The 144,179-nt window shown below is 35.5% G+C and overlaps 1 pseudogene across 1 annotated transcript; it reads left to right on the forward strand.

Annotated features, from left to right (window-relative positions):
- Positions 1 to 84,259: 84,259 nt before the first annotated feature.
- On the forward strand, positions 84,260 to 85,644 carry LOC309844397 (purine nucleoside phosphorylase pseudogene; annotated as a pseudogene). The gene has a single exon. The product of its transcript is annotated as a purine nucleoside phosphorylase pseudogene (transcript).
- The last annotated feature ends 58,535 nt before the right edge of the window (positions 85,645 to 144,179 follow it).

The raw sequence follows: 144,179 nt of genomic DNA on the forward strand, positions 1-144,179 counted from the left end.
AAAGAAAAATACGATTCTAATGAGTGAAGAGATTGAGAATTATAGAAGAGAAATAGAAACTATTTTTTTAAATGGGAATTGTGGAACTGGAAAGTGCAGTATATATAATGAAAAATTCACTGAGTGGTTTCAAGAGCAGTTTAGGAATGCAGAAGAGATTGTTGATAAGTGTGAAGATAAATCAATCAGAATTATTTAATCTGAAGGACAAGGAGAAGAAAGGATAAAAATAGAACAGATGCTCAATGACCTGTGGAGCAATATTAAGGGTCTAATTTTTTGTGTATTTGCTGTCTCAGATAAAGAGAAAAGAAATAATGGAGTATGCCAAGATTTGAAGATATCCTGGCCAACCAGTCTTAATTTTTTGTGGAAATAATTTCAGATTTAGAAGTTTAGGCAACCTAACTGGAAATATGAGATATAACACATATAGATGTATTATTGGCTAACTATTGAAAAATATGAAGGGAAAATACTGATAGTAGCTAGAGAAAAACGACATTTTAAAGATGGAAAATATGGCATAAACCATTGCCGACTTTTCATCTGAAAAAAAAAGAGGCAGCAGACAGTGGAACAGCATCTCTAAAGCACCGGAAGAAAATAAAAAGCATCAACCCCCAATTTTGTATCCAATGAAAAAATCCCTCAATTTGAAGAAGAAATAAAAATATTTTTACTCAAAAAAAAATTGAATGTATTTGTCAACAGCAGATCTGGATTACAAGAATATTAAAGGAAATTCTTCAGGTTCAAGAGAATAACAGATTGTAACTTTGATGTAACTTTGATGAAGAATAGCAGAAATGGTAACTATGTAAGTGAATATAAAAATATGTTTTTTCTTTTTTAACAGCCATATAAATCATAAGAGACCTTCTACAGGATTTGAGTTATTCAGGGTACCAAAAGGCATAAGTATAAGTTCTGTAAATAAAATTTCATCAAAACTAAAACTTCCGGTTATCCCAGGCCCATTTAAAAAGCAAATATGCAAGCCATAAACTGGGCAAAAATATTCACAAAATATATACTTGACAAAGGATTTGTTGCCCAACTGAGGAAAAAAAAAAGATAATTGAAAAATCAGCAAGAGATCTGAATGTAAACTTCACAAAGAAAATTATGCACATAGGCACATTTAAGTAAACAAAACCAATTATCAAGGAAATGAGAATTAATCACAACAATAAAAAGCATTTAAAACCAACAAAAAGAATTTTTAACAGCCTTCTAGATCCAGCATTACAAAACTGTGATTACTATAAAAAAGTATTATGGTGACTGGGTATATACATATGAATATTTTTTAGCTCAGCTTTGTATTAGTTGGTAGTCATACCTCAGCTCCTTAGATGGTTGCATGCATGATCTGTTCTTATTCAGACATAACATTTGCCTTGTGTGACAGAGAACCCATGTACCTTATTCAATTTTGTAATAATATGTCCATTGAAAGGAAAAGAAACCCTCTCTTTGCCCCTTAAAAATGGTTGTTTGACATTCCCAGGTATCTTAAAACTGGTTTGAAAACACATGCATACACACACATTATAAATTAGTTGTCTGCCCACTTGAAGCTGTGAGATATGTCAACTGTATGTGTCTCTCCTTAATAGGCAAATGGACTTGAGGACCGAGAGAACTGAGCCCTGAATGAGATGTCATTTGTAATTTTTGTTTGATTCCCACACGGAGTTTTCATAGTTTATAAGGAGCTAACCCGCATGGAAGTCAGTTTGCAAATTATGCTAATCCTATAAGAATGAGTCCATCTCCTTCAAAACCGGCTCCTGACTTAGTCAATTTTCAGTGTTAGTTTTAGACTAATTTGAGACCAGACCTATGCTTGAGAATTCTTTTTTTTAAATAAGATGACAATATGTTACTAACTAGAATTTAAATAAAACTTAGAAGAAAAAAATGACATTGGTTTTCATTTTCTTGTATTTATATATGCTATCCATTTGCTCTTAATCCAGGTTTTACAATTGCATTTATGAAATTTTTAACATTAAAATGTAAATTTTTAAACACCTTTTTTATTCTTTATATGGTGATAGTGCTGAATTCTAAATAATTTAGGTTAACTTTTTTTTGCCTTAGTGGTGATGCTCTTTTTTCTATTTTTTTTTTTTTTTTTTAAGTAGTTTCCACACCCAGTGTGGAGCCTGGACTCATGACCCTGAGATCAAGAATTTCGTGCTCTACCAACTGACCCAGCCAAGCACCCCCCTTTTTTCTATTTTTTAATTTGAATTTTCTATTTTTTTCTATTTATTTTATTTTTATTTATTTTTTTGCTTATATTAACATATAATGTATTATTTTCCCCAGGAGTACAGGTCTGTGAATCATCAGGCTTACACATTTCATAGCGCTTACCATAGCACATACCATCCCCGATGTCCATAACCCAGCCACCCTATCCCTACCCCCTCCACCCCCCAGTAACCTTCAGTTTGTTTCATGAGATTAAGAGTCTCTTATGGTTTGTCTCCTTCCCGATCCCATCTTGTTTCATTCTTTCCCTCCCTACCCCCCTTGACTCCCTGCCATGCCCCTCAAATTCCTCATATCAGAGATATCACATAAAAATTGTCTTTCTCTAGTTGACTTTTTTCACTTGGCATAATAACCTCTAGTTCTGTTCATGTCGTTGCAAATGGCAAGATTTCAACTTTTGATGACTACATACTATTCCATTGTATATATATATATATATACCACATCTTCTTTATCCATTTATCTGTTGATGGACATCTCGGTTCTTTCCATAGGTTGGCTATTGTGGCCATTGCTGCTATAGACATTCGGGAGCACGTGCCGTTTCGGATCACTACATTTGTATTTTTAGGGTAAATACCCAGTGGTATGACTTCTGGGTCAAGGTGTAGCTCTATTTTCACCTTTTTGAGGAATGTCCATACTGTTTTCCAGAGTAGTTGCGCTAGCTTGCATTCCCACCAACAGTGTAGGAGAGTTCCCCTTTCTCCATATCCTTGTTAACATCTATCATTTCCTGACTTGTTACTTTGAGCCATTCAGACTGGTGTGAGGTGGTATCTCACTGTGGTTTTGATTTGTATTTCCCTGATGGTGAGGGATGTAGGGATGTTAAGCACTTTTTCATGTGTCTGTTGGCCATTTGGATGTCGACTTTGCAGAAATGTCAGTTCATCTCTTCTGCCCATTTCTTAATTAGATTATATGTTCTATGGGTGTTAAGTTTGAGAAGTTCATTATAGATTTTGGATATTAGCCCTTTATCTAATATGTCATTTGTGAATATTTTCTCCCATTCTGTCAGTTGTCTTTTGGTTTTTTTTGACTGTTTCCTTTGCTGTGCAGAAGCTTTTGGTCTTGGAGAAATCCCAGAGGCAATTTTGCCCTTGCTTCCTTTGGCTTTTGGTGCTGTTTCCAGAAAGAAGTTGCTGCGACTGAGGTCAAAGAGGTTGCTGCCTTGTTCTCCTCAAGGATTTTGATGGATCCATGTCTCACATTGAGGTCTTTCATTCATTTTGAGTCTGTGTGTGGTGTAAGGAAATGATCCAGTTTCATTCTTCTGCATGTGGCTGTCCAATTTTCCCAACACCATTTGTTGAAGAGACTGTCTTTTTTCTTTCTTTCTTTTTTTTTTTTAAAGATTTTATTTATTTATTTGACAGAGATCACAAGCAGGCAGAGAGGCAGGCAGAGAGAGAGGAGGAAGCAGGCCCCCCGCTGAGCAGAGAGCCGGATGCGGGGCTCGATCCCAGGACCCTGAGATCATGACCTGAGCCGAAGGCAGTGGCTTAGCCCACTGAGCCACCCAGGCGCCCCGACTGTCTTTTTTCTATTGGACATTCTTTCCTGCTTTGTTGAAAGATTAGTTGACCATAGAGTTGAGGGTCCACTTCTGGGCTCTCTGTTCTGTTCTGGTGTCTATTTTTGTGCTAGTACCATACTGTCTTGATGATTACAGCTTTGTGAAGAGATTGAAGTTTGGAACTGTAATGCCACCAACTGGTTTTCTTTTTCAACATTCCTCTGGCTATTCAAGGTCTTTTCTGGTTCCATATAAATTTTAGGATTATTTGTTCCAGTTCATTGAAAAAATTGATGGTATTTTGATAGGGATTGCATTAAATGTGTAGATTGCTTTAGGTAGCATGGACATTTTCACAATATTTGTTCTTCCAGTCCAAGATCATGGAACATTTTTCCTTTTTTTTTTTTTTTTTTTTGTCTTCCTTAGTTTCTTTCATGTGTACTTTATAGCTTTCTGAGTACAGATTCTTCGCCTCTTTGGTTAGGTTTATTCCTAGATATCTTATGGTTTGGGGTGCAATTGTAAATGGGATTGGCTCCTTAATTTCTCCTTCTTCTGTTTATCTTTTGGTATATGGAAATGCAACAGATTCCTGTGCATGGATTTTATATCCTGATACTTTACTGAATTCCTATTTGAGTTCTAGCATTTTAGAATGGAATCTTTTGGGTTTTCCCATAAAGTATCGTATCATCTGCTTCTTTGCCTATTCAGATGCCTTTAATTTCTTTTCTAATAGCATGTTGAATACCAGTGGTGATAGTGGATATCCCTGCTGATTTCCTGATCTTAGGGGAAAAGATCTCAGTTTCTCCCTTTGAGAATGATACTCACTGTTGGCTTTTCATAGATGGCTTGGATGATATTGAGGTAAGTACCCTCTATCCCTACACTGTGAAGAGATTTGATCAAGAAAGGATGTTGTACTTTGTCCAATGCTTTTTCAGCATTTACTGAGAGTATCATATGGTTCTTGTTCTTTCTTTTATTAATGTAGTGTATCACATTGATTGATTTCAGCTATTGAACCAACCTTGCAGCTCAGGAATAAATTTTACTTGGTCGTGGTGAATATTCCTTTTAATGTACTGTTAGATCCTTTTGACTAGTATTTTGGTGAGAATTTGTATATCCGTGTTCATAAAGGATATTGGTCTGTAATTCTCCTTTTTGATGGGGTGTTTGTCTGGTTTTGGGATCAAGGTAATGCTGGCCTCATAAAATGACTTTGGAAGTTTTCCTTCTATTTCTACTTTTTGTAACAGCTTCAGGAGAATAGGTATTAATTCTTCTTTAAATGTTTGGTAGAATTCCCCTGGGAAGCTGTCTGGCCCTGGGCTCTCGTGTTTTGGGAGATTTTTGAGGACTGCTTCAGTGTCCTTACTGATTATGCCTCTGTTTCTATTTCTTCCTGGTTTAGTTTTGGTAGTTTATATTACTTTAGGGATGCATCCATTTCTTTCAGGTTGTCAAATTTTCTGGCATATAGTTGCTCATAATATGGTCTTATAATTGTTTGTATTTTGCTGCTTTCCAACGGTGCATGGGAGAAGAATGAGGCACAAACAAGTCAGCTTCAAGAGAACGGGAGCACAGGTTGGCAGTTGAGAAAACTGCCTCCCGGCACAACTCCTCAGTCCTGTATTTATTAGATACAAGGTAACAATCAACAAGGAATTAATGGAGATTATAGATAAGTAAAATAAGCCTGATCAAGCAGTATAGGATTTGTAAACACATTTTTTAAAACACATTTTGTAAACACATTTAAAGGAATTATCTAATTAACTACAGGTGATCTCTGGAAAAAGGGAGATAACAGAAAAAAGAAGCAGGGTTCGTTCCAGCCTGAGCAGGCTGGGTGTTCCCAGCTGCTCGGCTTCAAGGATGTATATCATCCTCTCCCCCAGAGGCCTGTTGCTGGTACATGTTCAAGCATGTTTGGTCAGTACATTGTTCTGAGAGACGGTTACAGTATTTCTTTGGTGTTGGTTGTGATCTCTCCTCTTTCATTCATGATTTTATTGATTTGGTCCTTTCTCTTTTCTTTTTGATAATCCTGGCCAGGGATTTATAAATCTTATTAATTCTTTCAAAGAACCAGGTCGTAATTTCATTGACTTGTTCTATTGCTTTTGTGGGTTTTTTTTTTTGTTGTTGTTTGTTTGTTTGTTTGTTTGTTTGTTTTTTGGTTTCTATTTCATTGATATCTGCTATGATCTTTATTATTTCTCTACTCCTTGTTATTTCTCTTCTCCTGCTGAGTTTAGGCTTTCTTTGCTGTTCTTTCTCCAGCTCCTTTAGGTGTGGCATTAGGTTGTGTCCTTGAGTCCTTTCTTGTTTCTTGAGAAAAGGTTATATTCCTATATACTTTCCTCTTGGGACCACTTTTGCTGCATCCCAAAGATATTGAACAGTTGTGTTTTCATTTTCATTGGTTTCTATGAATTTTTAAAAATTCTTCTTTAATTTCCTGGTTGATTTATTCATTCTTTAGTAGGATGCTCTCTAGCCTCCATGTATTTGAGTTCTTTCCAACTTTCCTCTTGTGATTGAGTTCTAGCTTCAGAGCATTGTGGTCTGAAAATATGCAGGGAATGATTCCAATCTTTTGGTACCAGTTGAGACCTGATTTGTGACTCATGTTGGGGGCATAGATATTTATAATTGTTAGATCTTCTTGTTGGACAGACCCTTTAAATATGATATAGTGTCCTTCCTCATCTCTTATTATGGCCTTTGGCTTAAAATCTAATTTTTCTGATATAAGGATTGCCACCCAGCCTTCTTTTGAGGTCTATTAGCATATAGTATTCTTGGCTGAATGTTTTTCTCATTTAGTGCTATGAGTATATTATGCTCATCCTTTCTGACATGCCAGGTGTCTGTGGATAGGTCTGCTGCTAATCTAATATATCTACCATTGTATGTTACCGACCTCTTGTCCCGAGTTGCTTTCAGGATTTTTTCTTTCACTGAGACTTGTAAGTTTTACTATTAGATGACGGAGTGTGGACCTATTTTTATTGATTTTGAGGGTTATTCTCTGTGTCTACTGGATTTTGATGCTTGTTCCCTTGCCAAATTAGGGAAATTCTCTACTATAATTTGCTCCAATATACCTTCTGCCCCCTCTCTCTTTCTTCTTCTGGGATCCCATTAATCAATTATTGTTTTGTTTTATGGTATCAGTTATTTCTTGGATTCTCCCCTCATGGTACAGTAGTTAGTTGTTTCTCTTTTGCTCAGCTTCTTTATTCTCCATCATTTGGTCTTCTATATCACTAATTCTATCTTCTGCCTCATTTATCCTAGGAGTAAGAGCCTCCATTTTTTATTGTACCTCATTAGTAGCTTTTTTGATTTCAACTTTGTTAGATGCTAGTTCTTTTATTTCTCCAGAAAGAGATTTTATTTCTCGAGGAAGGGATTCTCTAATCTTCTATGCTTTTTTTTTGAGCCCAGCTAGTACCTTAATAATCATCATTCTGAACTCCAGTTGTGACATACTGCTAATGTCATATTGATTAGGTTTCTAGCCATCGGTACTGCCTCTTGTGCTTTTTTTCTGTGGTGAGTTTTTCTGCCTTGTCATTTTATCCAGATAAGGATAGATAAATGAAAGATCAAAATACTAAATGGGTAGCAACTACTCCAGAAAAATATACACTAACCAAATCAGAGGAGACCTGAAAATGGGGGGAGAAGAATGAGGGGGGAGAAGAAAAAAATATGTATTAGGCTGGTGAAGAGAACATAGCCACACACTTGATTTTGGGTGTATTTTTGTCTGTTAGAAGAAGCTACCTCCCAAATTTTAAAGAAAGAAAAACATATATATATAAAAATAAGGGTGAGCACAATGAAGGGATGAATTATTACTGTAAAGATGAAAATTAAAAAGATTTTTAAAAAGGAATTGATAAGATAAGAAGTTGGTTGAAAAAAGAAAAGAAAAAAAAGAAGAGAAAAGAATGTGACCAGGCTGGAGAGTAGAAAAAAGCCATGCACCAGATTTAGGGTATATTTTTGTCTATTAGAAGACAGATCCCAAAACTTTAAAGGAAAAAAATCTATATGTCTACAAAAAATAAGGTTAAATACAATGAAGGGATAAAATATTACCGTAACAAGGGCACCTGGGTGGCTCAGTGGGTTAAGCCTCTGCCTTCAGCTTGGGTCATGATCCCAGGGTTCTGGGATCAAGCCCCGCATCGGGCTCTCTGCTTGGCAGGGAGCCTGCTTCCTCCCCTCTCTGCCTGCTTCTCTGCCTACTTGTGATCTCTGTCTGTCCAATGAATAAATAAAATATTTTTAAAAAATTACCATAACAATGAAAATTTAAAAAGATTTTTAAGGAAGTATTGATAAGATACAATAGTTTAAAAACATTACAATAGGAAATTGGAAAAAATTAAAAAATAAAATGAGAAAAAATTTAAAAAATTAATTTTGTAAGACTAAAGGATCATTGGAAAAAAGTCATGAATTCTATGTGTTGCTTTCCCCCAGCTCTAGAGTTCTGCAGTTCTCATTGATTGGTGAACTTGGTCTTGGCTAGATGTTCTTGCTCGTCTTCTAAGGAAGGGGCCTGTTGCAGTGAATCTCAAATGTCTTTGCCTGAGGGGGAATTGCGCCACCCTTGCCAGGGGCCAAGCTAAGTAATCGCTTGGTTTTCTTCTCAGGAGCTTTTGTTCTGTGCTTTACATACCACTCTGGAGTACTGGAATGAAAATGGTGGCCTCCCAATCTCTGGCTCATAGGTGTTGAGAGCTTGGAGCCCCACTCTTCAGTGTGCCTTCAGAGAAAAGCAGTCAATCACTCCCGTCTCACTGGTTTCTTGCTGTATTCCATGCTCACTCATCCTGTGACCAAGCTTTTCTATGTCTGGTGCCCAGCCTCATTTGGAATCTCCAAACCCAGCTGATTCCTGCAGCGCCCTCCCACACTATTCCTCCCGGAGGAGGAAGGTGGGTCTACCTGGATCTGCTGCTTGTTGGGTTCCTGTTTGAGGAGAAGTGGTCTGACAGTGATGCAGATCATAGTTTAAGGTAATCTGAACCCACTCGGCTCCGTCTCTGCAGGCAGCTTCCCTGCTCCAATACCTGGGAGCTCTGCCATACTCAGGCACCTGTGTGTTTTTTGTAACTCTGCAGGTCCTGAGACCACACTGTCCCTGTGAGGGCTCCACCCCCCGCTTAGCCTCTGGAGTGACATCCCTCAGTGGAGCAGACTTCTAAAAGTTCTGATTTTGTCCTCTGCTGCTTTCCCACTTGCTTGGAGCCAGCCATTCCCCCTGTGGTCTATTTCCCAAATGTTGCCTCAGATTTACTTTTCCACATGTCTACCTTTCAGAAAGTTGTCAATTTTCTGTTCCTAGAATTGCTGCTCTTCTTCTTTTCTCTATCCTGTTGTGGTTTAGCTGTTCAGAATGGTTTAACTATCCAGCTGAACTCCTGGGACCTGATGATATTTAGGTCTCCTACTCCTCTGTCATCTTGCTCCTCTCTACATTGCCTTTAGAAGATATTTCACCTTGGTGATTCTGAGACAGTTAACTAATATGTATTACCTCTTTAAGCAAATAAAATCTGAATAATCAAAAAGGTACATTTTAGACTTAAATCTGCTTTTTGCACAGATTATCTCTTTATTTTTACTGAAATAGCTATTTGGTTCTGAAATCAAGTGGATAAATCAGACTTAACTTTTACATCACTGGACTTCTAAGAATTTCTTTTTTTAAATCATTGATGGATCTTTAACTTTTTTTTCTGCAAAAAATGTGTAAGGATATAAATATAAGTAATTTTGCAGAAATGTCTAAGAGCAAAGGACCATTCAACTGAAAACATTTTATGGAGCTACTAAGTAGTCATGGTAACAAGAAGTTACACTCTTTTAAACATTTGTAAATTTTTTCATGTGGAAAGGCTTTTAGTTCTTAATAATTGCTATTTTCCTCTCAAAATTATGTCAAAAATATTTCCAAGATGAGAAACAAATGTATGGCTCATTTTAATGGTTTACATTAGGAAATTTATGTAATTGTTTAAAAGGCAGACATGGAAGAATATTTGATGTATAATAAACTGCACAGAAGGTATATAACTTGTGAAATTTTTACTTTATTTGTACACATGTGAAATCATCATTACAGTGAGGATAATGAATATGCCCTTAACTCCTTTTAATCCCTCTCTCTTACTACTCCCTGTCTCACCCTTTGTTCCCAGGTGACCAACCACTTAGCTGCTTGTGATACTATAATATTGGTATTCTTTCTGTATGTCTTCTTTTAACTCATACAATCATTTTGAGTTTCATCCTTGTTATAGTGTATTTTAATATTTCATTTCTTTTTTTTCTTGAATAGTGTTACATTGTTTGTAAATCCCAGAATTTTCTTACCCATTCACCTGTTGAAGGGTATTTGGGTTATTTTCAAATCTGGGGTATGAATTTTGAGTACCGGATTTTTGTATGGTAATACTCTCTCATTTCTCTTGGATAAATATTTACATGTGGAATGGTTGATTATATGATAGGTGTATTCTGACTTTTTAAGAAATTACCAATTCCTAGCAGCAACACATGAGAGTTCTATTTCTATTACCTCCATATCCTCACTTCAGTGTTTGTCTATTCTAATAGTGGCAGTGATGTCTTGTAGATTTAATTCACATTTTTTAATGGTAATATTGTTGAGCATCTTTTCATATGCTTAGTCACTGTTTTCTTTGGTGAAGTATGTAAATTTATCCACTTTAAAATTGTGTTTGTTTTCTAATTATTTACCATCGAGAAGTCTTATATTCTGGATACAAGTACTTTATCAGCTATATGCTTTACAAATATTTGATCCTGACTATGACTTATCTTTTTCATTCTCTTAATGGTGTTTTTCAAAGACCGCAGTTCTTTCATTTTGATGAGGTCCAGTTTATCAATTTGCTTTCCCCCAACATTGGATCATTCTTTTGAGGTCATATTTACAAAGTCTTACCTAACCCAAAATAACAATAGTTTTTCTTTTGTTTTTCTTTTAGTTTTTCTTTTGTTTTAAATTTAGAATACACTTTGAATTAGTTTTTGTATATGCTGCTATAGATAAAAATTCATTTTTTTGCATGTGGATATATATTTGGATATCTATGTGATAATTTCTACACTGAATTGCCTTTGCACATTCATCAAAAATAATTTGTCCATGTATTTGTGGATCAACATCTGCTTCTGTTTTATTCCACTTGTCTATTTTTCTTGGTGCAAGCCTTGATGCCAATACACAGAATATTGATTACTGTAACTTTGTAACAAGTCTTAAAATCATGGAATTCTCCATTTCTGTTCATTGCCAAAGTTCCTTTAGCTATTAAAGGAACTATACAATCAGTTTTTACAATCAGACCTTTATAATCATTTCTTGGGGGAATCATATCAAATACTTATCAATTTGAGGAAAACTGACATTTAACAATGTTGAATCTTTTAACCCATGAGCAAAGTAACTGCATTTATTTAGGTATTCTTTAGTTAATTTTTGTAGTGTTTTTTAGTGTTTGGGGTACTTGTATTTTGCATTGTTTTGTCAGATATATCCCTACGCATATGATATTTTTGATGCTGTTTTAAATGGTATTTTTAAATTTCAGTTTGACTGTTACTAGTATATATAAATCCATTTTTATATTAATCTTATATCCTGCATCCATATTAAAATACTCATTCTCATATTTACAGAAAAAACTTTTACATTTTTTAAAAGATTTTATTTATTTATTTGAGAGAGAGAGCATGAGAAGGGAGAGGTCAGAGAGAGAAGCAGACTGCCCATGGAGCTGGGAGCCCGATGCAGGAATTGATCCCAGGACTTCGGGATCATGACCTGAGCCGAAGACAGTCACTTAACCAACGTGCCACCCAGGCACCCAAACTTTTACTTTTTAGACTGGTTTTAGTTTCATAATAAAATTGAGTCTCATAAAATTATAAAAATTTTATAAATAATTTATAATAAAAAACAAAGTATTTTCAAAATAAAATTGTACAGAAAGTACAGAAAATTTCCTTCTATCCTCTGCCCACATACATGGACAGCTTCTCCCACTGTCAAAATTGTCATAGCTTTTTAAAAGTTTTCTCTTTTCTTCTCTTTTTCTTTTTTCCTCGTGCTTTTTGTTCTTGGGTTTCTTGAGCTTTTTAGATCTGTGGGCTTATATATTTCAATTAAAAAATGGAGAATGTTTGGCTGTTATTTCTTCAAAATTTTTTCTATATTTATCTCTGTTCTCCTTTAGAGAATTCAATTTCATGTGTATTAGGCTACTTGTAATTATCCCACTGGTTGTTGATACTCTATTCATTACTTTTAAAAAACCCATTTTCTCTTTATGTTTAATTTTGGAGTTTTACCATGATATGTCTTTGGCGTACTAATTTTTTTCTAGTGCAGTGTCTGATCTACCATCAGTTTTATCAGTTGTATTTTTTTAACCTCACATGTAGTTCTTATCTCTAGATGTTTGATTTAGGTTTTTTTGTGTATCTCCCATGTCTCTTTAACTTTTGAATGCATGCAGTACAGTTACAACACATGTTTTAGTGTAATAAAGCAGACTGAATTTAGAATCCAGTATGAGAGGTTGTCTTCTGTTAAGCTGGACATTAATGAAATTTGCAAAATTATAGAGCAGTTCCACTCATATTACTAAACATTTTCATAAAAAGAGACTGTATTAATATGTGATGGGTTCTTGGGGTGCCTGGATGGCTCAGTCAGTTAAGTGTCTGCCTTCAGCTCAGTTCATGATCTCAGGGTTCTGGGATCGAGCTCCATATTGGGCTCCCTGCTCAGTGGGGAGTCTGTTTCAACCTTTTTCTCTGCCTCTCCCCCTGCTCATGTTCTCCCTCTCTCTCTCTCTCTCAAATAAATCAATAAAATCTCTTAAAAATATATATGTAATGGGTTCTTACTGCTTTTTAAAATGAGCTAAAATATTTAAAAAATTTCTTAGCTTTAATTTCCAATGTAGTAAATATTAATAGATAGAACCCTCATAAATGAAGACTCTTTGGAATATTCAGTACTTTAAGGGCACAAAGTGGTATTGAAACTGGAAGTTTTGAGAAGTCCTGTATGGTTATCTATTTGCACATCCCTGTATGCTGATTAGTAACACTGAAATCATGTAGTTGCCATAAGATCTTATTCTTTCAGTAGCCCAAAAGCCTGTACTAAGATTTACAGATAAACTATACGCTATGGTCTGAATGTTTGTGTCCTGCCTGAAATTCATATTTTGAAATTTTAATGCCTAGTGTGGTGGTATGAGGTGATGGAGCCTTTGGGAGGCAATTAGGTCCTGAAGGTGGAACCCACATGAAGAAGATTAATGCCTTTAAAAAAGAAACCCCAGTGAGCTCCCTTGCCTCTACCACAAGTGAGGACACAGAAAGAAGTTTTCAGTCTGAATTCTGGAAGATGCTCTTCACCAGAACCTGATCATTCTGGTGTCTTGATTTCAAACTTCCCGGCTTCCAAAACCATGAGAAATAAATGTCTTTTCTTTAATCCATGTAGTCTATGTTATTTGTTTTAACAGCGTAGTAGAGTAAGACACTATAGGGAAGTATTTCTTCATAAACTTCAGAACTCTTAAATTCTAATGGATCACATTTGCTTAACCAACAATAGTACCATTCCGAAAGTGTCCAGGAATAACCTTAAAGAAGTGGGAAGTAAGCATGGAGTAGAAATACCATGAAATTTGAAGGCTAAAGCCTTAAATTCTAGCTCTCAAATTTATACATTGCCTCTTAATAATTCCATCCCTTGAAGCATTTATCAGTTTGTTTATTCACTTTCAAATGGGTCAAATTGACCAAGTACCTGAGGGGCCTTCTGAGGATTAAATGAGACAACGGAAGTTGTAGTGTTTAGAAAACTATTGTAGTATACTTATAAAAGTTAAAGATTATTCCTGGTTCTATCTCAACTTCTCACTTAAAATAGAAATATGAACTGAGATAATGTTTTACGTTATCTCTAGATGTGGGTTCTGGCTACCCTAGGGAAACTTTTAGGTTTTGTGTTTGTTCACATTTAAGTATGACCATTAAATCAAATCATTATCTTATGTGGTACATCAAATACTTTTTAAAAATTTTTTCTGGTGAAACCAAATGCTACAATTCACTGAGATTTTGACCCAGTTATGTGTAGTAATGTTTATTTTTTTCCATAGCTTTTTATGTTTTTCTTACAAGTTGAAAAAAATAGGTCATTTAGTATTAAGTCTTAGTATGGTAAGCAAATTAAAATATAATTTGCTTTTTTTCCCTAGTAATAAGATAATTCCATAACTGCAGAAGATACTGAGTTTTTTCTTAGTTTGCTTCTTCCGTATTTGTTCTTTCCTCCATGCAGCTTGTTTTAACTGTTTTTTGTTTTTTGTTTTTTTTTTTGTAAAATTTGTTCAAAGAACTTAAAAAGTATTATTGGATTTTATTTTATTAAAAATTTTTTTTATTATGTTATGTTAGTCACCAAACAGTACATCATTAGTTTTTTTAATAGTGTTCCATGATTCATTGTTTGCATATAATATGCAGTACTCCGTGCAATATGTGCCCTCCTTAATATGCGTCACTGGGCTAACCCCTCCTCCCATTCCCTCCCTCTAAAACCACCAGTTTGTTTCCCAGAGTCCATAGTCTCTCATGGTTCATCTCCCCCTCTGATTTCCCTCCTTTCATTTTTCCCTTCCTTCTCCCAATGTCTCCATGGTATTCCTTATGTTCCACAAATAATTGAAACCATACGATAATTCTCTTTGTCTGCTTGACTTATTTCACTTAGCATAATCTCCTCCAGTTCCACATTGATGCAAATGTTGGGTATTCATGCTTTCTGATGGCTGAGTAATATTCCATTGTATATATGAACCACATCTTCTTTATCCATTTGTCTATTGAAGAGCATCTTGGCTCCTTCCACTGTTTAGCTATTGTGGACATTTCTACTATGAACATTGCAGTGCATGTGGCCTTTCTTTCAGTACATCTGTATTTTCAGGGTAAATACCCAGTAGTGCAATTGTTGGGTCATAGAGTAGCTCTATTTCTAACTTTTTAAGGAACCACCACACTGTTTTCCAAAGTGGTTAAAAATGGTCAGAAGACATGCACAGACACTTCTGTGCATACAGATGGCTAACAGACACATGAAAAAATATTCAACATCATTAGCCATTAGGGAATCAAAACCACATTAAGATACCACCTTACAGCAGTTAGAATGGCAAAATTTGACAAGGCAAGAAACAACAAATATTTGAAAGTTTGAGGAGAAAGGGGAACCCTCTTACACTGTTGGTGAGAATGCAAGTTAGTATTACTGGATTTTAAAATATGATTGCAGATAGTATTTATATCTTTACTGTTTCTAGAAAATTGAATCATGTGTTTTGTTTTAATTTTTTTAAAATCATGTGTTTTAGAAGGAAAACAGTATTGCTTTCATCAGGAGTAGATATGTTTTGAAATAGCAGTACATTTTCTTTCAGGTAAGAAGATAAAGGACTTTTACAAGGCTCATAAGAATATTATTTAGTTGGAAATATTTTAATGAAAAATCCAGAATTAAAATCTTAAAATATGTATTGATCTTGATAGAACTCTTTAGCTAAAAGTATAATAGATAAGAACCACATATTAAAACGTACAACAAATTATAGTGTTTATTTTTATTTTTTTGTTTGTGTATTTGTTAACCATTTTCTATCTTACTTTAGAAATCTGAGGGAAAGAATATTCATAGTTGAAAGGGGATTTTGGAATAGTGGCAAGTATAATCACCATGTAGTAAATTGTTATCAGCTTCACCTCTACATTATACATCTTTTTATATCATTCCATAGAAGAAACTTGGGAATTAAGGAAGTAAATAATGGCATGCAGAATAATGTCAACAAAGATATGGAAGATAACAAAATGTAAATATTACAACCTCTTAGAAGTTGACATATCCAGAAAGGACTAAACTTTATGTTTGAAAATACTTTTAACAAAGTATTTGTATCAAAGTATTTGTATTTTTTTTTTTTTTTGGTGATAATTGTTAAAAGACTTTTTGTGAGAATTATGATAATTACAAATATGGGTCTTACAGCCTTGGGTATTTGATTAAGTATAGAAGAAAAAAAAGACTGTATTCCACAGTCTTTATCCTCTAGTGTTCAGTGTTGATGGGTGAAGGAGATAGATCAAATGCCATTTTAGCAGTGAGAGGGGTTATAAAAATATGCTAATACACTTTAGTGTCATATCTTAAGAGGCATGTCTGTTTCAGTTTAATTATAAAATAGGTATAATAAACAAATCATATTATTAAATTGGTGTGTACTTTGGATGAAAAAGATCATTTATCTATTTGAGATGTTGAAAATTTATGTATTATCTCCTATCAAGGATGCTAAGCAATTTCATTATTTTTTAAATATATTCTTTTTTAAATATTTTATTTATTTGTCAGAGAGATAAAGAGAGCACAAGCAGGCAGAGTGGCAGGCAGAAGCAGAGAGAGAGAGAAGCAGGCTCCTTGCTGAACAAGGAGACCGATGTGGGACTTGATCCCAGGACCCTGGGATCATGACCTGAGCTGAAGGCACTGGCTTAACCAACTGTGCCACCGAGGCATTCCCGCAATTTCATTATTTGTAACTCTACTAATTTGCTTTTATAAGAGTATAAGTGAAATTTATGAAAATGAAAAGTGAGTTTTTGAAAGGATGTAATTTTAATTCTTCACTTTTCTTGACTCAATTTTGGATTAGATTTCCAAAAGCCTTAGTAATTTTCTTAGCTTTCTTCAGCTTTAGAAGGAATGCAGACTCAACATGGAAGCTCAGGCTTTTAAAAATCATGTTTTTTTTTTTTTTTCTTTCTTTCTTCCCTCTCTTTGTTCTTTTTTTTTTTTTTTTTTTTTTTTTAAGATTTTATTTATTTGACAGATGGAAATCACAAGTAGGCAGAGAGGCAGGCAGAGAGAGAGGAAGGGAAGCAGGGTCCCTGCTGAGCAGAGGGCCTGATGCAGGGCTTGATCCCAGGACCCTGGGATCATGACCTGAGCAAGGCAGAGGCTTTAACCCACTGAGCCACCCAGGCACCCCCCCCCCTTGTTCTTATAGAGAGAGATTAAGAGAGAGAGAGAGATGGAAAAGGGAAAATGAAACAATTGTGGGTTCCTCTATCATGTGGACTCTGTATACATTAAGATACTAAAGGAGGAGTACTTTATAAACTAACAAAAAACAAGAAAGTTTTCTTTGTTAAGGATAAAAGGATTAGTCATCTTAGGAAAAAGCAGAATTTAGTTGGACTTTCATGATCAATTAGGTTTTTTTATTTTGAATTATGTATGGAGAAGACATCATACTCAGTTGATCACTCAGGTAGGAGAGGAGATACCAGCATTTTCCCCTGACTCTTGCCTTGCATATTTTAACTAAGAAAGACTCCACTCCCCTGCCCACTGGGGGAGGCAGAATGTTTCTGAATAGCGTTTTAGACCTTTTACACACTAGAGGACTATGGTCATAGCCAGGAGGTAAGAGGGAGGAATGCTTATGAAGTGTCTCTTTGTTCTCCATACTTCTCCAAGCATCTTGTGTGTCAGAAGTGAAGACTTTCCTTACTATTATGCATCATTTCTTTCTGAGCTTTCTCTTCTAATGACTGCTATGTGGTAGTTTTTCAAAACCAAACTAATACAGTAACCCCTACTTTATAACTTTTGCCCAATAGTTTATATCACTTACTGACTTGGAATCAAGGTCCATTCTACAGTATTATGGAGGTAAGGCATCAGAAGAGTAAAGAGATGTCACCTCGAAAACAAATAAATAACTAAAATAGTTCTCTGTGACTACAAAGAAACATTTATTAAGCATGTTGTTAACCACATTTATTATGTGTTAGGGACCATGAAAGGTTACATGATATATAAATGAGATAATCTACCACTGCTAAATGGATCTGTCTGTCCAATAATGTAGTTAACAATGATATCTGTCTCTCTTCTTGCCCAGACATACATATATATGAAGAGATTTGAATTGACTAATTTGTCTTCCCTCATTTTACCTCATTTATCATGCATTTAACATTTGCAAATATTAAAATTATCTTTTAAAATATTATGTATATTCACTGATACTATACCATAGATTATAATTATGGAAGAGTTTTCACCATCTTCTCTCTTGACTCTTTACATAAAATTGAGTTTGATTGTACTGAATTTGTAAGTGATCAGCTAACTAATGATTCTAACTTTCATATCCAGAGGGTTTAGTGATAAATTTTTTAAAGTCTGGAAGTAAAAATTCTTTTATTAATTTTTACATCTTCTTCTGTTTCTGTTACATTTACTTGACTTTTCACTCAGCCTTTAAAATTCAGAGAGAGTGATTTCTAGGCATCATTTCTTATGTGCAGTTTTTCATATCATCCACATCACAGTTGCCCACTAAATGAATTCGATTTTCCCTGGCTATGAGAAGAAACACAATGTTATTGAAACAACTTGTGTGTCAGAAGTCAAGACTGCTCACAAATGTGGCATTCTTCTAGGCAGAGACTTTATAGATATGAAATTAATAACTGTGCAGGTCTTGAAGAGGAGAGCACCTGCCCCAGTAAGATTTTGCTTGTGATCTGGCATGTCATTATGTTGGTGATGGAAAGTAGTGTCAATACTTGCTTTCGAAGACAATCCATGAAAGTAACTTTCTAGAACTCAAAATTTTATAACTTCTATCTTGGTGTGCTGAAGATGAGGTGCTGTGCAGTGCTAACTGTTAACCTTAAAAAAGAAGAAGAAGAAGAAGCCATCTCTTTTATCAGCAAAATGAGTTTATTTGGGAATAGTAGAAAACTGTAATTCAGGACAAGCAAACTGTGGTGAACCATAGGCAAGTCTGGAAAACAGAGGAGAAAGATTTGCTTTTATAAAGGAAAGGAGGGAAGGGCTGTTATAGCTTCTCATTGGCTGAGTGTGGTGGTTTCTCATTGGCTGGGCTGTTGCTGGGCAAGGAGAAATTATTCCTTCCTTCTGTGAGGGAATGAAAAGTAAGCTTCTTTCTTTTGGGGAGTACTTAGGTATGCTTCTTACAATGATTCACAGTGTGTGAGAGCTCCCATAGGCAGGGCTTCCTAACTGGATTTTTCATGAAATTTCCTTTGTTTACTTTCACGTTTCCCCTTTGATCAAGATCTTTCCTCAAAAGCATTACTGATGATGAATGGAGTGCCTGGGTGGCTTCATTAGTTAAGTGTCTGCCTTTGGCTCAGGTCATGTTGCTGGGGTCCTGGGATTGAGCCCTTGTCAGGCTCCCAGCTCATCAGAGAGTCTTCCTCTCCCTCTGCCCCTCCCCTGCTTGTGCTTACTCTCACTCTCTTTCTCTCTCACTTAAATAAATAAAATCTAAAAACAGAAAAAACAAAAAACAAAAATAAACATTGCCATTGAAGTATCAAGTTTTTTTTTTTTTTTTTTGTATTTAGTGGTTTCATCCCTTGGTGCCAGGAGGAACCTATTCTAGTTGTCGTAGCCCATGTGGGAGGGGAAGCACACAGGTTGGGAACCTCTGAAGCTACATTTGAGTAACAAAGAATAATAGGAGGAACTCTGTCATGTTTACCATCTGAGGTACATACCAAGCACTGGAGATCATCTTGAAGCACTGAGCTAACATCACCCCAGTGGGCACATTGTTTCTACAAATGTTTGACAGACAACAGGTACAGAGCTTAAAAAGGATTATGCAGAATAAGATGAGGAGCAGACATTCTGCAGGGAACCATCCCAGTCTAAAGGGATCTTTTGTAAAAGAAATGCAAAAAGGAGTTAGCCCATTTATAGTTACCCTGGATGCAAGGGAACAGATTGAAGATCTCCAGCAACTTGAATAGATCTGAGTTTCTGGTGACAAATCCAATGGTTGAAAGGTTTTTCCCTTTTGCAATAGATTGGGCCAAGGAAGAGAGGGAAGAAATAAGGTAAGAAGCCACAGTGAGAAAAATTATATTCAGGCCCAGTACAATCATCTTGGGAAAGCTATTTCCTTCAGCTGTTATCAGCTTCAATTCCTGGAAATCTTTATTTCCAGTCATCAGCTGGTCTAGTCAGAATTTGGTGCTTTCTTTAGGTGGGACACAGACCAAAGAATCTATTCCTTGGATTTTAGTGGCACAAGGGTTGGTTCCTTTACAATGGGGTTGAAGAGAGACTTTCTGGAGATATTCTTTCCAATAGATAAAATCTCCAAGGTGTATATCATGTTTAAAGTCTTTGTCTCCTAGAACTATGCTGCAGAAAGATTGTTCTACTAAAGCATGGCTATTCTTATCAGAAACAGTTAGGCCTTTACAATATTAAAGTATATCTCCCTTTACCAACTGTGGATTCAAAGAAGCAGGAATCAAGTGCATTGGATATTTTGTGATTTTCTCAAAGAGCGAGAGCTGATACATTCCAAAAGGATGGTGCTATATTCTAAAAGGCCAAAGTGCCTTTGGCCAGAGTAGTAGAGGGATTGCTACATAATTTGTCAGTTGGGTCTTAATAATGCTGTTAGTATGTTTGACTAACCGTGAAGATTGAGAGGGAAGTATAAAGCTGGCCAAACTTCATAGACTTATGGAAGCACTTGACCCATGAAGTGAGTTCACCAGTCACTCAAGTTTGAGGTGGTTCACCAGGTAGGAATATGATATTTTAAAAAATACAGATCATTACCAAGATATTCGTATCCATGAGACAGAGGAAGCTGTATAAAGTCCATTTGCCAAACCTCAGCTGGTCCATTGCACAATGTAAAGTGTCCAGGAGCCAGGGCATAGTTTTTCTTGAATTGTATTTCAATGCAGGTGAAGCCAACAAAGTAGGCACTCTTTGTGGCCTTGTTAATGCTTTCCCACCAGTATTGGCTCATTAAGGTTATCATTTTATAAGTAAACCAATGATTCAGTGCATCTGTAATAGTTAGTGATGGGAACCTGAGAGTCTGCAGGACAGGATTTTTATTTGGTCCAAGCCAGAATTTTCTTGTTCATTCAGGCAGCAATTATTAGATTTCCAATTTTTTTTCCCTTTTCTGGGGCCAACAGATGTTGGGCATCTCTCATCAGTTTTTCTAGAGTATTATTTGGGGGGGAATATCCCTCTGGACCATGGCAGATATTTGGTCTTTTGTTCCTTTTAGAGCAGTGTTCTTTGTAGAAAGATCAGTGAGATGGTTTACTTTCTCCTCCAGGGATTCAGGTTTGGAGTTTTAATTTTATCATGCTAAAAGTGAGGAGGCCACTCCGTTTCCACAGTATTCCAAAGTTATATTGGAAAGGCATAGCCACTGTCAGTATAGATATTTGCAGTTTTGTCCTTGGTTAAAATGCAGGCCTAAGCAAGAACGTAACAATTTAATGTGTTGGACTGATGTAGCTGAGGGCAAAGGTGTTGCCTTGATGACTTTGAAAGGCATTGCAATAGCATACCCAGCATAATATTTACCATTTTCGCCTTTTAATAAGAGCCATTGGTAAACCACAAAAACCAGCATAATCAGGAGGTGATCTGTTAGAGTCAAATAGTCATGAGAAATATACTACAAGAAAGAGTTAAGTGAGTAGATGACTGGTCAAAAGGTGTTGAGTGTGATAGAAGAACAGGATGGAAAGGCCAAGGGCAGGGGTGTTTATCAAGCTTTCCTTTAGGGCTTTAAAGGTTAAGCCATCCTGATCTTCCCCAACACAGGCATACCTCATTTCATTGTGCTTCACTTTGTTGCATTTTGTAGATAACTATGTTTTTTATAGAGTGAAGGTTTGTGGCAACCTTGTGTCAAACATGTGCAGTTGTGCCATTTTTCTGACAGCATTTGCTCACTTCCTGTAGAGATAAGAGTTAATTTTGGTAAATTTCATAGTATTTCAAACTTTTTAAATATGTTGATCTCTGATCAGTGAATTTCTCTCTCTCTCTTTTTTTTTTTTTTTTTTTTTTTTGAGAGAGGGAGAGAGAGAGAATATGGGGGCACAGAGGTAGGGGCAAAGGGAGAGAGAATCTTAAGCAGGACATGGGGCTTGATCTTACAACCCTGAGATCATGACCTGAACTGAAATCAAGTCAGATGCTTACCTGACTGAACCACTGATGTACCCTATGTGATCAGTGGTTTTTGATGTTGCTGTTGTAATTGTTTTGGGGTTCTATGAACCACACCCATATAAGAGAGCAAACTTAATCCATAAATGTGTGTTCTGACTCCAGCAACTGGCTGTTATCTCTTCCTCACCTCAGGCCTCCCTATTCTCTGAGACACAACAATATTAAAATTAGGTCTATTAATACTCCTACAGTAGCCTCTAAGTACTCAAGTGAAAGCAAGAATCATATGTCAGTCACTTTAAATCAAGAGCTAGAAATGATTAAGCTTAGTGAGAAATGCATTTTGAAAGCTAAGATATGCCAAAAGCTAGGCCTCTTGCACCAAACAGTTAGCTAAGTTGTAAATGCAAAGGGAAAGGTCTTGAGGGAAATTAAAAGTGCTATTCTGGGGAACACCAGAATGATAAGAGGAACAGCCTTATTGCTGATATGGAGAAAGTATGAAAGGTCTGGACAGAAGATCAAACCAAACAAACTGAGGGTTCCTGTAGGGAGGGGGTTGAGAGAGATGGGGTGACTGGGAAATGGACATTGGGGATTGTATGTGCTACAGTGAGATAAATAAATAAATAGAATAAAGTGATTGTTTTAAAAAATGAAAGAAAAAAAAAAAAGAAGAAGGAGGAGAAGGAGAAGAAGAAGGTCAAACCAGCCACAATATTCCCTTAAGCTAAAGCCTAATCCAAGGCAAGTCCCTAACTCTAACTTCAATTCTCTGAGGGTTGAGAGAGGTGAGGGTGCTACAGAATAAAAGTTTGAAGCTAGTAGATACTGGTTTATGAGGTTTAAGGAAATAAGGTGTCTCCATAACATAAAGTACAAGATAAGGGAGCAAGTGCTGATGTAGAAGCTACAAATTATCCAGAAGATCTAGCTAAGATAATTAATAAAGGTTTGCTGCACCTTATTTTCAATGTAGATCAAATAGCCCTATACTGGAAGAAGATGCCATCAAGGACTTTCATAGCTGGAGGGGAGAAGTCAACACCTGTCTTAAAAGCTTCAAAGGACAGGATGACTCTCTTGTTAGGGGCTAATGCAAAGGGCAAATTTTCCTTTCAAGCCAGTGTTCATTGACCATTCTGAAAATCCCAGGGCCCTTAAGAATTGTACTAAAACTATTGTGCCTGTGCTCTGTAAGTGGAACAACAAAGATTGGATGACAGCACATCTGTTTACAACATGATGTGCTGTTTTAAGCTCACTGTTGAGACCTACTGATTAAGGGGGAAAAATATTTCCTTCAAAAATATTACTGCTTTTGACAATGTACCTGGGTACTGAAGAGCTCTGATATACAATGAGGTGAATGTTATTTTCATGCCTGCTACATCCATTCTGCAGCCCATGGATCAAGGAGTCATTTTGACTTTCAAGTCTTATCATTTAAGCAATACATTTTCTAAGGCTATAGCTGCCATAGATAGTGATTCCTCTGATGGATCTCAGCAAAGTAAATGGAAAACCTACTGAAAATGACATCTTTCCATATACCATTAAGAATAGTTATGATTCATAAGAAGAGGTCAAAATATCAACATAAACAAGAGTTTGGAAGAAATTGATTCTAACCCTCCTGGATGAGTTTGAGTGGTTCAAGATTTCAGTGGAAGAAGTAACTACAGATGTGGTGGAAATAGCAGGAGAATTAAAATTGGAAGTGGAGCCTGAAGATGTGACTGAGTTGCTTTAATCTCGTGATAAAATCTTAATGAAGATTTGTTATATATGGATGAGCAAAGATCGAATGTACTCCTTGAGATTGAATGTACTCCTGGGGAAGATGCTATGAATTTGCAGAAATGACAATAAAGGATTTAGAATATTACATAAACATAGTTGATAAAGCAGTGACAGTGTTTGAGAGGATTGACCCCACAGTTTTGAAAGTTTTCCTATGGGTAAAATGCTATCAAACAGCATCACATGCTACAGAGAAAGCATTCATGAAAGGAAGCATCAAATAATGTGGCAAACAACACTGTTGTCTTATTTTAAGTAATTGCCACTCAGACTTTCAACAACCACCATCCTGATTAGTCAGTAGCCATCAACATCAAGATGTGACCCTCCACCAGCTGTGATTATGAATTGCTAAAAGCTCAGATGATGGTTAGCATTTTTTATCAATAAAATTATTTTTAATTTTTTAAAGATTTTATTTATTTATTTGAGAGAAAAAAAGAGAAATAGTGCACCTGAACTGGATGGAGGGGGAGAAAGAATCTGAAGGAGACTCTGTGTAGAGTGCAGAACCTGACACGAGGCTCAGTCCCAACACATTGAGATCATGATGTGGGCCAAAACCAAGGGTTGGCCACTTCACCGACTGAGTCACCCAGGTGCCCCAATTAAGTATTTTTAAATTAATGTATGCACAGTTTCCTAGATATAATGCTATTGCACACTTAATAGACCTCAAATGGTTTACATTTATATGCACTGGGAAACCAAAAAGTTCATTGACTAACTTTCTTGTGGTATTTACTCTATTGTGGTGGCCTGGAACCACACCTCCGATACCTCTGAAGTATGCCTTTATAAATAAGTATTAGAATATAATCTGCATAGAAAAAAATGTGAACTCATTGCTATGAAGAGATGAGAAAAGGAGGAATTTATAAATAATATGTGTATTAGTTTCCCAGGATTGGTGAAACAAAGTAACACAAACTGGGTGGTATAAACAACAGAAACTTATTCTATTATATTTCTGGAGGCTTGAGCTCTGAAATTAAGGGGAAACTCTGTTACAGGTCATTCTCTTGGCTTTTGGTGTTGCCTAAAATGCCTTTTTTGGCATTCTGTAGCTATGGTCATATCATTCCAGTTTCTGCCTCCATCATCCCATGGTGTCCTCCCTGTGTGTCTCTGTCTCTGTGTTCAACTTCTTCTCTTTAATATAGGGCATTAGATTTATTAGATTATCATCTACCCCTACTCTAGTATCACCTCATCTTAATTTGATTACAATGCAAAGACTATTTCCAGACAAGGTCTTATTCACAGGTTCTGAGTGAACATGAATTTGTGTGTGTGTGTAAGTGTGTGTGTGTAACCACTACAATGGGAAACCCAAAAGATGGCTAATAGCAGGTCCATGTCAAATTTTTCATGTGGGTGTCATCGTAACTGGAAATCATATTTGCTTGGGTGTTTGTGAATGCTTGGTTCTAACCAGATACAGTAAGTAGTACTCTCTGATCCATGGGGGATATGTTCCAAAACTTGTGGTGGGCATCTAGTCTCAAATAGTATCAAATCCTGTATATATACCCACATACATATACACATATACCTATGTATACTTTCATATGCATACATACCTATGATAAAATTTAATATTTGAATTAGGCACCACAAGAGAATAATAATAATAAAGAAATAGAACAATTATAACAATAGTGGATGTGGTCTCTCTCAGAATATCTTATTGTTACTCATCCTTCTTCTTGTAGTGATGTGGTATGATTAAATGTCTTTGTGATGAGATGAAGTCAGGTGAAAGACACACATATTGTGACATAGTGTTAGGATACTCTTGGCCTTCTGACAACATCAGAAGGAGAATCCTCTGTTTCTGGGCTGCATGTGACTATCCATAGGTCCCTGAAACTGTGGAAAGTTTCACATAGTTAAGGTGGGACTGCTTGAAGTGTTGAAGGTTGGCAGAGTGATGTGAATATCCTCAGAAGAGAGGAAAAATATCCTGTGTGTAAAATCAGATGCAACGGGGGTGCCTGGGTGGCTCAGTTGTTAGGTGTTTGCCTTTGGCTTAGGTCATGATCCCAGGGGCTCTGGGGATCAAGCCCCACATCATGCTCCTTGCTCAGTAGGAGGATCGCTTTTCCCTCTCCCACTCCCCCTGCTTGTATTTCCTCTCTAGCTTTCTCTTTCTCTCTCTGTCAATTAAATAAATAAAATCATTTTTAAAAGATTTCATTTATTTAATTGACAGAGAGAGAGAGAGAGATCACAAGTAGGCAGAGAGGCAGGCAGAGAGAGAGGGGGAAGCAGGCTCTCTGCTGAGTAGAGACCTGATGAGGGGCTTGATCCCAGGACCCTGAGATCATAACCTGAGCCAAAGGCAGAGGCTTAACCTACTGTGCCACCCAGGCATCCCAAAATAAATAAAATCTTAAAAGAAAAATCAGATGCAATAGTTAATATTCATCTGTCTATGGCATTCCATATCTTTAAATATTCTTAACACTTTAAAATATAACAAAAACCAAATAAACTATTTTAATATGTAGTAGTGACTTTTTCGGAATAATTACCTCATACACACATACACCTATATTACATTTTGCCTCACACTTAAATTTCTGTATTTTACTAACATTGTATGTTTTATTTCTACAAATTAAACTCTATTTTTGTTTTTTTTTAGGGATCAGCAAACCAGTATAATAAAATGCAAATGGCACAGAACAATATGTAAGAATATAACAAAAAATGAACAGTAATAGAGCCCAGTTAACTAGAATTTCTTCCATGAAGACGTGGGGAAATCCATAAGATGTAGATCTGCTGATATAAAATTATAGGTTCTCATCTGAGGGATTATCCAGCTGTTCTGTGGTTAATACAAATGAATGCAATATGAGTGTCCTTAACCAGAGTCAACCTGATTTCATTAGCCTGAGTCAATTTCAGTTTAAAAATTGTCAAAATTTTAATATAAAGATTGATCTTATTTTTAATATACCTCGTCTTTCTAAGGGTTATATTCATAATTTATATAATTTATCATGTGCATGCTTTATTATTAAGGTGCTCAACTACTCTTTACATAGTTTCTTTGTAACATTCATCACTTAGCAATGGTAAGCACTGTTTAAAAGTTGCTTTTTTACTAACCCCATCAGAAGCAGAGAGATTAGACTGAGTAGGGATTCTTTGCCTATTTATGCTTCAGGGTTTAAAAGGCCACCTGGTAGTTTAGAAACAAAGTGAAAAAGTAGAGGAGAGAAAAACAGTAGAAAAAGAAAAGCAAAAACATATGGTGAGGAAGTGTGATACCTGACACTACCTAATTTCCTTTAGTGAATATTTCCCAGATAAGGCTTTCATATGAATTTACCCAGCTAATCCAATTGATTAAAACGTAAAAACATCAGTCAGATTATTATTTCTCTCTCTAATGTGGTAATGGAATTAATCTCCTTGATTCCATAAACACATTTCATCATTTTATTAGTTTAGAAAATTAAAAACTTATGGCGTGAAAATCAAGCTCACAACTTTAATGAGTTTAACTTTTTTCTTTCAAAGTGTGAAAACTTTTGCTAACCTTTTTTCTTTTTTCTTTCTTTCTTTCTTTTTTTTTTTTTTTTTTGCTAACCTTTTTTCTTAATAGACAAGCACATCATTCACTTAGGGAAAGTTTTTTGTGTTGGCATCTCTGTTCTTTTGTTTTGATGAATTGCAGGTTTTTCAGACTATATACTCATCACATAATTTTCTGACCTCAACTGTATTTCTCAGAAAAGGACAAGTATCAAGTAATAGAACTGTTCATAGGGCTTTAAAAAGTTGCACTTAAAGGGGTGCCTAGGTGGCTCAGTTAGTTAAGCTTCTGACTTAGGTCATTATCATAGGATCCTAGGGTTGAGCTCTGCATCTATTCCTGCATCCAGACCCACGCCCCTTGTTCGTACACTGTGACTTAAAAAAAAAATAGTGAAAAAAATAGGGATGTAGTGATTTATTTCAAAAGTTTAATATTAAACCAAGGCATCTGAGTGACAGTCTGTTTAGCGTCTGACTCAGGTTATGATCTCAGCGTCATTAGATTGAGACCTGCATCAGGCTCCTCGCTCAGCACGCAATCTGCTTCAGAATCTCTCACTTTCTTCCTCTGCTCCTCCCACTTGTGCTCTCTCTGTCTCTCTCTCAAATGAATCAATCTTAAAAAATATCTAATAAACCTATCTAGATCCAATGAGTAATACAGATGAGAGGCAGTACTATATTATCATTAATAAAAGAGATACTGAACTGGAGACATTTCCAGCTCACTACATGTCCTGGGGCTAGAACAGTCAGGAGAATTAGGAAGGAAAGAGAGTGCACAGAAGATACAGTTGCCCATTGCACTAGAGCACATAGCAAATTATTTTCTTTGTATTAAGGCCTATTGAACTTTAAGAAAGCCAAAGTTATATTATAGTTTGTGTCATAGTTTTTATGCAGTATTACTTTTGTTGGTTAACTCTTCTTTCATCAGATAGTTTGATTTACTTATTTTTCCCAGTCTTCTTTTTGAAACAACCAAAAGTAAGGATGGGGTATGCTGAATACTTTCAGAGTTACATACTTGGGGACTGCTATTCCCTTCTCTTGGGTTGTGTGCCTATCAATTACTCATCTTATTGAAAACCAGCAGACCCTTGATAATTAAGAGAGCTTATTCTGAAGCCTTTGTATTCATTGGTTTTGATTTTTGTCCTCAAGCAATTATCTGAAATAATGGCAGACAGGTAAAGAAGAGAGCAAATGGATAAATATAGCAAAAAGAGAAAGTGTTAAATTGAGAGAACGGTGAAAGACAGAAGAGAGGGGAATGTAAATAAACATCAACAAGGGAAAAAGGAGTAAAACAAAAAAAAAGATGGTGAAGCTTGGTGAAAATGACAGAGCTGGTGTATTTAATCATGTTTCCTTGGATAAAGATTACCTTCCTGCTTTTTACTTTGGCGTTGTTAAAGTTCTAGTCAATGTGAATGACATTATCTGAAAGCTTCCTTTAATTCTAATCTCCAACCAAACATAAGCATCTGGGCATTTGAAATTATTGCTTTGTTTTCTATAATAATAATAGCTAACATTTGTGTAGGGCTAGCTGTATGCCAGCCATGATGCTTTGTGCATGGCACATACATTCATTTGATCTTCACAATCACCTACGAGTATGCTCTATTATTATCCCATTTTAGAATTGAGGAAACAAAGGCAGCCGGACAGTAGGGTATGTTTGTTGGAAACCCATATCCACATTACACCAAGCACAGGAACGTTAGGTGGTTTTGTAGGTTTCAAATTGCAGGCACGTTCTTTTCAATTTTGTCTTCTGAGGCAGTCACCTCATTTACACCTGAGAGAACTCAGTGTCAAAGAAGAAAAGGGATTTCTTCAGGGACTGCAGTAAGTAGACTTGCAGAAAGTGAGTCCTGGGACTTCACTTAGGTTTCCTGATCTGTAGTTCAGTTGTCCATCACTGAATTTTGGTGCAAATCAACAGAATCTTATTTTATTTTTTCTTTTCTCTTTTCCTTTTTCTTTTCTGTTCCAGCATTCATTGTTTAGGCACCACACCCAGTGCTCCATGCAATACGTGCCCTTCTTAATATCCACCACCAGACTCATCCAACCTCTCACCTCTCTCCCCTCCAAAACCCTCAGTTTGTTCTTCAGAGTCCATAGTCTCTCATGGTTCGTCCTCCCCTCTGATTTCCTTCAACTCACTTCTCTCCATCTCCCAATGTCCTCCATTTATTCCTTATGCTCCAAAAGTAAGTGAAGCCATTTGATAATTGACTCTCTGCTTGACTTATTTCACTCAACATAATCTCCTCCAGTCCTATGCATGTTGTTACAAAAGCTGGGTATTCATCCTTTCTGATGGAGACATAATATTCCATTTTACATATGGACTGCATTTTCTTTATCCATTCCATCTGTTGAAGGGCGTCTTGGCTCTTTCCACAGTTTGGCAACCGTGGCCATCGCTGTTATGAACATTGGGGTACAGATGGACCTTCTTTTCACTACATCTGTATCTTTGGGATAAATACCCAGTAATGCAATTGCAGGGTCACAGGGTAGCTCTATTTTTAATTTCTTAAGGAATCTGCACACTGTTTTCCAAAGTGGCTGCTCCAACTTGTATTCCCAATAGTGGTGGGAATAATCTCTTCAAGTTCCATCCATGTTGATACATTTTAACTTCACATTCATGTCACCATAATCATTGCACATTTTCAGCTTACAAATTTTCATATGAATTCTAGAAATAATCTGCCTGTTGGACCAAAGTGTGCCAAAATACCTGGAGGAAAATCAACATTTTGACACATGAGAAATTCACTCATCTTTTTTGGCCAGAATTTTTCCTATGTCTGAGAAAGCACAAATCTTTTTTTTATTAAGAATCACCTCCTCTTTCTAGGCAAAACCTGTATTTTAATCTATTTATATATGTAGGGCATAGTCAGTCTGTAATACTACCATCAAATTATATCTGCTTTTATAGCAGCAATGAAGAATGATCATCTATTAGAAGGAGTAAAACCATTCATCAACCTGTAGAAATATTGAACATTACAAGGATATCTAATATCTAAAGAGTTCATCCTGCCTGAGAAATATCAATTTAAAGCCAATAACTTTATGATGACTAAAAGGCCAAAACATTCGATTAACTTTAAGAAATAAAAGTGTAAACACAATTGTTGATAAATTCACAATTAGTTTTCCAGCATTTAGGGACAACAAACCATATTTCTTTTATTTTTAATTGGAGCAAAATAATATAGCTAATAAGATATCTACTCTATTTTGTATACAGGAATTTAACATAAATATAAAATGTTTTTCTCCCATTCTGTGGTCTGGCATTATAAAGGTTTTCCAACATTAAGCTTACTTTATTAATATTGAATCTCAGGCTAATGAAAATAGTTAATAAGGAGGAAATAACATGTTTAAAAGATGAATAGGTTTCAACTTCCTCTACAAAGATTTATTTCCAGAATTGTCTTTTTATACTGTACATGCTTTTCTTAAGGCATTTTGGCCTTGGCCTTGACAGTCATTAGATTTATTTGAAAGGTGGTAGATTTCATCTATTCCAATTTACTGATGAAAACATATATCTTGCAATGGTTAATTATAAATAGAGTAACCCCTTAATTAGTGCTACTGACCATATTATTATTCCCTGATATTAAAACAGTATGGTAGCTTTATCAAAATAGCAAGGGATTTTATTGTAGCTAAGACTTGCGGAATAATAAACACAGTCAGAAGTCAGCCTTCTGAATTGTATCTGATACGTACTTAGAGTACCATTGGCTAATTAGCTGTTCAAAGTGCATGTGTAACATTAACTAAGGCATTGCAAGCTTTTGGACACAGACGTTTTTCACTATTAGTGTTCTTATCACTGTTACTCTCTTATAATTTTTTGCTTCATGGGTTTAGGAGATGTTACAGGGGAATTTAAGAATACTTTCTCTCTCCAAAAGAACAACTTCCTGTTTTTGACTTAATTGCCTTTCATTTGTGTGCCACGTAGGTATGTTTTTGAAAAACATAAAAAAATAGCAAATTAGCTGTTAACTTAGGAGTCACATTTCACCGGAGGACCTGGTACCTAAGAAAGAAATATAAATTCCTCTTTCAGTTCACCGATTTTCCCTACATCTGAAATATATAAGGTACTTAAGCTTCGGCTGGTAGTTCATTTCAGTTCTATATGCATTTACTGACAAACTTTTATGAACCAGAATCTTTGTTAGGCTCTTCAATCAGAAAAATAAATAAGACATGAGAAGCATTCCGTTCATTGGGAGACGACAGATCAATAACCACATAACAATATGGTGTGGTGCTATGGTAGGAATATATATGTAAGCCTATACTCAGCCTACATAGGCCATGTGATCTTTTTGAAGCTTTGCTAACATTCCATAGATCAGGAGTTAGTAAATGTTTTCCATGGAGAGCCAGATGGTAAATATTCACAACCTTATTCGACATATGATCTCTATCACAACTATTCAACATTCCCATTCCCATTCAGCTCAAGTATGGACATCCACAATAGGAAGGAATTAGCCACCTCTAAACCACTAGCATGAGCAATCATGCTACCATAGTACCTGCTGCTAGATTACTACCCATTTACTCTTCACATCATGCACACTTTATTCTTTCTCTACTTCATTTCTTTTTCCTTCCCTATGCTTTGTTGAATCGATTATCATAATCAGACATGCTTATAACACTGAAAACATGGATATTTCAGTCCCTTATTTCATGATAAGACCTATTGATAATAGTAGCTAGCATTTAAAAACTTTTTTTAATTCAAACCATGCTCAATTACAAGTCATTTAGTCCTCAAAACTACCCTGTGAGGTAGATATCATTTTCATTTTACATGAAAGTAGGCCTTAGAGAGGAGAAGTGATTTGCTCAAGATTATGCAGCTGGCCAAAGACAGAAAACTATATGCTAATTGTACTGTACCATCCATGAACTTTAAAATACCATAGCATGCACAGAAAACTCGAGTTCCATCTACGGGATCAATAGCCAGGGTGGCCATTTAACATACTCCCTGGTTTGTCTGGTACTGAGAGATTTCTCCAGACAGGAGACGTTCAGTGCTAAAACCAGGGAGGTTCTGGGCCAATAGACTTGGCATCTTCATTGCAATGCTTCTTACACTTGAATGTGCATTAGAATTAATTGGAGATCTTGTTAACCAGCTTCTGATTTAGATTCTGTGAGTAGGTCTGGGGATGGCCTGAAGATCTGTTTTTCCAGCCAGCTCTCAGAAGATGTGGATACTGCTCATCTGTTTCTACTCTGAATAACAAGCATCCTTGTCCATTCTCAGGGCTCACCCAGTCCTCATCAGTCAGAATCTGAACATTAACAGATACCCCAAGTGGTTCACATACTCAAGTTTGAAGAGCTCTGTTCTAGTCCAATCTGATCATTGGGAGGTAATCTTTACCTCTGCATATTTTTCCTGCTTTCAGTGAACCTTTCTGAATACCAGCAAACCATGTGACACTTTCACCAGTCTGCCTCTTTCACCTTTCTGGAAGTTCAGACATCTCTTTCTTGCACATTTACCTATTGGCTCATTCCTTTTTCCCCCTAATACCCTGTAACTTTCTTGAACCCAATTATTTAAGCTCTGTGTTGGATGTTTGTTTCTGTTTCTATTATTCTATGAAAGAAAATTAGTCTACTTGAAGAAAACAGATGGTCAGCAATAAAGGGGGGCCTTAAAATCATTTACTTTCGACTGTAAACCTGTCCATCAGAATAAAGTTTATAACATCATGACAACAGTAAATTACTGTCTCAGAATTGTTCCCTTATGGCACCCTAAAAAAAAAATTTAAATGAAATGTATCTGTACTCAGTGCTCTCTCATGTCAAGACATTACTTTTATGTAATGAAAAGGTTATAGGATTGTATTTTTAGTTATTGTTTCTGTTTTTATATTGTAGGCATTTTTCTAAGTTACTTACCTTTGATCATTGAATATCCATAATGACTCTGTGAGGTAGATACTCTTATTATCCCCATTTATCAGGTGGAGCAACTGAGCAGAAAAGCACTAATAATTGTCCAAGATCAAAGAGTATTAAGTTGCCAAATCAGGATGACAGATCCAAGTAGTTTAGGTCAAGAGCAAATGTTCTTAACAACAATACTACATGTTGACTTTATTTTAGCCCAATGTTTATTTCCTTCATAGCATTGACCATAGTTAATATCTACTTTTATTTCACTTTTAATCTTCGTTCTCAAGAATTTAACTTCTTTTTGAAAAGGGATTATATTTTTCTGGTTCCCTACTATAAGTTCCTGGCACATACTAGTCTCTCAATAATCTATATTAAATGAGTGACTAAACAAGAAAATTTTGTTTGGTATGTGGTCTATATACATTCAGAGTATAATAGACCAGAGAAGGAGGAAGAATAAATCAGCCTGGGCAGTTGGATTATCCTAAAATACTCTTGCTTAATAAATGTTGGAACTTTGGATGCTGGGTTGATACCTTCATAGCATCTATGATTCAAACTTTTATCTGAAACTAATAAAAGTCTCCATTTTAATAGTTGGAAAGGGCTTTTCAAGAAGCCATATATATTTTTTAAATTGATACTTATTTGTACTTATATATAATTTAATGTGTATATTTTAGTTTAGCTTTAAGAATCAAAATAGTAATTATTAATTGGTTTTAAATAAGTATTTGGGCTTATTTGGAAATAATATTGTTGGCCATAAAGATCTTCAAAACATTTTTAAAAAATCATGCTTTCTAAGTTAATTTGTAAGATGTTATAACAGCATTTGACTCAAAGCAGTCAACTGACTTTGTGACACAGCTTGAAATACCTACTGTGGTTATGATGTGCAGGATAATAACCTTAAAAACTTCCACTGCTCTGAAACTAAATCCTGTGCTTCTAGCTTAGTGGGCTCTCTGCTCGTTATCACCTCTTTTCTTCGTTCATTATTGTTCCCACCTGGAATGCCTTTCCTTTAATTGGGCCTCGTTGAGACCTTGAAGCTTGTTAAGGCTTACCCAGAATCCCCCAGTGCTTACCCAGAATCCCGCAGTGCTATGGAGCTTTATCAAGAGGATGCCACACACACTGGTACTTGTTTTTTCTGAACTCTGGTGCTTTTACCTTTGCCACAACCCATGATGCCTCGGTTTGGTGGTATTTCCCTATTCATGTTCCCTTTTTATTTGTTTTGAGTAATTTAGTCTCCATAACTAGGTCATACTTTGTAGAATACAAGGATTGTGTCTTATACATCCCCGAGTTTTACTAAAACCAGAGCTGGACACACATCATCGGAGGTGCAGGAAATAGTCATTGAATTTTTCATTGGATTAGTATCTAAAGTCATATGTGTCTTTTTTGTTGGTGTTCTGTGGAATGTTGTTTATCTAAAGACTCATGCTTTCTAAATCTGTTTCTAAACCCTAATACAGGGGGTGGAAGTCCTTTTTTTATTTTATTTTTTTTCCTTCGAAGAACATAGTTCTTTGTGATTGGGAGTCTGAGGTAGAAGAAAAGCACAGAGAAAAACTATTTCATCTTTCTGCTAAGTGTACAAGGCCCTTGGAGCTTTTAACAGCCACCTCTAAATCAACTGAACAAATATTTTACTAAAAGATAGGATGTAGTTTCTGAAATACTCAAAAGTTCCTTGTTAAATTATTACTGTTTACATTTTACATTCAACAAAGCCCAAAACATATATGGAAATGTTTTTTTTTTTAATTTTTTATTTTTTATAAACATATTTTTATCCCCAGGGGTACAGGTCTGTGAATCACTTCTTTTGGATGCTCTGAGTACATGACTTAGACGTTCTTAAGTGTGCATAGCTTTGTAAGTATGACTATCCCCATTTCTTATAGGTATTTAAAAAAATTTTTGGCACAATTTCGTGTTTGTGAAACTTTTGTTTAACCACAGTTATTGGAAAGATGATTAACTTTATACTTAGCCCATTATCTCAAGTAGAAAATTAGATTCTAAAGTAGTAAGTAATCTGTGAATGCAAATGAAGCATTCTGGATGCCTGTTCACTTCCTCAACTCTCACACATGCCTAGTTAATGTCTTTTATAGGGTGAAAAATGTTCCTTTAGGGCCAGAGAGAGACAGTAATGTCTGTGTAACCTGTTGTACTGCTAGTAAATTTTGGATTAATTTACTAGTAAATAAGAAAAGCCTGAGAGTCTAGGATTAAGTAGGTTGTTTTATGTCAAAATACGTGAGAACAGTGAAGTTCCAAAAAAATATTTGCCCTCTAGGCTTCAAGAGAACATATGAGGCTAACCCAATAGTAGAAAAATCTTGGGAAGAAAAAAGAGGCACATAAACTGTCTTCAGGCAACTGAAAAGAGTTAAGGAGATGGTGAAAGAGGTATCAAGTGAATACCCTGGTCTATTTCTTGATGGGGCCAAGAAATAGTATCCAGCTGATGATCATGAAGTCTCGTTCTGGGATAGATTTAGGTCTGGGATGAGATTTGAGGAAAAAGCCCCAAAGAGATTCGGATCATCGGGTAAGCTTGAGAAGCACTGATTTTTCTCATACTTCACGAGGCCTGGCCCCAGGACAATTCTGGAACCAAGAATTCAGAAGTTTCTTAGACTGACTAAAGAAAATCAGGTAAGTTGGCAGTCTCCCAGTGACCCAGTCAAAACCAGACCCTGTGGTGGTGGTATCTTTGTGTTCCATTTTGAGGAGTTAGGGGTTTATGCTGTAGGGGAAAAAAAACTCTAATCTAGCTAGGCTGGAGTGTTCAGTTACCCAACCTGCTAGTATTCCATATAGTTCCATACCTGGTCAAGCCATCAATATTTAGTCATTAGAAAATTTTACTTTTTTATTGAATAAACTGAGTTGTCTCAGATCATTTAAAACTCATGTAAAGAAAAGGGTTTTTAGAAGGATAAATTGTGTATGTATATTTTATCCTTAAATATAAGTATTTTGTGAAAAAAGTTAAGCCCCAATTTAGCAAAACCCACAGTATCTCTGAGGCATTCCTGTAACAGGGTCAGTTGTTTTTATCTTCTTAATTTTGGGTTCTGGAAAGTTCAGGATGCCATGATCTAAATGTAGCTCGTTTCTGAGATTGTTTGTCAAATGCTGGACCCAAGTTTGAGCAAACTCTAGTTTTTCCTGGGACACTGTATCCCTTTTATGGTTAGAAGTTTTAACAGGTGGATATGATTTTCTTGCAGAGGGGCCTGAATTTAAATCAACTTTTTAAAATTTGTGAGAAATAGGACTTTGGCTTCCAAAATAAAGGCCAAGAGGCATTGGCTGGTAAAGAATGTGCTGCATACCTTAATTCAGTGAGAAATTGTTTTTAGTGGGACTAGTGCAGGGTATAATGAGGCCTTCAACCTGAAATCTTGTTTTACGCTTATGCCTTACTGCTGATCCAAGAGGGACAGACGGTTCATCTCTAGAATTGTCAGGTGGAGCAAGTGAAAGATGTTGGAGGCTCATTTGATTCACCTGGTTGGCTATTTGGGGAAAAATAAATTCTGGCATGATATTTCTCTAAGAACTCTCCACCCAGAGAGCAAGTAGGGGTAGAGGAACTAAGGAGAACTATAAACATACTCTGAGACAGGCTATTTATAACGGTGGGGTTGAACACCAGGAATGTAGCTCCTCAATAACATTTCTAATCTAAAGAGTTGTTGCTCCAAGCCAGTTAAGAGTAAAGACTGGGGGAAAAGTCCCTGTAGTTAAAGTCCAATAATTGAGAATTAGGAAGGAATTGGAAAGGCTGGTTAGAGGTCTAAATGCACAGGTGCCTTCAAGTTTGTAATAGCTTCTTCCAATGTCCTGGCGTTTTGTAGTAATGACAAAGAACAGGAGGAGTTCGGCTGAGGGGCTTCCATTTTTGGAGTTGCGTTTAAAAATTTTAGTTAAATTTTCTGGGCGAGGGTAAGTGGATCTGCTGAACTAAAGCTAAGGTAGACCTAGTTTCTGATTCCCTATAATAGCCACTGGAATTCAAAATTGGTTTTGGTTAAATTGGTCCAGTTAGTTAAAAATGTTCATTCACATTTGATTTTAAATAAAACTAGCTGGGATTTCAGAAGGGATGACCTGCATGAGTGAATTTAGCAGTTTGAGATCCCAATGTGGGAGAGCTCCCCTGTTCAGGGCTTCCTGACTGCATTTTTATGAGGTTTCCTTCATTTTCATATGCTAACTTCTTTCTTGCCTGGGCTAGTTTTGTTGCATATATTCCTGTGTGAAGGGCTCTTGCTACCCAAACATCCTAAAGGTATTATTTAGCCTCAGAAAATTAAACATCTCTTTCTCATATACCCCAAAACCCATTTTATAAAAATAAAGATATTTTTGTGACTTAAAGATAGTATTTAAGTTTCTAATTGTAGGGGTTTCCACTTGTTATAAATTTGAGGTTTACAGCTGAGCTGTATACATGCCAGTTGTAATAATTAGTTATTAATAACTGGTTGCAATTAGATGAATGTTTTGTATTACTGATGTTTTTATTTGCCATATTCTATACAAAGACAAATTTCTATATCTTGTTCTCAATGAGGATGAAGGGAAAATAGACCTTCATGGGGAAAAAAATAGATTACATCTGAAGAGCAAAAGGGAGAAGGAGGAAGGTTGTAGAAATCAGGACAAAGTAATGGGTTAAAAGGAACAAGTCCTACTTGGTTAAAATTAAGTAAAGCCTTGTTTGTGTTCTTCAACATCCTCTGTATTGAAGTGGAAGCAGTTTTAAGTGTATAATCCATTTGAGTTTGCAGTTTACTCTTATGCATTACAAATAAGTCCATATTTAAAATGTAAAAATGTTTCTATTGCATTCAACTTAATAATTAAGTACTTGTAGAAAGACAATGTACTGCAGTCAGTGTGAACAGGTGAAGTCCAAATAGTTATTTATTCAAATCTCATGGGCTCATAGGCTGTATCTTGATGAATAGACCATCCTTGTAGCTCTGGCCCATTGTCCTGTCAGTGTCCCAGTGTAAGTAATTAGATTCATGCTAATAACATGCCTTTTTTTTTTTAAGTATATGAAGCAATTTAATTTATTAATTAATATATTTGATGGGCTTTGCAATCCTTTTCTGGGAACCTTCTTTCTTGGTATTACTTTATCCAGAAAGTGTAAGAGTACTTAGAAGATTTTGGGGGAGGTAATGAGTTTGGGCAAAGGTATACAAGTTTTTCTTTGTTGTTGTTGTTGTTTGTTTTGTTTTGCTTTATTTTTTGGCTTGTTTTCTATTCTACTTTAAGAATAAAATATTTATATTGCTTAAAACTCAAATAATACAAAGTGGTATGGAATAAAATATCTGGTCATCACTCATCCATCCAGTCCTTCTAACACTGCCATGGTTACGTTTTTACTTGATTTACACCCCCCATTTCTTTATGCAAATGCATGCAAAAACAAATGTATATTCTTAATCCACCCTGTAATATATAAAAGGTAGGATAACTAGAGATTATTCTGGTTTATATTTAACAGTAAATTTTAATTTTTGTATTGCTAAAAACGAAGCATATTCTTTCCTATTTTTAAATTGAGGTGTAACTGACCTATAAGATGATATTAGCTTCAAGTGTACAAAATGGTAATTTGATATTTGTATATATTGTGAAATGATCCATACTATGTCTAGTTAGTAGCTGTCACCAGACATAGTTATATTTTTTTCTTGTGATAAGTACTTTTAAGATTTACTCTTAGATTTACTCTTAGCAATTACTCTTAACAATTTTTGAATATTCAGTAGAGTATTATAGCTGCCATATTATAAATTACATAACAATGACTTCTAACTGGAAGTTCATACTTTTGGACTCCCTTCACCCATTTCATCTACTTCGTACACTTTGCATTTGGCCACTACCAACTGTTTAGTATCTGTGCTTAAGATTGCACATATAAATCATAGGATACATGTCTCAGACTTATTTCATTTATGATAATACCCTCAGGGTCCATCCATGTTGTTGCAAATGGCACAATTTCATACTTTATGAATGAATAATATTCCATTATGTAATATACCACTTTTCTCCATTCATCCTTGAAGAGACACTTATATTGTTTTCATACCTTGGCTATTTTAAATAATGCTGTAGAAAACATGGGGATGAATGTATCTTTGAGTTAGTATTTTTATTTTATTTAGATAAATATCCAGAAGTGAGATTGATGAATCATATAGTAGTTATATTTTTAATTTTTTTGAGGAATCTCCATACTGTTTTCCGCAGTGGCTGCAACAGTTTACATTCCCACAGTGTTATAAGAGTTCCTTTTTCTCCACATCCTCACCAACACTTGTTATTTTTGATAATAGCCAGTCTTGACAGTTATGAAGTAATAGCTATTTGTGGTTTGATTTGTTTCCTTAATGATTAGTGACATTGAGCACCTTTTAATGTATCTGTTGGCCATCTGTGTTATTTTTGGAAAAATGTGTGTTCAGATCCTCTGCATGCTTTTAAAGTATAGTCCCCATGCTATACTTTTCATTTCTATGCCCATTTTTTAATTGGAAATATTTTTTTCCTGTTGAGTTGTATGGATTCTTTATATATTTTGGATGCTAACTCTTATCAGATATGACTAGCAAATTTTTTCTTCCATTCAGTAGGTTGCCTTTCATTTTGCTGGTGGCTTTTTCTTTTTCCTTCCCATTTGCCAAAGCTTTTTGGTTTGATGTAGTCCTTCTTGTATTTTGCTTTTGTTGCCTTGGCTTTTGGTGTCCAATTCTGCCCCTCCCCCCAAAAAAATCATTGCCAAGACCAATATCAAGGAGTGTACTATCTGTTTTCTTCTAGTTTTCTAGCTTCTCTTAATGGTTTTCTGTAACTATAAATTTTTAATTTTTGGTTAACTTTTATTTATGGTGTAAGACTGCAGTCCAGTTTCATTTTTTTGCAGGTGACTATGCAGTGTTCCCAGAACCATTTATTGAAGAGACTGTCCTCCCCCCCATTCTATGTTTTTAGCTCCCTTGTCATAAATTGACCATATATGCATAGGTTTATTTTGGGGATGTTTGTTCCATTGATCTGTGTCTGTTTTTTATGCCAGTAACATGCTATTTTGATTACTAATAGCTTTATAATGTAGCTTAAAATCAGGGAGAATGATGTCTCCAGCTATATTCTTTCTAAAGATTGCTTTGACTATTTTCAGTCTTTGTGGTTACATGCAAATTTTAGGATTTTCTGTGAACGCCATTGGAATTTTGACATGGATTACATTGAATCTATAAATTTCTTTGGGTAGGGTATATGGACATTTTAACAATATTATAATTTATGAGCATGTTATATATTTCCATTTATTTGTCCTCAATTTTATTAGTGTCTTACAACTTTCAGAGTCTTTCATATCTTAGGTTAAATTCATTCCTAGGTATTTGAGGCAATTATAAATGAGATTGTTTTCTTAACTATCAGAGAAATTGTTAATATATAAAAACACAACAGATTTCTGTATTTTTATAACCTGCAACTTCACAGAATTCAGTAATTGTAACACTTCTTGAGAATCTTTAGAGTTTTCTATATAAAATGTTCTATCTGCAAAGAGTGACAGTTTTATTACTTATGCATTTGGATGCTTTCTATTTCTTCTTCCTAATTGCTTGGCTAGGACTTCCGAAACTGCGTTTGATAAACGTGGCAAGAATGGGCATCCTTAGGGGAAAGGCAGAAATCTTATTTCAGAGCAGTATAACAGTGTAATATATGAATATCTATCTAGAATCTAGATCTAGAATCTAGAATCTAGATAGGTAGATATATCTAGAATATATATATACACACACACACACACACACACATATATAAATTTCATGCTGTTCTAACAGCATGCATTTAAGGCATATTACAGCCATATGGAAGTTTTTCCCACCCCCAACATAGTTAAGTCTGTGACTGAGGGGGATGGATAATAGAGATAGTAAGAAGGTAAAATCAACAGGATATTGTGACTGACTTAAATACTAAGTAAGAGAAAGAGAAATCCAGGCTTAAGCGATATAAAAAAGATTATCCATTGGATTTAGTTGTTAGGTTGTTGTTTGTGATCTTCCAGAGTTAATTTGGTAGGACGATGATGAAGAAAAGTATCTCCATGGACTGTAGAATAAATGGGATTTCAACTAGTGTTGAAATCAGTAGCATTAACTAGTAGACTAGCTGACTGAATATCCAAACCTTTTGCTTTATTTAAAAAAAATTTTTTTTTAAGGGTTTTATTTGAGAGAGTGAGCAAGAGAACATGAGCTGGCATAGGGAGAGGGAGAAACAGGCTCCCTACTGAGCAGGGAGTCCAAAGCAGAACTCTATCCCAGGACGTTGGGATCATGAACTGAGCCAAAGGCAGACCCAGCAACCCAGGCACCCCTAACATATTTGCTTTTATTTTAAGAATTCTACAAGCTATGTTACCAGAAAGTGAACTTAATGTAAAAACAACAAACAAACTGTGGGTACATTTGATAGTCAGAATATACAAAAAGCCTTGAGAAAGGAAAGTATCTCACTGGTAAATAGGGACTATACCCATTTCTGTTTTCCTTTACAAATTTTATCTTTATATGACACATGAAGAAATGTATCATTTCTAAGCCTTCAGTTCTTGTTTGATTGCTTTTCAAAATACTTAGTTTTCTAAATTTGATACTTAAGGAATGAAGCAGGCAACATCTATGTTCCATTTTTAGCTAACAATGCAAATGCAATAATTCAGATTTCAAGATGGACACATTGTCCATTGTAGTTTTGTAAAGGCAAGGTAAGCCATATTTACGTCTTTATGACTGTCACCTGTAAATGAAACATAAGGACTTCATATAAGGTTATTAAATAGCAAGCAGCTGCGCTAACATTAATGCAAAATGATGGCAAAGTCTGGCGTAAATCTACAACATAACTGCTGCCAATTATATCATTCTGAATTATATATAACTCTCAAACTGTACCTGTGTAGTTTTAAACATGCTGCTCCATGAATCATTTGTTCTATTAAGTTATTTTAATCTTGAATAATCAGCAAAGTACCATGCCATTCTCTTTTTTTACAGTGTCTATGGAGTCTTAAAGATTCTGGAAAGCAATTCACACTTACAAGGAAGAAGCAAGATATTTCAGATAACCAAAAAAGTAACATGGGATGGTTCAATGTGGCTTATGAAATATATAGTGACAGTTGTCAAAATAGCTATCGTGGAATTGTATTAATATAGACTCTGTTCAAGGGTAAGCATTTACAGTAAGTGTTTTATTACAGCAAACACTGCACTATACTCCTTAGGGTCAAATCTGCAGGCATTTAATTTCAGCAATTGCCATAATAGAGGCATTATGATAATGTCTCAGCCTCTTGAGTACACATCGAGGTTGGATTCTATTATATTTTTCTTTTGCTTTTAAAGCTTTTGTCTATAATCCGCACCTTACTTGTAAAAGCAAGGATTTATATCCTTTTATTTGAATATTTCAAACTTTGTTTCAAAGGTTGAAATGGACATAGTCTAAGAGAAAAATAATGGGCTATTACAGAAAGGGAAATCATTTTCCACAAGTTTTAGATCTTTGGGCACAAGGGACTCATCACAAGGACCACATGTATTTTTTTTTTTTTTTTCCTGAGTCCCACCTTCAAAATTAATGAACAGCAAAATGTTTTATATTTCCCCTGGGTGAGCTTAAACTCAGTTATTCTGTCACACTATTGTTCATTGATTTATCATTCTTTTAAAAAGATCTTAATAAGGAGATCATCTTTTATCAAGTTAATAGGCATAATTATTGTCAGCAGGATGCTTATAGTCTAAGGTAAAAAGTAAATTCTTAAGAATTTGGTATTGTAGTCTCATGTGTAGCTTTTTTTCTTTTATCGTTGTTGCCCTACTATCCTTTTCAGTTGTAGCTGATGCACAAATTACCATATGTAGGTGTTCTAAATCTTTTATTTTTTGAAGTTATAGCAAGAGAAATGCCAAACTCATAAATTTTACTTATTCAAAATAATATTTTGATTCTATTTATTGTGAATTTCTAGTATCAGGCTTAGTCAGTACATGCCTTATTGGCTTGACTTCTAGCTTGCATTTATTTAGTTCACATTTTAAGAGTAATTGGACTCATGCATAAAGCAGTTGACCTGTGTTCTTAAGTTACTTGTTTTTCACAGGCTAAAACTTTTTTTAAGATTTATTTATCTGTGGGGGGAGAGCATGAACTGCTTATATATAAACATATATATTTATGTTGGGATGAGAATCTTAAGCAGACTCAGTGCTGAGCATGGAACCAGACATGGGGCTGGATTTTACAGCCCTGAGATCATGACCTGATCCAAACCAAGAGCCGGACATCTGACTATGCCACCCAGGTGCCCCTAAAGGCTGGAACTTTCAAAGTTTAGAGATGTTTAAAAGGAATATTGCTTCTATTTTATCAGATCACTCTTTCAGGAAAACACCATCAGAGTGTTTAAATATTTTCCTTCAATTAAGTATTTAGGATTGCCTTAAGCAAGTATTTAGGAGGTGGGAGTCATGGTTTAAGAAAATGTGTGATAAGGCCATTAATAAAAAATCAGTCTTAGATATCCATAATATTTTTTATTATACTTTAGAAGAGAATGATTGAACAGGATAACTGAATAACCTTTCATATTGCCTAAGCTTCCTGAAGACTAACCATAAAATCCATCGACAATTTCTTAGTGTGGCCCATGAATTTGAGTTGTTTCCCTGACAGCCTAGTTTCTAGGTAGTCTTAAAAGATATGCCATCCTGGATACCTGGGTGGCTCAGTTGGTTGAGCGACTGCCTTCAGCTTGGGTCATGGTCCTGGAGTCCCAGGATCAAGTTCCACATTGGGCTCCCTGCTCTGCAGGGAGTCTGCTTCTCCCTCTGATCCTCCCACTTCTCATGCTTGTTCTCTCTCACGTTCGCTCTCTCTCAAATAAATCTTAAAAAAAAAAAAAAAAATTAAAAAAATAAAAAAAGAAGATAGGCCATCGAAAATCACATGTTTCGGGGCGCCTGGGTGGCTCAGTGGGTTAAACCCTCTGCCTTCGGCTCAGGTCATGGTCCCAGGATCCTAGGATGGAGCCCTGCATCAGGCTCCTTGCTCAGCAGGGAACCTGCTTCCTCCTCTCTCTTCCTGCTTCTCTGCCTACTTGTGATCTCTCTGTCAAATAAATAAAATCTTTAAAAAAATGAAATCACACATTTTATCTTTATTCTTTAATTCATCTGTGCCCAAAGGTAACAAGAGCTTTAAACATCTGGTATAAGCAAAGTGTAAGGAAGTAGGGTAACTTTTAGAGGACCGTTACCTATGCTGAGCCCCAAATAAAGCAATATCTGCAAGGCATGACATGCCCAACTATTTATGAAGGTTGTTAGACCTAGATTGAGAAAAAGATTTGAGGGGATGGGAGAAATAGTAGCTTTATCCAGGTCTGCATCTCTTGAGGTAGTCTGAATTTCACTGTAAAAACTGTACTAGTCAGTAAAATTTGGCAAGTGGAAATATTGTAATTCATCAAATATTTGAGTGTCTACTATATTTACAGGTACTGCCCTAGGTACCAGGGATACTATGATAAATATGGAAGAGAGCAAGGTCCATACTTAATGTGAATGGAAAGCAAGAGGTAGCAAACAAGGAAACAAAGTGGAATAGTAGCGATTGATGTGTAAGATATCAAAATCGGAGTGACCTGATAATCAGCAACTAGGGGATTCTGTAGATTAAGTCTTCAAGAACAGCCTTTCTGAAGAGGTGACATTTTTGCTTATGTAATAGTTACATAAAGGATCCAATTGTATTTTTGAAGTTTAAAGGAGTTTCTAATTAAAAACCCTCTACTATTGTCTAAATGTTTCTATTCATACCTACCTACTACCCTCCAAATTCATGTTTGACTCCTATTGCCCAAAGTGATGGTATTAGGAGGTAATGGTTTTGGAAGATGATCAGGTCACAATGTAGAGCACTCATGAGAGGATTAGTGCTTTTATTAAAGAGCCTGTAAAGCTCCCTAGTCCTTTCCACCATAAGGATCCAATGAAAATATGTGATTGGAACAAGGCCCTCACCTTTTCATGGTGGCACCCCTATCTTGGTCTCCCAGCTTCCCCAGCTGTGAGAAACCGCTGCTTATAAACCATTTAGGATTAAATATGGAAATAGATTTTTCTGATAGAAGCCCGGTTGGAGGAAACAGCTTTGATATTTTGAGGAAGTATTATTAGAAACAGAAATGTAAGTCACATGGCCACTGCAGAAATCTAGTTTAGAGGTATAGTGGCTTTAGAAAGAGTGATAATAGTGGAGAGGTAGAAAAGTGGAAGAGTTCTGCACTGAATGGTAGATTAAATTTGGGAGATGAAAGAAAATGCGGAGTCAAGTGTAGTGCTTATCTCTCGATTGGATTAACTGGATTCCGTTTGCCAGAAAATGACTTGGGGAGGAATACATTTGATTGTGGGAAAGGGAATCATGAGTTTTAAACTGAGAAGCCTGTTAGAGATGCCGTGCATCTAATGACACTTGAGTCAGGTTGGCCGGCAAAGGCCAGGGCTGCCGATACAGACTTAGATGTCCCATGGATATATATTTGAAACTATCGGATTGAATGAGGTCACCCACAAGAAACTGAAGATAGGACATCAGTTTTAGAAATCTTGGAGAAGAGGAATCTGAGAAAGAACAGCTGGTGAAGAGGTTGGAGAACCAGGCATGTGTGGGTTACAAATGTACAAGGATGTGTTTAAGAAAGAGGCAGACAGAATAAGTCTAACCCAAAACGTATGCCATAGTGAAACAAAGTAAATGAGCACACACCCATGCAAATGTACACTATCCCTGGGAATAGTGTGAAGAATAAATACCCACTGATATATAACGTGTCTTTTAGCTATTTGGTAGCTGCTCAACTTCCTATAAACTTTTCACAAAGTCATGTTAAAATTTTGTTGTTAGAGGGACACCTGGGTGGGTCATTCAGTTAGGCATCTGGCATCTGGGGATCGAGCCCAACATTGGGCTTCCTGCTCAGCAGGGAGCTAGCTTCTCCCTCTCCCTCTGCTGCTCCCCCTGCTTGTGTTCGCTCATGCTCTCTGTCTGTCAAATAAATAAAATCTTTAAAAAAGATAAAGTTTTGTTGGTAGTACTTAAAATTTATTTTTATCCTTAATGGTTCAACAAATGATCCAGGTGCCTAGCCTAACTTTAAGTGCAGATCTGCATCTTGCATAATAGTTTCCTAGGAAAGGGTACTGTAAATGATTCTGTACCATCTTAGGTATTTGTTCTTTCTTGCTAGCTATGCATTTTGTTGGTCCTTTGTGAATTTTCACTAAATCCTAGATAGGACTGTGTGCATATTGAAGCTATATTTATCAGGCCGGCATGATTTCACTTAGTTTAAGCTTGATGAGTCAGTCTGATTATTCCCTGGAAATAGACTATCTTGGTTGTCTTCAAAAACTTCCTTTCTCTTGGTTTTTAAGTTTTACACTTACATTCCTACTCCTAGTATTTCAATTCTATATATAAGTTCATATTTAATAACTCTAATTATTTGCATTTCCCATCCTAAGTGAAAACACAAAGCTTTATTAGTTGCATACATAACAATATGCATAATAACACATACTGAAATCGGGTGTTACTCAGTTTCATTTACTACTGCTATGATTCTAACTGCTGAAGTATGACAAGCAGAGTATCAAGCTATGTAGTAATACATATGCTGCAGAAACTCTAAACCCAGGCTGTGCATCAGAATCACTTGTGGAGTTATAAGCAAAACAAAACAAACTCCTAGCTAGGGTTGAGAACTACTACCTTAGGCTATATTATAGGAGTACTAGCTGAGCTCACTATATCATAGAAATCTCCTAAAATACCAATTTCAATCTTCCGCTAGTGAAAGGCAAAGAGCAGAAGCATAAAAATTTTGTTAGCCTTAAAGGAGGAAATAGGTATCAGTAACATGACTTCAAATGAATGAGAGCAAGAGAACAATGCTGATGGATTAGAAGACCATTCTTCTACCCTGTGAGATGTCAAGGTTCAGAATGAGTCATTGTCTAGATTTGTTGTCAATTCAGAGACCTCTGAAGATATGCACCCATGGGATATCAGAATCTCTTCTTTGGAACTATAATAGTTCTCAGTCATTAGCTCTCATAGTATTTTTTTCTAAAGGTCATTCTGCAATCAGAAGGCATTTTTCACTTAATGATACAATAATTCACATTTATTTATTTATTTTTTTGAGAATGCATGGGTGTGGGGGGGGGCAAGGGGAGAAGGTATGGTTGGAGGGTAGAGGGAGAGGGAGAATCATAAGCAGTCTCCATGCCTGGCACTGAGCCAGATGCAGGACTTGATTTCATGACCTTGAGATCATGACCTGAGCTGAAATTGAGAGTTGGATACTTAACAGTCTGAGCCACCCAGGAGTCCCAATAATTCACACCTGTTTTGAACATTGATAATCTGAAAACCAGAAATAACCACTTTTACATTATTCCCATGTTTTACATCCTTTCTGACTCTTGTGCATAGGCAATAGAATATGAGGCATGCATATTTTCTGGTTCAAAACACAGACTCTGGAGCCTGATTGAGTAGCTTTGAATTTTTGTCTTATCAATGATGAGCTGTAGGACTTTGGGCAAGTTACTAATTTCCCTTATGCTTCTGTTTTTTAGTCCACAGAGTAGGAATAATAGTATGTACCTCAAAGGTTTGTTCTGAGAATTAAATGTATTAGTGCATGTAAGATAGTTAGAACAATATCTTGCACATAGGAAGCTCTCTGTAGGTGTTAGCTATATTATATGTGTAAAAAAATACACAATAAAGATTGGATAAAGCCACTTTGAGCAGCTTTTAGTTACAAATTGCAATGAATATTCATCTGTAGATAAAGCAGTTAGCATGGGCTGTGTGTAGGCATTATACATGAAAGTTAACTTTAATAGTATTCTTCTGTATAGATCACACTGTATTTTATTTTATTACCTCCCTAGTAGTAGACAGCAGGGATTTTTTTTCAATTTTTTAATATTAAAGATAAGATGATAGACCTTGTAGCTAATTATATGCATATACCTATGATAAATTTCTAGGTCGAAATGTAAGCAGATTTTAAAAACTTATTTGCTGAACAATTTCCATTCCAGGGACTGTGCCATTTATACTCATATCAGTGAATGAGAATGGAAGGCAAAGATTTTGAGCAAATGTAGTTGAATGAAGCGTAAGTAGTTTCAGAAGGATGACTTGAGCTTTTCAAAACAGAATGTGGCATTGAAGAACAGTGAGGAAATCAAACACTTCTGCAAATTTTTGTTACTGAGTTAATCATTTTGATAAACCTATAACAAATAGAATACAGATCATTAAACATTAAGCTCAAGATGGTTTTTAAACTCTTGTTGGCATTTGCTGTAGAGTGCCTTTTTAGGTAAGCAATCATCTAAATATTTGAAAAGGACACAAATGAAAAAACCCTCTTTCACTTAAAGGTTATAATATTATTTGTATCTTTTCACATTAGTTGTCAAGGGGCAAAACATTATGTTTTGGGGAAGAAAAGCAAAACTGAATTCATGGCTCAGATTCAAGACAGGTGCTCTACCACGTGAGCCAGGCGGGCAACATGGGACATGAACTCAGGACTCTGAGATTCCAAAGTTGCATGCTGTACTGCCTGAGCTGTCCAGGGGACCCTAAGCGTATTATTTTCTAAAGCTTCTTACCATCCACAAGAATCATTCAGTCTACGTCTCCTCCTTTTGGTGTTTCTCAGTTAGAAACATGGATTTCCACCCCCGCTCCCCACATGGATATATGCAAATATTTATTTATTTATTTCCTTATTTAGTTTTTATGTTCAGTTAGCCAAGCTATTAGGCAAGTCTTTTAAAGGACTGTCTTGATAATCAACTCAACTTGATTCTTCTGGTCTTATGTTGAATATGAAAAGACAATGCATTTAATTCACTGTTCACTGCAATGTTCGTAGTAAGAACCAAATACTTACAATTCCACCTTTTGTCACCTTTAAATCTGATATTTAAAACAACTTAGTATTTAGTATCTATCCAATAGGTTATGATTTAAAAAGTCACTCTAAAGCTTTTCTTGGATTTTTTTTTTTTTATCTTTTATTTTTTATAAACATATATTTTTATCCCCAGGGGTACTTTTCTTGGATTTTTTAAAAATTTGGAACAAAACTATCGATTGGGTATACATACAAATTATCTACATGTCTTATAGGTGGTTTTGAAAAGAGAGTTTTGTATTTTACTCATGTGTCCATCTCCTCAGTATTAAACAAAAGTTGTTGGTTATTTAATATCAATAACCCCCCAATGAGATAAGTGAATAGAGCAGTGACCATATTCCTCTTCAGTAGTGTAACACAATGGTTGTTATTTGCATCCTAGTTTTATTGTTCTGAGTTCAAATTCCTACACTACTATTTTCTTGGACAAGGTATGTAGCCTCTAAACCTTAATATCTTTATCAGTACAATGGGCATAGTAACACTACTCTTAGAGTTCTTTAGTTTTTTGCTAGTGGTGATATAGTGAGGATTGGTTCAAGATAATACATGGAAACATTTAGCACTATTTGACAGGAAACAGGTATTTAATAAATGCTAGCTATAGCTATTTCAGTGAAATACATAGGAAAAAAAATCTTTATATTAGTATCATGTTTCCTTTCTCTACATTTGCTGCTGGTATGGACCCTAAAGAGGTGAACAGATTTTCCTCTTCCCTCAGGCACCCCTGCTGTTGCTGTGGGAAAGCAGAACTAAACTCTCTTCAAGAGGAAAGCTTTGATTCATTCCACAGTTGTTCTATAGAGATTGTGAAGGAGATTGAGACAGACTAAGAACCTTGGCTTATCCTTTAGTGATAGACAAACTGAAAGACACCCAATAACTTTATCATAAATCTTGAGATGGACAGAGCTTTGTAAACCTTCCAGTGGTCTTTTGAGAATAGGGCCAGAAACTTTTCAACCTGTGTGTATTTCCTTGTCCCCTAAGACTAAAGGTGAAAAGAGAATTCTACCTGGATTAGCTGGACAAACAGGAAAAAACAGTCCATGACAGAATTATAGCAGACTACATTCATCTTCTATAATAGTTGTTCTGAGTATTCAGTATAACTCTTTTCTGTGTTCAGAGGATATCTGCTATTCAGGTAAAGGAAAACTTGTCATTTGAAGTTAGTAGCATACCTGATTGATGGAGCATGGAAATGAAAACTTCCCACCTCTCTAACAGGGCAGCTGATGCTTGAATGAGTTAAATGGACCAAACCAAAAGTGCGAAGTTCACCTTGCACACTTAAAGACCGCTGAAGAATGCTAGTTACTATCTCTAGACTTGTTGGAATATAACAAATTTTGTACTTCCTTATCTTTTAGAAATTTGTCTTTAATTAGTCATGAGTTTCAAATTCTCATGTCAGAAATGTTAGCACAAAATATACAGTCATCTTCCAAGAGTAGATCTCTAGTTTGTTTAGTTTGTTAGTTGGTTTAGGAGTTTTGATGTCTTGGGTTTTTGTTTTTGTTTTTGTTATGCTTGGTCATAATAACCCATAAGATGTGAATCCTTTACTTTGAACGGTTACCAAGATTCTTATTCTCTCAGCTGAAATGATTTTTAACATTTTGCTGTATCTCTCACAGGTATCTTAATTTTTTAAAAAACATAGCACAGCATAAAATAAGTATAATAGTGAGTCTTGTCGAAATCTTCATTAAGTGGTATATGTGTTGCCGAAGCAAGCACGAAATCTTTCTTAGGCAAATTGATAGATGTTCTGCAATTCATTATGAAGAAAGCTGGGCTGGGGTTTTATAAGACGACTTCTAGACTAATGGAGTTTAAATTTAAAAATGGAGTGTTTTTAGGAGATAGGGATAGTATGCTATATCTTTAGGCCATCCAGAGGGAGCAGTACCTAAAAATGTAATTAGAATCCATTATTGGGCAAGGATTGGAACCTGTGCTTGGGACTGAAATACATAATTCTGATACCAAGGGATTTTCTTAGTCTTTTTCATCTTAAGGTCATTAATCAGATATTTGAGATGAATGCATTTACTTGATCTCATCCAGAGAACGTTTATAGGTGCAACATATGAAGTAATCATTGCAGAATTGTAAAGTTTTCTAATTTGACTTCTTGCTAACAGGTCTTTGCTTCTGGTAAATTCTCATTTTCATCGTTTATTGGAAAAATAGTGCCCCTAAAACAACAGTTTTCATCAGCCTTGAGAGTTAAATCTATATTCTACCTGTAGGATCTATTATGATCTACTTTTTTTTTTCTTGTAAGAACAAATTGTTTAGCAAAAGATTTGAATTTATTATGCTGAAGTCTGACTATCTGCTGTGTGCATGAGGTTTTTCAGCTTGCCTAACTATCAGTTCTAACTACCAACTAACCAAGTGAGACAGTAAAGGAGTAGGTTAGTGAGATGAGTGTTCAGATTCACTATAGTCAAGGTTTTCAGATTCTTCTACAGGACAGTATGAATAGTCCTACACATTTCTTGGATCTTGAATATATAATATCATTCATAATATATATTCACACACACACACACACATATATCCCAGAGACCTACCTTCTCCCTATGTTAACCTTCTTAATGAATTATTTTAAAAACAAATTGTGAAGTGACTTTTATCTGCATAAACTCTCTGATCCATGTATGGCATAATTAGGTTCAGGGACAGTTTGCTTAAAAGTAACAGTAATTGACTTTTTATTTGTAGTTAGTACATGTCAGACACTATTCTAAGTGTTTTGAGTTTTAACTAATTCAGCCTTCACTTTGAGGAACTACTTTAATATTCTTAGTTTGCATGTGGGGAAATTAAATCAGATTTTATATATTTTATATATTTGCTTGAGGTTGTATAGATTTTAAGTTAACAGGTCTGGAATCCAGATACAGTCCAGCTCTAGAGCCCACACTCTTAACTCGTATGGCTATATTGCTTTCCAGGAAAAAAGAAAGCTTTTATTTTTAAAAGATTTTATTTATCAGAGAGCAGGGAATAGGGCAGAAAGGGAATGAGAAGGAGAGGATCTCAAACAGACTCCATGCTGAGTGTGGAGCCTGATGCAGGGCTCAGTCTCATGACCTAGAGATTATGACCTAAGCTGAAACCAAGAGCCACCCAGGTGCCCCTGAAAACTGATTTTTTAAAAATATGGGTAATGCTAGTTTCTTATTTAGAAATATAAGTTAAAGAGTTTACCATCAGGCTGTGGGTTCTATCACTCAAACTCATGAATCAAATCATTAATTTTCTTGTTCCTGGATGATCTAATACTCCCTCCTTACCTAATGCTTATCTTTCTGGCATGGAGGTTAAGTCCTTCAGTTCTTAGTTAAGATACCCATTATATGCAGCATATTAACACCTTAAAGAGTAATGATGGGTTGAGTAATAAAGCTGCTATTGACTAATGAGACTAATACTGCTAAGTGAAAATTACCCTAGATGTTGACAGTTCTGAGCTCTCTCCCACATTACATAGTCATTGCTATTATAATTTAGTTTACTGACTTCTTGATTTGTCTGTGATATTACGTGGTTCCAGAATATGGATGTCTAAATTTTATGATTCACTTAGATTATAAATAATATTGAGTATTTTCTTTATTCAACTACTTTAGGGTAGTATGTTGGAGTGCCTGATGAGCCCAGTGGGTAGAGCATGGGACTCTTGATCTCGGGGTCGGGAGTTCAAACCCTACCTTGGGCATGGAGCCAGAGATCTAGATTTTGATGATAAGGCAAGCAAAACATAAGAAAATGTTCAAGTTCATAGATCTGCATTTAAATCCCTATGCTACCTCCTAGTGATGAAATTAACTTTGAGACCTAATTTATAGGTACCTAATACAGATGTCAGCTCCTTTTCTTACAACTTTGCAGAGTAAGTAAGCATTCTCCATTGCCAATTCTTCATTGTTCTGCCACCTTTTAGCATTTCTAATGGTCTAAAACGGGCTTTCCAGAAAATCAAGCCCTTGTTTGCCTATTTGTCCAGTGTAAATATACCCCCTCATGGTAATACACCCCCTCATGGTAATACACCCCCTCATGGTAATACACCCCCTCAGGGTAATACACCCCCTCATGGTAATACACCCCCTCATGGTAATATACCCCCTCATGGTAATATACCCCCTCATGGCCTCAAGCCACATGTTTTCATAATCAAATACAGTTTTTCTCTGGAGCTTTGTTCCAGTCTCTCCCACCTTACGAAAACAAACATTATTAACAAAAGTTGCCATGATTCCCTCAGATTTCAGTTTATTCCTGGCCCTTTAAAAAAATCCTTGAAAGAGTAGAGGTTCTTTGCATCTTTATTTTCTTACATTTCATTCCTTTGTTTTTAGCATCTACCATTTGACTTCTGCCCATACCACTTTAAAGAAATTGTTTTTGATAAAGTCACACTGCTAAATGCAATGGGCATGTGAAAATCCTTATCTTGCCAGATTTTTCTTTTGCTATTGCTATTGCCAATCCCTCTCTCCTTGATCATCTTCTCTCACCTACTTCTGTGCATGTTACAGGGCTGGTTCTCTTAGACTTTCTGACTGTATAACTGGATGCTGACATACCGTGTTTTATATACTTCTAGTAATTCTGAAATTTTAGCGTGTATCAGAACTACCCAGAGAGTTTGTTAAAATAGATTATTGGACCCCAGATATTCTTATTCTGTAGGTCTTGGGCAGATTATAAAAATACATATTTCTAACCTGTTTCTAGGTGATGCTGATCCTACTGGTCTAGAAAGGATACTTCAAGAATTGCTGCTATGGTGTGCCAGGGCCTTTAGGAATGCATGTTCCCCTACTGCTCCTGGGGGTAGGGTGGGCGCTGCGGGGAATGTGCAGTGGGTTTTGGGTCGGGGGTAGTGTGCATCAGTCTGGTCAATGAGAGTATCTGCTGTGCAAGCCAATAAAACTTTTTTTTTTTTTTTTTTTAAATCACTACTCTATCTCTTTTACTTCCTGTCCCTGTTAATTTGGCCTATAATTTTAGATCTGGGCTTATTCGTCTCTCCCAAGACATTCTGTCTAGGTGAACTCCCGTCTTTTCATGGTATTGATACTTAGAGTATCTGACTACAAAAGTGTTTCATGTAGATATCATGACTAACTTCAGATTACGATATGTAACTATGTGCTAAACATCTGCTGAATGTTCCATAGGAATATGCCTTGCCCAGGGTAAGTCACTGGTGGAGCTGAATTTGTTTCTAAGTCTGTTTGCATCAAATGCTTCTGCTTTTAACCACTTTATGAGCCTTTCATCCTATTTATGATTGTACCGGTTTAGTTTTCTTTTATCTTTGAGATGATAAAACCTTCTGTGTCATAACTCTCAAGACCATCCCCAAATCTCCTATTTCTGGAGAATTCACAGGATTCAGTGTAAGTTGTCTTTATGGCTCTGACTTATTACCAGGAAAGGATACCTAACAAAATCAAGAAAGGCAAAAGGCACATGGCTAGAATCTAGAGGAAACCAGGGATGAGAGCCTCTCTCAGGGGAGTCTCCTAGGACATACTTAAGTCTTCCAGCAAGGATTTATAACAACATGGGTGAAGTGTTTTCTGCTAGGGAAGTTCACTGGAGACTTATTGCCCAGGGTTTTTGTTGGCGATTGACTACATAGACCCCCTGTGCCTAACATAAACCAAGATTCTAGTGTCCCAGAGGATCACATGTTCACCATTAAGTTTATCATTTGCAAAAACCATGCAGACACAGTCAGCTGTTACAGGGAAGGCTGAAATTGAAGTTTCCAGATGCCAGGTAAGGGCAAACTTTGCAAGCAGGCCTTTGTAAGGATAGTAGTCTCAGACCTATTTAACTCTTTTTTTGCACCTTTTCATTTGCCTTTTAATATAAGATCTTTTCCCCTCATTCCCATCTCCACACTGAAGCAGAGTGAACCATTTAAAATGTAAATCTGATTTTATCCTTCCTTGGCTTAAAACCCTTTGCAAAGTATCTATTATAGTTCTGAATAAATGGGATAAAACAGATTCACAGGGAGAAATCTTTGGGATCATAATTATTGTAATTACTGTGTTCTGATTTTATAATATGAGCTATCCCTCACTCTTTTATTTTAACTTAGGATTCTTAAAAGCTTTCTACTGAATGAGGTGGTTGGCAATACCCTTCTCCACCACTGCTCATCTTTTGGACAGTGTGAATCTTTCCTGGCTTTGAGTTGCATTAACAACTTAAGTTTTACACTCATAACACTAATGAATTTCTCTCCTAAATTATTTGTGTGCAGGCCTCATCTCTATATTATAAACTCTTTGAAGAAATGACCTATGTCTCTTCCTCCAATTAATCTCTCAATAGCTAAATATTTAGCATTTAGCTTTTAATATACATGTCAAATGAATGAGTGGATGACTAAGAGTGAAAAATAATGGCCTGTATTTTATCCTGAAAAAGTTACTTGTCTAGTTTTACCAGTAGCCGTTTATAAAATTACTCAGATTAAAAAATTCTTAAAGAACCTAAGGATATTTAGCTACAAATTCTTTTTTAAAGGATGTATTCATATACTTTTGTCCAGTTTCACTAAATTAGTGCACTATTTTACTCTTTGCATCAAGTTTTAAGTACTTAGAGGGTTTTCATTTTCTCTTTAAAAGCACATTTCAGTAGAAATTGTTGCTTAATTAGGAGTGTGCTAAATTATATATGCAGAACTTACTAAGATTAAGTGAAAATGGTAGACTACTTAGCCAAATAAACCATTTCTTGCTATCAGTAACTTAGTTCTCAAGTGATGTTTTAATATTATGGGTCAAAGATATTCCCAGTGTCCTGATAAAGATTATGAAATTAAACTCATAATACCGATTTTTTTAATCAGGTGGAGTCATATCTTGTGTATATATTAATAGTAAGGTTAGGAATGCCTGGGTGTCTCAATTGTTAAGCTTCTGTCTTCAGCTCAAATCATGATCCCAAGGTCCTGGGATTGAGTCCCACATTGGGATCCCTGCTCAATGAAGAGCCTGCTTCTCCCTCTTCCCCTGCTTGTATTCTCTGTCAAATGAGTCATTAAAAAAATAGTAAAGTTAAGGGCTCTGAGATCTGGATAGCAAAAGTTGACCAAAGCGAAGTTGACTCACAGACATTGCTAGCTTATATGTGTAGGGGGATATGTATGAGTATGTATGTGTATATTATTTATATAAATATAAAATTATTAAGCAAATGTATATACTTAAAGATATTATCAAGATTTCATATGCTTCTGTCACTTTTGAAATGCTAAAGGTGGAATGTTAAACTCCTGTCTATTATGTGATAAAGGATTGAGGACATACCGATGTTACGTCTGGCAACCATAAGCCTGTTGTCTCTGGCTACAATATGGAGATGTATGGTAGCAGCGCCATGTGCCATTCTAATGGTGCCTTATCTAGTCTACTGTGACAAATAATTCTACTCAGCTTGTCAGTGGTGACAGCTGAGACTTTTTGCTTAGATGCCTTGACAGTGCTTGTATTAAACAGCTAGAGCCATACACTCCATTAAGTTTCTGTAAAATGAACTGTCTGCTTCTTGCTGTTTTGCTGATAGTGGCAGCCGTTGTAAGCTAATCCTCTCCAGTTGTGGATTGCTCGACCGAGTGCCTTCACTCATCTACAGGTAGTAGATCTCAGTTTTAGCAGAGTGGCTACAAGGCTGGTGGTCATGAGAGGAAAGACATAGATTATTCCATAGGAAATTATTTTTAGCAGTTACTTACTCTAAATTGGGCTACAGATATGTCCCTAAATAGAACACTGACTTTAAAGAGACTGAAGTGACTGTTTCTTTTCTAAGCAAATGATTATTCATAGGCTCTTGGTGCAAAAGACACATACATCAGAGGGGTGTCTCTGAGTAATTATGTCTACATTTATGTGTGCATTAACGAAATAAGGAATATATATTTAAACTTAAAGGAAAATATTCAGTTTCTTAGGCAGAATCACACCATTGGAAATACCGATACCTGATTGTTTTGAAATATATTGGGGAAAGTATAACTTTGAATTGTCTTTAATGAATAATAATTCCTTTAAGCTATTTATTACATATATATATATTGTACTAAATTACTCTTTTGTTCCTTTATTCTTTCCTCCCCAGAAAGACAAAGGTATAAGTGTGATAATCTTTCCCTAGGTGTTGCAGAGACTACTCTTGTCAGCATATACTTTGAATTTAAGCCAGTGAAATCCATTTGTAGCCAGCATTCTCTCTCCTTGTCATCACTGGGCATTATCAGTGATGTAGTAAGTCATTGAAAAAGACCCATAATGACATAAGCATTCATAGGGTTGAACATTAATTTTGATAGTTGAGAGAAAAATTTCATGTAAGGTTAACATTTTTATTTAATTTTGGGGGAAAAATAGAATACTAAAAGCTAAGCCCTTACAATATATAATATAATAGCCCATTATAATGCCTCATGAGATATATTATGTTTAACAGCACTTCAGTAAGTTATGAAACTTCTGGTGTGGTTTCTGAACTATTTGCAGTTGTTGGTGATTGTTTAAGTTTGGAAATTAACTTGTGTTCTTGTACTCAAAGCTCTTTGATCTCTAGCATAGAATGAAAAAAATTTTTAGTGGTATATGAGCAATCCTTAATGTATTATCTTTGTCCTGGGATATATAAAATCTGAGTTAGTGTTCTAAAGAGGAGGAAGGACTATATTCAACTGGATTGGGGCATTGCATTAGAATTATTTTAAAAAAATTACATTCAACTGGACTATGCTGGAATATAGCATTCTCCAGTATAGAATTTATTAGCTTTCAAATGACACAGCCAACAATTAAGATCTAAAAGCAGTAATCTTACAAATAACTTCGTGTTCTGTAATAGTGCATTTGTTTCCTACAAGGTCACAATTTCCTGCTCTAGGCCATTTTCCAGGCAAGGTTTCCCCAGCACAAGGAAAATTGCTTTATTGTAGGAGAAAAGGTTTCGATCTGAACGTGGACCCAGAAAAGTCATGCCCAAAAGTCTAGGTGCACATTAGCCGGAAAGACGGTGTTGGGTGACTTTGAAAATGTGTATCCTTCATTTTAGAGACTGGGAACGTGGTCTGCTCTTTCTCGGTGACCAAAATGCCATCTTAGAGTGATGGTTTATAAACAGCACACACAGATCTTTGCTCCAAGCTCTTCTGCTGATGGTTCACTTTAAAATGTTAGTTGTGCCAGCAATTGGTATTTGTCCTCATCCACTCCTTCTGTTAACAAAAATAGGTTGCAAGGTTCAGGATTGGAGAGTAGTCACCAAATACCGCCACCGAGAGGATTCAGAAAAATGTCTTTCTGGGTATTAAGGAAGATTTTTTTAAAATATTTTGAACCCAAGGAAAAATCATGGAAGAGTCTGGTTTGCTTTTCTTAGGGATTGATATTATTTGTTACATTAGCAAAGCTTGTGCAACCTGTAACTGACCTTTTATGTCTGATCTTTCTCACTCCCTTTCCTCCTATTGCTTCTTTCTCTTTTTCTCTTTCTTAACCACACCAGGGATTTGTGCCAGGATATTCTTTTTAAGAGAAATACCTAATATGTAAGAGGCACTTAAGATTTTTTAACTGTATAAACAAATCTGTAGCTGTATTAGTCTCAGGTATACATCCTAATGATGTGATATTTTTATATAATATGAAATAATACCCATGACAAGTCTAGTTATCATCTGTCATCATAAAAAGTAATTCACTATTGACTATATTCCTTGTGCTACATGTAATACTACAAAATATCCCTAGATTACATCCTTATGACTTATTTTAATAACTTGAACTTTGCACCTCTTAATCCCCTTCACCCATTTTGCCTGCCTTCCTCAACACTCCCCACTTTGGTAACTAATAGTTTATTTCCTATATCTGAGTCTGTTTTTGTTTGTTCACTTGTGTTTTTAGATTCTACGTATAATTGAAGTTATATATACTTGCTGTTCAGTTAGCATAATACTCTCTAGTTCCATCCATGTTGTCATAAATGGCAAGATTTCATTCTTTTTATGGCTGAATAATCCATTTTGTATATATACACATGTGTATTTGTGTATATCACACCTTTATCCGTTCATCTATTGATGGACACTTAGGTTGCTTCTGTATCTTGAGTATTATAAGTAATGTTGCAGGTAGCATAAGTGTGCAGATATCCCTTGGAATTGATGTTTTTGTTACCTCTGGATAAATACAAGTGCGATTGCTAGAATGTATGGTAGCCCTATTTTTAATTTTTTGAACTTCCATACTGTCTTCTATAGTAGCTGCATAGTAGCTGGGTTTATATTCCCACCAAGAGTGTATGACTGTTCCCTTTCTCCACATTCTTACTGACACTTATTTCTTGTCTTTGATAGTAGTCATTCTCACTGGTATGAGGTGATCTCTTTGCAGTTTGAATTTGACACTGAGTACCTTTTTTGTGGCTGCTGGCCATTTGTTTTCTGTAGAAAAATGTCTGTTCAGACCTTCTGCCCACCTTTTATTTGGACTCTTTGAGTTTTTTTCTGGTATTAATTTATATGTTTATATACTTTAGATTTTATCCCCTTCTTAGATGTATGATTTGGAGTTTTCTTCTCTCATTCAGTAGGTTGTCTTTTAGTTTTGCTGATAGTTGCCTTCACTATGCAAAGGATTTTTATTTTAGTATAATCCCATTCATTTATTTTAGCTTTTGTTGCTCTTGCCAGAGGAGACTGGCCCAAAATATTATTGCTAAGACCGATGTTAAGAAGCTGTGTTTTCTTCTAGGGATTTTATGATTTGGTGTCTTCAAAACTTTAACCCATTTTGGTTTATTTTTGTATATGATTTAAGATAGTGGTCCAGCTTTGGTCTTTTGCATATAGCTGTTCAGTCTCTCTGCGTCAATTACTGAAGAAACTATCTCATCCCCACTATATATCTTTCTCTTCCTTGTCATAAATTAATTGGCCATAAATGCATAGGTTCATTTCTGGGCTCTATTTTTTTTTTTTTTTAATTTTAAATAGGGAGAGAGCACTCGACTGAGCATAAGCGGGGTGGGGGTGGGAAGGAGAGGGAGAAGGACAAGCAGACTCCTCCCTGAGCATAGTGCCTGACAGGTTGGCTCAATCCCAGGGTTCTGAGATCATGACCTGAGCCAAGGGAGGATGCGTAATCAACTGAGCCATCCACTTGCCCCTGGACTCTATTTTTTTCTATTGATCTATGTGCCCATTTTTTGTACCAGTACCATACTGTTTTGATTACTGTGGCTTTGAGGTATAATTTGAAATCAGGGAGTGTTACTCCTTCAGCTTTGTTCTTCTTTTTCTCAAGATTTCTTTGGCCATTCAGGATCTTCTGCCACCCTATGTCTTTTGATTAAAGCATTTAGTCCATTTACATTTAAAGTAATTATTGATAGGTACATACTTACTGCCATACTGTTTTTTTTTTTCTGGTTTTATAATTCTTGTATTTTTCTCTTTTGGTCTCTGCTCTTGGGGCTTAATGGTTTTTAGTGTTCCATTTGGACTCCTTTTTATTTTTTGTGTATTGTAGGTTTTTGATTGGTAGTTATCATGAGGTTCCTTTATATTTTATGTGTATTAACAGTCTATTTTAAGCTAATAGTCACTTAAGTTGGCAACTCAAGAGCTGGTTTTATTTTTTATTTTTTATTTTTTTCATTTATTTATTTTCAGCATAACAGTATCATTATTTGTCACCACACCCAGTGCTCCATGCAATCCGTGCCCTCTATAATACCCACCACCAATCCTTTATCTCTCCTTCTATTTTGAGTGACAGTCTAGCTAGATATAGTATTCCTAGCTACATATTTTTCCCATCTAGCAAATTGACTCTATCACACCACTTACTTCAGGCCTGCCAAGTTTCTTTGGATAGCTCTGCTGCTAACCTTCTGGGACTACCTTTGTAGTACTTAAGGACTTTTTGTTCCCAGCTACTTTCAGAATTCCCTTTATCTTTGTCTGTTCCAAGTTTCTGTTTATAAAAAATAAAAAGTTAAAAAAATAAAAAAAAAATCAGCAAAAACAGGTCAACATCAAGAGCTGGTTTTATACTCTTCTACCCCACACACTGTGTTTTCTTTAATATCTTTTTATTTTATCTCAACTACTCATTTTAGTTTTAGCTATCATTTTTGTCTTTTAACCTTCATACCTGCTTTTTTAATTGTTTGATTCACTGTTTTTACTATATATTTGTCTTTACCGATGAAATTTTTTTATTTCTAGTTCTGGCCATTTCTTTTCTGCTTAAACAGGACCCTGCAATTTTCCTTTAAGACCAGTTTGATCATTTCTATTTATTTATTTTTAAAAGATTTTATTCATTTGTCAGAGAGAGAGAGAACACAGGCAGAGTGGCAGGCAGAGGCAGAGAGAGAAGCAGGCTCCCCACTGAGCAAGGACCCTGACCCGAGCCGAAGGCAGCATCTTAACCAACTGAGCCACCCAGGCGTCCCAAGACCAGTTTGATCGTGATGAATTTCTTTAGTTTTTGCTTGTCTGGGAAACCTTTTTTTCTTTCCTTTAGTTCTGAATAAACTTGCTGGTAAAGTATTAATTATACATTTTCTCGTTTCAGCACTCTAAATATCCTGGTACTTTCTTCTAGCCTCTACATTTTCTGCTGAAAAATCAGCAGATCATCTTACAGGGTTTCCCCTGTATGGGACTCTCTCCTTCCCCCTGCCTTTAAAATTGTTTATCTTGAACTTTTGCCATTTTAATTATAACATACCCTGGTGTGGATCTTTTTGTGTTCAGCTTGTTTCTGATTCCTGGGCACAGAGGTTGTTTCCTTTCTCAGGTTAAGGAAATCTTCAACTATCACTTCAAATAGATTTTCTTGCCTGCCTTTCCCTCTTCTCCTTCTGGAACTTGTATAATGCAAATGCTAATATGCTTGATATTGTCTCAGAGGTCCCTTGATCTATCCTAATTCTTTTAATTCTTTTTTTCTCTTTGCTGTTTAGCTCTGGTGGTTTCTCCTACCCTGTCTTTTAGATTCTTCTATGTCCTCTAATCTGCTGTTGATTCTCTCTAGTGTATTATTTATTTCAGTTACTATATTCCATGCTGATTGAATTTTTATATTTTCTCTTTGTTGAAGCTCTCACTGAGTTCATCTACTCTTAAGTCCAATGAATCCTTCTGACCATTTCTTTGAACACTTTATCAGGTAGATTATCTTCTCATGGTGGGTGGGTGGCTGGAGCTGGTGTAGGCTAGGGGTCCAGGGCATGTGGGGTGGCCTTAGCAGGCAAGCTCAAATGCTTGGACCCTGCTCCCATCTATGCTATTAAGGTGCAGGAAGGAAAATTAAACAATGGCTTGCCGGTGATTCTGACCCCACAGAGTTCCAGGAGTTGCCTGACCACTTGGGCGACAATCTAGGATGGATCGCTGAATTTCCTTTGCTTATAGTCTATTTATCCTTTAAACAGATTTTTGTTTTTCTTTTTGCCCCAGGATAGGCGAGTCTTCAGTGATAGCCTTCCCTACTGCAGGTAGCCATGGTGAGGGGTATTCTCATTATTATTGTTTCCTCATCTCTTCCACCCTTCTCCAGTGGTCCCTCTATCATTTTTTGTGCAGAAGCTGTTCAATCAGCCTTCAGTTCTTGTAGGAGTAATTGCTCTGTATGTAAGTATATATTTGGTGCATTAGTGGGAGGAGGAGAATTCAGTGTCTTCTATGGCACTGTTTTGGACATGGTTTTTATTAAGTCAGTTATAACCCTGACCCTTAGAAAAGATGTAGAATACATGAAACTAAAGTCTTATACAGTACACTGAAAACGTTCTGTGGAAGTTTAATACCAAGGCCCTGAAATCTAAACAGTGTATGTACTTCTATCAGTTGCTTAATAACCTAATGTAAATTACATATGAGCACAAGGGTTTTTTTGTTTTTGTTTTTGTTTTTTTTAGTACAAAGTAGTCCCTAATTTGACCTCTGACACCCAGCTGAATTTAATTATGGAGTGCTCACAGGATATATCACAGTTCTTGATGTTACAGTTGTGTGGGAGAACATGTTTTGTTAAAGGTATAATAGATCAGATGGAAAATGTAAAATGTAATACTGCTTTTTGCTAAGGGATTTATCCAAATACTTTACACGTCCTGTTGCCTTCTTGAATGTAATCTAAATACAGGATGCTTTAATGTGAATGTGGGGGTTGAGTGAAGACCTGTAACATTGTACTTCGTCTTATTTAAGTAGAAATAGCAAGGAATACTTTTTACACAGGCACTGAATGATTGTTGACTGTCAGCTCTGTATTTTTTGTGGTCTGTGACCATTCAGAGCCACCATGAATTTAAATTGGAAGCTGCAATTTCTAATATGTATATTCTCCCTCAATGAGTGAAATAAGAAGCTGTCTCCTCTTTGAGTTTTCAGAATTCACACTGCTTGGGTGTTAAATCTGATGCCAAAAACTCAGGAGTCTCCTTATACATAGCGTATCTGTTTGGGGATTGCCAAAAAGGTGGATAGTAAGTTTCTCACTAGCAAAACTGATACAGTAATTGCCAGATGCTCCTAAACTGGAAAAGTATATCCCATAGGTATCCCCATAATAAAATCTTACCTGATTTTTATTCTTGGTATTCTTGATTACTTGTATAGAAAGTTAAATTTCAATATATATACATTTAGATTCTCCCATTTAATTATACATTCTTATGTACACCCCAAGTGTTCATATTGTTTTTTTATGTACCAATAGTTTTTTTTTTAATTTTTTATAAACATGTATTTTTATCCCCAGGGGTACAGGTCTGTGAATCACCAGGTTTACACACTTCACAGCACTCACCAAAGCACATACCCTCCCCAATGTCCATAATCCCACCCCCTTCTCCCAAACCCCCTCCCCCCAGCAACCCTCAGTTTGTTTTGTGAGATTAAGAGTCACTTATGGTTTGTCTCCCTCCCAATCCCATCTTGTTTCATTGATTCTTCTCCTACCCCCTTAACCCCCTATGTTGCATCACCACTTCCTCATATCAGAGAGATCATATGATAGTTGTCTTTCTCTGCTTGACTCATTTTGCTAAGCATGATATGCTCTAGTTCCATCCACACTGTCGCAAATGGCAAGATTTCATTTCTTTTGATGGCTGCATAGTGTTCCATTGTATATATGTACGAATAGTTTTAAGGGGATATAGTTTTAAGACTTTACTGTTTCACACTGAGTAGTATTTAATGTAAATGATCTCTTAGTATCAAAGGTAAATGACTAAAATATATAATTTTTAATTTGTTTCATTTGCCCATTTAACTTCTGGGGGGTGGGTATTGGATATTCTGTAAAGTCCCAGAAATACAAAGATGGATAAGACCTAGTTCTTAAAGCACTAAATCTAGTGGGAAGGGGTTTTAGTCAACCATTTTAGCACATGAAGTTCAGTTTGATTGATAAAACATCCAAATTTTCTTTTTAAATTAAATTAAATTTATTTACTTGACAGAGACACAGAGAGGGAACAGAAGCAAGGGGAGCGGGAGCAGAAGTGGGAGCAGGAGAGAGAGAAGCAGTCTTCCCACTGAGCACGGAGCCCAGTGTGGGCCTTGATATCTGGACTCTGGGATCATGACCTGAGCCGAAGGCAGCCACTTAACGACTGAGCCACCCAGGTGCCCAAAACATCCACATTTTCTTATCTAATTCAGTATTTTTAGATATAGAGAGAAATAACGTTCTAGATGCCAAGCTCTGTGCTACTCCTGTACCTTAAACACTAAAGAAAATTCATAGGCTTTAGAATTTCATTACAAGTCAGTTTTATAGGGATAGAAAAAACTTGGTTATGAGGACAAATTATACAATTTAATGTAAGAAAGTATATCATATTAAAAATGCTTTACCAGGGAAAAATTTATTTAGCACAGGAATGGATTTGACCTGTCAATCCAATTTGGGAAAGTGATAAAACTACATGTAAATAATGGAATTGATCTGTCCAAAAGATCACCGGATGTTATTAGACCTACATCTATAGTATAGTTTTCTTTCTATGATAGATACTAATAAAGGCTGTTGTTCCTTGAAGGCTTAAATGAAACGTGAGTCTGTGGTTCTGCACAAAAAGCTACTAATTGAGCAGGGGCAAGAATCAGGGCTGATTTGTCTAGATTAACTTAGAAACAGGGTGGGGTATGGACATATTTTCTTATACTACTTGAGTTTTTAAATCATACTATCTACTAAGTCTAGTTATAGCTGATATAATCTGAGGGGAATTATGTGAATTTTTCCTCTAAAAAGGATTATAACTAACTATTCTCCATCTTTACTGAGATTAAAAGAAGAGGAAAAGCATCTTAAATTGTAGAAGGAGAAACTAGTTTAGACATGAAGGGGAAAGTTTTGGTAGCATTAAATCCAGAACTGGCTCTCTAAGAGGTTTTAAATTTTTCTGGTTGCCTTTAAGAATGTACTAGATAGTAACTCAACATGGATGGTTTAGGTATAGCTATTTCTTGAAGGGTATATACAAAATGATTTTCTGAGGTCAGTACTGCTCCATAATTCTGTGCTTTCATTACTCATTTTAAAATTTGTTCCATAAATTGCTTGTCCACTTTTAGTAAATTGCTGTATTTCTTAGAGAGAAGGTTGGATAAAGATTGTCATAAATTCAGTGATGCTCCGCTGTGGCAAAGAGGTAGAAGTTAAGTATCAAAGTATTAAATCCTGTCAGTTTTCCATGATCTCCATCCACTGGGGCTTTAAAATTTTTTTTTCATTCACTCTGCTTAATTAGGTATCCTAGAAATAAGATTTTTGTTGACATAATGCAGCAGTACCTTGTAGAAACGGCTTTTGAGTTAATCCTACCTTAAGGATTCAACCTTGGGTTGATCTACTGAAACTGATCAAGAAACACATGAAAGTTTTTGCAGTATTATAGGCTAAAGAAGAGTGATATCCTATCTTTTTTGAACCAAAACTTTTAAAGTTTGTTTTTTTTTTTAATGGTTTCTACTTTGATCACAACCAAATAGAAGTTCAAAAACACCTTGAATGTCCCAATATAATTCTTTAAAAAAAAATCTTGTCTATCCACATATCCATTATAAATTCAGGGAACAAGCTGATTGTTGTGGAGGGAGGTGGATATGTGAAAGTGGGGAGGATAGAAGCTTCCAGTCATGGAATGAATAAGTCATGGGAATAAAAATACAGTATAGGGAATATTGTCATTGCAACTGTACTAACATTGAATTGGTGGCAGATTGTGGCTACACCTGTGGTGTAGAGCTGTTGAATCACTGTACTGTATACCTGAAACTAACGCAGCATTGTGTGCACACTATATTCAGAGAAGAGTTAATTCTTACATATTATAAGAACAAACTCTTACATGTACTTTAAGAACCTCAGTATTAATCAGTTTTAAAAGCTATTAACTCTTAGGGAAACTAAAGTAAAAGCAACAGATATTTGAGAAACTTAAATAGTTACATTAACCATTGAGTATGACAGAAACTTAAGGAATAAATAACAATGACCCTTGCTAATTATTAAAGAAAAACAACAGAGATAGCTCAGAATAAATGTTACCTTTATAACACTCTGGCTAAGGTCAAAGCAGAAGCAGTTCGTCATAGATAATGGAATTAGATTTATGCCAGTATTTACTAATGGGGACACAGATGTACAGACCACATTGCTTCTACTATCTTGTTGCAGATGTTTGGTGACAATGTCTAAATTGAAAAACATATATTCTCTTTAAATGTTGAGCATGGTTTTCATTTGTATTCTACATTTGAAATTAGCTTGAACACCCTTTCCAGTTTCAGAACCGTGGGTTTTGACTTTCATTGTTGCCTTTCTATGTTTTCATATTTGCAGTTGAAAAGTTGATGCCAACTTTTGTAAAACATGTTCTCCTCCATGCTGGGATCCTCTATGCTAGTAATGTCCCTGGAGCATGTGCTTTAGTAATAAGCCCTGGAAATGGGAACTGATAACGGAAATACTGGCCCCATATACAACAGGGGTGTTAGCCTGTGTTTCTGTAATTAGGAATGTGATTAGAAATAAGAGAGGCTTTTGGTCTTCAATTTCAAGCCATGAAATGAAGGGATTTGAGTTTGTCTCACTTTTGGCAGATGGCAAATTTCAGTCCCACTGTGGCTTTCTCAGTCTGGCCACAAAGAGCCTGTTCTTTAAATAGGTTTTCCAAGCAAAGAGTAACTGTGCTTTCATCTCTTTGTAACCACAGCTTGCTTTTTAAAAATAATAATTTCCCTGATTGTCTTCTTATTCTTTGCAGGTTTTATTCTTCTTTTTGTTCCTACTGTTTCGGGAATTTTCTTTCTATGATGTAAAGCATAAAAGAGCAAGATAACATTTGCCAGAGTACTTACTGTATAAACTGTACATTATATTATGCTGTCACCCCTTTAGATAGCAGTAAAAAGTTGGAAAGTTTTGCTTATGTTAAAAAAATAGTTGTAAAAAAAATACAGGCTTTTGGGGTGGGGAGTCAACATCATTGTCCAACGGAACATCTCAGGACCAGCTAGGACACGGGGTCTACCATGTGTTTGTGAGTTGCATAGTTCATGAGTTGCATGTATTGCTCACTAATTCTCTTGTGAGTCCTATGAAGCTGATCCTACTATTGTCCCCATTTTATAAGTGAGGGAAGCACAGTCCTATATCTAAAATGATATAGAACGCATATTCTCTATCACTATTCTATATCACCACCCTATATTTCAAAGTGCCTCATCCAGAGATAAGTTTTTCTTAAGTTGATACTAATTCATTTTATCACCTATATTAATCCTCTTTCATTTGACAAATATTGATACCCACTATGTACCAGACATTGTACAAGTCTCTGGGAATGCAAGCATAAATGAGTCTAGTCTCTGCCTTTGATATGCTCATAGACTAAATATTAACAGTGCCTGAGATTATGGAAACTAAAAATGGGTACCAAGTCATCCTATATACTGTACAAATGCACAAGGGTGCTACAAAAATTTTGGGGGGAAACACAGCACTATTAGATATTATATGAGCCTCGTTCAATTTATATGTATCTTCAAGTGGCTACAATATTCATACTCTTCGAGGGGTTTTGAACTAACCCCATATTAAATAGAAGTATTCAGTATTTGACCTAGAATACTATAAAAACATTTCCAAGAACACCATAAACAGAGAAAGTTTAGGAATTTCTGGCCTAAGGAAGGCAATTTGATGTTTCAATCAGAGTAATTTAAAGACCCCAAAAGATTAAGCCAAGGAACTGTCATGGGAGCTTATGATCCAGGAGAACAAAATGGGACTGAGAAATGATTATAAAAATGATCTCCAATTGGGTACACAAATACTTGTGTATTTTCCTCACAAAGATACTTAAATAAATCTCATTTTAAAGAGCTTGAGTGACTTCAAGGATAGTAGTTAATTTGGATTCAAATTATGAAATATTTTTAGGGACTAGGTCAAAATGCTTTTAGTGAGCTAATTACATGATTCGGCTTATGTCTAAATAATAAAACCAAAATGGGCCATCAATCTTATTAATTTGAAGATGGTATTTTTTGATGCCTATTCTGCTTTTAACCTTAGGCAAACTGAATGTACTGAATAGGAGAGCAGATTATGCTGTCACCTTAAGAATATATGATTATAGCATCTCAGTGGATGGTTAGACATCTCATAGAAAAATAACTGTAAATCTAAGGAAGGAGATGTATTTGACAGTCCAATGTCTATACACTTTTGGTTTCCTCTAGCTCAGAATTGCTGCAAGCTTCTTTAGTAATTTGAAACCTGGAACATGTTGAAATTGCTAGCAATGTTCCCCTAGCTACTTTTTCATGAAAAGATGATTATGTGATGCTAAGAGGATTTGTTGACAAGAAGGAGAATTTTTATTGCACAAGTCTGCTTTCAAGGAATAAAAAGAGAGTCAATGGAAAATAGCAATTGGATCATTTTCTGAAAGATAAGAGATTACCACTGGGACTTGTTCCCATTATCTCAGAGCTAAGACTTAACTATAGTTCTCATCACCAAATGAAGGGCAGTGAAGGATGAGAAAACGATCAGGGAGAACATATATAGGAGAAAACCATATTTTGGAAATGTAACATGCCTGGTCTATAGATGCATATGTAAAGCATAGGGTGGTGGCAACATAGAAAATATCACTTTGATGAAGAGAAAAATCTTAGCTCAATCCTTATCTCCAGTTTATTTAGAAATACCACCTTGACCTTGTTTAACTTAACCTTGTTAAACTTCAGTTTCCACAGCTATAAAATAACACTGTAGAAAGGAATAAATAAGACAATACAGATTAAATACTTAGGATCTAGCCCGGTCTATAATAAGCCTAATCAGTCACTGATACACAAAATAGAAATTAGCTTTTTCTTATAGAGAAAAGTTTGGGAGTTATAGCCCTCACCTGTAAGGTGGCTTCATAATTTTAGTAGCATTCAGCTTTCTGATTCACCATCCTTGGCATGGGACTTTGAAGATTTCATCCGGGTTCAAGGAGGTCTAGTCCTCAGACTTGGATTGGAAGTAGGAGGAAGTGGGGGAAGCATGTGACAGCCATCTATGCTCCTTTAAATAAGGTTTCCTGAAGCTTCTATCCAGTAACTTTTTTTTTTTTATTAACTGAATACAGTGACATGATATAACTAGTCGGGAAATATTGGCCATTATCTGGGCACATGAGTTTTTGGAATTAAACAAGATGCTATTTGAGTGTCTTCTTACCATGAAGAACAAACGTAGGCAATGTATATTTCCTCACATAAGCTTTAAATAATCCTTTAGTATGAGCCTTTATCTCTTTATTTGTAAATGGAATATAATACCTGCTTTCTTGGATTGATTAGAAGATTAAATGAGATTCTGTGTGCCAGTGTTACATCATTTGTTGAATAAATAGAAAAACATTAATGTTTAGATTGTATTAGGTACTGTGTAACAACTTTTTAAAGATTACTGGTAAGGGAAGAGAGAGAGAGAGCGCAAGAGTATGAACACACACACGAGTGAGAGGGGCAGGAGAAGAAGAGAGAATCTCAAGGAGATTCTCTGCTGAGTGCAGAGCCTGCCACAGGGCTCAATCTCATGACCCTTTGATCATGACCTGAAACAAAACCAAAAGTCAGCTGCTTAGCTGACTGGGCCACCCTGGTGTCCCTCTATAGCAACTTCTAAGTGTTTTTTCCAACTGCTCTGATTTATAAATCTTGTGAATCTGTCTTTGATGTTTTATCATATCTTAACATTCTCATCAATTTTTTGACTGATTCAGGATCTGAATGGTTTTTTAAAAGATTCAGACTTGTACAATGTAAATAAGACACAAATTACTTCATATAAAACTTTCTGAAACAGTCAAAAGCATTTGGAAATTTATTTGTATTTGGAAAAGTATTTGGAAAATAGGTTGATTTATTTAGTTGTAAATTAGGATTAGCAATATGTTTAACATGAAAATTAGAGTAAAATTCACATGTGCTAACATTTTACTGAGCATAGTATGAAAGGTTCAGAAAATGGCTATTTTCAAGATTTTAAAAATATATTTTACATTTAAAATCTTAAAATTGATGAAGCAGTTATACATATGCATAATATCTCACTTCTTCATAATTGTATTAATTTATAATATTTGGCAGGGAAATGGGAATTGCTCAAGGAGCCATAGGTAATTTTAGAATTAACATAAATTCTGTTCCAAGTCCCATGCACATTTTATTCCAGGACTGTCATCTCCATTTTGAATGTCAGATATATAATCATTGGCATCATGTGGAGATGAGACTTCCCTAGTCCTATGTCATAAACCTAAAAAGTTATTTCAGAGTAACTAATAGTTACCTGGATTCCATTCTCTGAAAGGCAGAACTATGATTGCTTCTCTTTTGTAACTCTGAAAGCACTTTGTTTGTAGTCAAACACTATTGAGTGCTATATTTGCTTTTTCAGGCTGCTAATCAAGGAGGATTATTTTAAATTAAGTGGTTTATTTGAATTACTGTTATATCTTGACATTCACATTGGTGGTATTTAGGGACATTATATTATACTTCAGAACGTCTTTGATAACATTTTTGTGTAGATTGAGGTACTGAATATTCCTATAGAATGATCTAGATAATATCCTCAGAATTCTTTTAAGTGTGATTTATTGCTGCAAATTAAATTCAGATCATTCCTTTTTACTGCCTGTGGTATTCATAAAATATAAAAACAAAAGCCCATAAAATATGGAAGTTTTTACCTTTTGAAGGCATTTTGTTTTGTATAAAACAAAACCTGAAATTTCCAAGTAGTAAAAAATTTCAATAAAATTTGAAAAGATTTTAAACATTGGAGACCAGTTTTTACCCTAAATAATCAGAAATATATACAAGGATATATATATTCATTGAAATACATTTGTTTTTATGAAATGTTATGTTTGAAATGATGAACTATATATTTAGCTAACTCCAATAGAGGTATATAAAAATACATTTATATGCAAACATACTTTATTTGGAAAAGACTAGAAGACTATCTCCCACAGTGTTAATAATTTTAAGTGGTGTGATAAAGTTTGAATATTTTTATCATTTATGCTTTTATGTATTTTTCAAAGTTTTTATAATTAAAATGCAAATATAAATGAAAGTATAAAAATGTTAATTTTTTAATTAAAAATATTTTCTGAGTTTATTTGCTGAGTTAAAAATATTTGCTGAGTACTACTAGATAGCCCTATGTATATGTACAAATAGATAATTGTTTTTGTGATCTGACCAAATGGAGATCATATACTACATTGGATAGCTCTTTAATGCCCTCTTTGGGCATTTCACTTTTGAGACTACTTTTTTGTATAATATTTGCAAATCAATCAACATGATACATTAATAAAAGGATAAGAACTATATGATATTTTTAGTAGTTGCAGAAAAAGTATTTGACAAAGTACACATCCATTCATGATAACCCTCAACAGAGTAGGGGGGTTGGAGGAAACATACCTCAACATAATAAAGGCTATGTATGCAAAAACCAATAGCTCATACCCTAAGTGGGGAAAACTGAGAGATTTTCCTCTATGGTCAAGAACAAGACAGGGATGTCCATTCTCACCACTGTTAGTGCAATACTGGAAGTTCTAGCCTTAGCAATCAGACAACAAAAAGAAAAGGCCTCTCAATTGACAAGGAAGAAATAAAACTTTCACTCTTTGTAGATGACATGCTACTCTACATAGAAAACCCTAAAGACCCCCACCAAAAACTTGCTAAAACTGGGTGAATGAATTCAGCAAAGTTACAGGATACAAAATTAACCTATAGAAATCTGTAGCATTTCTATACGCCAATAATGAAGCATCAGAAAAAGAAATGAAGGAATCAATCCCACTTACAATTATACCAAATCCAATAAGATACTGAGGAATAAACCTAACTAAAGGAGTGAAAGACCAGAATGCTGAGGACTATAGAACAGCGATGAAAGAAATTGAAGAGGACACAAAGAAATGGAAAGAAATTCAATGCTCATGAATTGGAGGAACAAATATTAAAATGTCTGTACTTCCCAAAGCATTCTATACATTTTATGCAGTCCCTATCAAAAATACCACCAGCATTTTTCACAGAGCTAGAACAAACAATCCTAAAATTTGTATGGAACCACAAAAGATCCTGAATAGCAACCTTGAAAAAGCAAAGCAAAGTTGGAGGCATCACAATTCAAGACTTCAAGCTATATTACAAAGCTGTAGTCATCAATAAAGTATACAACTGGCACAAAAACAGACATATATCTCATTGGATCAGGATAGAGACCCCAGAAATAAACCCACAACTATATAGTCCATCTTTGACAAGGTAGGAGAGAATATACAATGGAAAAAGACTGTCTCTTCAACAAATGGTGTTGGAAAAACTGAACCATTTTCTTATACCATCCACAAAAATAAATTGTAAATTGTTGAAAGATCTAAATGTGAGATCTAAAGCCATACAAATCCTAGAGGAGAACACAGTAACCATAGCAGTTTCTTTTCAGATAGGTCTCCTGAGGCAAGCGAAACAAAAAGCAAAGATAAATTATTGGGACTTTATCAAAATAAAGTTTCTGCATAGTTAAGGAAACAATCAACAAAACTGAAAGGCAATCTATGAAATAGGCCATTTGCAAATATTTTCTATCTGAAAAAGGGTTAATATCTAGTATCTAAAATATATAAGCTTATAAAATTCAACACTCAAAAAAGGAACCATCCAATTAAAAAATGAGCAGAAGACATGAATAGACATTGTTCCAAAGAAGATATACTGATGGTCAACAGACACATGAAAATATGCTCAACATCACTGATCATCAGAGAAATGCAAATGAAAACTGCAATGGAGATGTCACCTTACACCTGTCAGAATGGCTAAAGTTAATAACACAAGAAACAGGTATTGGCAAGGATACGGATTAATGGGAGCCCTCTTACACTGTTAGTAAGAATGCCAACTGGTGCAGGCACTCTGGAAAACAATATGGAGGTTCCTCAAAATAAGAGAACTGCCTGGGATCCAGCAATTACACTATGAGGTACTTACCCAAAGGATACAAAAACTAATTCAGTGGGTACCTGGGTGACTCGGTTAAGCATCTGACCCGTGATTATAGCTCCGGTCATGGTCTCAGGGTCCATAGATAGAGCCCCACATCGAGCTCTTCAATCAGTGTGGAGATTCTCTCTCCCTCTGCCTCTCCTTCTTCTTGGGTGTGCACTTGGGCATGCATGAGCGCACCCTCTCCCAAATGAATAAAATCTTAAAAAATATATACTAATTCAGAGGGTATGTATACCCCAATGTCTATAGCAGCATTATTTACAATATCCAAATTATGTAAATAGCCCAAGTGTTCGACTGATGAATGAAGAAGTGGTATACACACACACACACACACACACACACACACACACAATGTATATTGCTTAGCAGAAGAAAAGAATGAAACTTTGCTATTTGCAAGGACAATAATGGAGTTAGAGCATATGACGCTAAATGAAAGAAGAGAAAGACAAATGCCTTATGATTTCATTCATGTAGAATTTAAGAAACAAGTGTGAGTACTTCCTTAAAATATTTGGGTCAAAGACTAAAGTCAGTTTTAAGTTTGAATGTATTATACACTCTTGCAAAAAATTGTACCAAACATGTATGGATTTTTTCTGTGCCTTAAAGAAATTCTGAATGTTGTAATGGGTTTCATCTTTGTTTGCCAGATATGGAAACTGCTAATCCTATTTCCAGTTCCATTCTTTGGATATAATGAAATTGAACTACATTTAATTAATTTTGACTTAATCTATTCATAATCTTGCCTAATTTTCTATTAGTATGTTGGGATTTTAATCTTGGTTTAAGAAGTTTTTTGTGCATTAGATACTTTCAATTTTTTTGCCTTATTTTTTATTTTTAAAGCTGTATTTGTGGTAACCTTTTTCCACACATTATGATTTTCTGAAATAGTTAAATATATTGTAGTGGTTAAATATTTTCACGATTGTAGATCAGGTTCATAGAGGCCTTTGTCACCAAAGAGAATATGAAAGTTATTCTTGTATTTTTAAATTTTAATATATTCAATGAAATATTTTTCTTTCTGGAATTTCACTGAAATAAGTAAAGAAAATTATTACTTTTACTTTCCAATGGACAAATAGAATTAATAATTTTTGAATAATGGTCTTATTCCAGCTGATTTGTGGTGCAAATTTTATATATATTTCCTTGTATATATGAGAATTAAAATCAGATTGTTAGTGTGAATAGTTAACAAAGGTGATTGATTTTTTTGCAGTACTATTAGTGTCCACCTTTTACTTTCATTCTTTCACTCATGTGGTGCCAGTTTAAGAGCCTACTTATTAGTCTCAGATAATCATGGTTCATGGTTCCTGATCTCAGGCATCTCAAAATTGAGACAATTTATATTTATATGCAAATTAACAAGTATGACTCTATCAGATATCAGTATTGTGGACAGAATATTGGGATAATGAAGTAATAAATTATTTCAAGAAAATTTATAAAAACTTTCTCCTTACACCTGTGTTATAAAAAGTCTTTGTTCCTCAAGTATTTCAAGATACAGGGCATAGGGTATTAGAGTTGAAAATCTTACAGATTACCTGTTTCTGTCCCCTTATTTTGCATGTAAGAATTGGGCTCGTAGAAGTTAAATGGCTTAATCAAGAACATACTGAGTTAGTTGCAGAGGTTGAATTGAAATCTAGATTCCCAAAGGGTCCTTGAATTTTGGTTTATCAAGATGATTCAGTAGTATGGGAAAAAAATAATGGTGGCAGAGCTATTGTTTCCTCCTCTTCCAACGTTTTGTAGCAGTTTTTTTTTTTTTTAAGTTATTTCCGAATGAATCATGGTTTATTGTGCATTATACAGAACTGAGTGCCCACCCCCAACTCTTCTCATTCACTGATTTTCTTTTTAAGCATACTGGTTATCCTCACTCTTAGATTAGTTCTTCTCTCTACTGTGATCATATAACGTTTTAAGGAATGTGTGTCTGGAGAGATGACTCATTTTTTTCTTCCTGTGTATATTTGTAAGATTTCTAATAGTTAGCCTTAAAATATTTGTGAGACTGATGATAGAGAAAAAAGACAGGATTAAAAACACAATTGTTCTTAAATTTGTTTTTAAATCCTACGTCATAGAAATTAAAGAATCCTCGAGAAGATTTTTAGTCAAATGCTAATATTGGGTGTATTGCACACCATTCTTATCACAAATGACCTACACCTATGAGGCAATATTATTACTTAGGAACAGTTATGTTTTTATATAACAAATTGGCCTTTGCTGTGCAGGGAATAAAAGATTACAGAGGAGTTGTTTTTAGGGTCCTAAATGAGTCCTATAACTGATTAATTAGGGGTATATGACCTTCAGTTTCCATGCCCCTAAGATGAGGGGTCAACAAGTGCTAATTGTTTCAGAATAGAGGAAAATTAAATAGCTTGATCATTGGCTGAAGAATTTCCTTTTGGGGGGGGGGGGCTTGTCTTATTTGCCTTAGTAATTCTTTTTTTTTTTTTTTTTAAGATTTTATTTATTTTATTTGACAGACAGAGATCACAAGTAGGCAGAGAGGCAGGCAGAGAGAGAGAGAGAGGAGGAAGCAGGCTCCCCGCCGAGCAGAGAGCCTGATGCGGGACTCGATCCCAGGACCCTGAGATCATGACCTGAGCCGAAGGCAGTGGCTTAATCCACTGAGCCACCCAGGTGCCCCTGCCTTAGTAATTCTTTAGGGGCATTGACAGAAGCACTTTTAGTTTGCATGCTGTAATAGGGATTGTTAAAATGAATTGTATGACAATACTTTTGAGCTTGTAATTTTATACTGTAGTATGTTTATAATATACTTTTAATATGATATAAGAAGTAAAAATCATTTTTTAGGGAGGTATATTCTCTTCAATTTTAAATTTGATACCATGCCACCTTTTTGTATTAAAAATGGCAGTTCCCTTCTGTAGGGACTGTTCTTCATCTTTGATGTGGGCTTTTGTTAAAGGGCCCTATATTCGCTTCTTACCGTGTATATATGCATGTTATAGAGACAACGTGAGTCCTATGCATGCAAAACCAATGTTCAAATAAGCATATAGTTCTTGGTAGTAGGCAAGAAAATGAGTAATTTCATCCTGGACCACAAGTGGACTGATTAGCGCTGGAATTCTGAAGTTGAAAGGATAGTTATTAGCATAATGTTATGCATAAGGAATGTGATAGATGGCATATTATATTGCAAGTTTTAAAGTGATATTTGGGGCAACTTTTAAATGTATATGTTACTGTGCTTACTTTTTAATTAGCTTTTCCTGTAGCCTAAATGAAAGGTAATACATTGTGAATAAAATGCTTACTCATTTAAAAAACAAACCACACATTTCTGCAACACAAATATAATTTTTCATATTGTTGGTAAACTAAAAGATTATTTACAACTCCTTTAAAGTAAGACTTAATGATTATTAATCATTCAGTGGACTTGCCCTGAAGTCACTCTTTAGCTAGGTAGGTATTTTGTCTTTTTAAAAAGATGCAAAAGATAGTTCTTAGGGTACATAAGAGCTCTTTATCTATCCTTTCTGGAGAAAACCTGGGTCATGAATTTTTTACCATCAATCATGTTAAAATCTAGAAAAATTTAAGTGTTCTAAATTTCCAGCTCATTTAAGAGCTAGTATCCTTTGCATAAATTTGTGATACATTTGATTATAAAATATATGTTTCTAGATATTTTCCCTTCTCAAAAGGACAGGAGTAGAAGAAAATATTCAGACATTTGGATTATGATTCACTGTTCCTTTTCCATCCTGTATTCCTTTTTGGTATTCTCAGTCACTATCTTTATTAAGGTTTTTGACTTAGTCATAACTTAGTGTTAAAGAAACAACTCAATAGGAGAAGGAGATAGACAAAATTGATTGCATTAGTAACTTCAGTAGCTTCTCTATGTTAATTTGATAACCAGAAAATTGGAGTTGAGTTATAGTCGGTATTGGAAGCTATAGCTTATCTCTAGGATGTTCTCTTGTGACATGTTTACAAGTAGTTCTTTAGGTGGGATCTGCCTCATAAAGCTAATGAGTCTTGCTAGTGGGGCTTCTTTGGGTTCAAGTACATAATTTCCAGTTTCCTTAGGAAAAGAAACCCTTCCACTTGCACTTTCATAATTTTTTGGTTCTGCCTTACACTTACCACTCCAGAAGAGCTCACCATGGCATGATCATGCTTTTCTGTGACCGTCTAGGGAATACCATTTTCACTTCCCATAGATTCTTGGCATATTGTTAATCTCCTTTCATCAGTTTCTTTCTCTCTCTTGGTTATGTATTCTTTATCTGATAATATCTTCTGATTTATTCCACAATATCCCATATCTAATTCCATAAAGAGTGAAAAAAGCATTTATATAAAAAGAAGAGTTTTGTCAAATTATCTTTCCAAAGAGTTACCCAACTATATTAACTATGCAATACCAGTCTTAAAATCCCCACCAATGTTGTTATAACTTTGTCACTCTAGTCCAGGGGAGTGGTGGGAAAAGAGTTAGTTGGAAAAATAGGAGCGACTGGATGATTTTCTTTCCTATTTCCTATGGCTAAAATATTTTCTTCATAAGTTTGGTTTCTGAATTTAACCTTCTGTCTGTTCTAGCAATGACAATACATTTTCCTTAAGTTCCTCAACTGCTGACTAACCTTTGTGGCTGATTGTTTGGAAGCAGAAAAAAGAATAAGTATATATATGGGGTGTGTATAATGGGCAACCAAATTACTTGACTTTATTTTCAGAATAGATGAGAGAAAGAAGAATGGAAAAATAAACAAGACAAACACGACAGAATGAATGTATTTATTATATATGTGCTATTTGCGGTATGAGGATTTTTTAAACATCTTTGTTTCACTATTCATATAAAGTCCTTACATAAGCTTAAATATTGTATATAACTTTTTTGGTTTCAGCAAATGTTTCATGACATTAAGGTTATTGGGTAGGAGGGAAAACTAGCTGTGACATCTGTCAACACATTGATTTCCAGGGTTGATACAGATGGTCTGAGCTAATCCTTGGTCTCCCTCACCACCCCATTTGTGTCCCATACAAAGTGTATGACCTTCTTAAAAGAGGACCAGTCATGAAGGGTATTTAAAAGGTGTATATCTTTGCTATAACCTTTAGACATTCATAATTTATTCAAAAACAGATAAATCTGCAGAACAAAGAGACAAACTTCAGTGGGAATGATTCTTTTTCCTAGAAGCAGTATAATGACTAGAGAGGATTGAAGTTGGAGCATGCACAAATCTTCTTGAGCAGTTAATTCAGTAAATCACGTTATCACTTAAGCCTTTTTTCCTAAGAAAATGGGCTAATATCTACAATATTTGCAAAGACGAAACATTTTCCTTTCATCAACCTTTTTGGGTATCTGCTATGTACCAGACACTACTGGGAACGGGACTATGGTGCTGAAGAGAGCATGTAAATAATTTATATGTATCTGTGCCCTCATGGTGATTGCATTCACATTTGGGAAGATAAGCAATTAGCAAATCGTAAAATATATATTCTGCATGATAGTGACAAATTATAGGAATGTAAAAAGCTAATGGGGCACATAGGGTTCCAATTTTAAGTAAGATAAGGGAAAGCCTCATCAGGATAATCTTGAGCAAAGACTCAATGAGGTGAAGGAGAGGCACTAGATATCAGGGGGAGAACTATCACATTAAGTATAATAATTTATATAAAATTTTTAGTACAGTTCCTGGTTCAAAATATAGTTAAGTTCTCAGTGTTAGCCAGTATTATGAAATAAACTTGACTTTTAAAAAAATTATTTTAGAGAAAGAACAAACAGGTGAGGCATAGAGAGAAGGAAAGAGAATGTCAAGCATCCTCCATATTTGGCGTGGAACCTGACATGGAGCTATAACTCATGATCCTAATATCATCACCTGTGTGGAAACCAAGAGTTGGGTGCTTAACAGACTGTGCCACCCATGCACCCTAAATCTAGCTTCTTAAGAAATATTTTTTGGTGTAAAACTTATGGTTTAACTCTGTCATGCAACTGAGCTGACAGTACTAGTATTTCATTGTTTCTTTGTTACATGTGAACATAATGCAAAGAATAGGTCAATCTTAATATCTTGTCAAAGACAACCTAGTTGTTTCAGACACACTATTTTTCACAAGACTTAAATGCCTTTAAATAGTGGAATAGGAACTATTCTTTAAAAATTCGTACAGAAACTGGTAAAGCCAAGTTTTGTTTTTATTAGAAGAGTCTTTTACAACACTTAAAGCTTGTTTTTACCTTATTATAGGAAGAAATCTAAAAATAGATGAGTCTTAAACATTGACTTTTATCCATCCTGAATTTCATGGAGCATCCAGAATGATGCATCCTTCCCTTCAAATATTTATCCATCACTTCCAGACAAGTAGTGTATGAGGCAATAAATAACAGACAGCTAGAACAGGAGAAAACAGTTTTTTAATGCCTTGTGCTTAAACTGTCACTCTGGCAGGAAGTAATAACTGAATGCTGCATTATTTAAGGCAAGGTAATAGACTACTTCCTTTTAGAGGCAAATTACTTTGGGACCAGCTGCTGTACCCTGAGAAGTCAGGGTTTCCTCAGTGAAAATCTAGAGTTGTAAGGTTTGATGTAAGTTGATTGGCTACTGAATCCTAATGCTTTACACACCAGAGAAGAATTTCCTTTGAGGCTTCTGGTCATCATTTATCATTAAATAAATAGTCTGGCCAAGTGCATGCTTTTCCATATGGTGGACAGTAGGGTGTACTACAAAAGCATAAATTTGGAGTGAGAATGATCTGTACTTGACTCTACTTACATGATTTTGGATAAATTGCCTAATAACTTGGGCTATGGATTTCTTTCCCTGTAATATGCAAGTAGTAGTACTAAATTAAGTTGCTGAGAGAATTAGGTTAAATAATGTATATAAAGATTTGGACTTCTTTTTCTGGTGTCAACAAATATTTATTTACAGATTATTTAAAGCTTTCAAGTTACAAACTCAATATGTAGCATTTTAGCTGTTGAGTTTTAAGAATGGGTCTTTCTAGTTTCTATGACCTGTTATGGAAGGCATCAGGATGGTAGTGTTCTTTCCTGTCCTCTTCATTCCTTTGAAATTTTTTTTAGTCATACATAGATTATAGTCTCAGAAGATCCTGTTCTACTTGACAGCTGTATATTAAACCTCGACCCACACATTTTGTGTCAAATTTCTGCCCAGTTTTTAAAATACCTTCTGAGTATGAGAGCAGGGTTGTAGACTCTTCTGTTGTGCATAGTAATAATGTTGGTTGACAGGATTGGGGCCCAAGTGCCTGTATGTTAAAAATACAACTTCTATTCAATTTAATCTTTGTATTTTGTATAAAGAAATCCACTATTGAATATGCTTTGCTCTCAGATATACTTGTAATATTTCATGATTTACTTGTGGATGGTAGTCATGTTAGTTTTCACATCATAACTGCAGAGTGCAAGGCTTTCATCTTCTCTTTCTTTTTTTTTTTTTTAAAGATTTTATTTATTTATTTGACAGAAATCACAAGTAGATGGAGAGGCAGGCAAAGAGACAGAGAGGGAAGCAGGCTCCCTGCTGAGCAGAGAGCCCGATGCGGGACTCGATCCCAGGACCCTGAGATCATGACCTGAGCCGAAGGCAGTGGCTTAACCCACTGAGCCACCCAGGCGCCCCTCATCTTCTCTTTCTAGTGGCAGTTATTTCCTTTGGTCTGTGGGATAATAGGCCAACCTGGGCCAATAAGTAGAAAATGAAAAATAAGTAGAAAAGTTGTTGTGCTCTTCACTTTTTAATTATTAGAAATAAATCTTTATATATGATTAGTTTTTCTTTTTACTCATTACAATTTTACCATTTTTCTTGATGTGCTATCAACTTAAATTTGACAGTATTTACAATGTTTCAAGATGTTGGAGAATTTCAGTGTTATTTTATGTTTTTATTTGGGATTATAATCACTTCAGGTTCTTATCAGTATTTTATAAAATTAGACTTCATTTCCCCTATTGATACGATTTTAAACACTATTGACAAAAATGACTTTGCTGCATATTTTATGTGTAGTCCCAAATTTCAGTAACATTTTGAACATGTAAACACTTAAATTTCTATATTTTATGTTAAAGAGTCTCTGATTCTATGTCCAGTGTATGTTTCACTTCATGAGAACTTTGAAGGTCAAAAATAAAATCATTGGCATCACGTGGATTGGATTACGTGGATCCCATGCCACAGCCTGAATTGTTAATTTCTGAGTGATAGTTACCTCGAGTGCACGCTCTAAAAGGCAAATATCATACTTCTTCTGTGGCTTTGAAAATGCCTAGTTATCAAGCATTTTTTTGGGGGGGGCTATCTCCTTATTTTAGAAGTTATTAAGTAAGGTTCTTTTAAATTAAATGGATTATTTGAAATTCAGTAGTTTATTTGAAACACTGTTAGAATTTGATGTGCACATTGATGTTGTGTATACCAAGGAATATTATATTTTTGCAGTCTCTTTAGTAAATGTTATACTTCCTAAATATTGATGGTATTTTTATGTGGGATCTGAAGAAGTAAATAATCATAGATAGAATGATCTAGATAGTATCCTCAGAACTCTATTGCCATAAGTTTCTGTGATGTAATGGCAAAATCTTAGGATCTTTCCTCTTACTGTCGATAATGTAAATATTGTCACTGAAAACAGCGAGATATTAAAATGCAAGTGTTACTTTTTTATCTTGAAACTATTCTGTTTTGGGCGCCTGGGTGGCTCAGTGGGTTAAGCCGCTGCCTTCGGCTCAGGTCATGATCTCAGGGTCCTAGGAGCGAGTCCCGCATCGGGCTCTCTGCTTGGCGGGGAGCCTGCTTCCCTCTCTCTCTCTCTGCCTGCCTCTCTGTCTACTGTGATCTCTCTCTCAAATAAATAAATAAAATCTTTAAAAAAAAAAAAAAGAAACTATTCTGTTTTAATTTTAAAGGCTCCGATTCAGTGGTGAACTACTTTAACTTTTGTTTGAGAAACTCTGTCTCTAACTTTGAATGACAGCCTTTTGGGATAGAGTATTTATAACCACTAAACCAGCCTTACAAGAAAACTTAAGGGAAACTGTTTGGAAAGAAAAGAGAGTAATCAGGAATAAGAAAATTAAGAAAAAACTTCACTGTACATACAAACATAATAGTAGCTTAATCACGTATACAACCAGTATGAATGTTAAAGCACAAAAGTAGTGAAATAAACTGTATGTATAAAAATCAGCAGGGCACCTGAGTGGCTCAGCCTGTTAAGCATTTGCCTTTGGCTCAGGTCATGATCCCGGGGTCCTGGCATCCAGACCCACATTGGGCTCTCTGCTCTGCGGGCAGCCTTTTTCTCCTTCTCCCTGCTGCTCCCCCTGCTTGTGCTGTCTCTCTCACTCTCTCTCTCTCTTTGTCATATAAATAAAAATCTTAAGAAAAAATTGGTCAAGAGGTTTACAAAATAAAAAGATATAAAGCATGATGTCAAGAGGTTTACAAAATAAAAAGATATAAAGCATGATGTCACATACATAAAATATGGGAGGGGGAGGAAAAAAAAAACCCAAGTAGTTTAAAATTTTTTCTCTTAACCTAATCAGAAAATACACAATTTATAATGTTCATTGAAAAATATATTTGAAGAATATCCAAGTATAATGGAACAGTTAATTTATAGCACATCCATATGTTGGGCATTAGAAAACTTTTACAAATATTTTATAAGATTAGTTTGACAGGAAATGTTCACAATCTACTATGTTAAAAATAGAGAACTACTGAGGCACCTGGGTGGTGTAGTCAGTTAAGTGTCAGACTCTTGTTTTGGGCTCATGCTGTGATCCTCAGGGTTGTGGGATTGAGCACCTGGATGGGCTCTATGCTCAGTGCAGTGACGTCTTGAGATTCTCTCCCTCTGCTCCTTCCCCACCTGCTGGTGGGCTCCCTCTCTCCCTCTCAATTTTTTTAATAAAAAGATTACTATTTGGGCCGGTACAGCTCAGTGCTACGTGGAGCAGCTCAGCGGACTGCATCCGAGAGGCCAAGGGCGGTCTCTTCCACAGGGCGGTGGCGGCGGCGGCGCCATGGAGAAGCGATTTACATATGATGATTATCAGGAAACGAGTAAATGGCTTCTGTGCTAAACCAAGCACCGACCTCAAGTGGCGATTATCTGTGGCTCTGGGCTAGGGAATCTGGCCAATAAATTAACGGAGACCCAAAGCTTTGACTACAGCAAGATTCCAAACTTTCCCCAAAGTACAGTACCAGGTCATGCTGGTCGACTGGTGTTTGGATTCTTGAATGGCAAGGCCTGTGTGGTGATGCAGGGAAGATTCCACATGTACGAAGGCTACTCGATCTGGACGGTGACATTCCCAGTGAGGGTCTTCTACCTTATGGGTGTGGACACCCTAGTGGTCACCAATGCAGCTGGAGGACTCAACCCTGAGTTTGAGGTCAGAGATATCATGCTGATCCGTGATCACATCAACTTACCTGGCTTCAGTGGTGTGAATCCTCTTATGGGGACCAATGATGAAAGGTTTGGACTTCGTTTCCCTGCCATGTCCAATGCCTATGACCGGGATATGAGACAGAAGGCTCACAGTGCCTGGAAACAGATGGGGGAGCAGAGAGAGCTAAAGGAAGGCACCTATGTGATGCTGGCAGGCCCCTCCTTTGAGACTGTGGCAGAGTGTTGGCTGCTGCAGAAGCTGGGGGCAGGTGCTGTTGGCATGAGCACAGTTCCAGAAGTTATAGTTGCAAGGCACTGTGGACTTTGAGTCTTTGGCTTCTCCCTCATCACTAACAAAGTCGTCTTGGATTATGAAACCAAGGAGAAGGCCAATCATGAGGAAGTACTGGAGGCTGGAAGACAAGCTGCAGAAAAGTTGGAACAGTTGGTCTCTGTTCTTATGGCCAGTATCCCACCACCTGCCAAAGCCTGTGAGCTGGAGTGATCTGGCCTTTCCCTAATGGGATCCAAGTAGCTGCTGTCTACTTTGGTGGCTTGCTGGGGGTCACGTGCCTCTGCCCTTCAGTAGTAGGAGAAAGGAGAGGAAGATCCCTGTCCTTCACCTTCACCATTTCTCCCACCAGACCATTCTGCACAGGCATTTTTTATTGTTACCTCAAATCATTTATCAGTTCCCTACCTCCTTCTTCAGGAGCTAGAGCCCAGCCGTTGCTGTGTCTATGGCGGGGGTGTGACTTGGGCTGTTGAACTTGGCACAGTAGCTACTGCTGTCCTTCTGATGTAATGCATTCACATTCCTGGGGACTCAGTTCTGACTCCTCCAAAGCAGGAGAGCCCCCCGTAAGGGCCATCACAGTCTAATACCCCTAGGACTTTTGTATTCCCATATTTTGAGAATAAAAAGAAAGATGAAATTAAAAAAAAAAGATTACTATTCAACTTTGTCTCAGTTTTGATTTCTAGGAATATACACATGCACACATATACATATATGCATATGTATTTCAAGATTTAATAAAACTGAATATTGATTTCTTCTGATAATGCTATTCTTTTCAAATCATAGTTGCAATGATGTCCTTGTTGCAAATTGTTTTATATACATTCCCAAATATCAGTAATCTTTTGAATTTAAGGATGCTTGATCTTAGTGATTCTTTTGAGCAGTGTGTAAGAAATAAAAAGGTAATAAATTCTTAAATTACTAAACCTTCAAATTGGTCATATTTTTAAACAAGAAAATAAGTATCAGTAACATATTAAAAGTCCTGTTTTCAAATAAAATCCTAACAGGTTGATTGAATTTCATACCTTCAAACAGTTGCTTTTTATTGCCATGTAGATGAAATCTATATAAAAATATTTGCTGTGGTTTTGCTTATTCAGTGTGCAATGTGAGCTTAGTGCATTATTTTTTTCCTAAAGATTTTATTTATTTGAGAGAGAGAAAGCATGAGCAGCAGGAAGGGATAGAGGGAGAGGGGGGAGCAGGCTCCCCACTGAGCAGGACTCTGGAGTCATGACCTGAGCTGAAAGCAGACACAACGCACTGAGCCACCCCCCCCCCCTTAGTGCATTATTTTAACCACAGTGGCAAGATTTTAGGATTTTTCTGTATGGGCTTCTTGCAGTAGGTAACAACAGAGTGTCTAGTTTATATCAGGTTCTTTGGTAAACCATGGAGATAAAAAAAAAAAAAAATTCTGTTAAAGAATTTAGTAAAGAGCAGTTTCCTAACACAGTACTTCATTGTTAATATAATAGTTCATATAGGGAGCTGTAGAACGAAGTACCCTAACTCTGGGGTTGTTAACAAAGACTAAACAGAGTGATGCGTCTGAGCTGAGGCTGGAATTGAGTCATGGATAAGAGAAGAGGGTCAGGAGTGTTTTTCACACAAAAACTGACATTAACTGAAATATAACCATGACACTAGGAGAAATTACAGGAGGAAGATCAGGCTTAAACATATTTATCAACAGTATAAACATAATTAAGGTGACTGTGAAGAACATCTGATCATAGACTTGATAAAAGTGTAATATGCATTTGCATATTAACACAGGACTCAAATATTGGTGAAGGAATTATTCTGCTTGAGTGCATTTTTCCAATAAATGTTTAGGGAGGATGCTTTAATTTGTCCTCAATAAAAAAGTACACTTCTTATTTTTTGCTTTATTAAATATGTTCTTTTGTTTGGAGTTTTTAGAGTTTATATTAATACAAATACATGTTTTTGCCCTCTGCTTTAATACACTTTGTCTCACTGGACTATTTAGATAGAATTATTTGCCCTTTCTTTTAAGGGCTCCAAATTGCTCTCATTTTTGCACTTATGATTGCTCTCATCTCCTTCCTGTAACTTTCTAACATTCCTTTTCTGACCTAACACCTTTGACTTGATCAGCTTTGGAAATTAAACAAATTACTTGAAGTGGGGACAGAAGGAGAGAATTTCAGGCAGACCCCCTGCTGAGGGTGGAGCTCAACCAGGGCTCCATCTGGGGACCCTGAGATCATGACCTGATCTGAAATCAAGCGTAGGCCACTTAACTGACTGACCCATCCAGGTGCTTCAGTTAGCTTTGAACATTTTTGGTGCTCCTTTGGCTAGTTAAAATTCTTTATCAGTAATCTTGTTAGCTAAATTAAGGGTGTGAAGCTCACAATAGAAACTAATTTTGGATAATTCTAATAATTTAACTTTGTTCACATGCATAAGTTTCTAGAGAGCTCTTTAATAGGATGGAGCTTTCCATATCCTACATTGAAAAGGGAACTCTAACTAGGACCCAGGGGACACATGGTTCTTATAAAATAATTTGAAAAACTATGTACTTTCTTGTATACTTTAAAATTCACATCTAAATTTTTTGTGTCTTATTTTTGCAAAGAACGTAATTTCCTGTTACCATTGTCATTATTTATATGCAATGGAATATAAAAATCATAATTTGACATCTAACATCTAAATAAAAATACTTAAAGAATTTTTTATTGAAAATTTGCATCATTTCTTCATCTTGAAATCATGTTAGGCAACTGGTGTTCAGAGGTCCTGAGGCATATGTACTTTGTTCTTAAAATGTCATTTTGCAACCTTTTTTTAAGGTTGGCTTGCTACTTGGAACTCTTTAAAAATGTATTGGGGAAGGAGAGGTTGGCATATAGCTTGATTTAGTCTAGAAATGTCAAAGGCTGTGAAACTCTTCTTAATCTTGGGTACCCATCAGAAAATCCTAACAATTTGTCTGCTAAACCCCTGTTCTAAGTCCCAACGCTTAACTGCCTCTCAAGTAGACATATGTGCCAGGCAGGGCACCAAGTCAGAAAAAAAAAAAAAAAAACAACTGGTCCCTTTTTAGCACTGGTTCAGAGGAGAGGGGTTCAAGAGATCTCCAACTCTTTAAGGTATTATGTGGTACCAAGGAGACCTAGTACAACGTGTTTGGGGGAGTAGTCACCTGTCATCTGTAATATCTTTAAGCAGGTAAAACCCAACAGATCCATGGTCTAGAAAGATAATCTAGCCAGTGTGTCTGGCACTCTTGGCTTTTGCTTTCTCAGTGTCTGTGACTGTATATGCTGTGGCTGTGTATGCTGTACTTTCCATATGAGTGAGACATAGGCAAGTCAATTATGGTGGCCTGGCATTGCTTGCTGCTGGAGGGAGATTAAAAGACTGGGGGTGATTCACTGAATAGAGGAAGACCTTCAGCTCTTGAGAGCTTGGGCTCTGGGATTGAATTCTGAAAACAAATCACTCAAAGAGTTATTAAAAATGCATGCTGACACATAGCACACCAACCCACAGTTTAGACTCTCTAAATTCAGACCACCTGTAGTGTGTACTATAAAAGCTCCTTGTTTTCTCCTCCTCTTCCCTGGGTTAGGAACTATTGTCAGATTGCTTATTGTCTGGATTTTTTCAATTAAAAAAAAAAAGCATATTATGACTCCAGGGTAAAAATAGCATTTCATTGTCTTTAAAATACAATTTTAAGAAAGTTTTAATACTACTATACCCTCATTCAAGATTTACACAACGGTTATGTATAGACACTGTTTTTAGCTCAGGTTGTAGATTCCCTGCTCACAAACTATTCTTAGTGGCAGTGGGATGGCTGAGTACATGTTGTTGAAAAGAGAAAACATACAAGTAAACAGATAAGATAATTCTAGATGAGGAATAGTTTGAAGAAGGGGAGAACAATGACCATGAAATGTTGACTTTGAAGTATATAGAAATTTTCTATGATAGAAACTTGCTATGATTTCTAAATTTTCTGTGATTTAATTTTTTTGTGTACTGCTTTCAGAGATACTGTTATCAAGTATGATAAAATAAGTCAATTCCAAGTGCTTGCTATCTAAGGGTTGCAGTGTCCTACTGCTTTTTAGGTAGATCAATGAAGTCACAAGAGACCTGATGATTACAGGCCTTGAACCTAACAGTAGTTAAAACAAGGGGAATACATAATAAAGAATATATCAAAAAGGATGGAGTTGAAAAGATTCTATATGTATTGTTATAGATAGGAGGCGTTTCCCTTAGCTCAGTTAATCAAAATGTATCAGTTACCACCATATTCATTCATGGTACAGTGTTGTGCTATTTTTAGTCTTCTGTATTTTAGTTAGCATTAATGGAATAACTTATGTATTAGACACTATAAAATATACATAAAATAAAATTTATTGTTGATTCTCAAGTAGCACAGTACATAGTATTAAAATCCAAAAGCTGACTGCCACTATGGGTATTTTAGATTTTTTTTTTCCAGGAAAAGTTAACTTTATTATTTTTTTGTTGTTGTATTATTTTTTCATCATAAGTGTACTCTTTAAACCCTTTCATGTATTTCAGCCTTCCCCCTCCCCACCTCCCCTCTGGTTAACCATCAGTTTGTTTCCCACAGTTCAGAGTCTGTTTCTTGGTTTCTTTTTTTTTTTTTCCCCTTATTTTTGTTTGCTAAATTCCACATATGAGTGCCATCACAAGGTATTTGGCTTTCTCTGACTTATTTTGCTTATCATTATACTGTCTAGCTCCATCCACATTGTTGCAAGTGGCAAGATTTCATTCCCTTTTATGGCTCAGTAATACTCCATTATGTATACTTAATATTTATATTTAATATTAATATTTATATATATCACATCTTTATTCAGTATTCAATGGACACTGAGCTGCTTCCATAATTTGGCTGTTATAAATAATCCTTCAGTAAATGTAGGGGTGGGTGTATCCCTTTGAATTCATGCTTTTGTAGTTTTGGGATAAATACCAAGTAGTACAATTACTTGATCATGGATAGGTTTTGAGGAACTTCCATACTGTTTTCCAGAGTGGCTGCACCAATTTTTATTCCTACTAACAGTGCAAGAAAAGGGTTTCAATTTCTCCACATCCCTGGCAACACCTGTAGTTTCTTACCTTGTTGACTTTAGTTATTCTGGCAAGCATGAGGTGATATCTCCTTGTGGTTTTGACTTGCATTTCCCTGATGATTATTGAGTTTCCTTTCATGTGTCTGTAGGGCCATCTGTATGAAGTGTTTGTTCACATCTTCTGCCCATTTTTTAGTTTTGTGCTATTTTTAACCAAAAATTTACCTAAAATCATCTTAAGAGTAGCTTCTTAGTTGGTAAATTGGCTGACATTGAGATATTGGTATGGGTTAATGAAAGATAAATGATACAGTATTTCTGCTCTCAGTTTATAATCTGACAAAGGGTATTAAATCTGTATTCAAACGTCTTTGGTGCAAGAATGTTTATTTGACTCAAAGAGAGGATAGATCAAATGCAATGAGAATTCAAAGAAGCGGGAGCTCATTTCCAGTAGGAAGGGTTTAGGAAATCACCACATAGTGGGAGAAACTGAGGAAGATCTTCAAAGAAAGGAGCATATCACTAGGTAGAGAATGCAATGAAGGGTGTTCAGGTAGAAAATGGAGAGTGAATTTAAATATGCAGCTGGGAAAGTATAAGTCTAAAACACAGACTGCAATTACTAGAGCTCAAGAAGAATAATATGAACAACTGTGAGGAAGTTTTGTTGATATTGTGCGCGACCTCAGGAATATCTCCCAACTGGAGCCTGAGACTCTATATAATTTTTCTCTTATGGATTACAGATATGATTTTTAAAACTATGATTATTGTCTGTTTAAGCAAGGTGTGCTATGATATTTGTGGCTCCTTTGAAAGATAAGCTGCACATCTGCAAAATGTCAGCAGAACAAATGTCATATGTAAACTCCATTGAAAGTACTCTTGGTTTAATAATTATGTCTTCATTTATTTTTTTAAATATTTTATTTGTTTGAGAGAGAGAGCACACATGTGTGGGAGAATAAGTCCTGGGCAGAAGCAGAGGAAGAAGTAGACTCGCCAGCAAGCAGGGAGCCCAGCATGGGGCTCGATCCTAGGACTTGGAGATCATGACCTCAGCCAAAGGAAGACACTTAAACACCTGACCCAGGTGCCCCAAATTATGCTTGCTTTTAAGATTGTTCAGATATTACATTTCTAAAAAATATGGCAGGAGACCTCAGATAAGAGTTATAACTGAGGGGCTCAGTGGGTTAAGCCTCTGTCTTTGGCTCAGGTCATGATTTCAGAGTCTTGGGATCTAACCCACTTAGGGCTCCCTGCTCAGCAGGGAGCCTGCTTCCCCCTCTCCTCTTCCTGCCTCTCTGCCTGCTTGTGATCTCTCTCTCTCTCTTTCTGTCAAATAAATAAATGAAATCTTAAAAAAAAAGTTCTAGCTGGATGCAGAATCGACCCTTTGTCTGCCATGGGGGAAGCAACAGAAGGATAGAAAGCCTTCTCTTGCACCCTGGCAGGCTCTCAAAGCCTGGGCTATACAGCAAGGGCAGTCCTTGCTCATTCTCTCATTACTGAGAACAGCTCTAGCTCTGTAGCCAAGTTCATGCATGTACAGAACCCAACATCAGGCAGCAGGCAGAAAGAGTACAAAGGAAATCTGGGCATTACTGGGTATCATATAAATGAAGGAATAAGTAGAGATTGCAACCCATCTATATTTCTTTGGTGTCTTGTAATTATGTCTTTGTTATAACAAACAACTGAAATACGGTATAATCGTGGCAGTCCCTAAAATGTTTGTGATCAAACTTCAGTGAACTTAAATGCTAGACTAAGGAGTTGAATCTTTAACAGTTACCTGAAGAATTGGCACCCTTCGTTTATGCTGTTTCAGTTACAAGACTGACTTAGGGTTGTGTATTAAGAAAATGTATTTGATGTTTATGTGAAAAATGGGTTTGGAGGAGAAGAAACCACAGAGTCTATGCTCATGTAATTAGTAGTATTTTCCCCTTAGACAGTTTTCTAATGTACTCTAGAACTTCTAAAGATAATTTGTTTTTTATAAGATTTTTTTCTTCCACATGAAAGAAGATACTGGGTCGATGTAAATATATTTTCTGGCAAGGCCATCATACATTAAATAGGTGTATTTTCTTATATCAGCCTAAGAATTTCAACCTTATACACTATGACTGGAATATATAATTTATGCATATATTACAGGGAATTACAGTTTAGGATGGATTTATAATGATATTGCCATCAAATTTTATGGATCAGTGGAGATTATTAGACTTTCTGGAGCCATGCTGTTCTTTTAAAGGCCTTAGGTATAGAGTGAATATATTATTTCTTTTTGTGAACCACAAGAGTCTAGATAGGGGGTGAAAGTGCAATCTTTCATATTATATTACTCAGTATGGAAAGGAATCTTAGAAGTTTTCCCTATTCCTAAATGTGTGTATTTCTTAATGAAAGAATTAGAATGTGGTCTTTCAACAGCCCTGGAAAATCAGTTTATCTGTCAGTATTCAGCTGAGATACACACCTTATAAAATACTAAAATACTGAAGTGGTTCTTATTGAGGTTTATAATGAGAATTACTGGGGAGTTTAAAAAGAAATTACTGAGCACAATTCTTAGCTTCTTATTCTTTAGTTCTGGTATGGCTGTGGATTCTGCTTTTAAAATAGGTCAGGTTTGAGAACCACAGCTGTATTTGGTTACGGGGTAGTGTGCAATAGAAATATAAATGTAATAGGAAATAGAAGATAGGAACGTCCTCTTTTATTTGGCTTTCTGCTTTGGCAGAAGGAACACATTCAAAACTAGGTGATACTTTCAAAGCTAGGGAATGACAAATGAAAATCCATATAAGCAAAAAGAAAAAAAAAAGAAATCAAGAATGAACCAAGTTTTCTTTTTCTTTTCCTTTCTTTTTTTAGACTTATTTTACAGTGTGGTGGGGAGGGAGAGAGAGAATCCGCAAGAGACTCTGCTCTGAGCACAGAGCCCAGCACAGAGCTCCATCCCAGGAGCCTATGACCTGAGCTGAAATGAAGTGCCAGCCACTTACTGGCTGAGTCACCCAGGTGCCCCAAGTATTTTTTTTTTTTTAAGATTTTATTTATTTATTGGACAGAGAGATCACAAGTAAGCAGAGAGGCAGGCAGAGAGAGAGGAGGAAGCAGGCTCCCTGCTGAGCAGAGAGCCCGATGCGGGGCTCGATCCCAGGACCCTGGGATCATGACCTGAGCCGAAGGCAGAGGCTTAACCCACTGAGCCACCCAGGCGCCCCCCCAAGTATTTTTTAATTGTAGTAATATATGACCTAAATTTGTCATTTTAACTAAGTTTAAGTGTACAGTTCAGAGGGATTAAATACATTGACATTGTTCAGCCATCACTACTATCCAACTCCAAAGCTTTCCTTTTTCAGAACTGAAGTTCTGTATTCCTTAAACAATAATTCCCTAATCCTTCCTCTCTCATATTCCAGCAGGCACCATTCTATTTTCAATGAATTTGCTCTAGGCCCCTTTATATAAGTGTAATCATAAAACATTTGCCCATTATTTCACTTAACATACAGCCTTCAAATTGTAACCCTGTTTTACCATGCGTGGGTGTTTCACTAATTTTTAAGGCCTTAACTAATACTCCATTGCATCTATATGCCACTTTGTTTATCCAATGAGATATTTAGGCTAACTTTTGGCTATTATAAATACTGCTGACATGAACATTGACATTCCAAATCTGTTGGAGCCCCTGTTTATAATTCTTCTGGGTATGTACTCAGAGTGGAATTGCTGGATCATGTGGTAATTCTATATTTGACTTTTTTTTTTTTTTTTTAAGAAACTTCTGTACTGTTTTCCATATTAGTCTTACCACATTAATTCCTAATAACAGCACACAAGGTGAAGCAAGTATTCTTACCTCTCCAATAACATAACTACCTTTTGATTCCCCTATATTTTTTACCCCTAAGGCCCTGGTATGGTGTTCACTATATGCTAAATACATCACAAAGGCTAAAAATAAGCAGTTATTTGCTAACACCCAGATGCAGAATATTTAAGTAGTTCTAAATCCAAGTGTAATAATTTAGTTTGGGTGCATTGGCTGAGAGTCAGTTATGATTCTGGAACAAATAGAAATGAATTTAATCCATCAGTGTTAAATTAGAACATTTCTATCACCAATACAGTTGTATCAGTTTTTTTTGTTGTTGTTAATGTTGACTGCTGTTCTCCATAACTTTTGAACATTACCTGTATATCATTAACTATTATGTGTGTTTTGTATGTCGTCACCAATAACCATGAGAATGTAATGTTTAGGCAGCTACAAAAATCTGAAATATTTTCAATAATGACAAGGTGGAGAGGTAATTATGGATGTATAGGAATAGGTATCCTTGTCCTTTGCTTTTTCTATTGGCTACCAGTAGGCTGAGACAAACTTAACATTCAAAGTCTGCAACTACTTCTTAATTTTAGCAACCTGATTGAAAATCATTTTAATCATTTTTTGGAAACAAATGGTATATATAAAAGAATGACTCTATGAATGAATGAGTAAATATAACTGAAGCATAAAGACATTTATTTCTAAAATCTATATTTTCTCTTGGTTGCCAACTTTGGATTAAACTGGAATGTACAGGGCACATGGGTGCTCAGATGGTTCGGTGTCTGCCTTCGACTCAGGTCGTGATCCCGAGGTCCTGGGATCGAGTCCCACATTGAACTCCCTGCTCCTCAGGGGGCTTGCTTCTCCCTCTGCCTCTGCCTCTCTGTGTCTCTCATGAATAAATGAATAAAATCTTAGAAAAATACTAAACTGGAATGTACAGGACTAAATGGAGAAGAACCAGGATTTCAGAATGAATCTCACTTATCCTGCTCTTGGGTTTAGATTAGATTTTGCACTCTTTCAAAATATGTGCTCCTGAGAAATGTTACTAGTTACTAGTTTAGTCTTTAAAATGGTATTTATTACTAAAATGTTAAGTCCTTCAGTGAAGCATTATAATTTCCAAATTCATGAATAAATAAAATATATAAAATGTGTCTAAGAGCAAATATAGTAAAATATGATTTTTGGATTTAGTTTATGAAATGAAATTTAAATTGTCACTGTAAGCTTGTACTAGACTGGAAAAAGTAGCATATAAAAAGTTTCTTTATAATTAGTCCTTTCTGCTTCTGATTAAACAAATGGAAGAAATTTATATTTAGGTTGTAATATATCTTACTTATAAATAATGATGACATAGCACATATCAATCACTGAATGCAGTCATCTTTATGGGTTTTATCTCAGCTCACATAATTTATACTGCCTTCAAAATTGGCTCATAAATCCGGAGAGATTTTTTTTCAGCATCTACTATTTATGTAAGGATCTGTGTCCATTATCAGTTTTAGGGAGTGTATTCCTCCCTGAGGACAGTGATAATTGCTTGGAAAACATTTGGGGCTTCAGTTGAAATTATTATTTAGAAATATTTGGGGTCTTTGGAACCTGAAAGACTTGGGTTGTAATTCTGTCTCTGCCATTAGTTTACAGGCTGTGAGGCAGTGATTAAGTTACTCAACCTTTCCTGAACTTCATATATATATTATATATATATAAATATATATAACTAATGTTATAATATATATCTCACAGGGTTATGACAGGACTCAGTGACTTATTATGTAAGGCTCCTATTCAAGATAAACACTTAATACACAGTAATTATCATGGCTAAAAATGATAGCAAACTGTATTTATTATTTAACAGTTTTTAATGATGCTTCAAATAGAAATATATGAGAGTACACAATGGAAAACATGAAAAGCATTTTTATATAAAAATCACATATTGTTGAGTGGTAAAATCATGTTTGCCAAAACTGTAAAGAGCCAGAGAAAAAAGTGCAAGAGATTTGTTGTTAAATGAAAGTAAAGGGTTCATTCTAACAATGAATTTTGATCAAGTTAATAAAGTCCATTAAGTAAATGAAATGCCTCAGTATTCAGTAATGAAAATAATTGGCCAAAGGGAAATCTATTTGTTGCATAGAAATACATTAATACATGACAGCATAGTTGTTTTGCATAATGTGTGTGGTAATACCCCTATAATACCAAACATATGTAGCACCAGATACTAAGGATTCAGAACTGGATAAACAACACCATTACTAGACAAGAGAAACAAAGTCAATGAGTGAGATGTAGCACTGGCAAGAAGGAAAGCACGAAACTGGAATTTTTACTTATATGCTAGGAATGAGAATTGTTTTTTGAAAGCTTACTCAGAAATAGAGGGGTCCAGTGTTTAAAACTGAATATGCATTCAAGGGAGAATTTTACTGAAACAAAACCAATATTAATAAATAATACAAAAATACATTTAAGATTAAGGTTTTACCATGAAATTTTAGGTAACAGTGATATTTAGATTTTAGTTTTATAATCCTTTATCATAAAATTACTTTAAGCTTAGTTTTTTATAACTCAACATTAAATGTTTAAAACTTATGTGTAGTGTGTAAACCTGGTGATTCACAGACCTGTACCCCTGGGGATAAAAATATATGTTTATAAAAAATAAAAAATAAAAAATTAAAAAAAAGAAAAAGAAAGGCAAAAAAAAAACTTATGTGTAAAAACATAAAATGCTTAAAATGTAAAAAATTAAAGTTTATTCTGAAAGCAAATATTTTTTTCTACCTGGAAATAATGGAACTATCCTGCTGGCTCTGTATCTTTAAATAATGTAAATTGACATTTTAAAAAAATATTACATTTGATTAAATTGTCTTTAGCACAAATGGATTGGACGTCAGTAACCCCGAGTTTGATAATGTCTTCTCAGCTTGCATTCTAACATTCACTGGTTTTTAATTGTACATTGAAGTCACTGTTAACATTTGCAATTGCTTTTACTACCTATTAATCTCAGGACTTGAAATTTTGTTTAGGAATATGTTACACTTTACAGATCACTTTTTTACATATTAGAGCTTTAATAACAAAATAATACTTTATGTATATGTGGCCTTTATCATTTACAAAGCTTCTTCATGTATAATCTCATTTACTTCTCACAGCCGTCCTATAATATGGCAGGGGATTACTTTTACAGTAATCACAGTTTTATAGGTGATGAAATTGAAGCTGCATGAGGATAAATTACTTGCTCAAGGTTGCATTGCTAGTAATTACCAAAATTGAGACTTGGGCGCACTATCATAACTGGTTCGTGTAGCAGAATTTAAAAAATCAGATGCCTGCAGTGAACCAGGAATGGAAACAAACGAGTGAAGTCCACTAAGCACAGGAGACTGGGGAGTGATGTAGTTAACTGGGAAACAGACACCCCGTCCTAAGGGAGCAACAGCATTTTGGGTGTAACTTTGTGTTATCTTGAATAACTCTGGGTGTGGGGTTGCCAGGCTTCTAATTTAAGAGAAGCACACCATTCAAATTTCATGAAATGCCTTTGTTTTAAATATCAGCAACTGACTCAAAGTTGAAAAAAATACCTAAGCAAGACAAATCTGAAGATTGATCTGGCTGCCAATTTAAAGCATGTTGTCATAGTCTTCATTCTTTAGGGGAACCCGTGAGGAAGACCTGATATTTAAGTGGCTAGGGTAAGATGGTAGAGACGTCCCCTTAAATCCCATTCTCTAATGCTGAGCCAACATTTATGATTAAGGAGGTATTTAGTGAGAATTTTTGTCATTCTGATTTCCTTGGTAGACTATTTATTCTTTCATTTGTTCAACCCAAATACACTGCATGCCAACTATGTTCCTGGCACAGTGATGCAAAAACGAATGCTATATAGTATTAGCTCTCAAGTCTCAGCCAAAAACCTTCTAGCCATCAGTATGTTTCTGCACACAGGAGGTGCCAGAAGCAAAATGGAAGGCTTTATTGTGAAAGTAGCATTTGGAAATACGTAACAACCGGGATTTTCTGAATCTGTTTTCTAACCACACTTCTACTGTGTTCTTCTTTGATGCCACAGAAGGCTTTCGCACATGTACCTTTATCCAAAGATAGATTAGCTTTTTGAAAATTAGGAAATGCAGAATTAAAAAATTACAATTGTATATAAACTCTTAATGTTTATATCTGTAGAGGTAAAATACATGTGCGTATAGATTCAGACTGAAAGAAGAGAGGGAGAGAAAGATGAATTGCATTGAGTCCAGTAATGAAAACTTGTGATTGTATTTCTTTGTTGCCCTTCTGTCGGAGAGTTCAGAACCTAATTTGATTTACAGTCTCAGTAGCTAGTTTGCTATACCTGTGGGTTTTTCTCTTCAGTCATGATTTTCTAAACATATATATACCTTTATATATCTTTCCCTTACATGCACATACGTACTAGACATAGGAAATCTGTGCTCTTCATAGTTTGATTGCTCTGATTATTTGATTCTTATTTTTAGTACCTGGAGAAATCCTGTGTATCTTTGTTTCAAGTTCTGTTTTATTTTTATAAGAAACCAGCTAGAAGGGTAGAGGGAAAGAACAGGAGAGAGAAGAAATACACCATACACACACACACAGACACAGACGTGCGTGCGCACACACACACACACACACACACACACACACACACGGCTAAGTGGAGCATAAACTGGTCAGGTTTTTCTTAAGTGGCAGAGTAAGTTCATGTAGGAGACGAAGAAGATAAGACCTAGGATTCTATTTCTCATCTTTTAGCTTAAAGAGGACATTATTTTAGACTGAATATTGAAAACTTGTTATTCTGTAAAGGCATTATCCATATCTTATATGCAAAAGAACATTTCTTAAATATTTTCTGAGAATTAGAGACAAGTTATAAAGTACATAAATGAAGAAAAACTTACAAATCTAGTGTGATAAATCTGTTTCAATGTAAGCAGTAAGTCAATAAGTCAATTGTAATAGCTAGGATATCAAACATTTTTAAACTATTCATCCCATGCAATGAACTTCTGAAGGTGGGAGAATATGGCCCAGGGATTGGGAGGGGGAATTTTCTACTGATAAGATCCTGTGTGTTTCTGTGTGTACACACATGCGTGCCTGTATTTGTAATTGCTGTGAGGGATTTGGGATGTCTGTTGTTTCTTTTTGTTGTTGTTGTTGTATGTCTTTTGATTTAACTTCTGCATTTTTAACTTCTTATTTTTAACAAAAATGAGATCCCATTATTTATATGGTTTTGTAATATTTTTTCATCTAAAATTTGTGTGAACATTTCTCTAGGATAATATGAACTACATTATCATATTTGTTTGTTTGTTTATTTATTTTTGTGTTGTGTTAGTCACCATACAATACATCATTAGTTTTTGATGCGGTGTTCTAAGATTCATTGTTTACATATAATACCCAGTGCTTCATGCAATATGTGCCCTCCTTAATACTCACCACCAGGCTTACCCATCTTCCCACCTCCCTCCCCTCTAAAACCCTCAATTTGTTTCTCAGAGTTCAGTCCTCCGTGGTTCATCTCCCCTTCCAATACCCCCCACCTTTACTTTTCCTTTCCTTCTCCTAATGTCCTCCATGTTATTCCTTATGTTCCACAAGTAAGTGAAACCATATAATTGACTTTCTCTGCTTGAGTTATTTCACTCAGCATAATCTCCAGTCCCATCCATGTTGGTGCAAAAGCTGGATATTCATCCTTTCTGATGCCTGAGTAATAGTCTATTGAATATATGGACCATATCTTCTTTATTAATTCATCTGTTGAAGGCCATCTTGGTTCTTTCCACAGTTTGGCTATTGTGGACATTGCTGCTATGAACATTGGGGTACATATGGCCCTTCTTTTCACTAAATCTATATCTTTGGGGTAAATCTGTAGTGTAATTGCCAGGTTATAGGGTAGCTTTATTTTTAATTTTTTGAGGAATCTCCACACTGTTTTCCAAAGTGGCCACACCAGCTTGTATTCCCACCAACAGTGTAAGAGGTTTCCCCTTTCTGTACATTCTCTCCAACATTTGTTTTTTTGCCTTGTTAATTTTTTGCCATTCTCACTGGTATAAGATAGTATCTCAATGTGGTTTTAATTTGGGTTTCCCTGATAGCTAATGATGTTGAACATTTTTTCATGTGACTGTTAGCCATTTGTATCTCTTCATTGGACAAGTGTCTGTTCATTTCTTTTGCCCATGTTTTGACTTGATTATCTGTTTTTTGAGTGTTGAGTTTGAGAAGTTCTTTATAGATCTTGGATATCAGCCATTTGTCTGTAGTGTCATTTGTCAATATCTTCTCCCATTCCATGGATTGCCACTTTGTTTTGCTGACTGATTGCTTTGCTGTGCAGAAGTTTTTATCGTGAAGTCCCGAAAGTTCGTTTTCACTTTTGTTTCCCTTGCCTTTGGAGATGTGTCTTGAAAGAAGTTGCTTTGTCTAATGTCGAAGAGGTCAGTGCCTATGTTCTCCTCTAGGATTTTGATGGATTTCTGTCTCACATTGAGGTCTTTCATCTGTTTTGAGCTTATCTTCGTGTACAGTGTAAGAGAATGGTTGAGTTTCATTCTTTAGTACATAGCTGTCCAGTTTTCCCAGCACCATTTATTGAAGAGACTATATTTTTTCCACTGGATATTTTTTCCTGCTTTGTTGACGATTATTTGACCATAGGGTTGAGGGTCTATATCTGAGCTCTCTGCTCTGTTGCATTGGTGTATGTCTCTGTTTTTGTGCCAGGTCCACACTATCTTGGTGATCACAGCTTTGTAATAAAGCTTTAAATCAGGCAACGTGATGCCCCCAGCATTCTTTTTCAACATTTCCTTGGTGATTCAGAGTCTTTTCTGTTTCCATACAAATTTTAGGATTGATTGTTCCAGCACTTTGAAAAATGCCAATGGTACTTTGATTGGGATGGCATTGAAAGTATAGATTGAAGCAGAAAAAGCATTTGACAAAATAGAGCATCCTTTTCTGATTAAAATTCTTCAGAGTATAGGGATAGAAGGAACAGTTCCTCACTGTGAAAAATTCACAGTGAATATCATTCTCAATTGGGAAAAGCTGAGAGCCTTCCCATTGAGATCAGAAATATGACAAGGATACCCACTCTTGCCACTATTGTTTAACATAGTACTAGAATTCCTAACAACAGCAATCAGACAGAAATAAATAAAAGGTATTCAGATTGGCAAAGAAGGAGTCAGACTCTGTCTCTTCATGGATGACATGATACTTTTTGTGGAAAACCCAAGGACTCCACCCCCAAATTACTAGAACTCATACAACAGTTCCATAATATGGCAGGATACAAAATCAATGCACAGAATCTCTCGCTTTCTGATACACTAAAAATGAAACTGTAAAAAGGGAAATTAGAGGTTTGATTTATTTTACAATACCACCCCAAAACCAATAAGATATCTTGGAATAAACCTAACCAAAGAGGTAAAGTATCTATACTCGAGGAACTACAGAACACTCATGAAAGAAATTGAAGAAGACACAAAAATATGGAAATGCATTCCATGCTCATGGATTGGAAGAATAAATATTGTTAAAATGTCAGTGGTGCCCAGAGCAACCTATACTTTCAATGCCATCCTGATCAAAATGTCTGTTGTTTCTAAATCAATATTCTTTGAAATGCTCTGTTAAAAATGTGATCAGGTAAGTGTGCAAAACACTATATTACCCATTTCTTCTTGAAAATGTTTACATATTTGGGGCTCCTGGGTGGCTCAGTGGTTAGAGCCTCTGCCTTCGGCTCAGGTCATGATCTCAGGGTCCTGGGATCGAGTTCCGCATTGGGCTCTCTGCTCAGCAGAGCCTGCTTCCTCCTCTCTCCCTCTCTCTCTCTCTGCCTGCCTCTCTGCCTACTTGTGATCTCTCTGTCAAATAAATAAAAAAATAAATAAATAAAAATCTTAAAAAGAAGAAAGAAAAGAAAATGTTTACATATTAAAGACTTATGAAAGTATGCCCACCATGAAGAAGCTGTTGAATTTAGTTCAGCCCAGTCATTATTTGACTATTGACCCCTATTCTCCTAATAGTTGTGTTAACATTTCACTAAACTAGTATTCAAAAGAAGATACTGGGTAAAAATAGCTTTGAAGGTATAGAATTTCTCTTAAACTTATTTCTTTTTGGCATGATTATAACAGCAAATGGCTAGTAATGGTTGTCATTGCCAACTATTGCTAAAAAGTGAATTCATGTTATAGGATATGTAAGTAGAGAGTCTCAGCTATTTATAGAAATAAACAATGGAAAATATAAAAAAAGTGCTTTAACATACCAACCTTCAGTGAAGTTGTTTTTCTTGTCAGGTATAGCCATCAATCATGCTCTATAAAAGTAATTCCATATACAAATAATTTACTGTGTTTAGCCAAACCATTATTTCTACACTTGGCCCCATTCACTTACTTCACTCTTTACTGGGAGAACAACTGATCGTGTTCTTGGATAACATCTTTGGTATTCCTGGACCTACTTCTTTGTGGGGGGATAGTGTGGGGGACAAAAATACTCTACCTCATGTTATTTTTAGTCATATGTCCTGTTTTTGTTTTGTTTTGTTTGTTTTGTTCTTTAGCTTTTTATCACTTCGGAATTGTGCTTCTATTTAGAACATGAGTTAAGAACTGTTCATCAAATTTGGTATGTCCATGTTGTGTCATTGAACAAAAAAAATTCTGTTCAATTGTTCTCAATGCTTATAATTAAGCTCCTTGGTAACCAACACACAATTGCTCCTTAATGCCAGTTTTAGCTTCATCTAGGCTATTGGCCTTTAGAAAGTTAATTGAGGACACAACTCCATTTATTCTGTAGCCTATCTTAGGGTCAAGTTAAACCCTTGGGTGGATATATGCAGTCCATAATAAAGTCAATACTGCTCATGAATAAATGGTGATAGGAAAAGACAACAGAGCAAAGTCAAAATAATTTTTGTGTCTCCCACTAATAGCTCTTTGCTTTGTATAGCATTCTTGAAAATCTGGTTATATAACTAATTTTTTTTTTAAATCAAAGCAATAATGTATTCCATTGCTTGAGAGGAAAGAAACTGGGACAATAATAGTGTTAAGTGATTTACCAAATACGTGATTAATAATGGGTTAGAGCTCACATACACTTTTTTTAAAAAATCTGATTGTGGGGTGACTGGGTGGCTCAGTGGGTTAAAGCCTCTGCCTTCAGCTCAGATCATGATCTCAAGGTCCTGGGATTGAGCCCCGCATCTCATTGGGCTCTCTGCTCAGTGGGGAGCCTGCTTCCTCCTCTCTCTCTCTCTGCTTGCTTCTCTGTCTACTTGTGATCTCTGTCAAATAAATAAATAAAATCTTAAAAAAAAAAATCTCCTGATTGTGCTTTTTCTAAAGTTAGGCTTTTTTTTTTGGTCCTTAAAATCATGTGCAAAGGGCATATTCTATTTTCTAATTTCTACGTACTAAGTGTTTGAATTAGTGGTTTCTTCCCTCAAGTTTAAAATTTCATTCAAAACCTTACTTTTTAGCCTATGACATACATATATGTATATATATATAGAAAAGCAAACAAATCATATATTTTTAACTCTGTGAAATTTCAGTGAGTACATCCTGGTAATCCATCACCCAAATCAAGAAACTGTATATTACCAGCACCTCAGAAGTCCTTCCCATACCCATTCCAGCCACTAGCCCTTTCTTCCTAAAAATACCAGTATCCTGAATTCCAACATCATGCATTTTGCCTTTGTTACTTTATATAAATAAAATTATGTTGAATTCTTTCGATCTACTTCATTTACATTTTTGTCTGTGTTGATGCAGATAGTGAATCCAGAAACATCCACATAGAGATGTCTTATCAGATACCTGGGTGGCTTAGTCAGTTAAGTGTCTGCCATTGGCTCAAGTTGTGATCCTGGGATCCTGGGATCAAGTCCCGCATTGGACTTCCTGCTCCACGTCACTCTCTGCCTCTCTTTCTCTTTCTCGCATGAATAAATAAAATCTTAAATAGACATCTCATTTATGAAAAAGATGACACTGGAGGACAGTAGAAAATTGATAAACTTTCTTCAATAAATAGTGCCAGAACAATTGAATATTCATATGGGAAAATAAATGTTGACTCTTTATACCATCCACAGATCCATTCCAAATAGATTATAGGCTTAAATGTGAATTGTAAAACAGCAAAGATTCTAGAAGATCACTCTGTTAATCTGGGTTATCTGAGAAGCAGATTCAAATAGGATTAGAAGTATAAGATAATAGAAACACATTTGAAAGAAAATAGAAAAATGGCAAGGAAGAGCTACCAGACTGTAATACTGGTCTGACTGTTCAAAGGAGAGAAGGAAGAAGTTGTGTGGGAAAGTATTAGACTGCACCGAAGTTTTTGTTTTGTTTTTTAAGATCTTACTTATTTGAAAGCACATGAGCTGTGGGGAAGGGCAGAGGAAGAGAGAAGCAGACTCCCCACCAAGAAGGGAACCTGATGTGAGGCTCAATCCCAGGACCCCAAGATCATGACCCGAGCTGAAAGCAGATGCTTAACCACTGAACCACCCAGGTACCCTGACTGCTGTGAAGTTCTAAGGAAGTTAAGCAAGGTTGATGTAGTTTTCCAGTGAAACCCATCCATCAAGAGCAGTCTCAAAACCCATAGGAGCAGGCCTGCTTTGGTTATCCCTGTCACATTTTGTCTACTCCCAACTAATGACTATGGAAAGCACAGCCAAGAGCGGGGGGAGAATACAAAAACATACATACAGAACACCCCAAAACCTACTTCATTCAATTAAGAATTTTTGTAAATCAAGAGGGAAGGAAAACCACAGGATGAGAAGATATTTGCAGTTACACATAGTCCATAAAGGAACCTCATATAGCAAAAGTAAAGAATTTCTACAAATCAAAAAAATAACTAAATTGAAAAATGGGCATGAGTCTTGAACAGGTAGTTCACAGAATAGAATATTCAAATAACTTTAATCATATGAAAAACGTATTCTTTACATTGCAAAGAAATGCAAATAAAACCCCATTAAAATAATACACATCCATCATAACATTTAAAATACAATGTTTGACATGAATGTGGAACAACTGGAAATCTTGTACACTGCTGAAGAAAATGTTAATAAAACCATTTTGGAAGACAGTACCTACTATAGAGTAGTATATATATTCCTTAAATTCCTACGTATTTGGTCCTAATACGCATCTACAACACAAATGTTCATCCACAGAATAAAGTGCAGTACATTCGTAGGAGAGGATGCTATGAGTAATAAATGTAAACAAGTGCTGCTTTCATTATTTTATCATTTTGGAGCTATTCCCTATTTTCATGTTTTTGTTCGTAGGGCAGGTTTTAAGGTGGAATAGTGCAAGGGTTTCTGTCCTTCAGGAGTTTACAGTTTCATAGGAGAGAAAATATTTATTTTAATATTTTAATTTTAGTATTTAAATTTAAATTTAAAAATGTTTAATATTTTAATATTTTAAGTAAAATGCATTAATTGGTAGGAGGGGCTGAAATTAGTGCTGTCACTTCAATGCATGCAGTGATTTTCTTATTGGTGGACCTAGATTTCATAGGGAAGGTAACTTATGAGCTGATTCTTGAATTATGAATTGCCTTTATATGTGTGGACATACCAGACTTTAAATTAGTTTTTAAGGAAGTACTGAACAAAAAGTTGCAAAAAGTATTTGCAGATAAAAAATGCAAGGTCTTTGTGATGAGCCAAACATAAATAACTTGTAAACTGAGGTGTTAATATTGGGGAAATAGTAATTCATAACTTCAGGGTCTATGAAAAGTGTCTGTCTTGTTTTCCTTGCCTACTTCTACATATTTTCTTTGATTCTCTGGCATTTTGAACCTCTATGAATCTGAGAAATTCAGTGAATACACAGCCTTTTTTTTTTAAATCATTTATTTCCAAGAAAACAGCTGCAGAGTATAAGATTTATTTTATCTAACCTTATCCTGGTGTGTCAGAGTATATAATAGTGGGGTGATTTACTTTTTGTGTGTTAAATATGTGGATTATGTTCTTGACTCAATTTTTCTTTGGCATATAGAAGAGGAGAAAGGGGTCAAACCCTTTTCTTAAACTCTGCTATACTTTCTGATAATCTATGAAACTGTCCATGTCTCAGCAAGTTCCACAAATCCTCTTAAGTTGGTGAGGTGCACATGGGTATTCAAAAAATGGGATCACTGAATTAGGAAGTATCACCAGAAATAACATACAGAGAGCATTTAACTTTTTAAAGCTGCTTTTTTCCTGATTTTTTAAATCAAAATTAGAGATTATGATAAAATCAGTGACCATCCTAAAATTAAGAATCTTATGTCAAGTTGGAAAAGGGTAATGGTGTTACTAGAGAGTTTTCTTTTTCTCAGATGTGATAATTATCCCTAAGAAATAACTTAGCAGACAGTTGTCTAATACAGGACATGTGGCAAAAGAAAAACCAAACCAAACCTTAGTATTTTACTTTTTTTTCCCCCCAAACCTTAGTATTTTGGTAAGCATGTCAGAAGTATACATCTGAACTAAACTTTTCCTTTAAAGAACTCAAACTGAGCAGCTGCTCCTATGTTGCACTATTGTTCATATGGCTCACATCTTTTCAGTTGAGTCATAGTCTCACTTGAACTGCTTTCAGGACCAGTCTGTAAGCTTTGTAATGAAGTTATGATTTTATCTTCCCTTTACTTTTGACCAAAAGTATTATTACATTGATTGGCTCTGAATATACAATTTCTTAAAATCCAAAATTGATAGAGTATAAAAGGAATTTACAGTACCTGTGAAGACATTATCAAATAGTAGTAAATAACAAAAGGTAAGTTTTTATATTCCTAGATAAATATTTAGAACATTAAGTCATTTAAATTGTATTCATTAGAAAAATTCTATACTTGCCTTAGAGGGCCACTTTAGACTAAGTAAATCTCAATAGGTGTTCTCTCAGAGATGATTTTGAACTTTCCTCATATGATGCTAAGGATTCTGTAAGTATTATATGGTGAAAAATTAAGAATGAAGTGTTTTCATAATTGACAGGTAATGAGTTATATTGGTCTCTGAATATTTTTAGATTATTAAGATTTCAGTAAGTTTATAGCATAACACTGACATAAAGTGAAAAATAGAATAATTCAGGTAATTTAGCATACCTTTTGCTTTATAATGAAAACGTAGTTTATACATTCAGCTATCTAAACTTACACTGTTTAGCAACTGAACTTATACCATTTACTAATGAAGAGGATTTAAACAACTATATTTTATCAGCTTTAAAATACAAAATACAATTGTTTTAAAACACATTTTGACATCTCTGAAATTAGGACATGCTCTGTGATCAAGGGTGTTGTAAAATGGCTAGCTTTCAGGCTGAAATTTTGCATGTACAACTCTGCTTATCCATGTCATAGGTGTTCATTAACATCTCTTCAACTGAGTTATATGTATTAGTGGTATTGTACACATGTTGAGTTTAATTGTTTAAAATACCTTCAGATATGTTACACCATGATTGGAGATTGAAGTTACTGTGTACACAGAAAGGGATGGCAAAACATAGCTGAGCCTACATTTAATATCAGTAAAGCCAGTATCCATCATTGGAGGAACAACCACGATTGAGTTTATATTTTCTTGCAGAGTGACGACAAAGTACTTTTCATGGACCAAGAAAGGAAAATATCCTGAAGTAGTTGGTCTATTACATTTTGTTACTAAGATTTATGCAAAAGGATGGCTCATCACGTACAGAGAGTTGGAACTGAGGGAACAAGAAATTGCCAAATCTCTCAGAATAGATAAAAGGAATTTCAAAGCAGACAGTCCATTATGACTGATTTATGTATTGTGCAAGTTGTTGAATTTATTTTAACAAACTTCCTACTGGCTTTGAACAGAAGCTGCTTAACTTCCAGCAAGACATGATTCAGTTGAAAAAAATGAAAATTCAAGTGCCATCAAATAGGGAAACATCTCCAAAGCTCACAGAATTGGTGTTAGCCACTTGGAAGAAAATCCTGGAGACAAAAATGCAGTATCATTACTTTCGATGGGTTGGGACATTGTATGAAGAATTAGGAAAGTTTACAACTCTGAATCAAAAAGATTCAGAAAATTTGGACTCCAATAGTGAGAAATTTGGGGAATACTTAACAAATGTATGCAGCATATTGGGTTTACATATGGACAGGCTGATACATTATTAAATTATGCATAAGTGATAGGTTCAATAGATATAAAATGTAAATTCTAAATGATAAGCATTGTCATAGTTCATCGACCATTACTTAATATAAATGGTGCATCTACAATGGATAGCATCTTGAGTTGGAGATACAGTGTTAAAAATAAAAGAATATACATAAATGCAGTTTTAGGGTAAACATCACCCTGTCATTAGACTCCATTATAATCTAGCTATATGCTCTACTTCATTTTTTTTGCATTCCTTTTGTGTTAAAGTTTCAATAATCAAAGATCTCCTTACTAAATCAAAGATTTTCCGTTGAACTTTACTATGTATACTTATTTGTATAGATTTCTCAAACTTAGTGAAAAGTGATTCCAATATTTTGCTTAATTTTTTTTTTTAAAGATTTTATTAGAGTATGCATGTGCACAAGCAGGGGGAGCAGCAGGCAGAGGAAGAAGCAGTCTCCTTGCTGAACAAGTAAGGACTTGATGCCAGGACCCTGGGATCATAACCTGAGCCAAAGGCAGACACTTAACCAACTGAGCCACCCAGGCATCCCCAGTTTGCTTTTTCATGTTCTTGATCTGTTCATGTATGATCTTTGTCAAATACTCTATGTATGTGCACTTACAGGCAATGTACTAGTAATCATACTCTCAAGAATATTGTTTTCTAAGAAATATTAAGAACCCTGTTTCTTTTGGTGTTTTTTTTTTAAATCCAGAATAATTGCTGTAGTCAAAAGACATAATGTATCAGAATGGAAAAAAAAAACAACAAAGCCTTATGTATATGTTCCTACAAGAGACTCAATTCTGACTTAGTCACCTGCAAATTGAAAGTGAGGGCATAGAGAAATATTTAACATGCAAATGGAGTTCAAAAGAAGGCCAGTGTAGCAATACGTATGTTGGACAAACTAGACTTAAAATGGACTGTAAAAAAGATAAGAGAATTACATAATCATAAAGGGGATAATCCAGCAAGAAGATATAAGAGTTGTAAATATTCACCCAAGAAGGGAGCGCCCAAATATATAAAACAATGCAAACATAAAAGAACTAAATGATAATAACAATAATAGGTTATTTTAACATCCCACTTACATCAATGGACAGATTATCTAAACAGAAAGCAAACAAGGAAACAGTATCTTTGAATGACACACTGGACCAGATGGACTTAATAGATATATTCAGAACATTCCATCCTAAAACAGCAGAATGGCATTCTTTTCAAGTGTACAGGGTACATTTTCCAGAGTAGATCATGTATTAGGTCACAAAACAGGACTCACCAAATATAAAAATGTTGGAATCATAGCATGTGACTTTTCTGACCACAACACTATGAAACTAGACGCCATCCACAAGAAAAATACTGGAAAGACCACAAATACATGGATGTTGAACAACATGTTACTGAACAATGAATGGGTCAACCAGAAAATCAAGATATAAAAAAAACATGAAAATAAATGAAAACACAATAGTCCAAACCCTTTGTGATGCAGCAAAAGTCCTAGGAGGGAAGTATATAGAATATAGTTTTACTTCAAACAAGAAAAATCTCAAATAACACAGCCTTGCATGTTAAGGAACTAGAAAAAGAACAATAAAGCCTAAAGCCAGCGAAGGAAATAATAAAGATTGGTATGGAAATAAATGATACATAAAACACACACAAAAAAATACAGCAGATCAATGAAACCAGTATCTGGGTCTTAGAAAAAATTAATGAAATGGATAAACCTCTAGCCAGACTTATCAAAAAGAAAAGTGAAAGGACCCAAATAAAATCACAAATGAGAGAGGAGGAATGACACCATAAAAATGCAATTGTTAGAGAAAATTATGAAAAACTATATGCTGACAAAGTGGATAACTTGGAATGAATGGACAAATTCCTAGACATTTATAAACTACCAAAATGGAAACAGGAAGAAATTGAAAACTTAGACCAATAACCAGCTAAGTAATTTCAAAGAAATTGAATCAGTTAAAAAAACAACAAAAAACTCCCAACAAATAAAAGTCCAAGGCCAGAAGGCTTCATTGAAGAATTCTACCAAACATTTAAGAGTTAATATCTATTCTCAAACTATTCCAAAAGATAGAAAGGAAGGAAAACTCCTAAAGTCTTCCTATGATGCCAAAACCAGACACCACTAAAAAAGAGAACTGCAGACCAATATTCCTGATGAATATGGATGCAGAAATTCTCAACAAAATAATAGCAAATTGAATTCAATAATACAGTAAAAATTATTCGCCATGATCGAGTAGGATTTATTCCTGGGTTGCAAGGGTGGTTCAGTATTCACAAATCAGTGTGAAATACCACATTAAAAAAAGAAAGAATAGGAACTATATGATCATTTCAGTAGATATAGAGAAAACATTTGACAAAGTACAATATCTATTCATGATAAAAATCCTCAACAAAGCAGGTTTATAGGAAATATACCTTCACACAATGAAGGCCATATATGAAAAACCCATAGTTAATATTATCCTTATTGGGGAATAACCAATATTAAGAACAAGCTAGGGATTTCCATTTTCACCAGTGTTACTTATCATAGCACTAGACGTCCTGGCCACAGAGTCAGACAATAGGAAGAAATAAAAGGCATCCAAATTGGCAAGGAAGAAGTAAAACTGTCACTATTTGCAGATGATATGCTTACTCTATATAGAAGCCCCAAAGACACCACCAAAATGAATTGTTAGAACTGAGACACAAATTCAGTAAATTTGCAGGATATAAAATCAAAGTACAGAAATCTGTTGCATTTCTATACACTAATAACTAACTAGCAAGAAGAGAATAAAGGAATCAGTTCCATTCACAACTGTGCCAACACCAAGAAGATACTGAGAAATAAACTTAACCAATGGCGTGGAGGACCTGAACTCTGAAAACTATAAAACGCTGATGAAAGAAATTGAAGAGGACACCAGGAAAGGAAAGAGGTTCCATGCTCACAGATTAGAAGAACAAATATTAAAATGTTTATAATATCCAAAGTACTGTACACATTTAATTCAGTCCCTGTCAAAATACCACTAGCATTTTACACAAGCCTAAAATTTGTATGGAACCACAAAAGACTGCAAATAGTTAAGGCAACCTTGAGAAAGAAAAAGCTAGAGTCATCACAACTTTGGACTTCAACTTACATTACAAAGCTGTAGTGATCAAGACAGTATGGACTGCCACAAAGATTGACACATAGTTCAATAGAACAGAATAGAAAACCCAGAAATGGACACACAACTATATTGTCAAATAATCTTTGATAAAGCAAAAAAGAATATCCAATGGAAAAAGACAGTCTCTTCAACAAATAGTGTTGGGGAGACTGAGCAGCAACATGCAAAAGAATGAAACTGGACCTCTTTCTCACACCATCCACAAAAATAAATTCAAAATGGATGAAAAACCTAAATTTATGTGAAATTTGACATATGTTGAACCATAAAAATCCTAGAGGAGAATACAGGCAGTAACCTCTTTGACATAGATCATAGCAACTTCTTTCTAGATACATTGTTGGAGGCAAGGGCAACAAAAACAAAAATAAACTATTGGGATTTCATCAAATTAGAAAGCTCCTGCACAGTGAAGGAAACAATCTACAAAACTAAAAGGCAGCTTTCAGAATGGGAGGAGATATTTCCAAATGACATACCTGAGGAAGGGTTAGTATCCAAAATCTATAAAGAACTTAGGAAACTCAACACCCCCAAAATGAATAGACAGTGAAAAATGGGCAGAAGACATGAGTAGACATTTTTCTGAAGAAGGTACATGGATGGCCAACAGACACATGAAAAGATGCTTAACAGCATCAGGGAAATACAAATCAAAACTACAGTATAGGGGAGGAGTCAAGATGGCAGAGAAGTAGCAGGCTGAGACTACTTCAGCTAGCTGGAGATCAGCTAGATAGCTTATCTAAAGATTGCAAACACCTGAAAATCCATCGGCAGATCCAAGAGAAGAAGAACAGCAATTCTGGAAACAGAAAAACAACCACTTTCTGAAAGGTAGGACCGGCGGAGAAATGAATCCAAAGCGACGGGAAGATAGACCCCAGGGGGAGGGGCCGGCTCCCAGCAAGCTGCGGAGCAACCGCACACAAAATCAGGACTTTTAAAAGTCTGTTCCGCTGAGGGACATCACTCCAGAGGCTACCCGGGGCAAAGCCCACATGGGGTCAGCGTGGCCTCAGGTCCCACAGGGTCACAGAAGGATCGGGGGTGTCTGAGTGTCGCAGAGCTTGCGGGTATTGGAACGGGAAAGCCGGCTACAGAGACAGAGCCGACAGTAAGCTCACAGCTCAGGGTTACCTTGAACCGGTCGCAGGCTCGGTGAGCTCGGAGTGCAGCCGGAGGTCAGGCAGACGGGAGTGACTGGGTGCTGCTCTCTGAGGGCTCACTGAGGAGTGTGGCCCTGGGCTCTCGGCTCCTCCAGGCCGGAGACCAGGAGGCCGCCATTTGTATTCCCGTCCTCCAGAACTCTACAGAAAGCGCTCAGGGAACAAAAGCTCCTGAAAGCAAACCCGAGTGGATTACTCACCCCAGCCCCTGATAAGGGCGGTGCAATTCCGCCTGGGGCAAAGACACTTGAGAATCACTACACCAGGCCCCTCCCCCAGAAGATCAAGAAATCCAGCCGAGACCAAGTTCACCTACCAAGGAGTGCGGTTTCAATACCAAGGAGACCAGCAGAATTCCAGAGGAGGAGAAAGCAAAGCACGGAACTCATGGCTTTTTCCGTGTGATTTTTTTTAGTCTTGCAGTTAATTTAATTTTTTTCTTTTTCATTTTTTTTTTCTCGCCTTCTGGTTAAATTTTTTTTTAACTATTACCTTTTTCTTTTTTAACGTTTTTTAACTAGTTTATCTAATATATATATATTTTCTTCTTTATATTTTTCTTATTTGTTTTCCTTTTTTTAAAATCTTTTCTTTTCTTTTTTCTCTTTTTTTTTTTTCGTTCTTCCTTTTTGAGGCTCTTTTTATCCCCTTTCTCCCCCCTCACGATTTGGGATTTCTTCTAATTTGGTTAAAGTATATTTTCCTGGGGTTGTTGCCACCCTTTTAGTATTTTACTTGCTCCTTCATATATTCTTATCTGGACAAAATGACAAGACGGAAAAATTCAACACAAAAAAAAGAATAAGAGGCAGTACCGAGGGATAGGGACCTAATCAATACAGACATTGGTAATATGTCAGATCTAGAGTTCAGAATGACAATTCTCAAGGTTCTAGCCGGGCTCGAAAAAGGCATGGAAGATATGAGAGAAACCCTCTCGAGAGATATAAAAGCCCTTTCTGGAGAAATAAAAGAACTAAAATCTAACCAAGTTGAAATCAAAAAAGCTATTAATGAGGTGCATTCAAAAATGGAGGCTCTCACTGCTAGGATAAATGAGGTAGAAGAAAGAATTAGTGATATAGAAGACCAAATGACAGCGAATAAAGAAGCTGAGCAAAAGAGGGACAAGAGCAGCCAAGTATACTATATCCAGCTAGGCTATCATTGAAAATAGAAGGAGAGATTAAAAGCTTCCAGGACAAACAAAAACTGAAAGAATTTGCAAACACCAACCCAGCTCTACAGGAAATATTGAAAGGGGTCCTCTAAGCAAAGAGAGAGCCTACAAGTGGTAGATCAGAAAGGAACAGAACCATATACAGTAACAGTCACCTTACAGGCAATACAATGGCCCTAAATTCATATCTCTCAATAGTTACCCTGAATGTGAATGGGCTAAACGCCCCTGTTAAAAGACACAGGGTATCAGAATGGATAAAAAAACAAAACCCATCTATATGTTGCCTCCAAGAAACTCATTTTAAGCCCGAAGACACCTCCAGATTTAAAGTGAGGGGGTGGAAAAGAATTTACCATGCTAATGGACATCAGAAGAAAGCAGGGGTGGCAATCCTTATATCAGATCAATTAGACTTTAAGCCAAAGACTATAATAAGAGATGAGGAAGGACACTATATCATACTCAAAGGGTCTGTCCAACAAGAAGATCTAACAATTTTAAATATCTATTCCCCCAACGTGGGAACAGCCAACTATATAAACCAATTAATAACAAAATCAAAGAAACACATCAACAATAATACAATAATAGTAGGGGACTTTAACACTCCCCTCACTGAAATGGACAGATCATCCAAGCAAAAGATCAGCAAGGAAATAAAGGCCTTAAACGACACACTGGACCAGATGGACATCACAGATATATTCAGAATATTTTATCCCAAAGCAACAGATTACACATTCTTCTCTAGTGCACATGGAACATTCTCCAGAATAGATCACATCATCGGTCCTAAATCAGGACTCAACCGGTATCAAAAGATTGGGATCGTTCCCTGCATATTTTCAGACCACAATGCTCTAAAGCTAGAACTCAACCACAAAAGGAAGTTTGGAAAGAACCCAAATACATGGAGACTAAACAGCATCCTTCTAAAGAATGAATGGGTCAACCGGGAAATTAAAGAAGAATTGAACAAAATCATGGAAACAAATGATAATGAAAATACAACGGTTCAAAATCTGTGGGACACAACAAAGGCAGTCCTGAGAGGAAAATATATAGCGGTACAAGCCTTTCTCAAGAAACAAGAAAGGTCTCAGGTACACAACCTAACCCTACACCTAAAGGAGCTGGAGAAAGAACAAGAAAGAAACCCTAAGCCCAGCAGGAGAAGAGAAATCATAAAGATCAGAGCAGAAATCAATGAAATAGAAACCAAAGAAACAATAGAACAAATCAACGAAACTAGGAGCTGGTTCTTTGAAAGAATTAATAAAATTGATAAACCCCTGACCCGACTTATCAAAAAGAAAAGAGAAAGGACCCAAATAAATAAAATCATGAATGAAAGAGGAGAGATCACAACTAACACCAAAGAAATACAAACTATTATAAAAACGTACTTGAGCAACACTACACCAACAAATTTGACAATCTGGAAGAAATGGATGCATTCCTAGAAACATATAAATTACCACAACTGAACCAGGAAGAAGTAGAAAGCCTGAACAGACCCATAACCAGTAAGGAGATTGAAACAGTCATTAAAAATCTCCAAACAAACAAAAGCCCAGGGCCAGACGGCTTCCCGCGGGAATTCTACCAAACATTTAAAGAAGAACTAATTCCTTTTCTCCTGAAACTGTTCCCAAAAATAGAAATGGAAGGAAAACTTCCAAACTCATTTTATGAAGCCAGCATCACCTTGATCCCAAAACCAGACAAGGATCCCATCAAAAAAGAGAGCTATAGACCAATATCCTTGATGAACACAGATGTGAAAATACTCAACACATACTAGCTAATAGGATTCAACAGTACATTAAAAGGATTATTCACCACGACCAAGTGGGATTTATTCCAGGGCTGCAAGGTTGGTTCAACATCTGCAAATCAGTTATGTGATACAACACATCAATAAAAGAAAGAACAAGAACCATATGATACTGAAAAAGCATTTGACAAAGTTCAGCATCCCTTCCTGATCAAAACTCTTCAAAGTGTAGGGATAGAGGGCACATACCTCAATATCATCAAAGCCATCTATGAAAAACCCACCGCAAATATCATTCTCAATGGAGAAAAACTGAAAGCCTTTCCGCTAAGGTCAGGAACACGGCAGGGATGTCCATTATCACCACTGCTATTCAACATAGTACTAGAGGTCCTAGCCTCAGAAATCAGACAACAAAAGGAAATTAAAGGTATCCAAATCGGCAAAGAAGAAGTCAAATTATCACTCTTCGCAGATGATATGATACTATATGTGGAAAACCGAAAAGACTCCACTCCAAAACTGCTAGAACTTATACAGGAATTCAGTAAAGTGTCAGGATATAAAATCAATGCCCAGAAATCAGTTGCATTTCTCTACACCTACAGCAAGACAGAAGAAAGAGAAATTAAGGAGTTAATCCCATTTACAATTGCACCCAAAACTATAAGATACCTAGGAATAAACCTAACCAAAGAGGCACAGAATCTATACTCAGAAAACTATAAAGTACTCATGAAAGAAATTGAGGAAGACACAAAGAAATGGAAAAATGTTCCATGCTCCTGGATTGAAAGAATATTGTGAAAATGTCTATGCTACCCAAAGCAATCTACACATTTAATGCAATTCCTATCAAAGTACCATCCGTCTTTTTCAAAGAAATGGAACAAATAATTCTAAAATTTATATGGAACCAGAAAAGACCTCGAATAGCCAAAGGGATATTGAAAAAGAAAGCCAACATTGGTGGCATCACAATTCCGGACTTCAAGCTCTATTACAAAGCTGTCATCATCAAGACAGCATGGTACTGGCACAAAAACAGACACATAGATCAATGGAACAGAATAGAGAGCCCAGAAATAGACCCTCAACTCTATAGTCAACTAATCTTCGACAAAGCAGGAAAGAATGTCCAATAGAAAAAAGACAGCCTCTTCAATAAATGGTGCTGGGAAAATTGGACAGCCACATGCAGAAAAATGAAATTGGACCATTTCCTTACACCACACACAAAAATAGACTCAAAATGGATGAAGGACCTCAATGTGCGAAAGGAATCCATCAATATCCTTGAGGAGAACACAGGCAGCAACCTCTTCGACCTCAGCCGCAGCAACATCTTCCTAGGAACAACGCCAAAGGCAAGGGAAGCAAGGGAAAAAATGAACTATTGGGATTTCATCAAGATCAAAAGCTTTTGCACAGCAAAGGAAACAGTTAACAAAATCAAAAGTCAACCGACAGAATGGGAGAAGATATTTGCAAATGACATATCAGATAAAGGACTAGTGTCCAGAATCTATAATGAACTTAGCAAACTCAACACCCAAAGAACAAATAATCCAATCAAGAAATGGGCAGAGGACATGAACAGACATCTCTGCAAAGAAGACATCCAGATGGCCAACAGACACATGAAAAAGTGCTCCATATCACTTGGCATCAGGGAAATACAAATCAAAACCACAATGAGGTATCACCTCACACCAGTCAGAATGACTAAAATCAACAAGTCAGGAAATGACAGATGCTGGCGAGGATGCGGAGAAAGGGGAACCCTCCTACACTGTTGGTGGGAATGCAAGCTGGTGCAGCCACTCTGGAAAACAGCATGGAGGTTCCTCAAAATGTTGAAAATAGAACTGCCCTATGACCCAGCAATTGCACTATTGGGTATTTACCCTAAAGATACAAACGTAGTGATCCAAAGGGGCACGTGCACCCGAATGTTTATAGCAGCAATGTCCACAATAGCCAAACTATGGAAAGAACCTAGATGTCCATCAACAGATGAATGGATCAAGAAGATGTGGTATATATACACAATGGAATACTATGTAGCCATCAAAAGAAATGAAATCTTGCCATTTGCGACAACATGGATGGAACTAGAGCGTATCATGCTTAGCGAAATAAGTCAAGCAGAGAAAGACAACTATCATATGATCTCCCTGATATGAGGAAGTGGTGATGCAACATGGGGGCTTAAGTGGGTAGGAGAAGAATCAATGAACCAAGATGGGATTGGGAGGGAGACAAACCATAAGTGACTCTTAATTTCACAAAACAAACTGAGGGTTGCTGGGGGGAGGGGGTTTGGGAGAAGGGGGTGGGATTATGGACATTGGGGAGGGTATGTGCTTTGGTGAGTGCTGTGAAGTGTGTAAACCTGGTGATTCACAGACTTGTACCCCTGGGGATAAAAATATATGTTTATAAAAAGTAAAAAATTAAAAAAAAATAAAATAAAATATATGCAAAAAAAAAAAAAACCAACAACTACAGTGTAGTTGTCTCACCTGTGAGAATGATCGAATCAATAACACAAGAAATTATTTGTGAGGATGTAAAGAAAGGGGAACTTCTTGCCCTGTTGGTGTGAATGCCAACTGGCACAGCCACTCTGGGAAACAGTATGGAGGCTCCTCAAAAAGTTAAAAAGAGGACCACCCTACTTAGTAATTACACTACTAAGTATTTACCCAAAGAAAGCAAACATACTAATTCAAAGGGATACATGCATCTGATGTTTATAGCAGCATAATCTTTAATAGCCAAATTATGGAAACAGCTCAAATGTCTACGGATTGCTTATAAGATTGAATCCTCAAAGGGTAAGGGCAATGGCAGGTTTTTTTTTTTTTTTCTCAGATTCTAGCGTAACAGTTATTACAGGATAAATATGCAGGTTTCCTGTTTGCCTCTTCAGATCCATTCTCCTCTCTGCATGCTCTGTATCCTAAGAGACTGAGCTTAAGGAACTGCATCATCTGCTCACTAGCCTTCTCGCTCTGCTGGGTTCAGCCAGTGGAAAAGGGAAGCAAGAATTTGGTGAGTATTAAGAGAGCACTCAGGATGTTTATCATTAACCCTTATGGGGCTGTATTTGACAGATGAAAGCAAACTCTTCTACCTATGGCCACTCTCTTGTCATGTGGTCCCATTTCAACAGCCCTCACTCTTTTTTTTTTATTTTTTATTTTCAGCATAACAGTATTCATTATTTTTGTACCAAACCCAGTGCTCCATGCAATTCGTGCCCTCTATAATACCCACCACCTGGTACCCCGACCTCCCACCACCCTCCTTTTCAAAACCCTCAGATTGTTTTTCAGAGTCCATATTCTCTCATGGTTCACCTCCCCTTCCAATTTCCCCCAACTCCCTTCTCCTCTCTAACTCCCCTTGTCCTCCATGCTAATTGTTATGCTCCACAAATAAGTGAAACCATAGGATAATTGACTCTCTCTGCTTGACTTATTTCACTCAGCATCATCTCTTCCAGTCCCGTCCATGTTGCTACAAAAGTTGGGTATTCGTCCTTTCTGATGGAGGCATAATACTCCATAGTGTATATGGACCACATCTTCCTTATCCATTCATCCGTTGAAGGGCATCTTGGTTCTTTCCAGTTTGGCGACCGTGGCCATTGCTGCTATAAACATTGGGGTACAGATGGCCCTTCTTTTCACTACCTCTGTATCTTTGGGGTAAATACCCAGGAGTGCAATGGCAGAGTCATAGGGAAGTTCTATTTTTAATTTCTTGAGGAATCTCCACACTGTTCTCCAAAGAGGCTGCACCAACTTGCATTCCCACCAACAGTGTAAGAGGGTTCCCCTTTCTCCACATCCTCTCCAGCTCTCACTCTTAATTATGTTCCAATAACACTGTCCCTCTCCTTGCCCCCTTTAAAGCCCAAGGGCTTCCTATTGTCATTAGTCCTTGCGATGCTTCACTGTTGGTTCCCTTATGCTACCCTTACCTCTCTCTAATGCATCCTCTGTTCACTTCTGGGAATTTGCTTGCAACCATTGGTATTCAGTTTTTCTTCTTTGAGACAGAATTTTGAATGTAAGAATCTGCATATACAGGCTACAACAAGCCTTTTCATTAAAAAAAAAATGCCTTTTCTAGGCCATTAGAAGTGTAATATGTAGCTATGTTTCTAGAATCCTTTCTAATTTTATTTTCAAATGTATATAATAATGTTTTAACTATTTTCAAAAAGATTAACAGAAGGAAACTTTATTTAAATGATATTTATGAATTTAGTTACACTATTAGTCAAAAACCTCTCCTCAGTATTTTTTTGGTATCTTTTTTGACTGACAGAATGCAATTTTCACTGAATAAGGTTAACTTATTCAGTGTTAATATATGCATTTTTTTTCTTACAGGATCTTAAGATACTCTGATTGTGTTCATTTTTACATTGGAAAGTTATTTATATTCATTAGATATAGAAAACCAAGTTACCAAGATAGAGTGATTTATTCAAAATCATAATATTTGTTAAACATTTGTAGTCTGGTTTTTAATGTCAGTTTGGAAAGGTCTTTATTCTCATTTTATTACCATATACTGCATCTCTGATGATGTGAGGGAATGCTATATCAATAATTTCATGTATAATGTCAAGAGTTAATTTTTGGATGTTTTTTATTCTGTCTGCATTCATAATAGAAATTCATCTGAAATAAGTCATTAAGAAAACACTGTACTTTTTCAACAAACAGGAAGGATATATTTTTGCCTTATTAAAACTAGGAAAGTGTATTTATTTTTGGAGTAAGGGCAATAATATCCTATATTAAATAAAAAGCCATTGACCTAGAGACCTTTTTATAAACATAATTAGTTTATCTTAAAAGAATTATTATGTTTGAGCCTGTAATTCTTTTAGGTTATTAATAGGAAAGCATTATTTAGAACTGTCAGGAAAATCAATATTGAAACACTTACATACAGGGTAAAAATCGTACCATTATTGATGGTTATTTGATAGGGAAAAGTGTAGCCTCTGCATGTATAGAGGACTCATTTTCAATTAACTATGTTTAAATAGGAAGACTCCGCTTCATTAAGGTCTTTGGCACCTAAATTGTTCATTTGTTTGTGGTTGGAACATAATCTATAATTATTTTATGAGGAAAATCTTGGCCTTGCCCATAGTTATTTCCTTAGGTGGCATCTATTCAGGATGGGTTTAGATTAAAAGTCTTTAATATCAACCCCAGAGTCCACTTACTTGATTTTTCATCAATAATATAGAATGTTATATTCCACTCTTAGAAAATATTGCTGAATTCATAACTACCCAATTTCTGTGAGTAAGTTACTTAATATTATATGGTAATTATTTGAAGGATATGCAGTTTAATTCTTTTGGCTTATTGGTGCTGATTCGAACTTTTTTCTTAACTAACACCCTGGAGAGAGAGAACATTTTCTACTTAGTAGCTCTTTACTGTGGTGACTTAGAGCGAGAAGGAACCCCACATGGACAGGACATATCTAAAGGGTGGGAACATGTGGAGTTCCTGCAAGGAGCCCTGACGTCTTTCAGTAATACTTGTATTTCCTCTCCCCCAAGGTGAGACCTGAAGACATAGTGATACATTGGGCTATTGCTCAATCTCAGAAAAAGCCTGTTTCCTTATCTCTACTGTAGAAATAAAAAATAAGACAAAATTAGGGTTATTTTGAAGATTAAAGAAGTTAATTTATCATAAGCTTCTATATTATAAGCTTCGAGTGTCTTCTAGAGGGTAAACACAGTATATGCTCTCAGTTGGGATTATTTTATAGCTAATATCTTAAACTTCAGCTCAGATAAAGCTATGTTCTTAGAAACACTTTTACTGAACTCCTTGGTCTTAGCTTGAAATGAAGAGTATAAGCAGGATAAAATTTCCTTCTGTTATTATAAAAAAGGTATTGAGGGGATCATCAAAATTAGTTTTTCCTTTATGAGGACTCACAGGAGAAATTTTGAACAACTTTATCACACTCCCTTTCCTTATGAATCAGAAAACTTAAATCATAATTTAACCTTTTCTAGATGACTCATGGTTATTAATAAACCAATTCATTGCAGAAATGGGGTTGTGTCCTGAGGTCTATTGAGTTGCAAAGAAATATGTGGAGATGCAATGGGGGGGGGGTTGGGGGGTAGGAAAAGAATAAATGAAACAAGATGGGATCAGGAGGGAGACAAACCAAAAGAGACTCCTAATGTCACAAAACAAACTGAGGGGGGCTGGAGAGAAGGGTATAGGGAGAGGGTGGTGGGGTTACGGACACTGGGGAGGGTATGTGCTGTGGTGCGTGCGGTGATGTATGTAAACCTGGCAATTCACGGACCTGTACCCCCTGGGGCTAATAATACATTATATGTTTATAAAAAAATAAAAAAAAAAGAAATATTTGTCCCAGTAGTGTTGAGTGAGGCAAGATAACCAGACTATACTTAACAAAAACATTCCTGTTATAAAACTTGGAAATAGATTGCTTTCCTACAAACCATCTCATTGTATAAAAACTGAGTCAAAATCCTAATTTTATAAGGTGTGCAGAAATTCCTTTCATGAAAAATTTAGGTTGACTGTATTTTTATTACATTATAATTATTTGCTGTGGTGCTTATTTAGGGCATTGTGTAGGGCCATGTTGGGTATTCTCTGTGCTATTACAGTTGGGCAATATATAGAAGGCAGTAAGTGGATAGTATCCCTTGAAATTGTTCCAGGCACAATCTTCATAATCTTGTAAGTGGATCTGCATGTATTATGTACTTATATCTCTATGTTTTACATAGACTATATTCATATAATAAAGCAAGAGATTTTTTTTGTAAAGCTATATTGCTATCATATTAGGTGCTTTTCTATAGCAAATTTTAGTATTAAATAACAAAAATGCCTTACAAATATTTTGTCTAAATTAATATTGTTTAACTATATATTACATTGCCCTTAACTAACAAACATACCTTGAAAAAATGAGAATTGAATGTCTATCTAAATAGCCTATTATGGGAAAAAGACCACGCTTTCCCATTGAAGTTACATTGAACTTTTTAACAGTGAGTAAAGTACAAATAAGATGAAATGGATCTAAGTCTTTATATTGTTTTCCAAACATATATATTTTTCCAGTTATGCAAATAATGGTAAAAAGTAATAGAGACCTTTGTTTACAATATTTACCATGTTGGCTAGATGCATTTCAGCTAACCTCAGTGAAATGTGACAAAAAATACACCATTACTGAGAAAAGACTGTAAAATCAAAGATAGTAGTCATAATGAAATGGAAAAATACATGTAAAATCTAAATTAAAATGATTAATAAAATGGCACTGCTTCTTCATATCTCTTAAATATTTTATTACCCCCCCAAACTCAGTCTTGCATTACATATTCCTACGATCACTTGACATAATGAGTATAAGATCACTGAATTGTGGCTAAGCAAATAGTCTCACATTGACTCTAACACTTCATCAATACATAAATCATGAACTATGAGAATCTTTTAATGGAGTTTTAGAAGCATAGTCTCATACCAATAAGCAATTAAGGAATTTTTAATGACTACTTTCAAATATTAACATCAATTGATATGAACATAAATATTTCATTCTTAGACATTGTATTAATATAAAGTGCCTTTTTTGGTGGCATCGGTTAAATATTGTATGTGTTTTTAAATGTGTATATGTATATGTTATACATGCTAACCATTTAGTGTGTCACGGTGGGCAGTTTAATGATCTGAATGTTTAGTTTCTGGTATTTGGGTTGCATGATAATTCTGTTTGGTGCTCTTATCTTTGGCAGGTGCTGTGCTGTTGTATTGTCTCGTAATTTAAGGGGAATATTGATTTACTATCTCCCTGAGTTGAGTGTATTTGGCATTATATATGCCAAATGATGCAAATTTTTTCAGCTCTTCAAGTTATTTGATAGATCACTGGAACCAACAAAGTCCCCTAGGTCTTCATTCTGTCTTTCAGAGCTTAAGACCAAGGAATTTATAACATGCCAAACAACTTGTACCATAGCAGAACGTTCAGTTGCTGAACCACAAGGATGGCTTGCTTGTTTTCATTTTGTAAATATCAGTACCAGTTTTCATTTCAGGTAGACTCTAAACTCAGTCTTGTGGAAATTGTGTCCATGTTTTGAACATTAATGCACTAATTCTCAGTAGACTTGGAAGAAAGAGGAAATTAAAATTAGCTGATACCCAAATTGAGGGAAGGGTATTTTCCTTGGAATTATGACCCTTATGTAGAGATTTTTGGCTAATAGTAAGAAAATAAGAGACTGATAGCCCTATGGTTATGGAAGGAAAATCCTGGATTTCCAGTGCAGAAGGATCTCATTAGGCATGGGGTCACGTACCTAGATTCTGGGCCTTGCTCTGTATCAAGTTATTGACTGAATTGAGGGAAGATTGCTCCTTTAGGACTCAATTTCTTTCTGTATGATGTAGCCCTCATTCATGAATGTGGGGCAGAAAATGTCTATGTTTTCTTTGGGCTCTAATAGTCTCTATAAGCAACACTGTGCAAGGAATTTAAATGTCTTTACTAAACTCCCTTGGGATTAGATGAGAGGGTATAGTAATCATTTTCTGGATTTCTGCATATATTCTTATTTCATAGATAGCAAATTAACTTTTTAAAAAACTAAATATTTTACTGAAGCACAACTTCCATAAAGTATGCCAATTAAAAATGTTAAAGATTGAGGAATTTTCTTTTCAGGATAAAGATTATACCATGAATTCTCTACCTGTCAGAAGGTAGAATATTATTACTCTAGAAATCACCAAAGGTAGCAATTATCCTGATTTTTAACAACATAGATTAGATACACCTTTTATTGAACTTTATTAAAATGAAAAAGGAATGATACTGTATATGCCTTTTTTGTGTCCAAATTTTTTGTTCAAAATTGTTACTGAGATTCACTTGTATTTCTCCTGGATCAGTAGTCCATTTGTTTTCATTATTACATATTCCATTGGAAAAACTGTGTCAATTTATGTTGTTGACAGCTTTTTGATTGTTTCTATGAATATTAATGTGGTGGGTATTTATACTCATGTCTTTTAGTTAATATTATGATGAATTTTGGTGGGAAATATATATAGAGAGTGTTAGGCTATACAATATGTGTATTTTCAAATTTAGTAGAAATCAGGAGGTTTTCCAAAATGTATGTTAAATTTTACATACCTGGCAATGATATATCATGCTTCCCATCACAACATTTCCTTATAAACACTTGGTATTGTCAATCTTTAATGTTAGCCATTCCGGTGGGTGAGAGTGTTTTTTTGTTATTGTTATTGTTGTTCAGGATAGCTAATGAGATAGATCAACCTTTCCTATGTTTATTGGGCATCTTTTGAAATTTAACTTTTGAGTCCAGAAAGGCAAACTTTATCAACGGATTTACAGTGTAATAATCCATTGTTGGAAAGTTTATATTCCTTCAAGTTAGCTACCAAAAAAAGTTTTGCTGCTCTTAACCTAAAAAGCTATGAAATTGTGGAAATCCCTACCCCAGCCATATGGTAGCATTGGCAGATGATGATACAACTTTTTCAGAAATATCTCAGTTCAAGGCAGCCCCTTCCATCTGGAAGAGCCCAAATTGTTATAAAACGCCTTCTTAACTGATTCAAAATCTACATTTTCATAATTTGGTCTGATAACCCAAATATTGTTTTTTGAACAATGCAGGGTATATTGATACTCTTTCCTATCAGTTGAACCTTCACATATTTGAACAGAGCTATCCCTCTTGTGCTCTCTAGAGTCTGTGTCTGAAGGCTGAACCTTGTTCTCAGAACCATTTCCCATTTGTCTTGCTTTCTAGATCATTCATTCACTCTTCTATACATATTTCTATAGAGATACTTGAATTTGTCATTGACTTTCCAAATCTGTGGTAATAAAAGTTACATTTACTTTTCTATAGATCATCCTAAAATATTGAATCCTGAACCCACCATGATCTATAAGCTGTTGTTAATGTTCAAGTTTAAATAAGTATTATAATGGGAAGCAGCTCTACTGTCACATGAAAAAAATATTCTATAGAAATGAGTTATGATCTGGGCGCCTGGGTGGCTCAGTGGGTTAAGCCACTGCCTTCGGCTCAGGTCATGATCTCAGAGTCCTGGGATTGAGTCCCGCATCGGGCTCTCTGCTGAGAGAAATAAATGAAATGAAAACAAATTCCCTATGACCAATATGCTGAGCAGAGAGCCTGCTTCCCTCTCTCTCTCTCTGCCTGCTTCTCCATCTACTTGTGATTTCTTTCTGTCAAATAAATAAATCTTTAAAAAAAAAAAAAAAGAAATGAGTTATGATCAGAGCCAAGGACATAGTCCATTTTTATAATAATATAGCATGTGGATAATCAAAGTGGTTATTGAAAGCACATGTATGGGTGTTTGCAGTCCTATCCACTTTGCATTAGTAGGATATGAATTTTAGGCAAATGATCTTATTTTATATATATCTTCCTTAAAAAGCTGGTTTTCTATGTTGAACATGACAAAAATATGAAGTTAACTAAAAGTATTTGTACATTGGGGCATAATATATGCAGCCCAGCTCTAATGTAAGGTATTGTTACTTTTATTTGTTGAACTCCTCCTGTGGCATATTCTGGTCTTTATATATTATTTCAGTTAATCTTCACAGTGCAATTATTGCAGTTTTACAGGAGAAAGTAGATGTCAGTATCTTGCTCAGTATCATAGTACAAATCTTCAGTGAAGCAAAGTTTGAAACCAGGTTTGTGAAATTCAAATGTCCATGTTCCTTCATGCAAATTTTGCTCCTTTGCATATGCACATATCTCTGTTTTAGCTTCCTGGAGAGGCTCCATCAATTACCACAGATTGGATGGTTTAGAACAACAGAACTTTACTCTCTCACAGTTGAGAAGCTAGAAGTCCAAAACTGGGTTGTTGGCAGAGAAGATTCCCACTGGAGCCTCTGAAGGAGAATCTGTTCAATGCCTGTCTTTTATTTTCTGGTGGTTGCTGGCAATCGTTGGCATTCTTGGTTTGTAGATGCATCACTCTAATCTTTGTCTTCACATGAAATGCTTTCTGTGTCCAAATTTCTCTTATAATGCTACTAGTCATTGGATTTAGGGCCGCCCTGAACCAATATGCCTTTGACTTAACTTGATTACATCTGTGGAGACCCTTCTTCAAATAAGGTCATATTCATAGTTATTGGGAGTTGGGACTTCAAAATATCTTTTGAGAAGACACAGTTCAATTTACAGCATGTTTATATAAAGGAAAATACACAATATACCCTGATTTTTATTTGGATATAATTAGCATATAACAGCAAAATAGCATATAGGTATCAAATACTTTTATTAAGTCAAACAAAGATTTTGATAATTAACATTCTCATTAAACTGTGTCTACACAGTAGTCATAGATGTACTATGATTGCCAATATTAAGAGCATGTACACAAATGATTTTCAACTATTTGCAAGCACTAAAAGTGAAATAAAAGTATTAAGTGTTTATAATTATTCAATTGTTATTTCTGAAACAACTACAGTATATTCTCTAATTTAAAGATAACTATACTCCAGTATAAAATTTATTATTTTTAAGAAAGTCAATGTCTTAACAAGACAGTAAACAACATGTGTTGGAGAGGGTGTGGAGAAAGGGGAACCCTCTTACACTGTTGGTGGGAATGCAAGTTGGTGCAGCCACTTTGGAAAACAGTGTGGAGATTCCTTAAGAAATTAAAAATAGAGCTTCCCTATGACCCTGCAATTGCACTACTGGGTATTTACCCCAAAGACACAGATGTAGTGAAAAGAAGGGCCATCTGTACCCCAGTGTTCATAACAGCAATAGCCACAGTCACCAAACTGTGGAAAGAGCCAAGATGCCCTTCAACAGATGAATGGATAAAGAAGATATGGTCCATATATACAATGTAGTATTATGCCTCCATCAGAAAGGATGAATACCCAACTTTTGTATCAACATGGATGGGACTGGAGGAGACTATGATGAGTGAAATAAGTCAAGCAGAGAGAGTCAATTATCATATGGTTTCACTTATTTGTGGAGCATAAGGAATAACACAGAGGGCATAGGGAGATGGAGAGGAGAATTGAGTTGGGAGAAATTGGAGGGGGAGACAAACCATGAGAGACTGTGGACTTTGAGAACAAACTGAGGGTTTTAGAGGGGAGGGGGTGGGAGGGTTGGGTAAGCCTGCTGGTGGGTATTAAGGAGAGCATGTATTTCATGGAGCACTGAGTGTGGTGCATAAGCAATGAATTCTGGAACACTGAAAAGAAATAAAATGAAAACAAATTTTAAAAAGTCAATGTTTTTATAGATAATTTCCTTTGAAGGGTAGCTTAAAATTTATGGTTTCCAGTTGTCACTAAATGATTTTATTTGAGTGTAATATTTGCTTTCTTTAAATAAATAAATGTGGAAATAACCCTTGAAAGCACAAATATGCATTTATGGATACAACTTCGGCACAGCAGAGCTTTGGCCATCATTTCTCTTCTTTTATAAAAATACTTGATTGTGATAAAAAGTATATAACTAGAATTGATCACCTTAATGATTTTTAAGTGTATAGTTGTGTTAAATATATTCACATATAACAGATCTCTTAAACTTTATTTTGCAAACCTGGAACTATACTCAGTGAACAACAGCACCTGATTTCTCCCTACCCTCAGTCCTTGGCAACCATTATTCTACTTTTTATTTCTATGAGTTTGACTAATTTAAATTCTTCATATAAGTGGAATCGGCAGGATTTGCATTTTTGTGATTGGCTTACTTTATTAGTGTAATGACTTCAAGGTACATTGATGTTATAGCCCGTGACACAACTTCCTTACTGTTTAAGCCTTAATAGTATTCCGTGGTTTATATGTACCCCATTTTCTATTTTACATTTATCTGTCAGTGGATATGGATTGCTTCCATCTGACTGTTGTGAGTAGTGCTGCTATGAATACAGAGGTGCATATATTTATGAATTATCTGATTTGTGTATACATTATTCAAGTAATAATATAAGGATATTCTAAACTTAGTGATGAAGGTAAACAAGAGACAACTGTGATTCCCATATTCTCAGTGCTTAGAACAGTGCATTTCATTGTTTACTTTTTCTCTCCCACATTGGATAATAAGCTAACCTTTGGTTCTCTACCCTCCAGCCTTGGAACATAGCCATTTAAGTAGAGTAAAAAACTTAAAAGGAGAACAGGGCTGCAAATGCCAACAAAAATCTGTTTACTCAAAGGCACTTTGTCAAAAGATGAGTAAAACATTTTACTGGTTCTATCGATGTTCAGCATGTTTATTGAGAGCCTACGATGTGTCAGACTCTCTTCTTTAAGAATAGAACAGTGAGTAAATCAGGAAAAAGTCCCTGCCCTTCTGGAGCTTGTGTATTTCTGTGAGACAAATGAGTGTCTTTGATGGTGGTGTCATGGTGACGCCTCTGAGTATTATACGTTAGGGAGAAATACTTGTTAAGAAGAAAAGAGTTGATAAAAATAGGAAGTGTTAGAGGGCATCATGTTACATAAGGTAGCTGAGAGGCCTTACTGAGGTGATTTTTGGTAAATGTTTGATAGTGAAGGGGTGAATCATGAGGTTATCTAAGAGCATTTCAGGTAGTAAGAACATCAAGAACAAGGCCCCTGTGGTTAGACCAAGTGACAATGTCACTGTCACTCAAATAGAGGGGTGGGAAGACAGGGGGAACAAATAAAGTCAGAGGGAGCAAAGGATTTGTAGGTCATTATAAAAACTCTGGTTTGTACTCTGATTGAAATGGAAAACTATTGTGGACTTGTGAGCAGAGTGGTGACATGTTCTGACATAGGCTTTCAAATAATCACTGTGGCTGCTAGATTGATTAGAGCCGCCTTAAAGGATGGCCACTCTCCATTAATGGGTTGTGAGTATGTGTGTGTGAGTGTGTGTATACAATTTTTTTATGAAAATAAAGGAGTCATTTTGGCATACTGGAATTAGGCCAACAAAATACTTCTTGCTGAAGGAATTTCAACATAGATCACTAAATAGATCTTACAAGCCTACTTTATGGAATTATTCAAGGTGTTGGGGCTAATACGTAATAGCATATTCTTCCTTCAAGAAATACAATTTGATTGTGATACAAATTCAATTTCTAAATTAATAATAATAAATTTTTCATAGTAAGAATAAATACTATGGCGACGTGGAAGAAGAAACATTTGATTTAGACTGTGGTATTCTCGGATAGCTTCATGGTTGATGATATATTCGACTTGGGCCTTGAAAGAATAATAGAAAATTGACAGGTTAAAAAGGTAGAGAAACAGGCATTCCAAACCAAGACACAAAAATGCTTTGTTACTGTAGGTACTGAAAATATACAAATACTGTGATATTTGTTCTTAGTTTTGAGGGAAAATGTCCCTCCTAACTGTGAGGGAAAAAGTCCCACGTTTACCTAATCACCCTCCCAATTTTCCATCCCCCCCCCCCATATATTTGTGATCTTTGTGTTTTTTAAAGAATTTCCAACATAATACTGAAAGTATTTATTGAATGCTAGCTTTTTGTGTAAAAATTCAAAAATTCACTCTGGGCCCAGAGTAGGTATAGGGGAAGCAAATAACTGGGTTGATGAAGGGAAGGCTGTATTTTTTACACTATCATTTTTCTCCCCCTCTAATTCTTCTCTCCCCCGACTGTTTCTGCTGTTTTGTCTCACTCCTCTCACTCCAGAGTCTGCTGTAATCTGGGTGTAATTTTAAGTTCATGTTACTTATATCTATAACTGGCATTTTTTTTTAACAAGATAAACATTTTATAAATTGTCTAAAAAATTAAATATTCTTGTTTCCTGTGATTTAGTTTTCCTGGAAAGGAAACATTTTCTCAACTTAGTTACAGGTTATGTTCATTACTGACATGTAACTAAATACGGTTCATTTTCAAAATGTGATTTAACTTTTGGTCTGTCCATTTATTTTTTAAAAATATTTTTGCTATGAATTCATAAAAATTCTGTACACTTACCACCTTACCTTTATTAAATAGCAGTTCTTGAGTGTATAATGTGGTCTTCAAAAGATTTTTTTTTTTCCAGCTAGCGACTTTTGGAGGTAAGTATTCTCTTTTTAAATTTATTGTATAGGAGAAAAAATATCTACAGAAGCTTTGAGATTATTTCTTGTTATGAAGAGAAACTGCTTAGGGATGACATTTGCACTTGAGAGCTGCTGCAGTAATGGGTTCACCTAGTTAACCTTCATCTGAATTGTCATCTTATACGTTATCCTATGAAACAACAGAAGAAGGAGAAAATGTTAATAAGGAAGCTTTTCAGGATTAATTTTTTTCATTTTCAGAAAGTGAAGTGTTCGCCACTTTCCATGTTAAATAAGGTTTCTTGCTTGGCAACATAGGCTTTGCTGCAGTAATTGTGCGCTCACAGCAAATACTTGATGGTGGAGAAGACAAGTGCAAAAAGCAATTTTTGCAACAGCCAACCAGAACAGCCTGTTCTGTTCCCAATAAATTAATGGATTTAACCTTGCAGCTGTAGCAGTGTTATTATGCAAATATACTCTGAGTATTATGAAAGCCAACTGATTCTCTATAGAGAAAGTTGTTTCTTTCTTCCCCAGAATTCTGAATGACTAGATAATTGACACATTGTATAACCATGTTAAGTGAAGAAAAAAATATTTTCAGTAAATCTACTGAGTTTTACTTTATGTTTCAATGTTTTCAGCAATTTACTGAAGCTTTTACTTAGAACAATATGATTTAGCACAGTAAATTCAAGTGTCCACAGATAACCTCCTAGAGAAGGGAAGGAAGGAAAAATATTGTATGGCTCTTTGTGTTATGTTTTTAATTCGGGCAGAAATTAAAATTTTCTTTAGTGTTATTCAAGTGTAAGGGCCTGATTGTACTGAATATCTTCGAAGCAATGTATTTGGATTCTGTCCATGATAGATGAGAGAACGATGCACTAATTACTTGATCAAGTTGATAGCCACTTTGGTGTTTAAAGCTGATCTTATGATACCACATATAAAACACTTACGGTTGAAAGTTCACACTTGGTAATTGACCACTTGTGAAGATCACTGAAAGGGCTCTTCACTAGATTGAAGTTCCATGGCTAATGAAATCTTAGATTTTTAAAAATATTTAAAAAGAGAAAATATAAGAGTGAGAACATTGATGGCTTCATTCTGGTAAGGCTCTAGCCAGCTCATGGGGAAAATGTTGATCTTGGTCATCAGTTCAACAATTTTCTATGAACACTGTGCATATATTATGTTTTGTTTTGTCATGGCTGATACTCACCTTAGGTGAGCTTTATGCTATTAGGTGATATAAAATCAATTTAAAAAATATTTAAAGTGTTTTGAAACCATTCTGTACACAGACAGATATTAAGGATTATAATAACTGCAGCTGTATAGTTGAAAGACCACTACTTTAGAATCTGAAGTCCTAGATTTTTTGCTTTGGTTTTTCTTAACTTCTTAAAAAGTCTTCATCCAAAAATAACAATGCCTAAGAATACGTTTAAGTGAGAACAGATTTAAATACATGTGGAAGAGCCTTATAAACCTTAAGTCACAAAATAAATATATTATTCTTTAATGATGTTAGTTTATACTTATGGTCTTTATCTTTTAGTAAAATATTATAAACCAGCATTTCACCACAAGTTAATAATTCTTGCATTTGCATTCCAAACAAAATGTCTTAAAATTTGTATCTGTTTAAAAATTTTTATTAAATCATTCCAGCAAAGTAAATATAAAAATTAACAATCAAATTTGATAACTGTAACACATTACCATTACTTTAAAAAAAAAAATTGTCATGCATACCCTTTGCACTGTTTACCATGCAATCAATTTTTTCCTTTATTTTTTAAAGTATCCTGAGTACTTCTGTGTCTACTATTCAGTTTCTATGTAAATGCTTCTCCTCTGTCCTATCTCTGTTTTCCTCTAGTCTAGCAGTGGACTCTAGGGATTTGTTATCCCTAGTGCACTTGGGATTTGTTATTTGCTTTTAATCCTTAGAGCTTGACACATATGTTTGCCTCCTTGAACAGTACATTGTTTAGTTTTCATGCCTTTGGACTTCATGATCATGTTGAATTTCCAATCTTGAAACTTTTTTTTTTTTCATTTAACATTATACTTTGTCATTCATGTCATAATATTAATTAACATTATTTATATAGTATACATATCATGCATATTATGTAATTAATGTTCATCTCTATTATATTTCATTGAGTGAATATACCATTATTACTTTTTCTCTTGTCTCCTGGTTTCTTTTGAGTATTTTTTTCATTTTAAAAAATATTTCTATTATGGGCTGATTCTCATTTTTCATGGTAGTTATGTTTTATAAATTTGATTAGAACACAGAATTAGCTAATACTAAATCATTGACTCTAGGGGAAATACAAGGTTGGTTTCTGGGAGCCTATGGTCACATTTTCCTCAGTCAATTAATACATAACCTTGTTTTATGTATGTTTCTATTTAAAGACACCTTATGTAATTTATATTGTTGATTCATTAAGAGTGGACTCAGGCCAGCAACACTATAACTCAAGACCGAAGGAAGCTTATCTAACACATGGATGTTCTCCATGAGGCATAGCATAGCTTCTTGTGCTTAGTAGCACCGGACAGCACTTTAGTACTACACTTGGGGACCATTGTAGACAGAAAAAACGTAACAGAACAAAAATGCAAAAGCAAGCAAACAAACACCCCCCCCCCCAAAAAAGCCAACAACAACAAAACTTTAAAAGTTGTGCCATTAAATAGACTACAAAAAGGACACTTGTTTGCAGTATGAGAGCTGAAATAAGCAGAGGGTCTCTTTTTCCAACCTCAGGTGAGAATGGATACATAAGACGATGTAAATTTGCTACTGTGTACATGTATATATTTTTTAATGGTAACAAAAGCACAGCAAGTTACAAATAAATTTTAGAGAATAGGTGAAATCACAAACAGGGAATTCATGAATGAGACTAGACAGTGTATATTTTACTGAAGTGCTTCTCAAACACTGGCTTAGTAAAAGTCAGATTTCTCTGCCCACCCCCTGAGATTTTGTTTAGTGAGTCTGGAGTAGGGCCCTAGAATTTGAATTTCTAACTATTTTTTGGGTGATGCTGATAATGCCAATTCATGGAACACACTTTGCAAAGCTCTTTCCTTCTTTCTTTCTTTTTTTTTTTTTTATTAAAAAATTTTTTAAAATACTCAATATAGCAAACATATGCCAGGCTATTAGTTACCAGGGTAGAATTTAGTGATTCATCAGTTGCATATAACACTTAGTGTTCGTTATATCAAGTGTTGTCCTTAATGCCTATCACCCCTACCCCCACTCGCCTCCCTAGCAATCCTGTTTGTTTCCTAGAGTTCAGCATCTCTTTATAGTTTGCCTCCCTCTTTATTTTCATCTTATTTTTATCTTTCCTTCCCTTCCTTACATTCATCTGCTTTGTTTCTTAAATTCCACATATGAATGAAATCATATGGTATTTTTCTCTGACTCATTTCTTAGCATAATACCATCTAATCCCATCCATATAATGGCAAACAGCAAGATAACATTAATTTTGATGGCTGAGTAATATTCTGTTGTACACAACACACACACACACATACACACACACACACATACTACCTCTTCTTTCTCCATTCATCTGTTGATGAACACCTGGGCTCTTTCCATATTTTTGGCTGTTGTGGACATCACTGCTATAAACATTTGGGGTGCATGTGCCCCTTTCAAATCACTATGTTTTTGTCCTTTGGGTAAATACCTAGTAGTGCAGTTACTGGGTTGTGTTGGGTAGTTCTATTTTCAACTTTTTGTGGAACCTCCATACTGTTTTCCAGAGTGGTTGTACCAGCTTGCATTCCCACCAACAGTGTAAGAGGGGTCCCCATTCTCTGCATCCTCGCCAACATCTCTTGTTTACCAACTTGTTAATTTTAGCCATTCTGACTGCTATGAGGTGCTGTATCATTGTGGTTTTGTTTTGTATTTCCATGATGCCGAGTGATGTGGAGCATTTTTATGTGTCAACGATTTGTAGGTCTTCTTTGGAGAAATGCCTGTTCATGTCTTCTGCCTGTTTCTCAACTGGATTTTTTGTTTTTTTGGGTGTTGAGTTTGATAATTTAATAGATTTTGGATACTAGCCCTTTATCTGATAATACATTTGCAAATATCATCCCCCATTCCATAGGTTGCCTTTTGGTTTTGTCAACTGTTCCCTTTGCTGCAGAAAAGCTCTGTGAAAAATGCTGGCAGAATTTTGACAGGAATTGCATTGAATATGTATATTGTGCAAGGCTCTTCTTTGGCTGCTTTTAAGTTTATTTCTTTGTTCTTCAGTTTTACTGTTATCTGTCTAGATATAAATTTGTTTATTTACACTACTTAGACATTGTTGAACCTCCTCAGTCTTCGGTTGGTATTGTTAATCAATTCTGAAGCATGCTCATTCCTTACATATTCTAACTTTGTGTTCTGGTTTTTTCTTTCTTCATTTGTCATTCCAACTCAATTTTTAATTTTCTCTCTCCACCCTTTGTCTTACTTCCTCTTCCACATGTCCTGTTTCCTTGCCTATGCCCGATTGTGGATAATTTTTTCATATATATTTTCTAGCTCACTGGTTCCCTCTTCAACTCTGTCTAAACTGCTTAAAAACTTAAGGAGTTTTTAATTTAATTATATTTTTAGTTGTGAAATTTTTATATGGTCTTTTTGCATATCTGCTGACTCATAATAGGTTTTTAATCCCTTAAATTTCTATAAACCTATTAGACATACATAAATTATATTTTAAGTCTGATTCCAACTTTAAATTACCTGTGTGAGTCACATTTTTGTCTCACACTATTGTCTCACACTATTTTGTCTCACACTATAGTGCTGCCCTAGCAAGTGAGCAGCCTTCCTAGACAGTGAAGGAAAGGATTAAGTTAGAAGGGCCATGGGAACCTGTAACTAAGCACCAGATTTGAATTAACTTAAATTGATTGAAAAGCAGCCCTTTGGACTTCTTTTACTTGTAACAAGTAGGAAAAGAGATACATGAAGGGGACATAGACAGTGAATTAATACATATATCTCTACGTAATACACTATCAAGTCATGGGAAATGCTATGAAAAAGCAAGGTAAATTGATAACAGAATAATTGGGACAGAGAATAATTGGGACAGAGAATGTAGTTATAAATTGTTAAGGGAAAATCTCTGAGGAGTAATTTCAGCAGAAACAAAGTAAGATTGAAGTCATATGACTTTCTGGGAGAGAATATTTGTTGAAGATAGAATGGTCTGTGCTTTGACTTGGGGAAAGTGTTCTTTCACACAGCAGTGCCATCAGTGTGACTTGTAACAGTTCTTGAGGAAACATTCTGGTAGCAATTATTAAAAATTGAAAATACTTGGGGCACCTGGGTGGCTCTGTTGGTTAAGTGTCTGGCTTTGGCTCAGGTCATGATCTTAGGTTTCTGGGATAGAGCCCCGCTTTGGGCTTCCTGCTCCTATCCCTCTGTGATTTGCTCTGTCTTGCCCTTGCTCTCAAATAAATAAACAAATAAAGGTTTAAAAAAATTAAAATATAAACTTTTGCCCCACAATTCAATTTCAGAGACTCTGTTTTATTGGGGAAGGCATGGAATACATTAGTATGTTTTATATATGTATACTGATGATTATTGTGGCAGCATTTTAAAAAATATCTTATTTATTTATTTGACAGAGAGCATGCACCTGCACAAGCAGGGGGAGAGGCAGGGAAAGGGAGAAGCAGGCTCCCCACCCAGCTGGGAGCCTGATGGGGGTTCAGTCCCAGAACCCTGGGATCATGACCTGAGCCAAAGGTAGCTGCTTAACCAACTGAGCCACCCAGCTGCCCCTGTGGCAGCATTTTTAATGGCAAAAGACTGAAAGCAAAGTAAATATCAGTAGAAGTTGGTAGCAGAAAAAAATACATCACATCATGTAATACACAGTCACAAAACAAAATATAGATATAATTATTAATATCAGAGACATCTGTGTGTCATTTTTGAGTAAAAAAATTAAGATATAGAAAACTATATATATTTTTAACAGATGCAGAATAAATTCCTACAAATGAGTAGGTGTATAAATTTAAAAATGTATATCTAATTTTATCATTAAGAAAAATAAGGTTTGCGTATTGAGTTATTGATATGAATTACTGGTGAGGGGAACAAGATAAAATAGATAATGCATTACAGATTTTCGTGGTATGGTCACATTCAGCTTTGTAAAATTGTATACACCACATAAATACAGAACAACATTGACCTTCTATTATCCCTTGGATCTTTACAAAATATGGTTCTTGAGCAAAAAAGAATTCTAAAAATATTTGACAGGTTACATTTACTTATTAGAAGCTAATAAACTTAAAATCAACACTCTAAAAAAAAAAAAAGAAAAAGAAAACTAATTTAAAGATCCTGAACCAAAAACCTATTAAACTCACTTAAAAACAAACAAACAAAACAAAACAAACTTGTATACTTTATGGAGAACAATTTAATGAAATATTTTCTAAAGTAGCCTCTGGATTAAAGAGGAATTTTGAATAATCAAAAACAAAATATGTTACTACAAAACAATACTTTGTATATACTCAGCATTAAGTACTGAATATAATATTCAGTACTAAAATAGTATTGAGAGAAAATATATAGGTTTAAATATTTTTTAAAGACTGAGTACAAGTAACTTATACATGCTAATTAACAATAAACCAATAAAAATAAAGCAAAAGGTAATTAGGATAAAACTAAATATGTGAAACAAAACTAAATGTATAGAAAAGATAAACACATCACACTTGGTGCTTTGAACATATTGAATCAAAAAATAAGCCTAGTTTTAAAAATAAGATACATAATGAAAGCAAAGTCAGGGTATTAAAAGAGAGAACCATAGTACAGAAGACTTTAAAAAATAGATATTTCATATATATATATATATATATATATATATATATATATATATATAATTTATTTATTAGAGAGAGAGAGCACGCACATGTGCTTGTGTGTGTGAGCTGGGGAAGGGGCAGAGGGAGACAGGGAGAGAATCTGAAGCAGACTTCCTGCCAAGCATGGAACCCAAAGCAGGACTTGATGCAGGGCTGGATCTCATGACCTGAGCACAAACCAAGAGTTTGACACTGAACTGAATGAGCTACCCAAACGCCCCAGGAGATATTTCTATACAAAGTTGGAAATTAAGAGAATTACAAATTTTCTAAATTCTAAATGTTCAATATCTTTTGATTTGCTAATTGCAGTCTTCTAGTAGAGCATATTCCAGTAATGGAAGAGATGGGTTTATATTGGGAAAATCAGAAAGGCAACAGTATAATCTACTATAGCATCGCATTAGCATACAGAACACCAATGAATTTATGTATAGAAATTGGGAAGCATTTGATAAAATGTATGAGCACTTTTTAACCATTTGCACACATTTTGGAAATTGAAAATCTATGTACAGTATGAATCAAGAGAAACTGCCTAAACAGAAGAAAGACTTTTTCTAAAAATCAGTATTTAGGTGTAATGAAGTTAATGTTAAAGTATTTACCATTATAATGGAAAGGACTCCGACATGAAGGTCAATTATTAGCACATTCATTCAGCATTGTTTTTTAGGTTTTTGCTAATGTAATCACTACATATATCCATGTAATAGATGATAGTAATCATGGAAAAGAAGAGACAGAACTTTTATTTGCAGATAATTCAGTTGCATGCCTAAAAAAACCTAAAAATCAGAACAAATAAGTAGAGTAAGTAGATTAAGGCAAATATTCAAAACTTCATCCCTCTTATTTTTACCATCATGAACTTTTAAAAATTGAAAAGGAAAGTAAAAAGATCATTCATAATAATGAAAAAAGTTGTAAAACATTTACAACACTTAAACACATTTCACACAAATGGCCCAGAATCCCAATCTTCACTTTATGATATTGTTAAAGAGTAGAAAATTATGTGAATAATTGTAGATACTTGATTGATATGAAGACATTCTATGTTTCTAAATGGAGCGATTTAACATTAAAATCAGTCCCAAATTATAATGGTGAGATCCCATTTTTTCAGAGTTTAAGACATAGGAGGAAACAATGGACTGTTCACATTTGTTACCTAAAAGTAGTGGGATTAGAAGGAGTAGGGGAGTGATACTTCGACTTTATATCTGTTTTGACTGGTTTCAATTAGCCTTTCATTTTTGTCAGAGTAGGAATTTTTGTGTGGTCTTTGGGTACATATAGACTCTATGCTTATCCATGTTTATTCTTTGTTTCTAACTACATTTTCTGGGAAAGTCATCTTACCTATTTAAACCATCGATTTCTGCCCCTTTAAAGTGAGCTTAATACTCACTTTACTCACTGGGTAATAACCCAGTGGTTATTCCTGGGGCATCTGGGTGGCTCAGTTTTTGAGAATCTGCCTTCAGTTCAGGTCAGATTCCAGGATACTAGGGTCAAGACTCACATCTCTGGCTCCCTGCTTAACAGAGAGCCTGCGTCTCTCACTCCCTCTGCTGCTCCCCCTGCTTAAGCTTTCTCACTCACTCTCTCTCTGGTTCAAATAAGTAAATAAAATCTTTAAAAATATATTAATGGCTATTATCTCCATCTAGGTGAGATGGGGATTAAATAAGCTTATGAAAATCTAAGAACATTACTAGCTTAGCAGAGTGGGTAAGTGGAAGCCGTTCTGTCTATGATAATAGGGGTTTATTCTGCTAGTGCTACTCCTCCAATCTGCTCCTGTTTAATAGTTCCACCCACCACCCCCAGTCAGCTGTGGTGTAGAGGAAAGGACATTGCATTTAACTACATGAAACACTGAACTTAGGAAGTTAGACCACTATAGGATTGGTATAATACTGCATAAATAATGTTTAAAAAATAGCTGACCAAGCTATTAATTTTCATAATTTTTTATTATAGGCAGCTTGACAAATTTACATCTGTGATTGCTTATAAAATTGTTTAACCAGTCATGTTGTTAGAATTGCAATGTTGCTATCTCTTGACTTACATGGATACCTGTATTGTTAACTTATCTAAAATAGACAACTGGTATATTATTTGACTTCATAATATTGATAATGTGTGTTTGCTCATTTCCAAAATATCTCATTTTTTTAAAAAAAAAATAGGCTCCATGCCAACATGGGGCTTGAACTTATGACCCTGAGATCAAGAGTCTTATAATTCTCTACTAACTGAGCCAGCCAGGCGCCCCCAAAATATCTCATTCTTGGAGCACACAAAAATATAGAATAACAAGATAATTTCTACTGAAGGATAATTTTTAAAAACAGTTTAATAATTAAAAACCACTTCATAGCAATTTCTTTTATAATTTTTCGGTGTTATGAAACTTGTTTTCTTAGTAGATTTAAATACACTTTGATTACATCATCTGCGATATATATTTAGCCTTAAAGTTAATTTCCCATTTAAGAGCATCTCAATTTCAGACTTGGGTGGCTCAGTCTTCTGAGCAGCTACAACTCTCAGGCAGTCTAAGCCTCTGCCTTAGGCTCAGGTTGATCCCAGGATGCTGAGGTCAAACCCCTAATGGGGGATCTCCCAGCTCAGCAGGGAACCTGCTTATCCCTCTCCCTCTGTCTGCCACTCTGCCTACTTGTCCTCTCTTTCTCTTTGTTAAATAAATAAAATCTTTTTTTTTTTTTAAGATTTTATTTATTTGTTTGACGGAGAACACAAGTAAGCAGAGAGGCAGGCAGAGAGAGAGGAAGGGAAGCAGGCTCCCTGCTGAGCAGAGCTTGATTCCAGGACCCTGGGATCATGACCTGAGCTGAAGGCAGAGGCTTTAACCCACTGAGCCACCCCAGATCTTTTCTTTTTTTTTTTTAAAGAGCACCTCAATTTGAAAGAAAATATGTTTCCTCTTTAAATTTAAGCTTTCAAATGCTTAATAAAATCATGGCAATCGAGTGTTCTGTGGTAGCTACCACTTAGGAAGATCTTTTGCCCTGTGCCCTATTTGATTCCCCAGGCATGTTCCGGTGTCTCTTGTTTCAGTGACCCTTCCATTCAGAAAGGCAATACTTTAAGTGTATTTGTTCTTGTTTTTATATTTTTGTTTGTATTTTGTTTTGCCAGTTGTCTGAAAACAAGTATTTCAGAAAGGACTCTTGATTTTGTTGCAAGTGTTATAGTTTCACAATTTACTTGACCACCAGCCTATGAAGAAATATGTCATTATTATAGCTCATCTCGTTTTCCTTATTTTATTTTAAACTTAGAAGTTGAATCTCAGTTGGCAGTGTCTGCTTTTGGGTGTTTTGAGCCAAGTTCAAAATTGCTGCCCTAAAAACTTAAAGTACATGCAATGACATGTTACTTAGAAAATAATATAAATATGCATTTTGGTTATGAGACTAAAAAAATTATGTAATAAGTGGTACAAGTGGATTCGTCATCCATTAAAGGTATATATTTAAAATGCAAACACTTGATGCTGTAATTATACTAGTGAGGAGAAACAGACCTGGAACCCACAAATCTACCTTTATGTATCTTACATTCTAATGGGGATAGTAGTATTGATCAGGTAAAATCACACATATACACAGGGAGGGATAGGACTCCTCAAATAACCCAAAGTTAGGCTTAACTGAGAAAAGTGTATTATTCGAGGCAAAGGAATGGGATGAGGAGGAGGGACTGAAGGAATGCTGAGTGAATTGTCTCTATGAGACAGAGGGAAAGCAAGGAGAGAGATGTTAGATGTACCCAGGGGCTGAATGATCTTGCAGAAAATGAAAACTGTGACCCAAGCAGAACCAGTATTTGGGGCAAATAACTGTTAGATTCCTTCTTGTCAATAGCTATCCACAACAGTTAATCATTATCAGGGGTCTCTGTGTACAATAAATACATACACTCATATCTTGCTGTCTGTATGACATTTAAAACAAACATTTAAAATTGTGCTTATAATTGAGAAGGTTGTAATTACTCTGAGGTGTAAATTTAGATATCCTTTAATTCATTTCCTTTTTTTCCCGGAAAAACCTAATAAAAATTTTAGCTAACTATTTCCAGATGAACCTGAACATTTTCGTATTAGAAATTTAACTCTCTCTCCATAGTATCAACAGTATCATTATACTTTGGCTATCATCGAACATTAAAATTAATTTCTTATTTTTAAATTAATGACATTTAAAATTTAAATATTGCCTATAATTTCCACGGCTCATAAAGAAATACTTGATATCTAACGAACTTGCATTTGAATAAGCTCTTCTGTTACTGAACACAAGAATTTCATGCTTGTTAGGAGCCAGAGTTAGAAGCATTTGGGCTTCAGAAAGTGTATGTGTATGTATGTGTGTGTGTGTGTGTGTGTGTGTGTGTGTGTGAATATATAAGTACATATATATAGGCAGATATATTTATATATCATGCATTGGTTCCTCAGTTCCTTCTAAAATGGGTCCTCTGTTGTTTTCATTATTGGATATAGGATGTTGCAGTTATAGAATTGAAGATAATTATTATCTTGATAATTGAGTATACTCTTGTGTGGGGATGTGTACCATTTAAATATCTCAACATCAGTTTATCGATTTTGTTCAGGGTCAAACTTAGAAACACCATCAATAATCTCAATACAGGATAATGCTGTGCTTGGTACAAAGTTTAAATATTTAGTCACTGAGTTAACTCCTACAATGTCAAGGGGAAAGCACAATTAATAGGATAAGTACCTGTGGTGATACTAAACAAGAATTAACAAATAGACTTGTGTTATTTAATGTCTTTTTCATAGTATTTGTTTCTCTTGTAGTGTGCAGACATGAGAAATCATTTTTATGTTAAATTCTGTATTTTATCATTGTTAGAAAAAATATTAAATTTTGAACACTAAATATATTTTACTTATTATGGCGTGACTATTTGGTGTTAGATTCAGAAAGAAGCCCGAGTGCCAACTAAATAAAAAATTCAGAAGAAATAGAAATTTAACCAGGGTGAGAGTACCAAAAATGAACCTATTATGACCACTTATTTTCTCTAATTTTAGTATGCTTTATTTCAAAGTTGTAATACAATAAAAATGTCAGGTAGATTAAGGGTAGTAACTAAATTGTAAAAGTACCAAATACTACACAAACTTTATTTCCTTAATGCAGTTATTATATATCTACTTACATAGATACATATATGGTGAGAGAGAGAGAGAGAGAGAGAGGTTCATACAGGAGCTTGCTCTTGGTAGAGATACATATAGATGTGTGTGCATGTAATTAGAGGTATTTCTTTCTAACATTTTTCAGCTATTTAGTGTTTTTTGAACTTTGTCCTGGTAATAGAAAAGAGAAGAATAATATAAGTAACTTTTATAAAGGAAAATGTTAGTTTGACTTGACAATTTTAATCTTGCTTTAACACTAGAGACTGATATTCATCAGACTGAGCATACAATTTAAGGTAGAAATGAGAATCCTTTTACCCCTTTTAGTAAATCCTTTTACTATAGAGTGTTTGTTCACAGCTTGGGTTCTTTAAAATAGCTTAGGTTTTAAGATTATATTAGGGAGAGTTTTTAAAGAAAAATTTATACTCATTTCAATTTTTAATTAATGATTAGGTTTCAATGCTTTACATTTAGGGAATATATAGGCTTCAGTTTTCTTCACTCATATGCAGGTACCTATTAAAAGAGTTTTGCTGTTTCAGCCAATAATTTTGCATGTTAAAATCATATTCTCTTGTACAGAACTTCTTTCTATATATTAGATTCACAGTTTTCTAAGATCCTGAAATTAAAATTAGTATTGTTACAGAAGCTTTATATGTCACATTTTTAGAATTTGGAGATCCAGATGGAGTAACTAATAAATATTACCATTACTTGATCAACAGAAATTACAGGTTAATTAAGCACATCTAAATAGTTATTCAAAACCATAAGCCTTTGCAAAATACCAGTTTACACAGTTAATCTGTTCTTTGATGTTTCCACTATAGATGTCTGTTCACGTTATAAAATTGAATAAGTTTTGTTAAGGTACTTTAAAGAATTGCATGTAATCATAATGAATGAAGTTGAATTTCTTTAAAATGCTCAGATTTAACAATTCTAAATATCCTAACCTAGATTAGTGAAATGTTTTCTGTAGTTTCTTTTGTTTGTTTGTTTTTAAGATTTTTATTTATTTATTTGACAGAGATCACAAGTAGGCAGAGAGGCAGGCAGAGAGAGAGAGAGGAGGAAGGAGGCTCCCTGCTGAGCAGAGAGCTAGATGTGGGGCTCGATCCCAGGACTCTCGGATCCATAAGAATACCAGTTGTT

The sequence above is a fragment of the Mustela nivalis genome (assembly GCF_964662115.1).
Source record: "Mustela nivalis genome assembly, chromosome: 1".
NCBI lineage: Eukaryota > Metazoa > Chordata > Mammalia > Carnivora > Mustelidae > Mustela > Mustela nivalis.